The sequence below is a fragment of the Mirounga angustirostris genome, unplaced genomic scaffold (genome assembly GCF_029215605.1).
Source record: "Mirounga angustirostris isolate CCGP_5_RB_7025 unplaced genomic scaffold, mMirAng1.0.hap1 SCAF_5, whole genome shotgun sequence".
Classification (NCBI taxonomy): Eukaryota; Metazoa; Chordata; class Mammalia; order Carnivora; family Phocidae; genus Mirounga; species Mirounga angustirostris.
This window is the reverse complement of record NW_026991713.1, coordinates 16,057,065-16,201,243: the sequence shown is the minus strand read 5'-3', so window position 1 is coordinate 16,201,243 and position 144,179 is coordinate 16,057,065. Positions and strand designations below refer to the sequence as shown.

At 47.1% G+C, this 144,179-nt stretch overlaps 2 protein-coding genes and 1 pseudogene across 3 annotated transcripts; 1 reads left to right on the top strand and 2 right to left on the bottom strand.

The window, feature by feature from the left end:
* Window positions 1–36,483: 36,483 nt before the first annotated feature.
* On the bottom strand, window positions 36,484–36,886 carry LOC123837208 (small nuclear ribonucleoprotein E-like). The gene has a single exon (XM_045866109.3). It carries the CDS (start codon window positions 36,880–36,882, stop codon window positions 36,643–36,645), a length of 240 nt encoding a protein of 79 aa, XP_045722065.2. The 5' UTR covers window positions 36,883–36,886; the 3' UTR covers window positions 36,484–36,642.
* A 24,034-nt stretch (window positions 36,887–60,920) lies between these two features.
* Window positions 60,921–133,019, bottom strand: NUAK1 (NUAK family kinase 1). 2 transcript variants are annotated; one of them, XM_045872685.3, is made up of 7 exons: window positions 132,465–133,019; window positions 99,285–99,405; window positions 82,568–82,719; window positions 79,698–79,763; window positions 70,328–70,447; window positions 68,206–68,338; window positions 60,921–65,414 (listed from the first exon to the last, which is right to left on the bottom strand). In XM_045872685.3, the coding sequence occupies exons 1-7, from the start codon at window positions 132,732–132,734 to the stop codon at window positions 64,261–64,263; spliced, it is 2,016 nt and encodes a 671-aa protein (XP_045728641.2). In that variant the 5' UTR covers window positions 132,735–133,019; the 3' UTR covers window positions 60,921–64,260. The 2 variants fall into 2 exon arrangements, with proteins under 2 accessions (XP_045728641.2, XP_054362831.2); XM_054506856.2 differs by lacking the exon at window positions 132,465–133,019 and adding an exon at window positions 91,778–92,098.
* A 3,712-nt stretch (window positions 133,020–136,731) lies between these two features.
* On the top strand, window positions 136,732–140,033 carry LOC123837197 (histone deacetylase complex subunit SAP18-like; annotated as a pseudogene).
* Window positions 140,034–144,179: the final 4,146 nt, after the last annotated feature.

Sequence of the window (144,179 nt, the reverse complement as noted above, 5' to 3'; positions counted from 1 at the left end):
CCACGATCACCATCAAATATTCTCCTCATCTTCTCCTCCCCATCTCGATAATTGGTTCCACTGTCCACTGTTGTGCTGAAGTCACCCTGTGGACACCTCCCTCTCCCTCACCACCAGCCTCTTCCCCCTACACATCCAATCCACTGCCAAATCCTGTTGATTTTCACCTCCAGAATACTTGCCCAATCTGTACACTTGTATTTATCTCCACTACTCCTAGTGTAAACCACCATCAGCTCTTGTCTGGACAACTGTAATCACCTCTTAATTGGTCTCCCTGCTTCCATCCCTGCCCCTTATCCATATGGCTTTCAGAGTGATCAACCTATAATGTGAAAACTCCATTCAACCCCTGCTACTGGCTCTTTCTGATCCTTGGGATCTGAGCTCAAATGTTCCTTCCTCAGAAAGGCCTTCCTCGGCCCCTGAAACAAAGTAGGCCCACCCCGCCCCTCCCCCCTTCTACTCTCTCAGAGAGCCTGTTCTTTCCCTTTGCCACGCTTATCACAACTTGAAACTATATATTTGTGGGTGTTTCCCCAGCATATAATTCAGCATATAAATTGAAAGAAGACAAAGGCTCTGTTTCATTCACCATCTATATGCCCAGCAACTAGCACAGTGCTTGGTCCTTGATGGATGCTCAAATTATTTTAAGGAATGAATGAATGGATTCATGAGGTGGAGGAGAAGGAAGGGTCTAGGCTAACTCCCAGGTCTCTGGCTAAAGAGGACAGGGAACTAGTGGTGGCGCGCAGAGGAAGGAGCAGTTCTAAGGGGAAAATCATTAATTTGAAAAGAGAAGGAGCTGATGTAGGTGAAATTGCTTTATAAGCTACAGATATTATAAATGTGCAATAGGAAGTAACAGAAGCCAACTCTAGCTGGTGTAAGTTGAGTATATCATCAAAACTAGTGCACTTAAAGAGCAAATGGGATACTAGAAATATTTATGCTTGGATAATAGGTATAAACCAGGACTGGCCAAACAATAGGACATACGGTCACCCTAGGAATAGATTACAAAGAATAAAGACACAGGACTATGTCCCAGGGGCCAAGAGCAATAGTGCCTTGCTTTGGCCAAGTGCCAACACCCTAGTTCACTCTACTAGGACCAGGGCACAGAAAACCACTTCACAGACATGGTTCTCAGGTAGTACATGAAGTGGGGCAGATATTGATCTAAAAGAAATCAATCACGAGATATTAAGGTATTCCAACTCAGCTGGCAAAGCATGATGATGCATCAAATAAGTGGTAGTCAGATGTTTGCAAGCTCCAAGCAGGGAAAGGTAGCCAGGGAAGACTTCCTAGAAGAGGTGATCCTTGAGGGATTGGCAGACTTTGGACAGAAGCAGAAGAACTGGAAAGTGTTTCAGGAGGAAGGAACAGCATGAAGAAACACCAGGAGGCAGGAAAAATGAAGTTAAATTGGTCATTCTCATTTGTCCTTTGATATTCCCCACCACCACCATCATTCAGCTCACAGTTCCTTATTGTGAAGTCATTTTTCTGGTAACAATCTGTTTGAGGATTTGAAACCTTGCTCCCTATCATCATCCTACTCCGTGTGGGTGAGCAGCAATGAGCAGCTGACCATAACTAGCGTCGTTGGCGGGGTCCAGGGACCTGGGCCTGGGCCTGACTAATTAATGAAGCCATTATATGAGAAGCTGATGAGACCGTTTACAAAGACCTCTATAACAGAGTTTTTCCAATCATGCGTTAGTAGTTCAACCAGATTTTTTTTTTTAGTAATGTAAAATACAACAGAAGAGAACTTACCAGAATTAATTGCAAAAGTAAGGATAAATATTGCTTTGTAAAACTTTTGTTTCAGTCACATTTACATGAATGTGTGGGTCATGGTCAAAAATATTTAAGAACATTGCCTGAGTCAGAGTCTTTTTATTACCTTCTACTCCCGAGGAAATGGCTCTTTGGGTGAAAGTAAGCTGGAGGTCCCTGATGTTAATTGGATGCTTTTCTAAGATTCGAAAAGCAAACAGAAGAGAATCTCCCAGCTTTTGGATTTTGCATTCTAAAAAGGAGCCAGAGATGGACATCATGCTAAATTATAAAGTGCTGCTCTTACCTTCCTCTCCTCTACTCCTACCCTCCTTCTAGCCATTAATAGGTCCATCCATATGGAGCAGACAAAACAGAGACAGCACGGGCTGCTAGGCAATACCGACGCATGGAGTGGACAAGAATTTGCTGCTCATCAGCCTCAATGTGGATTCCTCCGATGGGCTGTTCTTGGAAATGCCTTAACAGTGACTGATCATGACCCTTAACTGTCTAAGATACAAAATGACCAGACCTCCCTCCCATCCATAAACAGATCAACCCAAATCTTCAGACAGCCATGCCAAGCATTCAGGTTCACCAGGGGGCTCAGGGTGAGCCAGCCCCTGATAAGCATAGCTAAGCAAATTCCCAGGGTTCCAGCCACTAGGTCAAGATCCAAAGAGCCAATGGATCCTGCTGTACTCTTCCCCGCCCATGGAACATTGAGGCTCGGGTCACTGCATAGGCCACTGAACCAATGCCCAGTTGGCCTGTGAGCCACGCCTTGATCACTTCGCTGTGGGAGGTCAGTTTCCTTTTTCTCTAAGAATCCAACACTGAATTTCCCAGTCCATCTTTTGTCATTATGGAAACCAGCTGTTTCCTGCAGCCGCCTGCTGGGATGAGAGTCCTGGGCCGGGAGACCTGGCCCCGAGACTGGTCCCCAGCACTCTGCAGGCACAGCTCCCTTGCAAGTCCTCTGTCCTCTTGGAGCTCCATTTCTTCTTCTGCAAAATGGGAGGGCCCTCGCTCGCCTTCCTACAGGGCTGTGGAGAGGGTCTGGTGGCATCATTGCCACTTTGGCCGCCTTCTGTAAGCAGAAGGTGGTGGTCGTATTCTAATACAGCCACGAGCCACGGCTCCTGGCTGCAGTCTGGGGGGAGCCCAAGGGGTGGGGGCAAGAGCGAGAGGCCGGGGTTGGTGCTCCCACGAAGTGCTGACCCAGTGATACCTCCATTGTACTTGGCCCTTGGCCCACCCACAACTTTCCCAGCAATGTTGCCGCTGCCGCACCTTAAAACCACCCAGCAAGCAAAGGGGGGAGACTATTTCTCTCAGCAAAGCCCTCAGGTCCTCCCTCTGAAACCAGAGCTTCGGGGAGGGCAGCGAGCGAGCGGTGACTCAGTGTTTAGTCTGTGGCATTTCATGTGCATACGGACTCCAGAGGGTCTAGCTGAGCTCCCAGCACGGCCCAGAGGCATCTGTGGGGGAATGAAGCACACTCAAAGGGCCGCCCAGCCCAGGACAGCCCCAGCAGAGGTGACACACTGGTCCAGGCTGAGTGAGGACAGAAAGGTTTCCAAGGCTGCCCTGAGTGGGCAAGCTGGGGTCAGGCAGGGGATGGGCTGGGGTCAACCAGGGTGGCCATCCAGGAGGAAGTTTCCGGAGCCAAAGTGAGGTAGCGTGGTGGTCGGGGAGCTTCTTTCCCCGACGGCTCCCTGGCTGTGAGTGTAAACAGTGCGTGGTCCCATCAGGGCTCCATGCGTGACTGAAGCGGAGGAAGAGCTGCTGGCCCACCTCAGGCTTCTCGTCAGACCCCCCACCTCGAGCCCGGGGAGCAGCCAGGGATGATGCCCCCCACATCTCTGGCCACTCCAGACACGGAAAATATAACATGGGAAACATCTGCTCCTCTTCACGGGAGTAAAATGGCCTCCGTGTGTGCGTCTCTGTTTCCTCCTCGTGCCTCCCCTCTCCAATCTCTCTTTCCTCCCGACTTTTATAAACATAACATGCGGGGCCAGGGCTGCAAACCAAATCCCAGAGATATTTGGGTGGGTTTGACGGGAGGTTCATTTGCTACCACGAAGGCCTGCCTGTGGTGGGGGGAGTGTCTGTGAAGAGAGGAAGGGAAGGCCCAGGAAGCGGGGAGCATGTAGGAGGTGTGAAAGGAATCCGGGGAATGGGGGACGGGCTAGACTCACACCTTGGAGATGTCACCACCTTCTCAGCCCATGCGCTTCGTGAGAGCTGTGGAAGCTTTGCTTTGTCCCGTCCTTACATGGAAACCCCCTCAGCCCCAGGCCATGCCTTCCACCTGCACCTTATTTCATCCAAAGCTTACTGCCAGGACTCAACAAGTCATAAATAACAGTAAAATAAAGAACATCCAGTGGATGTTAAATAGTTCAATAAATCAGGCTAACTAGACTTCTTCCTGCTCTCACTGAAGGGACCAGTTACAGCAAAAGCAGCTGTTCCCTACTGGCCACTAGCCACTCACGCCATGCATCTGGACCAATAATCAGATCAAACTGGAGCACCCATAATTATTTACTTCTAACGTGATTGCGAAGTCCAGCTACTCTCTTGGGCTTGGCCTTTTATCTCCTGTCCTCCCATTTCCTTGTTGTAGGAGAGCAGACATGTTCCTGCTGATGACAGGACTGTCTTCTGAGGAGTGTCCTGCTGACTCGGAGTCTGAGATGTGAAGAGAGAGTGGTGACCTGAACAAGGGGTCACTCACTTACTGGTCTGGATATGGGGAGATACGACCGGAAATAAAATAGTCTTTGTGTTGCAGCAAGAGAGAAGATGCTCTGTCCTCTTCCTTCACAGCATATTATTTTATCACTACCTGCCATCACGGTTGATGTTTTATATGTATCATCTGGCTGTTCTACAATAAGATAAGCTCCATGAGGGCAGAGACCTTGACTTTTAGGGCTGATTGCTCACTGCTCTATTCCAGCGCCCAGGACACTGACTGACATTTAGTAGGCGTTCAGTGACTATTCATTCAATGAATGGTTGAATGAATTTCTCTGATCAGATTGGATCAGGGGTGACAAGTAAAATGTCTAACTGTATGCATGCAATGGGCACAGACATACATGCACACCCACACACCCGGGGTAGTGAGGGTTTGTGAGTGAGGATGATAATGATACCATTAATTCAGATAATAGTGGCTAAAAGTCAAGCTTTTCTGTGCCAGGGATTGTGCTGAGCATTTACGAGCATTGACTCAGTCAATGCTCACAATGCTTGGTCCTATTTTAAAACAGATAGAACTTTCAGAGAGATTAAGTGACTTGGCAAAGTCAAGACTTAGTTAAGAGCAGAGCCAGGCCTTGAAGTCGGGTCCATCTGCCTATAAAGTCCCTGCTTCTTAAGATGATACTTGCTCAAAGTCATCATTTCAGTCAGGCATTCATTTTATTCAGCAAAACACTATTACGTGATTATTATCTGACTTCTCATGGGAACTTTATCTCCATCACTAAATTAGAACTTCCTTGAGTTAGGGACTATATCTTATTTCTTTATTATGTTCCAAGCAAAACCTACAATGACCTGGACATAGCAGAAACACAATGCATGTCTATTCAATTAATTGTTATAACCATTGAGTACATAACAAAAGAGAAGTCAACCACAGATGACATTCAAAAAAAGAAAGAAATGAGAAGACAGAAGTGTCAAAATGGCCCTACCTGGCTGGAAACCTCTGCTGGGTAGGGCCGAGTCTTATTCCTCTTTATATTTTCAGTTGTTCACAAAATTCTTGGCATCATGTTTGATGTACGAATTAAGAAAAACTGGTTCACAACCTGGAGCCTCACGGAGTAGTAGAATTGAATAGTCTTGAGGGGTGTTTTATCTAGACTTCTGAAGGTTTTGATGGGTAAGCACCTAGGATGATGTCTAGCACACAGAAAATACTCAAAAACTCATTGAATAAATCAGAAGTGGTCTCATAGTACTTGGCATGGTATCTGACATAGAGGGAGTACTCAGTAACTGGTTACCCAAAATGTATGATTAAATGATTTTGCTGGTGTAATAAAAATAGTTTCCATTTTCCTAGCCCGGCACATTTTTACATTTATTATCTCATTTAATCCTTATATCAACTCTATGGAACAATAATAATATAGGAAATTAAGAGAATGGCCTGGGAAAATAGGCCTTCACAATTCCATCTAGGTCTTGCCAGATGTCTTATCTGTATTTTATAGGTAAAGCTGAGGCTCAGAAAGGTTAAGTAATTTGCCGAAGGTCCCACAGATCTAAGGGGTGGATATAGGAATTGAATTGTTTGACTCCGAAAGTTTAGCCATGATGCTTGGTCCTGCCCTGTCAGCTCCTTCTGGCAGAGGCACTGTGTCCTGACATCATGATGGTCCTGGGAAACCCCTAAGCCCCGTGAGCCACCTCCTAGAAAGAACTCCAGGTCCATGGCAGTGGCTTAAGCTGGCACTCAGTCTTCGGACTTACCCTGTGTCCCACACCCAGAATCCTCCATGTTCTCCCTTCTTGGCAGGAACAACTTCAATGCATGGGAAAGAACATGAAATAATTGAGGACTCTTGGTCCAATAAGGTGTCCAGTATCCATGTTCTTTGCTTTCATTATGTAATTCTGGTCTCTAGAAAACATATGAAGTAGGTATTGATTTTACTCCCATTTTATGGAGGAAGATACTGAGGCTTTGGGAGGTTGAGATACATGTCTAAGTTCACACAGCTGGTAAGTGGCAGAGCTGGGTTTGAACTCAGGTCAACTGACTTCCCAAGCTCTTAACCACCATGACTGTTTTATTCACATTTATGGTGTTTAGAAATGACCAGTTAAGACATCAATTACTATTGATATAATAATCATAATCATGGCAACCACAGAGTTAACTTACTGTTTGCAAGGCAATTTTCTGAAAGTGTATTCTTTATTTGATCCTTCTGCTAGTGCTATGGAATGAATACTGTAGCCACATGTTACTGACAAGAAACCCAGGCTAATGCAGGGAAGTAACTGGTAGAACCAGGATTTGAACCCAGGCCTGGATCATTCCAACAGTTGAATAACTCCAGCCCCCTTGGGGTATCCATGTCCTTACCTCTTTAATTTTCTGGTGTTCCTATTTTGACTTTGTTCTTGCCCTTGAGATTGTGCTATGCACCTCATCTTCTCTGTATGTCTTATACTATATATTTCTTGGAAACTACAGTCAGGAATATTACAGGTAAATACAAAGACTTGATGTTGATGCCTCTACCCTCTACTTTCCACTGTACCTATCAGCCCTGGTTTTCCGTCCTTTTCCACAAAATTTTCAGGGCTACACTCCCACAAGGACTTGAAAGTACATTGGAAGGATTCTCTTGCCCCACAAGCATACACTTGGTTAGAAAAAGTGTGATATGGGGCATAGTCTCATTAATGAGCAGAATGGCTTCATCAAGGAGAATCCATTTGAAAACATCCCTTTAACCAAACCCTAAGCAACAGAAAGAGAAGTAAACATATGTGCAGATTAAGAAGCGTAGATGCTAAGTGGAATGCCCTTTAGCATGTAGGTTTAGGCCATTTCAAATTATGTTACAAAACCTATAAAAACCTGTTGGAAAATGAGTAATTCAAAGAGATGCCTCTGGGTGTTTTCCAGAAATGTTTCCAGCATGTTGTGTTGTTATCATTCGAATCAACATTGTCAGAGCAAGTCTTACACATTAATTGAACTAGAAAATGCATCTGAATATAGCTTAAGCAATCTAGGAATGATAGCAATAACCCTTAACAGCTGTATGAATTTATCGTGTGCAATACCTTTTCACATATATTGTATTGTTTTGTCCTTACCCCAACCCATTGAGATATACAGGATTTCCTCCTTTTTTAAATTTTTAAAAGATTTTATGTATTTATTTGAGGAAGAGAGAGAGAGAGCATGAGACGGGAGAGGGCAGAGGGAGAGGGACAAGCAGACTCCCCACTGAGCAGGGAACACAACGTGGGGCCTCAATCCCAGGACCCTGAGATCATGACCTGAGCCGAAGGCAGACGCTTAACCAACTGAGCCACCCAGATGCCCCAAGATTTCCATTTAGATAGAAGAAAACTAAGGTGCAGATTTTAGGTTTCCTGAATTCAAATCCATTGTTTCTTCTATTACTCTTAAATGTAATAATAGTAATAATAATAATAAAGGAAACTAAGGGAAAGGTGTGGGAGAGGAGATATTACACCCCCCACCCCCCCCACACACACAATTCTGCCTGGGTCTTGCTTAATGTATTGGCTTCTCGTATTTTACTAGGGATGATGAAAAATGAATTAAATAGATGTGATTCCTCCCTTCTGGATAACCACATTTCGATAAGGCGATAGTGCTGCCCATCTAAAGAGTAGGTGTTTATTCATTCATCAAATACAAGGACATACGGCTTTGCTGGAACACAAGGAGCTTTTGTGCAAATTACAAAAAGGTGCTTCACCTTCTGAGCTGATGTGACTCTAGATAAAGGCACAACTACTGACCAGCAGAGCCCTGGCCAGAATTTTAGCCCCCACTTGTCCCTCTAGCCAGATACCTTTGTCCAGTGCACAGATTTCACAACCAGAGGCAGATACTCACACTCTAGAGGAGGAGAAGACATCTATAAATGGATCATTACAGTGATGTAACAAATACCATAAAAGAGATTTGAAAAAGACACTATAAGAGGATAAATTAGGAGTTCCAGAGCATTTAGGGCAGGCCTGCCTGAGGAGGTGGCATTCAAGGAAAGATGTGAAGGAGCCGTGGGAATGAGTATCTGGGGGAAAGTGTGCCAGGCAGAGGAACAGCCAGTGCAAAGGCCTCCATTGGGGGTGTGCCTGGCCATTCCAGGAACATGAAGCCCAGGGTGGTTGGGGTGAAGAGGGCAAGGGGAGTGTGGAGGGAGATGAGAACAGGGGGTAAAAAGGGACCTCACCACAGAGACCCTGAGGGCCTTGAAAGGCCTTTGACTTTTTCTCTGCAGGAACCTGGAAACTTTGGGGTTTTAAGAGATAAGGGTGTACATGACTGAGTCTATATAAAAGGGTCACTCGGGGTGCTGTATTGAGGCTAGACTATGGGGGTCCAGGATGGAAGCAGGGAACCAGGCCAGGGGGCTATCACAGTCATCCAGCTCAGAGAAGGCAGTGGTTTAGACCGTGGTGGAAGATGGGAGATGGGCTTATTCTGGGCCTATTTTGAAGGGAAAGTCAGTAGGATTTCCTGATGGAGTGTTTAGGTGTGTGACACATGATCAACGATGATAACACCATCTGTGGCCTGAGTAACCAGAAGGATAGAATTGCTATCAACTGACTAAGTTTGGGAAGGCTTTGAGGGAGCAAGTTTAGGAGTCAAAAATGTAGTTCAGTTTTGATATGTTGAGTTTGAGAAATCCATCAAACATACAAGGGGAGATGTTGGGTATGCAGTTGGACATGTGAGTGCAGAGTTCAGGTGAGACATCTGGGATGGAAATTTCAATCAATGTTTTCAGTGGATGAGTAGCATTTAAAACCATGAGGCTGGATGGGATTATCAAGGGAATGAGTATAATTGAGAAGAAGACCAAGTCTAATTCTTAGGGCTCTGCAACAGCAGAGGAGGAAACAGCAGGAGAAAGAGAGAAGAGCAGCCAGAGAGACAGTAAAAGCAAGAGGGTGGTACTCTGGAAGCCAAGGGAGGAAGTAAATCAAGGAGAAAGTGATCAGCAGTGTAATGTGCAGTTGACAGGACAAGTAAGACAAGAACTAAGAAGTGAGCCTTGGATATGGTCTCAGGTTAGGCATCGGGGACCTGGCCCACAGTACTTCTGGTGGAACAATGGGGCAGATCAGAGGGGGCTTAAGAGAAAGTGGGAGAAAAGGAGGTGGAGACAGAGTATAGACAACTCTTCATAAGAACTTTCCTACAAAGGGAAACAGAACAGAAAGGCTTTGGGACAGGAGAGTCACAGGAAGTTCATTTGTTTTTAAGATGGACAAGATAACAGCACATGCATATGTTTGCAGGTTTGATCTAGCAAAGAGCAAAGCTTGGTAATAGAGGGATGAGAGGGACAAATCACTAGAGATACCATTGAGTGATTGGTTCTAGACTGAAGCCCAAGTAACACATTTAGTGGAAGAACAGGGCAGTCGAAGAGGGCAAATGTAGACCTAGGGGCAGCATGGATGGCAGGACAGGGAGAGCACAGAATCAAGGGTTGGGTGTGAACAGGAACACTAGCTAAACATGGTATGGTATTTGTGGATTACCAGTGTATATACTTAAATTGGAAGCCCAAAACTATAATAAAAAATAGGATTTGTATGGCTTCACAATAATACATGATAAAATAGTAGCAGTGATGAGAAGCTGGCTCTATAACTTCAGTTTAAAGTTGAAAAAAAAAAACAAAACCTAGGATATAAGTGGTAAAGGGAGGCAGAAGATGAAAAGATAAAAAAAAAAAATATCCCATGGATTCAGGGATTAAAAGTAATTGGCCCTCAACTCTGTTAATTAGAGAAATATGGATTTCAAGCATAATATCATTTCAGAGATAAAAAAAAAAGCTGTAGTCGAATATAAAACAAGTATTTGAAATCCAGATGCCCCTAAACATCTGAGAAGTCTGATCACTTGTCCCTATAAGCCACGTGGGACAGGCCACAGGCACACCCAGAAGGAAGCCCCAGAAGTTCGACGGCTCCATTGGAAAAGCTGAGGCTGAGAAGCTAAGCAGCCTACTTCACTTTGATTTTTCCTTTCAGGGGATATGAATCATTTGTGAGATTTGCAAATTTGAAGGCAAGCAGAAACTCCCACACATCCCTTGAGTACAAATGACAGGTCTGTCACCTGTAGCCATCATCATTAGTCATCAAGGATCATAATCTTGGGGCATCTACTGAGGGCTGACTGCAGGAAGATCTCTGCTCCTTCTTAAAGACAGGAAAAAGCCCACATTCCTATTCTCTGCACTCTCAGAGAGCCCCCGCTCCACCCATCCTCCCTTCCTCCCCTTCTCCCCCACTCCCACCCCTCCCTACACACACACACACACACACACACAAAACATCCAACCCCACTCCTTCCCAACACACAAGCAGCTGTGTTCTCATGATTGGAATGATATGAGGTCTATTTATTTTGGGTTAAGAAGAAAATGTTTATAATTCACAAAGTCAATGAATGGTTTCCTAGCAACTTCTTGTATAACTATTGTGAAATAATATTCTCTCGCTTTCTCTCTCCCTCTCCTCTCTCTCCCTTTCTTTCTCATATCCTTTCCTGACCACCAAGAATTTTTTTTCTCTTTAAATAACAGAACACATTGAACGCTTGATAAAAACTGGAAATCTCTCCCTAGGAAATACATATGAACACATATATGTTCACTCACAATTCAACTGCAATATATTCAATTCTATATACAATTCAAAGAGTTCATAGAATTCCTGAAACCTACCCATGGAACCCAGTTAATAACCCTGTCCTACACACAAGTAACAAAACATTCATTTCCTATCTCTCTTATCCAGGCAAGAAAAAAAAATGACTGCAGGTGATCATCCCTGCAAAAATTTGATGGACTCAGCTCACTTCAAATCATCTCTTCCACCTTTCCCCAACATGACACATTTGAATCCCAAAGCCTCAGTGGTCCTGCCTGGAGGGATCTGATCTGCCTGCTTCTGCCTACATTTCCTCAGCAACCAGCACTTGGGAAATGTGAACACACTTTATGATGGCCTGAGGAACATGCCATTAAGATAAGGCAACTTGAAAGCATTCCAAAACCCAACAGAAATGGCATCAGTGGTCTCCTCGCCAGGCTTCATTCCACAGGCTCAGCCACCACTAAACATGGACCATCTGTGAGTGCCCAAGAGCCAAGGCCAAGTGCAGATGCTGAGTTGCCCTTCTCTCCCTCATCCTTTTACACAGCCCAAGGTTGACTTCATTGTTTCATGAGGCCCAGGAACCTTGTAAACATCAGCTGGACTGGGGTTAATCTTAGATCCTTGATCACATCAGTGTCACCAAGTTGGAACATCTTGACTGAGTCCTTTATAAAATGAAAAACACATTGAATAAAGGAAGATATTAACAAGGACTTTGCCCTGCATATCCTTCCTTAGTCCTCATAAACGGCCTTCTGAAGTATCACCTCAAGGAGTCAATATGGCATGGGGATTAAACAGGTATCCTCTAGAGACAGTCACCTGGGTGGAAACTCATCACCACCACATAACAGCTGTGTGACTGTGGAACTTAAGTTGTTTACCTCTCTGTGCCTCATTTCCATCTGCAAAAGGAGAATAATAATGTTGAAAAATATCTCTGGTATAGGGTTGTCCTCAGGATTGAATGAGTCACTAGATGTAAGACATTTGGAACAACCTCTGGCAATAGTAAGTTCTCAGTAAACGTAAGCTGCCACCACTCTTCCCGTTTTACAGATTAGAGACTAAGGCTCAGAGGGCAAAGTGACTCTCTCAAGATCACACCCCTAAACCATATCTCTAGCAAGTAATTCTAAGGACTGTGATCATAGCCACTCAGCAATGCTTCTGACCTTTCTCAAACACCAAACCCTTTGAAACCATCACCTTTTTCAAATTAGTCTTTATGACACTGCATTATTCCTGGAATATTCCTGTCCAAAATGTAAACCTGTATCTTACTATATAACGAAACATCACACAAGCCAAATTGAGGGCCATTCTAAAAAAGCAACTAACCCATACTTTTGAAAAATGTCAAGATCATGAAAGACAAAGCCTGAGGATTATTCCATATTGAAGGAAATTAAAGAGACATAACAATTAAGTTTAACATATGATCCTGGATTGAACTGAGAACCAGTAAAATGTGGGAGGTTTTTGCTATTAAGGACATTCTTAGGTCAATTGGCAAAATTTGAATAAGGTCTGCAGGTTAGATATAGCATTATATCAATGGAAATCGCTTGATTTTGATTATTGTAAGAGAATGCCCTTGTTACTTGAGAAAATATACATTGAAGTATTTCGAGATAAAAGGACATCATGTCCACAACTTCCTCTCAAACAGTTCAGAAAAAAAAAAAAAGATAATATATACAGAGAGAAAGATAAAATAAATGTGGCAAAATGGCAACATTTGGAGAATCTAGGGGAAGAATATTAGGAATCTCTGCTATTCTTGCAACTTTTCTCTAGATCTGGAATTATTTCGAAATAAAAGCATTTTGGGAGGGGCGCCCGGGGGGCTCGGTCAGTTAAGCATCCAACTCTTGGTTTCAGCTCAGGTCATGATCTCAGGGTCGTGAGATCAAACCCTGCCTTAGTCTCCAGGCTGAGTCTGCTTGAGATTCTCTCTCTCCCTCTCCCTCTGCCCCTCTCCCACACTCTCTGAATAAATACATAAATAATCTTAAAAAAAAAAAAAAGTTTTGGGAGAAGAAACAATCTTCTCAGTGCCAGTGACTGCCCCTGAACTACAAAGTCTAGAGCAGAATTTCTCTGCAGTGTCACCCAAAGATACAGCTTCATTCCAGAGAAGCCTTCTTTGTTGATGTTAACACAGTACATTTGTTTTTCCAAGAGAAAAAATGCTCTGAAACCATCGGACCCTTAAAAAGAGAGACATTTTAAAATTAGAAGACATCATTCTCTATTGTCCAAGAGGACATAGCGATTTCTCACCCCTTCCCCCTCTCCTAAAAAAAAAAAAAAAAAAAGTCCATGGTTACACTTATCATTTGACACCCACTCACAAAACCCTTTTTTGTCTGCCAGATTTTCACAGGCTTCTAAAGAATGCGGTGAATTTGCTGTTCCTGAATGTGGTTCCTTTGCGCAAAATTCCTCAACCCCTTTTTCCATCCACGCTTTCATCATCCACGCCCTTTTGTCCGATAGGCCACTTAAAAACAGCACCACAGAGTGAGTGGATGGCCTGGGCTAGAGCAGAAGCCACAGGTTGCTCAGTTGGCAAGCATTCATTTAGTGAGCACCTACTATGCACTGCCAGCTGAGCCAGGGACCCAGCAGGGAAGGAAGCAAGCCTGTCCTGCCCTCCCACAGTTTGCACTGGGGAACGGAAATAGCCACTGCTAACCAAAGCTTGGAGGGTGTTGCAAAAGGGGAGGTACAGAGTGCTGGGGAGCCAACTTATTCATAAAAATAAACACCCATACTTTCTTAACACAAAACAAAACAAAACAATACGAGGGGTAGAAGAGGGAGTGATTCTTCCTTACCTTTTTAACCCACAGGGATAGACATTCCCAAACTCCCTGTTGACTTCCCTCCTGCATCCCTGCCAGCATCAGGTCACCTGGTTGCACCCAAAGCTGGATGGTCAGTGGAAGGAGAGCACCTTGATTGGCACTCACCCATCATGATTCATCCCAGGGCTGGGTAAGGAAGGGCTCAGCCTCTCCAGAACAGCACAGCCACCATTACGCAAAACCAAATTGTTATACTGGTAGTGGGTATGGTAACAACAGAGCTGCTGGGTAGGAAACCAAAGGTGTCTGCCTTGTCCTAAGCTGGTGTCTCTAGCCTTCCCTCGCAGCTCAGACAGCCTGATTTCACATAGAGCCTTGGGGCGGTGATTCTCCAACTAAATGCGTACCATTGTCACCTGGGGACAGAAACTTCTGCACTTGGGACCCTTGCAGATGTTGCCCTCTGTACCACTCATCTGGCTGGTCATTTGTACCTTTGATAATGAAATGGTAATCGTAAGTATAGCCTGTTCCTGAGGGAATTATCAACCAGGGGAGATGGGCAAGTCATGGGAATCCCCAAATTTGTGACCAAGTCAGACAGAAGTGTGGGTAGCCTGGGGACCTCAATTGTGGCTGGCATCTGAGGTAAGGGCAGCCTTGTTGGGAACCTTGCCTTTTAACTAATGGATCTGCTAACTCCAGGCAGTTAATGTCAGAATTAAATTGAACACCCACTTGTCAGAGATCGGTGTGGGAATGCATACATGTAATCATTATATATATATGTATATATACATATATAATCCTTATCCCCAGGTTAGACACAAGATGCAGAGACTAAGAGGCTTTCACATTCCCATGATCCCACAGGAAGTAGTGGAGCCCAAACCGACACTCAGATGTTGGTCTCCAGAGCCCGAGTTCCAGATCCAGGTGACAGCTCAACACAACGCCAGTGGTACCATTTACCTGTTGTGTATGTGAACGATGCTCCAGTGTTGGGCAACATAGAGCCCTGGAATCACCTCCCCAGTGTGAGCCAAACTCGCCCGATCATGAATCACCTGGGGCATTTGCTAAAAATAGGGATTCCCAGGCCCCTCCCCCAAAGATTCTGATTCAGTAAGTTTGGGGTGAGGCCTGGGAACTTTATTTTTAATGGGCTCCCCTGGTGTTTCTGACAGGCAAGTTTGACCAACGCTGTGCAGTGCTGCGCTCAGCAGCCTCTTTCCCCGCTGCATGCATTGGCCGAATATCCACGCCCTTCTGCCGCCCAGTTTTTGTCTGGGTACTGATGCATCCCAATGCAGAGATTCTAAGAGCTGGATATAGTCTCCTCCGAGCTCCACACTGTTGCTCAGTCTTCCACTTGGAAGAATTTTAATCAGTTAGGCAATATGAAACTCACATGTCATGGCCAAAGCCAAACCCATCAACAGCCCCACTCCTGCTTCCTGCTCTTTTTCCTTCATTCTCCAAGTCAGCAAGTTGGCGAATGACACGCCGTCCACCCAGACACCAGAGCCGGCAATCTTTGGCACATCCTTGCTGCACTTTCTCCTTCATTCCTCATTTCCTGGTCACCGTGTCCTAGTGATTTCTTCCTCCTACATGATACAAATCAACTCCTCCTCTTCTCTCTCCCTGCCTAGATGATACCCCACTGCATTCTTCACCCAGACCAGCTTACTAACAAGACTTTCTGCCTTCCTTCTTCACCCTTACCCCATATATGCCACCCTATGGAGGCAGGTTGTGTATTCCAAAGATGATTACAACACCATCTCCCATGTCACATGTTCTTCTAGAATCTTGCCACTATTCCATAAGAGGTAGGGTCTCATTCCCCTTCTCTTGAATATAGGTACATTTTTGTGGCTATTTCAATCAAGAGAGTATGCCAAAGTGATGTTACATGACTTCAGTTCCTGAAGGTGATTCAGAGACCCCTTTGCCCACCGTGACACTCACTCTTGAGATCTTCGGTCTCCACCTGTGCCTCCATGTCAGCAGTCAACCACCCTGAGATGCCGTGCTGGAAAGAAATCCAAATTAGCCCAGAGAGGCCACTGAGCGGAGTGGCTCTGAGGCTACCCAAAGGAAGAGAGGCACCCAACAGGCCCTCAGTAGCTTCAGCCACTCTACTATTCAACTCCAGCCGTCATCTGGCTGCAACCGCATGAGAGACCCCCAAACCACAATTGACCAGCTGAGCCCTTCCCAAATTCCTGATCCAGAGAAATGATGAGAAATGATAAAATAATTGTGGGGTTTTTTTTAAGATTTTATTTATTTCTTTGAGAGAGAGAGAGAGAGCACAAGCAGGGGGAGGGGGCAGAGGCAGAGGGAGAAGCAGACTCCCTGCTGAGCAGGGAGCCCAATGCGGGGCTCCATCCCAGGACCCTGGGATCATGACCTGAGCCGAAGGCAGATGCTTAGCTGACTGAGCCACCCAGGCGCCCCCCAAATAATTAAGGTTTAAAGCCGGGAAGTTTCTGGAGTGGCTTTTGTATGTGGCAACTGCTAGCTGGAACATCCCTCAATGGGCATGCAGTGGCCAGAACTGTATGAAGTGGCGCTACCCCAGAGTGTGGTCCCTGACCCAGGGCTGGAGGGTGAACTGTTTGTTATCACTCAGTATGGATTTTGAGAGGAAGTGTTTTTGACAGGGTGGTTTCCTCCTTGCTGAATCTTGTCATAAAAAAAGAAAAAAAAAAAACAAACACAACTTGGACTTGTGCTTTGTCTGGATTTGGGCAGACCTAGGTTCAAAGAAACCACTTTTGCTGGGTTGGTTAGACACTGCCCCTCTTGGAAACTTGCGCTCTGCACTGCATTGAAAGGATGAAGAGAGGCCGTGGGGGAGGAGGGGGAGGAAAAAGCACATGGGGCAGAAGCAGTAGTATGGGGGTGTCGGGGGGAGTCCCTATCTGAGGCAAGACAAAGAGCGATGTGTGCATGGGACTGCAAGGAAGTGAGGTGTCCTTACACAAATGCTCACCTTAGGAATCCCTTCAGGTGCAAATAGCAGAAAACCCTGCTCCAGTGGCTTAAACAAATTAAGGTTTATATTTCTCCCCGTATCAGAATATCCTCTTGGCACTGGGCGACATCTGCGCACACCAGCCAGTCTTCCAACTGCCTAAACTTGCAACTCTGTAGGGACTTTTTCCCAAGTCACAGAAGGTCACTCTCCCTTGGGTGGGATAACTGAAGTATTGTTCCACACTGGCTCCCGCTGTCCCCTCGCAGGACGAAGCTCCAGTGCCCAGAAGGGACTGTAAGTACTGATCACCCTTTATTGCCTTTCTCCCCACCTTTGCCTCCTGTCCCTGCTCCCTTTTCAGCATTTCCCGGGACCATTTACTGAATCAACTACTTGCATTCTGTGAAGCCAAAGCAGCCGAAGCAAGATGGAGAATGGCAGGTGCTAATGCTGGAAAAGTAGGCAGGGACCAGAGAGGCGGAGAGGTGGGGACTTGCCTAAGGACACACAGAAGTTAGTGGCTGCCCTGGGATCGGCCCCCGCCTCTGGGGTGATGCGCCTGTCCATCTCAGGCTGCACTATGCTCACTAAGATATCAAGAAACAAAACTGCAACTGAACATTGCCTCCAAAACAATCTTGGTGGTTCTTCCTACAGATGGCCTCACCTGAGTTCTTACTTCTCGTGGCTTCTTCCCACCAAGCAGCACCCACCGCAGACATTTCTCTGATACTGAGACTATCGATAGACCAAAAGCAAACAAAAACAAAGATTCAGTAGGAGCTGGGAGTGCCTGACAAGTGTATCCACATCAGTCAGCTTAAAGTGAAAGGAACAGCACTTAAGTCAAACTGCTCCGCGTATATGCTTCTCCCACCTACTAGCTGTGCGGCTGAGGGCAATGTGTGTAACTTCTCTGCGCTTCCTCTGTAAATACAAGTACGCTCATAATGCTACCTTACTGGATCATTTCAAAATAAAATGTATAGCATGGAAAAGTGTCTAGATCATGCCTGACCCCACAGTATACGCTCGCTAATAGCCAGGCCCCTCTCATCTCTTCCTACACAACAGAATGAAAGACCTAGTAGAGATGTGTTGGCCAAATAATCGACTCCATTTGTCTGGTGTTTCTCAGCCCACTTGCTTCACCTGATTATTTCTATGAGGCTACTACCTCATTACAATAACACTGCACTCTAATACCAGTGGGCCCATAAACAGAGGCCCCACTAAAATAAAACCATTATAATCAAGGCTCAGATTTAATCACTGGCTAGTGGGCTCCCGGGTGGTTTGACCAAGAGCCAGGCAATAGTCAAATAATCAAACTGCAGATGCTGGGATAGCAAATCAGCTTAAATTTAAACAGTGGCAGAGACCCAAACTACAGTGGGGAGAGAGGGGAGATGAGGAGGGGGAAATGCAGGCTTGCACAAGGTCGGAATTTCCCTTCCGTGGCCTCCCAAGTTAATTGGCCCATAAAATAACCAGGCTTGTTAATGAATAATAGGCTCGTTCCTGAGAGGCTCCTAGGTCAGGCAGTCACTCTGGGCCTGCTGGCTGTTGACTCTGCACTTAGAGCTGAAAGGGATCCCGGGGGTGACATGAAGAGAGAGGCATTATGATCTCCATCCCACTGGTTGCTCACGGGCACTCGGTTACTTGGGAAGAGGATCCTGAGTCAGAGCAATAAGGGAAAGGAGAACCAGATCAGTTTTGGTGGGCTGATGTTTAGACAATTTGGGAACCCTCTTCCAGAAAAATAAGACAAAAACTGTGCATATAAAATATGTTCGACCACACAATACCATCTTTCATGAAAGAGTGGTCACCCCGACACCATCCAACTCAAGGAGAAGGTTGAGGGAGGGGAAATGGAGTGGAAAGAGTTAGCAGTCTTAGCCCACTGCAGTTCAAATACCTTACAAAAACCCAGGGCTATGTAAACATGAAGCTGGAGCCACTCCTAGACAAGTGGAGGGGCTCCGAAGCTTCTGCAGCTTCACGGGAAGCCCACCACAATGGGGAACTAAGACCATGAACTCCTGAGTTTTTCACATTTTGCTTCTTGATGTCTTTCCATGAAACCATGAACACTGGTGCTACCTAACTTCAGAGATGGGCTGAAGTCACTAAGAGCATGGTGAGCAGAGCATATTCCGGGGTGAGTGTCTGAGGGCACATCAGACTCTTTCCAAAACCAACACACCAAGGGCTTTGGATTTCCCGGGTTGTAGTTCTCTCTGCTATCCGTAAGAAACTCTGTCTCTAAAAACTAGGTGCTGCGTGAAATAGGCAGACATCGAAGCCCAAATTTTTCCAGGGAACCTGAACATTTCAAAGAGAATTGCAGTTCAGACCCTCAGCAGGCAGGTTGTCAGTGGCTGGAAGCATCATGGCTAAGATTAAATTCAACAGATTTGGGTTCGAGTTCTGGCTCTGCCACTCGGGGCTCTGTGACTTTATGTGACTTACTTAACTCCCTTTGACATTGATTACCTCTTACATGATATTGAGGTAATGAAAATATCTGTTTCGTGGTGCCTTGGGGGGGGTCAGTCAGTTAAGTGTCTGCCTTTGGCTCAGGTCATGATCCTGGAGTTCAGGGATTGAGGCCCTCTCCCTCTGCTCCTCTACCTGCTCATGCTCGCTCTCTCAAATAAATAAATAAAATCTTAAAAAAAAAAAAAAAGAAATGATCTGTTGCATAGAGGTAGAAAGGCTAATTAAGATAATTCGTTTGTCATTTAGCCTCATTTTTTTTTTTAAGATTTTTATTTATTTATTGAGAGAGAGAGAATGATAGAGAGAGAGCATGAGAGGGTGGAGGGTCAGAGGGAGAAGCAGACTCCCTGCTGAGCAGGGAGCCCGATGCAGGACTCGATCCTGGGACTCCAGGATCATGACCTGAGCCGAAGGCAGTTGCTTAACCAACTGAGCCACCCAGGCACCCTAGCCTCATTTCTGACACATAATCCTAGGAGACTGAGATTCTCTGGGATTTTAAGAATAAATTTTAATTTTAATCTTTGGCCCCTGTCCCCTACCAAAATTCATATATTGAAGCTCCAGCCACCAATGTGACTATATTTGAAGATAGGACTTTTATGAAGGTAATTAAGGTTCAATGAGGTCATAAGGGTCAGTCCCCAATCCAAGGTGATTAGTGCCCTTATGAGAAGAGACACCAGAGAGTTTTCCACCATGTGAGGACACAGGAAGGAGGTGGTCATCTGTAAGCCTGGAAGAGGGCTTCCAGCCTTCAGAAGTGTAAGAAAATAAATGTCTGTTGTTAAGCCACTCATCTGTTGTATTTTGTTACAATAGCCTGAGCAGACTAATACACTTCCACATCGGTCTGTTCCAAAGATACAATTACTGGCCAGTAGACCCTGTAAGTGCTCTCAAACATTTGCAGCCAATATGGAACTTTCTCTTTGCACATGTGGTCAGACCAGAAAGAAAGCATCATACAGGGAAACTTTAGGCTGGTCCTTCTAGACTGGGTTCTCAGAGTCTCAAGAAGGAAATAGACATGCATACATAACTTCCAGTGATGGCCTTCTTGCAAGGATTCTCAGAAATGGGAGGTGGAGGGAGAAATTGGCACCCTGAACATGAACAGTATGATAACCTCATCTTAACTCTTCTACTCTGAGATGGCTTCAGAGTCATGGCAAACATTGCCCACCAAGGCTCAGAAAGCAACTTAAGTGAAGGGACCCGTCTTCCCTAAACTAAGCCATCATTTGTTCTTTCGACAGTAAACACAAATTTTGATTGTTAAGGATCCTTTCCAGTTGTGGATACACTCCTCCCCACCCCAAGTGCTTTCTGGGGACTGCCAATCCCCTGCTCCAGCTCCAGGATGACCAATCAGAACACGTTATTTGCCTCTCCAGCCACAGTGATTGTACAAGAGTTGGACACGTGACCTGGGCCAAGCAAGTCAGTCTTCACTGAGACTTTTCAGCTAAAGCAATCTGGGAAGAGGTCTTCCTGTTATGGGAGTTCTTGAGAGGATGCGAAGTCATGGTTGCTAGTGGTCATCTTCCTCCATCACAGGGAGTTAACCTGTCTGTAGGAGAAGAGAATGAGAACAATGCAGAAAGGGAAAAGAGCAAAGAGCAAAGAGATGAAGAAATAGAGTACTCTCTGAAGATGGCTGAGGCCTGGATCCACTTATGCCTGAAACCTATCTGGACTTCTCAGTCATGTAAGCCAACAAGTTTTATGTTTTCCTTGAGCTAATATGACTTGGTTGGGTTGGTTTGTGATGGTGGTTGTTTCTGTCACTTCCATCAGAAAGAGTCTTAATACACTTCCCACCATACACGACGTGACTGGAAAGTTTTGGCACATTTTGGTTAGGTGGGTCACTGTGGGGCAGCACGTTTCTCACCTTACTTCACACTCAACAGTGGCCAGGCTCCCTCGCAGCCTCATCTTCTGGCTTCCCGGTCCTCAGCTGCCAGGCGGCATGGGTGACATCACACCTGCAGACCTACGTAAGGCGTGCTGCCCACACCACAGCAGGACGGGCAGAGTGGAAGCTGCTCTGCTGAAGCCTGTTCAGGCACCTCTATACCTGCGGATCCAGTTTTCTGAGGAAAAGTTAGTGGCATCTGCCAGCGGAGCAGGGTCACCAAGAGTGAACAGCTGAAGTTTTCCCGTCGCCCCGACAGATGGCTTCCAAAGCGGACACCACATGTCCAGTGTTTGCTCTGGAGAGAGATGCAGGTTGTCTGCCTTGGCTTGTCTCTGTGCCATGGGGAGTGGAGGGGAGAAGGAGTCAGCACCTCCATCCACAGGACACAGAAGGGAAGTCAGCTTGCATTTGAAGATCATCCAAGCACTGTGACATGTGACCAGGGCACCAGCTTCTGGGAGAAAGCACATTCCCACATGTTTACTTGACAGCCCAGGACATACAAAACAGACCTGCTCCTGGGCTGCCACGTCACCAGCCCAGCCTTGTTGGGGGCAGACAGCACATCCGGGAAACAAGAATCCAGAGCCTAATGGTATCCCCTTCCCTTGTGACCTGTGAAGGGCTTTCACAGGCATTGGCTCCCACCAACTTTGAGGACAGGAGGAGGGAACAGGGCAAGAGTCTCTCCGTGCTTCCCATAGAGAGACTGAGGTTAAGTGAGATCAAATCGCTTTCTCAAAGCCATATTGTCAATTCTGTGCCTCACCTTCCCTTCCTCAGCCTCTCCCAGCTGTACCTTATCTTGGCCTACTGCTCCACCCACCCACAAAACCCATGAAGAAAGACTTAAGCAATCCTGCGGCATCCTGCCTGACCAGCCCGCATTGAAGCAGAAATTCCTTCAATACACACACAAGCAGCCCTCTCAACACACACTCATTCTTACACGTATGCATGTACACATGGGCAGACCCTCACTTCCGTGTTTGCACGCATGTACATATGCACTATACATTCATGCACAGAGGCTCATCGCAAGCCCACAGGCAAACATCCCTGCAAATACGTGACAGAAAGACACCCCCACACATTCACCTCTGGTGGAGTTTAGTTACCCTGACACATTTTTTTAGTCAAGTTCATAAAACTGATGTCTGCATTCCTCCATTGAGCCGAGTCACTGAGCCTGTAAATCCCTTCCCTATACCCTCCAGATTCCAGTGATTTCATCCAGGATGAAGATCTGAGTTTTTCTTCACTTACAGTCTCTCACTGATGCTCCAAAGATACATTCTGTCATGACAGCCAGAACAAAATCTGTCACTAACATATGTGGAAATGCAACAGAGAGGAGGTAGGATCCCACGGAAAAGACCAAGGACTCACTTGTGCCAAAAGCTAGACAAGGAGAGCACACAAATAAAAAACCATGGTCCGTATTCACCAAAATAGGTCATAAATTCCAAATGAATACTAACAGATCAGACTCAGCACTCTAATAACAGAAATACAAGAATTGTGAAGTAATACATCTACTATTGTAATTCATTCCATTAACATTCAAAAATATTTATTGTGTTACTTGAATACTCATTCTTTGCCAATGTAGTATTGGCTCAATTACAGAGAAAGAACAAAATAGATGGATGAACATGATTGATCTTATAAATATATAAATGGAACAGGAGATTCCAGACACAGACCCATATAGAGGGAGAAACTTTAATGGTAAAGGTGACAATTTAATCAGAAAGAAGAAAGAAAAGACCATCCACTACGTGGCACAGATACAACCCTTCATTTACAAGGGGAAAAATAAAATTAGATCCTGTTCAACGTCATTCAGAACAATAGATCCCAGATGCATGAAGCTTCAACATAAAAACCCAAACCAAGAAACAGACTCTTAACTATAGAGAACAAACTGATGGTTACCAGAGGGGAGATGGTGGCGGGGTGGGGTGGGGGTGGTGGAATGGGTGAACTAGGTGATGGGGATTCAGGAGTGCACTTGTGATGAGCACCGGGTGGTGTTGAATCACCGTAAAGTACACCCGAAACTAATATAACACTGTATGTTAACTAACTGGAATTTAAATAAAAACTTTAAAAAAACAAAACAAAACAAAAAACCCAAACTGCAGAGTATGCCCTATAGCAAATGAATTCAGATAACACAACTAGGGCTTGCCAATTAGTTCTCCCCTTCAGCATGGTAACACTGACCCCACATTTTTAGTGATAACACTTTGGGCCCCACTTCTAGCAATATGATGCGGTTTTAGCACACTAGGAGAGATCATGGGAGAACATTCTTACAAGTTTGAGATGCGGAGAAGCTCTTCCTAAGCAAGATGCAAAACTCAAAGCTGCAGAAGGAAGACTGACAGATGTGACTAAATCAGTATTTAAAGTTCTAACAGGGGCACCTGGGTGGCTCAGTAGGTTAAGCGTCCGCCTTCAGCTCAGGTCATGATCTCAGGGTCCTGGGATCGAGCCCTGAGTCGGGCTCCCTGCTCAGTGGGGCATCTGCTTGTCCCTCTTACTCTCCCTCTGTGATCTCTCTCTCTCAAATAAATAAATAAAATTTAAAAATAAAATAAAATAAAGTTCTACCAAATAGACACCAAGTGAAAGTTCAAGCGTGAAACACCACAAACATTCCATTTTTAATAGAAAAATCACTAATAAATGTGATTATTTATTATACAGCCATTTTATGGACTCTTAAGTAGTGGTTACCAAAAAAGATGCAAAGTTGTACATACAGCTTTGGTAAAATTTCCAAGATACAAAGCTAAGGGTCCAAGACAGGTCCTAGAACTGGCTCCATAGGCAGATGGATCCCATTCATGTTTAAAAAGTGCATGTAAAAATTATTATAAAACTTCATGGAAAATGGACTACACTCATCTGTAATGAACTGTTCATGGTGGTTTATCTCTGAGGAGGAGGATGGGGTCTGTGGGTGAGGGATGAATTTCACTTTCTAGCCTATAAGCTTCTGAATTGTTGAATTTTTACAAAGAGAATGGATTCATGCATTTCCTTTGTGTCATATGTAAGAGACAAAGAAAATCATAACATTTGGAATCAGATCATCAGGCTGTAGTCCTGGTGTGCCTGTATTTTAGCTTTGTTACCTGTGGCAATTGGCTCAGTCAAACTTGGGCAACACCTGCCTCATAATAATGTTATGAGCACTGAATAAGATAAATTATGACTACTGTTTACTGAACACCTACTGTATACCAGGCTTTTTAAATGCACCATTGCCTTCTTTTTTTTTTTTTTTAATTTTAAATCTTGAATTTTATTTTAGTTTTCATCACCTATTTTTATTAATTTAGTTTATGGCATATTTAGTATTTCCAGTTTTTTTAATCATGTTAAGTTAGCCACCATACAGTACATTATTACTTTTTGATGACTGCCTTTTAAATACACTATCAAGATGATCCACAGTGGCAGCCTCATACGTAGCTATTGTTAGTGATTTGCATGTAAGGAAACAGAGGCCCAGAGAGGTGAACTAAGTTGCCCAAGGTCATGGAGCGGGAGTGGGGGGGTGGGGATCTGGATCTTTTTGACTCTAAGATCAAGCCAATTTCCCCATGTTCCCCACTCAAGGTCCTTTTGTTTCCTCTCTCAGAATGGTGCTGGCACTGGGCTTGGACAACACCCCAGAATCAACCTTAGGCCAGCTCCCGCACAGCCCCCAGGCTGGACCCTGCAGAAAGGGGACCAGGAATTCCTGACTCACAGTCGCAGCAGATTGTTCACAGGCCGTGTCTGGAAGCGCCCATCTCCCACTTCCTCTGAAACAGATAACAGCGATTTTAGCCTCAAATGCTCCTGGCATAAACACATGAACAGTAATAAATCTGGACTGGAAAAAAAAAAAAAAACCCTCCTTGTAAAATAGCAGCCAGGGACTTGCATTATAAAACTCTCTACCCCACTACAGCCTGCCGGAATCCCCACTCTGAGGACCCCTGGCCAAAGAAAGGGAAGGAAGAAGAGATCAGGAGACAGGTACCACGGTCAGTAGGGGTTAATTAGAAATATCAGTGGCAGAGGCTAAACAGATGCTAAAGACAAGGAATGGATAATTGGGTATTTGAATTGTTTACAGCAGGGTACACAATCTGACTTCTACTTGTAAACCTGAAATTTTCTGTAAAGCCCAATATACCTACAAATACTAGCTAAGTCTTTTTAAGGGCTTACTATGTGCCAACTGCTCTTTTAGAAATTTCCACAAATTAACCCATTCGATCCTCCATGACAACTCATCCTGATTTTCCGGATGAGGAAACTGAGGCACAGAGAAGTCAGGTAAGTTCCCAAAGCTCGGACAGTCAGCATCCACACCTTTAACCACCACTTTAAACTGCCTTGCAAACGCCTGGCATGCGGAAATTGTTTGCATCGAAATCAAGGAAGGAGTTGGAAGTCAGGTCTGGATTAACATAGTGAGAAAGGTTAGCTCCACACAAAACTGACCTTGAGGATATCAAGATACTCAGAAGTCTGAAGAAGAGAGTTGGACTGCCCAGGAAGTGGAATGGGCTTTCAAGCTGATCTGGTCTGGATCAGAGGATTCCGGAGACCCAGCTGTCATCTGGGAATGTTTCTGAAGGATGTTACCACTTCCTCTCCCCCAGATCCCTCTCAGGGGTAAAGAAGCCCTAATGTGTGCTGAGCCCAGCGTCCTCTGGTTCTTGGCAGTTGGGGTCCTCCCTCCCAGTTCTACTACATCACTGTCCTTGCTTGGTTGCACTGGGACTTAAAGGGATCAATCTCACCTCTGCCCCACTGCCCCCAGGGCAAAATACATCTAGAACTATAAATGCAGAAGTCAGGTGGGGGATCAACTGGCAGCTGTATTACTAGGATTGCCTGAATGGCTGATACCCTCCAGCTAATTGGTTTCCATCAACTTTCCCCAAAGTCGAGCCCAGTGCCGTCCAACAGAACTTTCGACGAGAGAGAATGTCTTGTATCTGTTCCATGCAAGAGGAAGCCACAAGCCACACGTGACTACTGAGCAGCTGAAGAGTGGCTAGGCCAACTGAGGAAGTACCTTTTAAATTTGTACTTAATTTTAATTCTAAGTGCTACATATGGCTAGTGTCTACTGTTTGGGACAACACAGCTCTAGACCTGGGAGCACACCCTCTGGGGAAGAGCCAGAGACCATGGCAGCAAGAAGGGGAATGAATCTGTCTTTCTTTCCTATTGCTGCTATAATAAATTACCAAAACGTAGTGGCTTAAAGCAACACAACTGTATTACTTATGGTCCTGGTTGTCAGACATTCAACACATATTTATTTCGCTGGGCTAAAACTGTGTTGTCACGGATCTGTATCTCTTCTGGAAGCTCTAAGGGAGAATCTGTTCTTCATTCCTTGGCCCATGGCCCCTTCCGTCGTCTTCACAGCTAGGAGCACCACGGGTTCAAATCTCTTTCTTTCCTTATCACATCACCTTCCCTCTTAAAAGGATGCTGCGATTACATTGGGCCCACCCAGAGAATCCAGGATTAGCTTCTCATCTCAAAATCCTTAACTGAATCATATCTGCAAAGTTCCTTTTGCCATGTAAGGTAATATAGTTAGAGATTCTGGGAATTAGGATGTGGACATCTCTGGGAGTGGGAGGTCATTATTCTGCCTACCACAGAGCCCAATACTGGGACAGTGAGAAATGGACTTCCATATCTGCCTCTGAAGCCTGCCTCTGGGGCCTGATCCAGAGGTGTTTACCCCTTTGGGGGCTTAAATTGGAAGAGAACGCAGGGCACCCTGCTCAACTCTAGGGGGTGCCATTTGTTCCTTTTATGCAAATGAGACCCCATGGAGTTTTGCAATGCACAACCTGAGCAGCTGTACATGGGGCTCTGGGAGAAAGCTTCTATCCTGCAGACAGGCTATCATGAAAGGACAGAGAGAGGATACATACTCAATTACTTCTCCTGGTTTGGCTAATTAGATTAGGCCTTCATCCCTTGGCGGAAGATTCAGTGAACAAAAAGTAGGAAATGCATTATTTCCAAGTACTTTTCACCTTCTAGAAAGTAGGGTAAAAGTTCCTCATAGAAACATAAGGATAGGAGAAGAAGTTTCCCCTAAATGGTTGTCTAGCTCACAGCATCCAGCTCCTAGTTGGCTGGAGTAAAGATTCCTCCCCACACCACAACACATACCCAACACCTCCCCACCCCAAATGTTCCTGGACCGACGCAGCCAGAAGACTGATAAGACCAAAAGTCCCTCACTGGCAAGGATCGCCCTTTATAATGGGCCCACAAAAATGTCCTGTGAGGTTGACCTTTCCCCACTGTGGAGGACTGAGTGAAATCAGCATTCTTTAAAGCTCTCTCTGCCTTAACTATACCCCAACTCCCTTAAAAAAAGAGGATTTGTCATTTTATCCACAATTTTCCCCTCTATCTAGTACCAGTAACAGAATTTCCCTGGCTCTCTCCCCACACAGTTAGGGAAGCTCCAATTACCATCAGACCCCCCCCCCCCAGGGAGTTCTGAAAGTCCTCGGGGTTGGGGGGGCACTCATGTGTGCTCACCAATGTCCCCTCCCAGCCACCAGGTAGCATGGGACATTCTTTCTCTGCTGGTCCAGCAATGACATCTCTCAGTCCCTCCGATGGTCTGGGTGCATTTCAACCTCTCCTCCTTCTCTGATGGTGTTGCAAGCTGGGCCACTTTCAGCCTGACCACTCTGCTCCGGCCCCTCCCACGAAGGCCACCACCCAAGATGCCTTGAGTCACCAGGGTCTGACCAGAGCTACCGGCATGGTTCCCTTAACCTTGCCTCCTACTTTGTTACCACGGCCTCTTCCCAGAGCTCTGCCTTAGACAGTAATGGGAGTCAGGACGATGGCAAAATACAGAGATATGTGTGTGACTTGAGGACCGCGGAAGGGCAACTTTAACGGGGTGGGCATGATATCTTCTCTGAGGAATAAGATTTGAGCTCTCCTGTAACCTGAAGGATGAGAAGAGGCAGCCATGCAAAGGGCTTGGAGCAAGAGCGCCCCAGGCAGAAGGAGAGGTTGTGCAGAGATCCCGAGGCCAGGGCAGGCTGGCTTTTATCTGAGGAACAGAAAGAAGAGCAGTGTGACTGGCACTAAGTGATCAAGGACAGAGGGCCCGGAGACAAAGTGGGAAAGTGCCGGAGTAGGAAGTGGTGAGATCATCAGGGTTTTGTCAGCCATAGCCAGACGTTTGAGTGACTCCTAAGTTTGGGGGTTTCAGGAACTGGGTAGATGGGGCACCATTCACTGAGGTGGAGAAGTGGGAGAGGAGAGGAATGGGCTTGCAAAGGGTGTGAAGTGGAGCTAGACTTTCTGTCTGAAGGAGCCAGCAGGACTGACCGCCAGGAGGCTCGACAGTTGGGACCGTTTGCCCAGTACAAGAGATGATTTGAGCAGGTTGCCCAGTGTCTGCCCAGAGATCTCTCTGGAAGGGGCCAAAGAGCCTCCTGGCTGCAAAAATAGAATGAGACTCACAGATGCACTGACAAATGACATTCTCACTCTCTTCATTAATCCCACCCTCACTAAGTCAGCTAACAGACTACTGTGTCCAAAACAGTAAAGCAGCCACAATTTAAATCAGGTTGTCTTGTGCTCCTGCTGAACATCTTCCACTGGGCTCCCATTATATTTAAAGGAAAAAAAAATTCATGCTCCCTATCCAGGTGTTAAGGCAGGACTAGCAGCTGGATCAGGCACATCCCCAAATCTCAGCAGCCAAACCCAATAGAAGTTCATTTCTTGCATATATGCTTTGGACTGAATGTTTGTGTGCCCCCAAAAGTCATATATTGAAGCCATAATCACCAGTGTGATGGTATTAGGAAGTGGGGCCTTTGAGAGGTAATTAGGTTCCACTGAGGTCATGAAGATGGAGCCCTCATTATGGGATTAGTATACTTCTAAGAAGAGACTAGAGCTCTCTCTTTCTCTCTCTCTGCCACAAGAAGACACAGCAAGAAGGCAGCCATCTGCAAGAGGGCTAGCACCTGACCTTGAACTTCCCAGCCTCCAGAATAGTGAGAAATGAATGTCTTTGTTAAAGCTACCCAGTATGGGGATGCCTGGGTGGCTCAGTTGATTAAGCCTCTACTTTCGGTTCAGGTCATGATCTCAGGGTCCTGGGATCGAGCCCCACATCCAGCTCCTGGCTCAGCAGGGAGCCTGCTTCTCCCTCTCTCTCTGCCCCTACCCCCTGCTTATGCATGCGTGCACTCTCTCTCTCAAATAAAATCTTAAAAAAAACAACAACAACAAAAAACTACCCAGTATGGTATTCATTATAGCAGCCCAGGCAAACTAAGATAATACATAAAGTCCAAACAAGTGATCCTGATGAACGGGCAGCTGACCTTCAAGTGGTGATTCAAGGATTTAGGCTCCTGCCCTCTATGGCTCCACCATCTTAAACAGGGGGTTTCTAAGGTCACCATATTGGAGAAAGAGCAATAAGCACTGTGCCATCAGAGATGCCCTTGGCTAGAGCTCAGTCACATGACCACACCTGACTGCAAGGAAGGCTGGGAAATGTAGTCTAGCCCTGTGGCCAGGAGGGTGAGGCAGACAAAGCCTAATGGGCTCTGCCCTCCATGCTTACAGAGTCCCTCACAGTTTGGCCCCTGTCTACATCCCCAACCTCATCTCCCACAATTCTCCCCCTCACCTTCCATGCCTCAGCCTTCTTTCTGTTTCTTGAACACCAAAACCCAAACCTTCCAAGCTTATTCCTGGCTTAGAACCTTTGTACTGGCTGTTCTTCTGACCTCTCACTGGCTGATTCTTCCCATCATGCTCCCCTTCATTCAGGGATCACCTCCTCCGCCCCATGAGACCCCAGCTTCCCCCATCAGTGCCCAGCCCTTTACCTGACTTTGATTTTCTTTATCCCATTTTGTGCTATCCAAAACTATATGATTTATTTGCTTATTTATTTTATTAAAATGGAAACATCAACTTTGTGTTGTTCTCTATCATACTCTCTGCCAGAACACAGAGTAGGGGCTCAATAAATATGCGTTGAACAAAAGGATGAATATCACCAGGATTGTATCTCTATCAGTGGTCCTCTCAGCAGTTTTAAGGCAGCCTGGAGCAGGGCTTAGCAACCAAGCAGCCGGGAATCAAGTCTCTTTTCCACATGATCTGGGATGATAAATTCACAAGCCTCTAAAGTCTTAGTTCCCTTAGCTGTAAATCATAATTATCCTGACCTTGGTTGTTGTGAAAATTAGAAGTAATGTCTCTAAGATGCCTGAGACTTCATAGGAGCTCAAATAAGTGGTAGCTGCCTGCCATGGAAAGTGTCGAGAGAAATAAATTGCTATTTTAATGAACTTTTATAGAGGTCCCACTCCATGCCAGCCACTGGGCTGGTGACTGCCATGAGTGATTGTAGCAGTGAGGGCTTGCTGTTCTTTCTCCTGTACAAAGGAATAGGGTTGCTAAATTTAGCAAATAAAAACACAGGATACTTGGTTAAATTTGGGTTTCAGACAAATGAGTGATTTTTCAGCATAAGTGTGTCCCATGCAATATATACCTATATACATACCCATGCTTTAAAAAAATGAAGCAGGATGATATAACTGTTTTACATTGAAATATGTATTGCATACCTAATAGATGCCAGGCATGGCCTAGTAAACAAAGGTAATAAAACAGAATCCCAGCCCTGGAGGAATAAGGTTGCCCTTGCTGAGAGCATATGGGCCAGTCTTTTGAGGGGAAATTTTGCAATGAATGTCAAGGGTCTTAAAAATATTCTTATTCCTTGACCTAGAAATCCCACTGTATATGAATTTCTGAAGTATTAGCTGATTTCTATGTCCTTAGTATATTTCATAATTTTTTGGCACAACAGGTTGTAATTGCAAAACATCACTAGTTTCATCAAGAAAAATAAAAAAGAAATGATCTGGAAACAAACAAATGGAGGGTTGCTGGAGGGGAGGGAGGTAAGGGGATAGGGTAACTGGGTGATGGGCATTAAGAAAGACATGTGATAGAATGAGCACTGGGTGTTATATGCAACTGATGAATCACTAAATTCTACCTCTGAAACTAATAAATAAATAAATAAACTTTAAAAGAGAAAAAAAAAAAGAAATGATCCAGACTAATGCCCTTATGGCGGTAATTGAGAACTGTTAAGGATTAAAATAGAGTCTTTACAGAGGCAGTCAAAGTAACATGAGATCATTAGGGTGGACTCTAATTCAATATAACTGGAGTCCTTATAAAAAGAGGGACCCAGAGTCGGACACAGGAGAGGGATGATGATGGGAAGAGACACAGGGAGAAGGTGGCCATCCACAAGCTGAGGAGAGAGTCTGGGGCAGGTCCTTCCCTCATGGCCCTGAGAAGGACCAATGCTGCCGACACCTTGATTTTGGATTTACAGCCTCTAGGACCATGAGACAGCAAATGTTGTTGTCTGAGCCTTTCTCCGTGCGGTATCTTGTTATGGCAGCCTGGGCAAGCTAACACCAGAACATCATAGCTCAATTTTCAAATTCTGGAATGCAATAAATTGTGAGTTTTTTTCCTCTACTTTATTTAATTTGGCACATGATTTGAAACCTGTCTACCCCCTTGGGTTAAATGAATTGTGGTACAATAGAAAACTTCGTAGCCATAGCTATGAACAAAAGATTAGGATGGCAAGATAGTCCCATCAACCATTAAATGAAAAAAGTTTGGGGTCAAACTGCCAAGATTCAAATACTGGATCCATTGCTTATGGGCCACCTTATTTAACCTCCCCATGACTCAGTTTCCTCATCCCTAAATTGGGGATGGTCATATTCATACCTACCTCATAGTATTATTTTTTTTTTAAGATTTTTTTTATTTATTTATTTGAGACAGAGAGAATGAGAGAGAGAGAGCACATGAGAGGGGGGAGGGTCAGAGGCAGAAGCAGGCTCCCTGCCGAGCAGGGAGCCCGATGCGGGACTCGATCCAGGGACTCCAGGATCATGACCTGAGCCGAAGGCAGTCGCTTAACCAACTGAGCCACCCAGGTGCCCCCTCATAGTATTATTTTTGAGGCTTAAGCAAGCTAGAACATACAAAGACATTAGAAAAATACCTGCACAAGGAAGGTCCTCTATAAATATCAGCTATTACAATTAGTAGTACAGTTTGATTCCATATTTGGAATCAAAAATCACTTATATAAATTATATAGAGGGTGTCAGGGAGATTATATATATATATATATATATATATATATATATATATATATATATATATCCTAGATAAATAATAGCTATTAGTTCTGGATGGTGGGGTTACAGGTGATTTCTATTTTCTTCTTTTGCTTTATATTTGTTAACTATTCTACAAGAAGCATGTGTTACTTATATAACATATTTTTAGGAATGTTTTTGTTATTTTAGAAATGTTCTGTCTTTTGACATTCCTAAAATTATATTGCAACATGGTGATATACAAGGAGTTGATCGACAGCCAGTTAACGAAAGAACATTTTCATCCCGGTGACCTGAGCTTGGGCTTTTTGTGGCAGGGAGAGAGAAGCCTGGGAGTTTGCCATTGGCCAAGCTTAGCTCTTCTTCCTGTTCCGGGGCTGGTTAGCCCCCGGAGGAGGGCTGCGGGTACAAAGGGAAAGCACTTGTAGACACAGCCCGTGAACAGAGGGAAAAGCTAACCTCTGCCAGTAGGTGACCTGACTTTTGCTGATTGCTTCCTCTTTATATGGTGTGTGTCTCCATTAGCAAGGCTTCAAGTGTTTATTCATTTAGGTTCATTCTATTTATGCATTCAAGAAACATTAATGAAGTACCTACTACACACCAGGTCCTGTGTTAAGGATCCAAAAGATGATTCAGAGGTAGACCCCGCTCTCAAAAAGCTCACAGCCCAATGCCAAAAACAAATGACAGATGTTATGCCATGAATGGTAAAAATACGCACAGAGAGCTTAAGCGATGACCCATGCAGGAATGCAAAGACCTCCAGCAAGGCCAATTGAGCCACAGAAGCTGTGGCCAGAATCTCTTCAGAACCCGTTGGTTGATTTTGAGTTGTTATGCCCCATATCAAATCCCCTGTACCGCTAGCCCAAGGGAAGGGCCAAACGTTGCCCTTGATGTTTTGTTCTTTGATATTTACACAATCAGCAGAGAACCCAGACATATGAGAATGAAAAGCATTCCTGTCCCACAAAACGCAAACTTTCCATTTTCTGACGCAGGTATACCCCTGCCAGGTTAATAATAGCTAATAAAAAACATTTGTGAAACCCTTTGCAAATTCGATAAAAGGCATTCTAAAAGAGCCTGGCCAATGTTGAGAGATACGTAAATGTTCAGTAACAAGCAGTATTAAATAACTGGATAGCATTCTATAAACTCACTCCAGAATCTCGGGCCGTGGGCCAAGAAAACACCACTGCTTCACATCATCGTCTCCGGGGCCCTGCCTTCCTCCCAAAGGCTGAGCCGCCTCCTTCTAAAAAGCTCGCCCTGTGGGTTGTGTTCTTTGCAACCCACGCTGCCTGTTATCCTCAAGATGCCTGCAACACCCAGGGAGGGGCTCTGAAGCTGAGGTAGGTCAGAAAAGGCAAAAAACAAACATCTGAGCCTGGGAAGGAAGGAGGAGATTAATGAGTCCTCCTCATCACCACCAAGGTCCCTGCCACCTTCACCATCCTCACCCTCCCCTGGAGGAGAACCACTACCTCAATGCTCTGCTCAGCACTACCGCATGAGCAAGACGGAGGAGCTTTCTGCCCTCGTGGAGCTCCCATGCCCATGGAAGAGAGACAAAAAAAAAAGTTTTCAGAAAATTCCAGACAATGATAAATGTTTGAGAAGAGGTAAAACAAGGTGATGTGCTAGAGAGGAGCTTGGGCGAGGAGAAACCTCAACAAGGAGATGAGAGACGTATCCTTGGAGGTTAGAGCCTAGTGGTAAGAAGGGGCTGTGAGGCCAAAAACCCAGGAAGAGAGATCTCAGCGCAGAGGGAACAGCACGTGCAAAGGCCCTGAGGTAGGAAGGGGCTTGGCATGTTTGAGGAGCCGAAAGAAGACCGGTGTGCTTGCACAGTGTGCAATAAATTGCTAGGAGAGGGTAGAAGACAGGGTAGGGGACATACACAGGGCCAGATTACGTGGGGTTTGTAGACCATGACCAAGAAATTGGATTTTGCTCACAGCTTTATTGAGCAATATTGTGTTCCAGGCCTTTTACAGACACTATCTCTTTAAATCCTCATGTTAACCACCCAACGTTGATGTAATGACCACCACGTTAGAGATGAAAACCATATGACATAAGAGGTCACAGGATGTGTTTTATCTCCCCCAGTAAATGGCAGAGCTGGAATTTAAATCCACATTTGCTGGACTCCAAAGCCCGTGCAGCTAACCACTACCTCATGCCTGGTGAAAGGGTAGGATTTTAGCGGTGACAGTGCCTCTGTGGGTTCTGCCTCCTCCCTCCTCCTCACACCCCCCAAATGCCTGTCCCTCCTCATTTCCCCTGCTCTTCCCCTCAGACATCTGTGGTATGTGAATAATTGGAGGGCCAGCGCAAGACAGCCTCCCTAGAACCTTGCAGGACTCCCAGAGCCCAGGACTCTGCATCAACACACAATCTTGATATTTCTCTCCATTCAGTGCAGGAGCTCCCCTGGGGTAACTCACCCAGCTTCTCTGGACCCCTATCTCCCCTCCCTCCAGGGAAGGAGGGGTGACTTAACATGCTTGGAGAGGTTGAAAGGAAGCCCCTTTCCCTTCTCTTCCCTCCTCTCCCCTCTCCCTTCTCCTTCCCTTCCCTTCCCCATAGGACCATGTTGCTCACACGCAATATCCATTCTGTTCTCCTACGTCATGGTCATGGCAGGGTCTGACCTCACCAGGGGACGTGGTCCAGAGCTGCCTGTGGCTAGTGGATAAATTTGTCTGTTGCAGGGTTAGTATCAGGACACACGAGTCTGCCATCTGATCCACAGCTAGCTCACCTCGTTCTGCTTTCTGAGGAATAAACAGTATAGGAGACAATTACTGTTCAAGGGTGTGATGCCGTCTGAGGCAGCCACTGCATGCCATCATCATCCACGGGCCTCTGCTTAGGTCCCCTGAGCAGTGGTTGGCACAACAGTAACAGCTGAGTTAATAATCTTAGCTCTGCTCACCTCCCTAAATTATTGTGAGAACAGCAAACAAGATAGTGAATGATAAGGTGGTCCATAAACCAAGAAGCCCTACTGATAAAGGTAGAGGGAGTAGAATACGATTAGTACAAAGATATAGACATCCTAAAAGTAAGACGAGCTCCAAGCCAGGAGTAGCCAGAGAGTGTGATGAGGAGACAATGCGGGGCAGCATGCCTCAATTGTACATAGCAGGGGGCGGGGCGTTGGGGTTCAAGATCTGGGTCAGAAGTTTGGTGGCTTCCCTCACCAGCTGTGACTTAGGCAAGTGATTTAACCTCTTGGTCTAAGTCTCAGTTTCTTCATCTGTGAAATGGGTGAGGCATCTGTTCTTCTGCCCACCCAGCATCCGTGCTCCCTTCTAGTAAGAGGTTCCTGATTTTCCTTGAAAAACAATCTGCCCCCACTCTCAGGTCATGGTCTAAAGCTGATATCACCCTTAGGCCCAAGGTGGGCATTTGACAGAGACCTGAACAATTTGAGCATGAAATTATGCTCATAGCCAAGGTGGGTTGCTCAGAAACAGACACATGAATGTATTCTCATTCTGAGGCTTTTATTGAAACTCTTAAGAAGAGGGAATGCCTTCTAATTGTGAAGTGGGTAGATTATAAAACTGGAGCTTCTGGAAGAAAATTTATCACAACAGGAAGCCTGGTTGAGAAGCAGATCCAAGAGATGGAGAAAATAAGACTAGGATTGATGACATTTTCTGAACTCCTGGATCTAGCCATACCTGAAGCACAAAGCTTTTCCAATGGAAATAAATAATCTTTTTTTTTTTTTTTAATAAAAGCAATCCCACAGCATTTATTGTCCTCTGGTAATAACATAAAGGTAATCAAAACAATACGAACAAATGTTTTAGAACTGCACTCACAACAAAGGACATCTAAAAAAACAAACTACATGGCCTTCTCAAGAATTTCTCACTTTACTGATCATTCCTAGTTGGAGACACTCTGGAGTAGGGTAATATTATCTCCTTTTAGCATGATCCGACCCAGTTGTTTTCTTGACTTTGTTTTAGAATGAATCTCTTCGGCATCATCTAATACGAGGTTCATGTACTCATCAAAACCAATGATACAGCCCTCTATTCGCATGTTCACTTGCTCATAAAGCCACACCTGAATTCGAGATCTAGTTTGCAAGTATCTGAAGATGAGGTTGATGGGCTGAACCATCACCTTCTGCCACGGTATGCCATGGTGGAAGCCACAATTTTCAAAGACACAAGCAATATGAGGTTTGGAGAGTTTAATGGACAGCTTAGACATGCAAATTACATGATAGTGATGAGAACAGCAACATGGAGCATCATCATTGTCCAACTAAGTAGGAACTCAACAAACACATTGCAAGAAATGACTACCACAGGGAAGAAGACACATCTTAAGTATCAGCACAGAGATATGGAATTAAATAATATATTAGGAATGCTTGATGTGGGGTGCCTGGGTGGCTCAGTCAGTTAAGCCTCTGCCTTTGGCTCAGGTCATGATCCCAGGGTCCTGTGATTGAGCCCCACATTGGGCTCCCTGCTCAGTGGGGTGTCTGCTTCTCCCTCTCCCTCTGTGCATGCTCTCTCTCTCTCATTCTCTCTCTCTCTCAAATAAATAAATATTTTTTAAAAAATAAATTAATTTTAAAAAAAGGAATGCTTGATGCAATGTGTTAGATTGAACACTAAGGAAATAAGACTAGAAAGGTCGATTGGGAACATGCTAAAGGGCCTGACTTTATCCTGAAAGCCAGTGGTTCCCAAACTATTTTGCCCGCACACCCCATCAGTAACAAACTTTTGTGCATGCATCCACCCCCAATATATATATATACATTTGTTTATGTATAAATTATATTATACCAAGAGCTATTATTCTAATATGCTACATCCATTAGGAAACAAACACAAAAAGATAAATGTGTAGAAGATAAAAATGAAATAAGTAATATTTTCCAATGGAATTTTTTTCATTAATATCTACAAATATCTATTAAATTAATCTGGACCAACGTTATCAATCAATAACTTAGATAACTTCCATAATCAACAAATGAATACACTACGCTTCTGTTGACAAAATAAAAAATAAAAAAATAAAGGATTGTCATTGCCACCATCATCATCATCATCACAAACTAGCATGTATTGGGTGTTACCGGGCACTTTTCATTTATTATCTTTTATAATCCTCATGATAGCCCCATAAGAAGAACAAATATTAGACATAAATCACAGATGGGTAAACAGAGGTATAGGGAAGTCAGGTAACCTGGCCAAGGTCACACAGCCAACAAGGGAAAAGTGTATGTCTCACTTCACAGCCCAAAGTTTTAACCATGATGCCATCCTTAGATTTTGTCTGAGATTCCATCAACTGAGTGTTTATTTGATAATCATCATAGGTGACATCTAAGGAATTCCTGAGACATAAGCCCAGATAGATAGATAGATAGAACCAGGAATATGGAGCCAGAAAATGTGCTAGATATCATTAAAGTCTGTGAGTCCCATCCTGGAGTCTGGGCACACCAGCAGCTTACCAGATGCTGGTTAGAGCCCCTTTTTGCTATCCGAGTCATCATAAGAATTCCTAAAATGTGATTTCATTATATAATCAGAAGTATTTCTACATCTGAATCATAGATAGCAAGAAAGAAAATTGGTTACTATTTAGCAAATAGCCCAGAGACAGTATCTTTCAAAATATGGAAAGGAAAGGATTCAGGAAAAAAGAAGGCCCAGGCACTAAAGAGTGTGAGACCCTGCTTCAGTCTGATTTTGTTGCTTCTAATGAAGGTGGGAAATTATGTGAGCCAACTTGGACAAAAACTCAAAAGGAAAAATTCAATTTTCCTAAATTCATAGTTCTGAGGACACTGTCAGAAGAAGATGTGCACGTACATTTCTTTTTTCTAATTCTATGTGGATTGAACTTCCCAAAAAACTTCTTACTATGGTCAACCAGTTGGCCAACCCCTCAAGAAATGGAAACACGCCCATAGAGCCTCATAAGATGATCATGTGGCTAGCAGGTGGACCTGGAGAAAGCAAAAGAACAGAATCACCAGCCTCTTGCATCCTGCCCTGACTAGGGCAAGAGTAGGAAGAAAGGCTGGCTTGTCCAGTTCACACAGACCATCCACATGACACATGCACATCTACAGATGGAAACTATAAATCCTGACCGTTTTGCCTATTTACTCATCTCCCCTCTCTAGGAAGACTATAACCTCCTCTATGTGTCTCCAGTGCCCAGCACATTTCTTGCCATACAGTAAGCACTCCGTAAATGTTGGCTGAATTAATTCATTTGTATAGAAATGTGTATCGCATTAATCAACAATGATTAATATGGACTTAAAGGCCCAGGGTTCAAATCCTGACTCTTACTGGAAAACTTTGTGATCCCATCAAAGCCTCATTGCCTTATGGGTAAAATGGGTAAATTTCATAAAGTAAAAACTCTATGGCATGTTGGTGGAAAGGTCAAGGATTACAGACTCTTCAGAAAGCAACCCACCAGCCCTAAGTGAGATGGAATGTGTATATGTCCCGCTGCATACATATCTCCCAGAGAAATTCTAGCTTATGGTAATGAGTGACGCCAGGGGAAAAACAAAGTTAAATGTAATGAATACGGTCTATGGGAAGCAATGGTGCAAAAAGAAGCAAGAAACTAGACATCCCTAGAGCAACATGCAGAGATTTCAGCACAGTATTAACATGCAAAGCAGGCAAGCAGCCAGAAACACGAGAGACCTATACAAATAAATAGAACGGAAGCAACCTAAATGTCCAACAACAGGAAACAGGGGGGCGGGAGCGGGATGGGAGAAACTATCGTGCTTTGTCAGTGGAGCACCAGGCAATTGTAAAAAGAATGAAGAAGATCTTGGTATACCAATGTGAAATAACTCCAGGATATATTGTTAAGTAAAAGAAAAACAAGTATAAAATGCTGTTTATACATGCACTACATTTCATATAATAAGAAAGAGACATAAGAATATATATACATATGGGGGGTGGAGCAAGATGGTGGAGGAGTAGAAGACCTGGATTTCATCTGGTCCCAGGAATTCAGCTGGAAAGGGATCAAGCCATTCTGAACACCTACAAACTCAACAGGAGATCGAAGAAAAGAAGAGCAACAACTCTCTGAACAGAAAAGCGACCACTTTCTGGAAGGTAGGACGTGCGGAGAAGTGAATCCGAGGTGATATTCGGGAGGATAGACGGCGGGGGAGGGGCCTCCGTCCGCCGCTTCTGGCAAGTGATAGAGCCGCAGAGCACAAAATCAGAACTTTTAAAAGTCTGCTCCGCTGAGGGACGTCACTCCGGTGGCTAAGCGGGGGGTGGAACCCTCGGGGACAGTGTGGTCTCGGGACCCTCGGGGTCACAGAAAGACCGGGGGCGCCTGAGTGCGGCAGAGCTCCCAGGTATCGGAGCAGGGAAGCCGGCTGCAGAGACGGAGCCCAGGCGCGGGCTCTCAGCTCGGGGTGGCCCTAAACCGTGATCCTCGGCACAGTCAGGCCACTGCTCCTCCAGCAGGGACCCAACAAGCGGTAGATCCGGGGAGACTCACCTTCTTCCCCCGGGAGGAGCGGGGCGGGAGTGCACCGCAGGGATCTGCTGGGTTTGGAGACTCCACACGGGGTCGGGTGCCGGAGACAGAAACGCGCGGTCACAGGCCGGGTGAGCACGGAGTGCGGCCGGAGACCGGGGAGACGGGAGTGACTGACGGCTTTTCTCTGGGGCTCACTGAGGAGGGGGGCCCCGAGTTCTCGACTCCTCCGGGGCGGAGATTGGGAGGCCGCCATTTTCACTCTCCGCCTCCAAAGCTGTACGGAAAGCTCGCAGGGAACAAAAGCCCCGGAGAGCAAACCCGAGCAGATTGCTTAGCCGGGAGGGGGCAAGGGCGGGGCAATTCCGCCTCCGGCAGAGACATTTGGAAACCACGGCAACAGGCTCCTCCCCCAGAAGATCAGCGAGAACAGCCGGCCAAGACCAAGTTTACCCATCAATGAGAACGGCAGAACTCCAGCGCTAGGGGAATACTGCACATAGAATTCACGGCTTTTTTACCATGATTCTGTAGTCCTTCAAAGTTAATTTTTTTTAACTGTCTTTTTTTTTGAATTTTTCTTTTTCCCTTTTTCAACCAACATCTTATCAATCCCTTTTTTAAAAAACATTTTTATTTTTCACTTTTAGAGTCATATTCTATCCCTTCATAGTAGCTACCCGTATTTTTGGCATATATATATAAGTTGTTCTCTCTTTAAAATTTTGAGATAGTCTCTTCTAACAGATCAAAATATACACTAAATCTCTAGTGTATGGTTTTTTTCTACTCCCCTGCCTGATCACATTCTCTCCCTTTTTTTTCTTTTTTTTTAAATCCTCTTCTTTCTTTTTTCAAACAACTTCTTATCAATTCCATTTATAAAATTTTTTATACTTTCCATCTTTACAGTCATATTCCATCCCTTCATCATATCAACCCTTATTTTTGTACATATATAAGTTTTTCTTTCTTTAAAATTTTGGGGGGTGCCTGGGTGGCTCAGTTGGTTAAGCGACTGCCTTCGGCTCAGGTCATGATCCTGGAGTCCCGGGATCGAGTCCCGCATCGGGCTCCCTGCTCGGCAGGGAGTCTGCTTCTCCCTCTGACCCTCCTCCCTCTCATGCTCTCTGTCTCTCATTCTTTCTGTCTCAAATAAATAAATAAAATCTTTAAAAAAAAAAATTGGGGGGAGGCACTTTCTTCTAACAGACCAAAATACACCCAAAATCTAATGTGTGGCACTGATCTATATACCAGCCTGATCATATTTGATCACATTCTGGTTTCTTGTTTTGTTTTGTTTTGTTCTGTTTTTGTTTGTTTTTATCTTTATCTTTTTCTTTTTCTTTTTCTTTTTCTTTTTTCTCTCTTTCCCTTTCTTTTCCCACTGCTTCAGGTCTTTTCTGATTTGTTTAGAGTATATTTTCTGGGGACATTGTTACCCTGTTAGCATTTTGTTCTCATTAATCTATTCTCCTCTGGACAAAATGACAAGATGGAAAAAATCACCTCAACAAAAAGAACAAGAGGTAGTACCGGCTGCCAGGGACCTACCAATACGGACATTAGTACAATGTCGGATCTAGAGTTCAGAATCATCACTTTAAAGATACTAGCTGGGCTTGAAAAAAGCATGGAAGTTATTAGAGAAACCCTTTCTGGAGAAGTAAAAGAACTAAAATCTAACCAAGTCGAAATCAAAAAGGCTATTAATGAGGTGTAATCAAATATGGGGGCGCTAACTGCTAGGATAAATGAGGCGGAAGAGAGAATCAGTGATATAGAAGACCAAATGATGGAAAATAAAGAAGCTGAAAAAAAAAAAGCTGAGAAAAAGAGAGATAAGCAACTACTGGATCACGAGGGCAGAATTGGAGAGATATGCGATACCATAAGACGAAACAACATTAGAATAATTGGGATCCCAGAAGAAGAAGAAAGAGAGAGAGGGGCAGAAGGTATATTGGAGCAAATTATAGCAGAGAACTTCCCTAATTTGGGAAAGGAAACAGGCATGAAAATCCAGGAAGCACAGAGAACCCCTCTCAAAATCAATAAAAATAGGTCAACACCCCGACATCTAATAGTAAAACTTACGAGTCTCAGAGAAAATCCTGAAAGCAGCTCGGGAGAAGAGATATGTAACCTACAATGGTAGAAACATTAGATTGGCAACAGACCTATCCACAGAGACCTGGCAGGCCAGAAAGGACTGGCAGGATATATTCAGAGCACTAAATGAGAAAAATATGCAGCCAAGAATACTATATCCAGCTAGGCTGTCATTGAAAATTGAAGGAGAGATAAAAAGCTTCCAGGACAAACAAAAACTAAAGGAATTTGCAAACACGAAACCAACCCTACAAGAAATCTTGAAAGGGGTCCTCTAAGCAAAGAGAGAGCCTAAAAGCAACATAGACCAGAAAGGAACACAGACAATATACGGTAACAGTCACCTTACAGGCAATACAATGGCACTAAATTCATATCTTTCAATAGTTACCCTGAATGTAAATGGGCTAAACGCCCCAATCAAAAGACACAGGCTATCAGATTGGATTAAAAAACAAGACCCATCAATATGCTGTCTGCAAGAGACTCATTTTAGACCCAAAGACACCCCCAGATTGAAAGTGAGGAGGTGGAAAACCTTCACCATGCTAATGGACACCAAAAGAAAGCTGGGGTGGCAATCCTTATATCAGACAAATTAGATTTTAAACCAAAGACTGTAATAAGAGGTGAGGAAGAACACTATATCCTACTTAAAGGGTCTATCCAACAAGAAGATCTAACAATTGTAAATATCTATGCCCCTAACATGGGAGCAGCCAATTATATAAGGCAATTAATAACAAAAGCAAAGAAACACATCGACAACAATACAGTAATAGTGGGGGACTTTAACACCCCCCTCACTGAAATGGACAGATCGTCTAAGCAAAAGATCAACAAGGAAATAAAGACTTTAAATGACACACTGGACCAAATGGACTTCACAGACATATTCAGAACATTCCATCCCAAAGCAACAGAATACACATTCTTCTCTAGTGCCCATGGAACATTCTCCAGAATCGATCACATCCTAGGTCATAAATCAGGTCTCAACTGGTACCAAAAGATTGGGATCATTCCCTGCCTATTTTCAGACCACAATGCTTTGAAACTAGAACTCAATCACAAGAGGAAAGTCGGAAAGAACTCAAATACATGGAGGCTAAAGAGCATCCTACTAAAGAATGAATGGGTCAACCAGGAAATTAAAGAAGAATTAAAAAAATATATGGAAACCAATGAAAATGAAAACACAACTATTCAAAATCTTTGGGATGCAGCAAAGGCAGTCCTAAGAGGAAAGTATATGGCAATACAAGCCTTTCTCAAGAAACAAGAAAGGTCTCAAGTACACAACCTAACCCTACACCTAAAGGAGCTGGAGAAAGAACAGCAAATAAAGCCTAAACCCAGCAGGAGAAGAGAAATAATAAAGATCAGAGCAGAAATCAATTTTGGCTGAGGTCTGGCCACTTGCTTCCTTTATATTCCCAAGCCTTTCACTTGCCAAGTCTTGTTTCCCAGACTTTCAGGAGATTCTGGGGAGTTGCCTCATATTCTTTCATAAATTCTTTTTCTGCTGAGATCATCTGGAGCCCCTTTCTGCTGCTTGGCATTCAGGGCCCGGTCTGGCCGAAGAGCGGGAAGGGCCGGCCACAGTGCCTGGTCAGCAGCAGGTGCGCTGGGCGCACGTCTTTCCCTCGGAACCGGTCTTGTGTTTGCATGAGTTTGCTAGGGCTCCGGAGCAAAGGACCACAAATTTAGGGGCTTAACACAACACCCATTCACTATCTCACAGCTCTATTTTTCCGACGTCTGGCTCGATGCAGCTGACCTCTCTGTTCAGGGGTTCAAAGGGCGGTAAGCAAGGTGCTGACAGAGCTGCATTCCTTTCTAGAAGCTCTAGGGAAGAACCCACTTCCAAGCTCACTCGCAGTGTTGACAGAACACAGTTCCTTGCAGCTGTAGGACTGGGATTCCCATTTCCTTGACCTGTGGCCCCCTCCATCTTCGAGCCAGCCATGGGGGCCACCGAATCCGTCTCGTACTTCGCATCTCTGTGGCTTTCCCTTAGCCTTCCTCAGCTGCTGTGAAAGGTTCATGTGATCACACCAGACCCACTTGGGTCTGCCTATCTTAAAGTCAACTGATTCTCATTTAAATCACATGTGCCAGCTAAGATCTTGTGGGGGCCCCCAGTGTGCCCACCATAACCTCTTTCCCAAAGCCACTCTGCAAGGTGTCAAATTTCCCTCCTTGCTAAGACTGTTGATGTCATCTAGGAGGTGTTTTGAAGTGAGGTCTGATCTGTGTTTTTGAAAGACAACTCCCGAGGCAGCATACAGGAGAGAGGGGAGAAGGGGCACAGCAGTTGGAGAAAATCAGCTCCCATGAAAGAAGATAAGGGCGTGGGGCACCTGGGTGGCTCAGTCGTTAAGCATCTGCCTTCAGCTAAGGTCATGATCCCAGGATCCTGGGATGGAGCCAGCCCGGCATCGGGCTCCCTGCTCAGCGGGAAGCCTGCTTCTCCCTCTCCCACTCCCCCTGCTTGTGTTCCCTCTCTCACTGTGTCTCTCTCTGTCAAATAAATAAAATCTTAAAAAAAAAAAAAAAAGACGAGGTTGAAAATGAAGGTGGTGTCAGTGTGGAGACAGAGCAGGGGAGGAGAAGGGAGGGGGAGGGGAGGCAGAAAGCAAAGCTGGCTCTTCCCAGGTTTCTATCCTGCGCAGCCAGGGCCATTAAGCAAAATGGGAAACCAACAAGGACAGGGAGCAGGTTTGCTGAGTGGGCAGAAGTGATTCTGATTTGAACACAAGGAACTGGAGAGACCTGAAGTATATGGACGTGAAAATGCCTCCCCAAGCCCTGGGAGGCTGCCTGCGGAACTTGAGAATACCCAAGGTAAAGCAAGAAAGAGTGGGAGCAAAGGAGGGAGGGAGGAGGAAGCAGGAGAAAGTGCAGTCGAGGCAGGAAGGAGGAGAAGCCTCTCAAACATATGACAGCCTGCTGGGGATTCAGATGCTGCGGGCGGTGCCCGGGCCACCGATGTGGGATTTGAGGCTCCCATCTGCTGCAGCACATGCACGCGCGCCTCTTCCCAGAGCACTCAGCTTCCCTGGGAAGCTGCAGCCCAGCATGGGCCTGCGCTCCTGATTTTGCAGGAATAAATGCTACTTTGGGACTTGATGGCACTCCAGATGGCACTCCGGGATTCCTGCCCACATGCCTTATGCTTCCCAGGCCCGTGAGCTTCGGCACCACCTGAATTCTTCTCCATTCCTGCCTACCTTCTCCAAACTCCCACATGACAGCCACTTCTTTGTCTCGCTCTCCTTCCCCCTTCCTCTCCCTCCTCATGCCCCTGCCCCATGATACAATGGAAAGATTGTGGGCTCTGGAATCTGATAGACCTAGGTTAGTATTTTATTTAACCAGCTGTGTGACTTTGAGCAAGTTACTTAACCTGAGACTGAGATTCTTCACACATAGAATGGAATCAGTAATATGTGTCTCAACACGCTTGTTGCGAGTACCTGCCTAGTACCCTGGCACAAAGCAGAAACCTAGTCGATGTCAGCCCCCAGCCTCCAGCCTGGTGAGAGGCAAGAAGGTGCAGCCAGAGGCCCCAGGGCCAGAATGACTGGTGATTGTGAGCTTTATAGTGAGGGGAACAAGTTGCCGTCTTTCTCTGCCACTTCTTACAGATATCATCTTGGGCTTGCTATCTATCCAAACTCTGCATCTTGGTCTCCTCATCTAGAAAGCGGAGACAATAATAGCCTTTGCCTCTGCTGGGTACCTCCCATTTGCCCCTCCAGATCTACTCTCTACCTTATTCCACCTGCCCTGGGCCCACCTGCTCAAGGTGACCTGTATCAACTACGCCTTCTGGCTCCAGCTCAACCAAGGGGCCCACCGGCAGATCAGAGGAACAGAGATGAGTGGGCCAAGGTCGTCATTTCCAAGTCCCCTCCCTGCAGAATACCGTGCACCAGCTCCAATCCCAGCAACGACTCAAAACACTTCTGCCCACTGCATCTTGGCCTCAGAGTTGCAAGAAGAACACACCACAGCCAAGTACTAGATGGAACAAGGCTTTATGCACACAGAGAAGAGACAGAACAAGGTCGGCTTCCAAAGCGGGCATGGGTCCCTTGGGGCCAGTAGGTCTCTCCCAGTGGCTGATATAGGGAAACTGGCTCCCATGTGCCCCTCTGTGTCCCCTCCCCGTGAAGGACAGATAGTCACAGTGGGGTTGGCCAAGTGCCACAGGACACACGTGCTTTGGACAAAAGAGTGTCCATCGTGCCTGAAACCGGGGAAGATATTCCCACACAAGGTGAAAACCTGGCTCAGGCTGTGTTGGATCCTTATCTCTCAGGAAGGAAGTGTTCCAGGCCCGAGAAGGCCTATTCTTCCACGGCCAAGTGGCGCTCAAAAAACCGCACAGGAGGCAGCCTTTCCCCATGGTCACCTCTGGCCGCCGCTTCTCCTGATGACAGCTTCCTCAGGAGACCCTCCCAACACCGCTGTGTCCTTCTGGAGACCAGGACCTGCCCCATCCTCCCACTTTCCCCACCATTCCCGGGTACCTCGGCTACCTGGCATTGGCCCTACTCCCTGCCCATGCCTTTGGAAGTTGTCCTTTTAGTAAAATCTCCCCAAGTTATCCTATTTCATGCCAGAACCCTGCCGGTGAGGAATGAATGGATAAATGCCAAGGGCGTGGAACATTTGCTGGCACAAACACTAAATGAGCGTTAGCTCTTATTGTGTTATTTCATCAGGTTTTCATGAAAATTCAATGAGATCGCTTTTATAAAGTGCTTAGTAGCGTGTCTGATGTGGAGGAAGACCCCAATTAATGATGGTACCAGGAGAGCACTTACCGCTCCTGTTTTGACAAAGGAGAGGGAATGCCCTTTCTACTCTAAGAGGGGCACCTCTTGTCCTTCTCTTTATTCCTCTCTCCTGTGGTGCACAGTGATTATCTGGCCAGTAAGACCAGAAAAGGGACGTAGGGTAAGCTCACCGGGAGCCATTTTGGGTGACTCTTTGGCTCACCACCTACCCACAGGAATTCCAGTTGCTTCCCTTGGTCCCAGGGGAGGCACCCTGCATGGTGGAGGCTGGGTTCATCCAACTTCTCTGCCTTTCACAGCTTCACTTAAAGAGAGAAAGAGCAGAAGGCCCCATATGGCCTGGGGTCCAAGCCATTGTCTCTAATTTTGTTTTATCAGGAATAAAGCTAATAATAAAGCTAACACCTGGTTTCTCACTAGACTCAGAGCCTAGAGCAGAAAACGTGAGATGATTCACTACCTTATCAATCCTAAAGGGAAGTTGATTTTGTCTCATGTTTATTAGGATGATTCCACTAAAAGGTAATTTGCAAGCAAGAAAGAACAGCATTTGTCATGTGGGCTTCATGGGGAAATTGGCCACATGGGCCCACTTTGCAAAGCTTGTCCAACCTGGGTCTTCCATGCAGCATACTTAGCTGTTTTTGTAGTTGGGGCTAAAGATGGTGTGTGCTCAAACTTAACCTTCTCTAATATGGTCAACACTGTGGGTATTTGTCATCCGAGCTGGTTCCTAAACATTTTTAAGGCATGTCCTATATCCAAAGTCCCCATCTTATGAGGCATAATGCAAGGTAGAGGTTACTATAGAAACCAGATGGTCACTCCTTTGCCACCAGGGTGCAGGCATGCAACCCAGACCCCACCAATTAGACAAATCTGTGCTTAACTTTGACCCAGAGGGAGACTCCACAAGGGGTCTATTCCAGGAAGGGTGGTGGTGACTGCCTCCGATTTTCAGAGGCAGGCACTGTGACAAATACTGTTATTAGTGGCTGTCCCTAGCATCACCCTGTCAGATGTCAACAATGCAGGGGACAATGTCCGTGACCACTGGGGCTGGCCAGAGTTGGGGGGGGGGTCTCCAGCTGACAAGTTCTACAACAGAATTCTGTCTCTGCACCTGTGGTCTCAAAGTCTGGCCCTCCTGAAAGTTCTGTATTTACTGGATAGCCTTCAATAATTTCCATTTCTGCAGAAAAGAACCAGAACTTGGTCTGCAGTGTCTGAAGCTGAAAACTTGGACTGAAGAGCCATTGAAGCAACAGCACCTAAGACCATGAACAACGTGAGGGCAGAGGGCAAGTTATCTTCATCACCGCTGTACTACTTATGAGTTTATTTTGGCTTTTTATTCCATGTTATGCTCAGAAACCATATCAGTCAAGAATCCTTTGGTTGCAAGTGACAGAAACCCAAATCAAACTAACTGAGCCAAACAAAACAAAAGAAAATCAAGGACTAAGTCACATAACTATAAGGCCTTGGTTTAATGTTTGCTTTAGGGACAGCTGGACCCCCAAGTTCAAGTGAAGCCAGGGCACACATTTAATTTACTTTCTTAGCTCTGTTTTGTTCTCTCTTAGCTTCTTTCTCAGGCCATCTTTCTTATCACCTGGTGATAAAACCGATCGCTGTTAGTGTCTCTTTACATCATTCTCATCCAATTCCAGAAAGAAAAGACAGAAGGAAAAGAACACAAACCCCTTGCCCCCGACATCCACACCCAATCACCCAAGTGGCACTGGTTGGCCCTGCTCAGGTTTTGGAGTGAACCCAGGACCGGTCGTTGGGTCCAGGAGAAAAAGAAATCCAACTCGTTAGGGTGGGTGAAGAGCTCATTCCTACAGGGTAGAAGGTAGTTACAGCCAGAAGATGCCCCACTGGAGCCACCCTGCATTGGGATGGGTAGGTCCCCAAAAGAAGAGGTGTAGAACCGAGAGAGCAGATTTCTACTACAGAACTGTAAGGGACGGCGTTATTCAATAAAAGCTACTAGAATGGAAACCATAGGGTTCTCCTTCTAAGATTAATACCTCTCTGTCTCTCTCTGTCCCTCTGTCTCTCCCTCTCTTTCATTCTCTGTCTCCCTCTCTTTCATTCTCTGTCTCCCTCTCTTTCATTCTCTGTCTCCCTCCCTCTCTGTCTCTCTCTGTCCCTCTGTCTCTCCCTCTCTTTCATTCTCTGTCTCCCTCCCTCTCTGTCTCTCTCTGCCCACCCCCCCACCCCCACCTCACACACGCGGACAGGGAAGAGGTTTCAAACAGCCCCTGTGGCACTCGCAGGGAAATGGCCGTGAGGAGCGATCCCAGTATTACTCGGGGGACAGAGCTAAAGTCTCTGGTTACATCAAGAGGAAAAGAAAAATCACGAACTGAAACATAAACTTCCTAATCGTAAGGACCGTGACTGGCGGGCAGAGAAAATCTCCTCGTTCTCCAATAGACCATCATCTTCAGCAAAACTTCAGTACATAACCGCTACTTTGACACGAATAAAGTGAGAAGAAGTGGCCTGTGCTGCCACAGGAGAGGCTGAAAGAGAAAAACAAAGCTCGCTTCTGGTGTCCCTTCGTGTCCCCCTCCGATCCAGACACTGAACTTGATGCACCACCATGAGCCAAGGATCATATTCTCGAAAAATCTGCCAGACATTCCTGCCATTGCAGCTTTATTGAATTACTACGGAGTGCAGACTGAGAAATATAAATCACGGGGAAGCAGGAAGCGCGTTTATTTCATTAGCCCACGTAGCCTCCATCTGAGGCCTGCTGGTGCCTCTCTCAGAAACAGCCTTGCAACCTCACCCTGCAAATACATTGCATTTTGTTCTGCAGCGACAGCAAGCCCGGGGCTAGGCTATCGCTTTGTTCCTGCTTCTCCTCAAAAGTGCTTTCTGCCCAGTTGAGTTGTCCAGATGGAGCGCAGAGCTTTAAGATGAGAACATCTTTGTGTCCTTTTGTTTGTCATCTCTTGGTCTCCTGGGCAGTCGCTGGCCAGACCTGCTTTTCACTTCCACTCCAATCCACCAGCCACACAGGGGAAGAACTCGTTCCCAAGATGGGCCACAAACATCTGGAGGACATGCGAGAGCCCGGATGACCTTTGGCACAAAATGCAGTGCTCTGTAGATGGGCTGCCCGTGCGAACTACTTCATGGATGGCAGGGGTGATGAAGGCAGACATGGTCTGAACAAAGCAAGCGACTTTGCCTGCTAAGATGACGGAGCGGAATGAGGATGGGAGGCCCCGGAGTGAGATGGACTGAGTTCAAATTCGGGCCACGCACTTACCAGCTGCATGACTTGAGCCCATGACTTCCCTCCTCCAAGCTTCCATTTCCTCTGTGGTATTAAGGTTTACTTCCAGGGATGATTGAGAGGGGGCCGCAAGGACAAAATGAGAGTGTGTTGGGGGGAGCTGATGAATATTTGTAACCTACAAAACGTCACTTGCCTTTGTCGCTGTTATGACCCCCAGTAATCTTTTGTAGGTTACATATAATCTGTTGTGGTTTGTATTTTGTATTTACAATGGGGGCAAGGGGCATTTCATAGGAGTTTCTCCGTTCATGGATTAAAAGATTATTACCCCCAGACCAAAGAAGGCGAGAGTCGGATACTGAAGCGGCTCAGCGTGAGGCAAAATCTGTCTCCTTCTTGCCACCTTTCTAGTGAGAATTCCCTTGCCTCCGCATCCTGTGCTGTTCTCCATTCTTACTGCCAGTTCACACTTAATAAATCTCTCCTGAAACTTTAATGGCTGCATAAGGTTTAGCTGACAATGACTTCATGTGTGATTCCTCTTGGGGGGACTGGCATTTATTTTGATAGGGGAAGAGGCCCTAACTTCTCTCCTAACCACTCAGAAGCTCCCCCGGAGTCCAGGGAGACATCTCTAAAATGTCACCCTCTGGGCCCTTCCCACATGATCACGTTGAAATTCTGGGAGAGCGAGCAAGGAGAGGGGAAAGATAGCAAAAGAAAACCTTGAGGAGTTTCTTCTCCTTTTCCAATGTGAAGAGAAGCTTAGTGCCTGAAACGTAGTCAGTGTTCCATAAATAAGCGTGAATGGATAGATAAATGATAGAATTAGGGAATGCGTCAGCAAATATAGGAAGAGCTGCCCCATACTTTCTCCACTCACTCCCAAGGAAAAAAATAAATGAAAGCTCACTTTGGCAGGGCACCTCTGAGAAATAGCCTAACTATAACAGCACACTCCCCAGCTAATCCTTTTTACTGAAATTAACAGCAAGCAGAATAACCAATTTGCTTTTCACTGATAGGGTTTTTACCTGACTTCTTTCTGGAATGTGAGATTTAAAAAAAAAAAAAGTGTGTGGGGGGGTGGAGAACAAGATCTTGATAAGAGTGAAAAGCATAGGCTTTGATGTTTGTCATTTCTGAGTTTAAGACCCAGTTCTGCCATCACCCATCTCTGTGATCGGGCAAATGGCTTAATTTCAACTTTTATTTCTATCCATGAAGGAGAAACTCCTATGAAATGCTCCTTGCCCCCATTGTAAATACAAAATACAAGACACACAGATTGTATGAAACAATTGCTATTTCAGGCAACAAGCAATGTGGAACTATGATCCTCAATAGAAAGGAAAAAACAAGGTAAACCCTCCAATTGCATCAGCTTAACCTGGGGGCAGTTTCTGGTGAAAATCATTTCACCAGAAGGAGGAACCCAAACAGAGATCATGGCGGCCAAAAGCAGCTAGATTTGGGGGCACAGAGCACTGGAAAGGAGGACACTATGCAATCAAAGAGCCCCAGATATCTGCATAGGGACACTCTAAGCCTTTAGCTAAATACTAATCTGCTCACGTATAGGGAGAAAGCCCATGAAGCTGTGCAAAGAAAAAGAACAGAAAAAAAAAAAAAAAGAAGAAGAAGAAGAACGATCACTGGGGAGCTGTAAGCTGAACAATTCTCAGAGCTCACCCAGGACTGGAAATATTCAAGTTCCCACTGGCTAGAGTACAGAGACATTGCTGAATGCATATGTATACCAAATGGAACTTTTAGGGATGAAAAACACAATATACGAATTCACTGGATGGAAATAAGAGCATATCAAACACTACCAAAGAAAAGATCAGTGAATTTGAAAACATACCAAAAAAAAAAAAATCTAAAACGAAGCACAAAGAGAAAAAAAAGACTGAAAAATGTCAACAGCCTTATTGTCAAAAGTGTCAACAATATTAAGTGATATAACATGTATGTAACTGGAGTTCCAGAAAGAGAGGAAGGAGAGGAATAAATATTAAGTATTTGAATACATACTGAATTTTAAAAATTCAAATTTTGATGAAATCTATAAACTTATAAATGTAAGAAGGTCAGTGAACCCAAAGAAAGATAAAACAAAACAAAAAAAAAAATCAAGGGAAATCATAATCAAATTGCCAAAGAAAAAAATGATAAGTAGAAAATATTAGACATTGTACAGAAAAAAAAAATGTTACATACAGAGAACAAAGAGAAAAATTATCAGGGACATCTAATCAGAAACTACACAAACCAGAAGATAGTGGAGTGATAACTTCTAGGAACAAGAGATAAAAGTTGTCACTAAGATGTTATAACCAGAGAAAATATCTTTTCAAAATAAAGTTGAAACAAAGCTTTTATTTCAAACAAACCAAAGCTGAGAGAAGTTGTCACCAGCTGACCTTTACTACAAGAAATGTTAATGAAAGTTCTCCATGAAGTAGAAGAATGATACCAAAGGGCAGCTTGGAACATGGAGGAGTGAAAACACAGCAAATAAACAGTTCATAAATATGAAAGATATTGTCTGGTTTTCAATCTTTTTTTAAAGAAAAGTGGATTTTTTAAAAGATTTTATTTATTTATTTATGAGAGAGAGAGAGCACAAGCAGGGGGAGCGGCAGGCAGAGGGAGAAGCAGGCTCCCCACTGAGCAAGCAACCCGATGCGGGGTTTGATCCCAGGACCCTGGGATCATGACCCAAGCTGAAGGCAGGTACTTAACAAACTGAGCCATCCAGGCATCCCATTACTATTATTTCTAACTAACATTTACTGAGCATGTATTATGTGCCAGGCGTTAGGCACTTTATATAATACTGGCTAAAAACATTGACTTTGGGTTAGACAGATCTATGTTTTAATCATACTGTAGCTACTTATTAAAGATTATTTAATCTCAGTTTCCTCAATGAGCAGAAGGCAGACACTTAACTGACTGAGCCACCCAGGCCTCCCTGGTTTTCAATTTTTAAGATAATTCAAATTTTTGCTTATTTATTTAAAAGATCATCTTAAGGTCATTTAAAACCAAAATGTAATAATGTATAGTCTTCTCAACAAATTGCACTCCAAAAACTAAAGATCTGTATGCAAAAAAAAAAATGAAACTCAACCCTTTTCCCACATGGTAAACAAAAGTTACCTCAAAATGGATCATACACCTAAGTGTAAAAAATTAAATGTAAAGCTACTAGAAGAAAAGAGAGAAAATCAGTACAACATTGTGTAGGCAAAAATTTCTTAGGACATGAAAAGCACAAACCATTAAGTACTTTATGAAATGGATTTTGTTAAGATTCAAAACATCTGCTTTTCAAATCACTCTGACAAGAAATAAAAAGGCAAACCCACAGAATGGGAAAAAATATTTGCAAATATATATCTCACAAAAGCCTGTGTCTAGTATATATAAAGAACTCTCACAACTCAATAATATGAAGATGATCAACCAAATTTCTAAAATGGTGGGCAAAATATTGGGGAGACACTTAACAAAAGAAGATATTTGGCCCAAAAGCACATAAAAAGATGCGCAGTATCATTAGCCATCAGGGAAATTGACATTAAAACTATAATGAGATACTACATACTCACTAAAATGACTAAAATTTAAAAGACTGACAATGCCAAGTGTTGGAATGGATGTGGAGCAACTGGAACTCTCCTGTATGTGTTTTTGGTAATAATGTCAAACGGTACAACCACTATGGGAAACTCTGTGGTTCTTTTAAAGTTAAGCCCATGTACCATATAATCCAGCAATTCCACTCCTAGGTGTTTACCCAAGAAAATGCTAACATATGTCCACATAAGGATTTTTTACACAAATGTTGCGAGAGGCTTTATTTTAATTTTTTTTTTAAGATTTTATTTATTCATTCATGAGAGACAGAGAGAGAGAGAGAGAGGCAGAGGAAGAAGCAGGTTCCCAAGGAGCAGGGAGCCCGATGCAGGACTCGATCCCAGGACCCTGGGATCATGACCTGAGCTGAAGGCAGACGCTTAACCATCTGAGCCACCCAGGCGCCCAAGGCTTTATTTTAATAACAAGTTGTAGTATGTTCATACAATGGAACAGCACCTAGCCATAAAAAAGAATGAACTAGAGCTACTTACAACCACATGGATGGATCTCAAGATACTGTGCTGAATTAAAGAAGCTAGACACAAAAGAGTACATGCCATATGCTTTCACTTATATGAAATGGTGTCAGAAGGCAGGTTGGTAGTTTACCTGAGACTAAAGCTGTGGAGGATGGACAAACTGGGAAGAAGCACTAGAAAGACTTTTGGATGGTGAAAATGTTCTAGATCTTCACTGTGGTGGTGGTTGCAGGCACACACGCATATTTCAGTACTCCTCAAAACCAAATTCATGTATGTTTTATTGTATGTAAACTATGCCTCGATAAAGTTTATTTTTTAAAAAGACACTTTTTCATAATTGTGTGGATAATGGAATGATAGCCCATAGCCCTCTAGGTTGTGGTGATGAAGAGAGAAGGAAAAGGCATGCAAAATACAGTAAATGCCAGGATAGAAAATGAGTTTTTTCCCCCTCCAAAGTGTTCGCTCAGGAAAGAGATGGTTGCCTATTGTGCTGTTCATCTGGCATTTCCACTGTCCCAGAATAAGACTACATTTCCCTGTCCCTCTTCAAAGACGGGATACGTCTGTGTGACTTGTCCCATGAGACATGAGCCCTGCACCATATTATCACTACTGGTGGAAATGTGAAGAGCCAGGATGCATTTCCCCACACTCTCTTTCCACCGGTGCACTGGACATAGAAGCACATGTCCATATGCACTCTCATTAGCTCCAGCTTAGCCTCATGGGCAGCATCATCCCACGATTCTGGATCCCAAAAGGATCTGAGCATGTGATTATGAGTTGTTTCTCTGAAAAGGGGAGTCAATGTTTCCCAAGCATCCATAACTCTTTCCTTTATCACCATGGTGCCCAGCTTTCCATGTTTATAAGAAGCCAGTCTCAGCAGCTTCCACTCCCAGGAACCATCTGTACCGCATAGGGACTGAACCCACAAGCATGGCCTCTTAGGAGCTGACCAGTGAGCCTGGTTCAGAGGTCTGCATCTGGCTTTCTGCTCTGCACACATCCTTCTGTCTGGGTGCCAAAGCCTAATGGCTGAAGCTTCTGGACTACCCCAGGCACGGCTGCATCAGATGTTTCTCAGCTTCAGTGATTCACAAATTCCTACTTGAAGGACTTTCTCAGGATAGCTATATTCTTGGAGCCTTTTTTCTCCAGCTGCCTCCAAAATGAGCTCTTCCCCACCCTCAGTTTCATCTGACTGTGAGGTGTTCCTCTGGAAATCGGATTGGAGGCCATGCCTGTATCATCACCCTGCTCTGGGCTTTGAAGACATGGCAATGTTCTGTTTTTTGTGACGGAAGTTGTTGCAATGCCGGATACCAGGCGGGTCCGTACAGCCAGCCTGGCCTCCTGTGTTTTCATATGGCTCTAAAGCAGTTGCTTTGAGCTGTCAGTCCCCAGAAATGGGGCTCCCCTGAGGCCCATCAGCACAGGAAAGAGCATATAGAGCACAGTTGGGTGTGTGTGAGTACACAGATTTGGACAGAAGAAACCCAGCCCACTGGGCCCGCTGCCCCACAGCATGTGCTCAGGATGGAGAAAGACTCACTCCTTCATCCCATTCCACTCTAGAAACCTGAACCAATTCTATTCATTTTATCTACTGAGACTGAATCTTCTAGAACCTGACACCATATTTGTTTGGAGAGTGCATTGACTTGGGTCGATGTCATCATCCCTGATGATGTCCACTTAACTCCTGCAGGAAAATGCCATTTACATGGACAAGGATGGTGACAAGATGGGGCTTATGATCAAGGAGTCTGACCTAAGGATCATCCCAGGGGCACAACAGAGCAGTTAAGAGCTTGGGCTCAGAAGCTGGTCAGCCAGGCTTTTATTTGATTCCAGCTCCACATTTACTAGTTGGGTGACTTCGGCAAGATACTACACGTTTCCAACAGTTTCCTCATCTGTAAAAATGGAGATCAGGGAATATTAAAACATAAAAGGAGCATTCGAAGAGATGATTCATGTAAAGGGTAAGCACACTGCCTGCAGCTCAGTAAACAGTCAGTTAATATCTGTTGATATTATGCTGCCCTTCCCTGTGGGAAGCAGACAGAAGCTGTGACAAAGCCATTGTGATATGTCCATCTGACGCCATTATATTTTCCACTTTTTAAGTACTACAGACTCAAAGACTTCCCAGGAAGTCAGGCTGGGGTCAGGTGACTGAGTTGCAGCCAGGAGGAGAAGGGTACACGTGATGTTCCCACATTCAAGCCTGACCCTTGAAAGGTGCTCACTTGTGCTCTCTCTATCCCCCATTTGCACAGCTAGAAACAGAGGACCCCAAGATGTCAGACCCACGGGATGGATGAAGCTCAGGTCCTGAGTGCCTGCGTGGAGAAGACAGGATGAAGAGAGTTGCCCAACACATACTGGACTTGGTGATAGTAAGAAATAATCATTTATCATACTGAGCCACTGCCATCTCAGGGCTTGTTACTTTAGCATAATAGAGCCTATCCAGACTAAAGCACAAATGGAAACTAGCACAGGGAGTGGATGGGAAAACTAGCAGGTCAAGACACAATGCATCTTCCCAGTCAGGTGGAGATGAGCACCATAAATTTTTCATCACTAGGACAAGGATTGGCACAATTTTTTAAAAATTGATTGCTCATTTCCCCCACAAGTCCCCACTGGAGCCAGACATTTGTGACAGCTTGGGGCAGGTTTTGTGACATGAAAACCTTAGTCTGCACTTTCTGGTCTTCATAGAGCACCACTGCGGCTCCACTTGCATGCCCCAAGCTTCGCATGATTGTGCGGATTAAAAACATCTTCTCCATAAATTTCAATAAATTGGCAGTGAATTTCTGCTGTGGAAACATATTCTTATTTAAAATTGCACGTCATGGCATGTATTTCATCTGGGGACCACCTGTCACAGGAAACGGCCATTTGTAATTAAGGCTACACAAAGTCCTAGATGATCATAGCCAGTCCACATGAGAACTTGGCCACATATGTTTAGCAAAACACCACACTCCCTGAACCGTGGTTGTCCTATGCCAATGGACCAGAAATTAACCCTACAAAGCTCTGTTTTGAAGACCCCAGGGCCTTTGTATATACAGTTCCCCTTGCCTGGAATACTCGCTCTTCATATAGCTAATTCTTCAAATCTCTGCCCAAATGTCACCTCTCCAGAGATGGCTTCTCTGACTACTCTTTCTGCAAAAGGTTCCTCCTCCCTTAATTCTCTATCTCGGCACCCTGTCCATTTCCTTCATAGCACTTACTATAATCTGTTGTTTTAGGGAGGGATTATTTGTTTGTTTATTGTCCATTTTCCCACTAGATCTAAGTAACCATGAAATCTACCTTATTTCTAAAATTCAAGGTATATGAGCTAATAAAACCTTTTCTGTGCTTAAACCAGTTTCAGCTGGATTTTCTCATATTATAACTAATTTGACAACGAAAATCTTCCTAACGAATATATCTGCTCCCTATAGTTTTATATTGTTGTCTTTCCTGACACTATTGGTATAAATTAGAAATCTTCTAATGTCAGAACACCTGGGTGGCTCAGTCGGCTAAACATCTGACTCTTGATCTCAACTCAGGTCTTGATCTCAGGATCATGAGTTCAAGCCCCATGCTGGATTCCACTACTGGGCATGGAGCCTACTAAAAAAAGAAAGAAGAAAGAGAAAGAAGAAAGAAGAAAGAAAGAAAGAAAAGAAAGAAAGAAGAAAGAAAGAAAGAAAGAAAGAAAGAAAGAAAGAAAGAAAGAAAGAAAGAAAGAAAGAAAGAAAGAAAGAAAAGAAAGCAAGAAAGCAAAGAAAGAAAGGAAGGAAGGAAGGAAGAAAGAAAGAAAAGAAAGAAAGAAAGAACTCTGAAAGCCAGGGATTATGTAATACTATTTTATAGATGACGAAATCGAGGCCCCAAAGGTATAACTTTGTTTCATTAGCTCTGCATCCCTTCTTTTGGCAGAGCCGCCCTCCCCTAACTTCGGGTGATACTGAAGGAGCGATCATTCAAGTATACCACAAGGGTAGGCACATGATCCAGGTGGGCCAATCAGAGCATCTCTCCATCTGGACCCTATAAGTAGGCAAGAGAGAGACACGTGACCCCCAGCAAAGCCAATCACACTACTTCCTTGGCACACAAATGCTGGGATAGTAAGTATCTCTCTCTGACTTCAGGATCACACACTTAAAGGACCTCATAACAGCACTACTACCAGAAGCTATCTTACCACCATGTGGAGAGAGCCTGCCTAGGAATGAAGCCCACATCCAGGGAGAGTGAGTGAAAAAGAGGCCAATGGCATCTCTTGAACCCCTGGATCTAGCTGTGCCTGAGACATACTCCTTAGACTTCTCAGTTACATGAAGCAGTAAATTTGTCTTGTTCCTTCACATGGTCTGAGCTAGGTTTCTTCCACTCGCCACTGAGTAAGGATGAAGTGAGCACCCTGAAGAAGCTCCATAAATATTAGTTCTCTCAATCTTCCTCCTTAAAGTGACCACTTCTCATTAACCCCACCAACCTATCAGTTGGCATGTAAGCCATGCCCCTCCAGCTGCTCCTATTTCCTCCCTATCCCTTATATTCAGTGACTATTGCTCTGTAATGAAAGGATTATGGATTCCCATTCATAATGAGCTTTACACTCAAGGCAACTTTGTAGAAATTAGCTCTTTCCTTCTTCATGGACCCATTAAAGTTGGGTAAAGGTAGCAATCTATGTACCCATCAGACAGATGAGAAAACAGAGGCACAAAGACACGAAGCAGTTTGCCTCATTAACAATCAGCAAGTCCAAATCGGAATTGAGATATTCTTCCCACTGCAGCCCAGCTGGAGAGGCACAGACAGACGGGTCCTAATTCGGCAGGCCACATCATAAACATCCATTCCCCAACCCTCAACCTTATCAGGTGCCTGGTCATTTTAGCCAAATAAGCTCCATCAGATTGGGTTCCCAGATAAAATACAGGAGGCCCATTTAAATTTGAATTTCAGATAAATAATTTTTTTTTTAGTATAAGCATGACCCAAATAGTGCATGGGACATACTTATACTAAAAAATCATCCATTGTTGGGCGCCTGGGTGGCTCAGTTGGTTAAGCGACTGCCTTCGGCTCAGGTCATGATCCTGGAGTCCCTGGATCGAGTCCCGCATCGGGCTCCCTGCTCAGTGGGGAGTCTGCTTCTCCTTCTGACCCTCTTCCCTCTCATGCTCTCTCTCATTCTCTCAAATAAATAAAATCTTTCAAAAAAAAAATCATCCATTGCTTAACTGGATGTCCTGTGGTTTTATTTGCTAAATGTGACAAGCTGTGTCAGATGTTCTCCCAGTAGACCAGGTAAGGGGTGTAAGTTGCAATTTCTTTGCAAAGTCAGACTTTTCTTACACGGATCCCCAAACACTGCTATTCAGCACAGAGCGTGACTCTAATGTTTGATACTAGGGTAGGGCTTGATGTCATTTGCTATTGTAACTGGGATCCAGTCTTACCCTATTATTCATCCCTCTTTCTAAGAGCTTCCTGGAGGGTCTGTTCATGCAAGGAATAGTGGTAAAATGGGACTCAGGGTGCCATTTTATCAGAGCCAGGGCAGTGGCTTTTCCCATTGGGAAATAATGCCCATTGATCTTGGACTCTGAGCAATCAGATTAGCAGCCTGGCTGCCCTGGGAACAGAGGGGGCTGCCGAAGAAGGGACAGGCAGAGGGAGCTGAACCAGAACGAGAGAGCACGACTGGCTATTAACTTTCGATACTGTCTCTAGTCCAGTTTGAAGGAACCCAGTGAGTCGTCTCTTCTGGAACTCAGAACTGAGAACATGTAAATTTGGAAGCTGTGAGGTAAACCAAGGTGGGTCATAAAATCAGGGAGAAAGCTAGGCTACAAAAGGAGGAGGAGGAGAAAGCCGGTGTGCAAGGAGGAGCAGAAAAAAGGGCCTGTCATTCTCTTGGCTCCTCCTCCTCCAGTTCTCGTTCCTGCTGCCCTGCTAGCTGCATTTCCCTTTCCAAAAACTTCAAATAAATTCCCTCTCTGTGCCTGAGCTAGCTTGGGTAGGTTTCTGTTACTTATACCCACTCTGTCACTTACTTCCTTAACTAAGAGGAAAACAACCAAATAACGAAGCAAGGTCCCAGTTCAGTTCAGTTCATTGCAATTTATTTAATTTAAAAATAAAAACGGAAACAAAACAAAACCAAAAAAAAAAAAAAAAAAAAACCGAAACGAAACGAAACGAAAAACAGAACAAAAGTCAGTTTCCAATGAAAATACAAACACTTTGGGTGGTTATCCAGCTTTTTCCCCCCTGTAGGCTGTTCTGGGCTCAAACCAATCAAATGAACAAAAACCAATTTTGACTGGAGCCATAAAGCATGTTGCACCAATTAAATTACACCAATATATTATTATAATACCTTTGAAATGTCTTTCAGACCAATAAATAAAAAAAAAGACAAATTCAAATAAAAAAGTCAACTTTTTATTACCAAAACAAAAAAAAATAGAAATTAAATAAAAGTCACAACACGGATTAAAAAAAAAAAAATGTGCAGTCAAGTTTTTTTCTCTCTCTCTCTCTCTCTCTTCTTTTTCTTCTAGGAATGATACCAGGCCAGTAAATCCCTACAGAACATCTCCAGTTTGGCAATAAGCAGTCAGTTGATCATTCACATTTGTACTCAAGACAGCAGGCCAGGGCGACACTCCCCTGAATTTCCCCCTGGAAAGTGCTCCCCATCATCTGAAGAAGCAGCGCCTTGTAACAGGGATGGAAAGTCAGGGAGCACCAGCATTTTCATTTCGCCTAGGGTCTTGAGGCACTTCCTGAAAACTGATCATGCCTTAAAATTTACCTGTAAAAAGAAGTATAATTCTACTCCTTTGGCAGATGTGTAAACTAAGACACAGAAAGGCCCACAGAGGCCAGGAAAGGACCAGGAGAGCGGACATGGAATCTCCTGCTTGGTCCACCAGGTCATAAAAGTGTCTCTCACTTGTAATTCCATGGAAATGAATCAAGCATGACTTCCTTGGCTGGGGATTGGCTGGTAGGGATGATAGCACTTAATCAGGAAGCAGGGAGCTACGCGTCAGGGCTTTTGTCTCTAGTCCAGGTTTTTCCTTGAAAGGACAGAGTCAACACACAGTATGCAGAATCAGAGGATGTTAGCAGAATGTCAGAAGCAGGCAGGGGGCCTGAGAGATGGGCTAGTCCCCCCCCCTCCAGCTCTCATTAAAGGGAAAACTTAGCTTCCCAAACACTGCAGGTGCCTCAGGCCACCATCTAATTAGCAGCACAGCAGGACTCAACTCAGACCCTCGGCCTCTGAGTGGAGGGAGGACGGTCTTTGCCACAATCCACTGTCTGGGTTGGTGGACAAAAGAGAACATGCATGTGTGGGGTTTTCGGGGGGGAAGGGGAGAAATAGAATGATTTTCCTTAATAGTGTCATTTCAGAAGGATGGAAAATACTAAACAGACACAATCACTTGGCGAAAGGAAAAAACACATCACCCAGTAGGTAGGTGTTACACTTTAGGCGTATTGACAGCTACGAACTTGGCCAGCTGCCATGCATGCGGGACCAGCAGTGGGGCAATACGTGCTGTCCGGAACAGATCACATAAAATGAGACAAGGCATGGGGAGCTTGGAGGCTGCAAGATGCCCTCCACACACCCACACTTCCCACACACACAGTTTGCTAACTACAGAGTTTTTTTCCCTTTGAACCTATATCGGAGCTCAGGAAGGAGGTGCAATTGAAAGAAAGAAAATGGAGGAGCTTCCCATAACACACCACTCAGCTTGACCTGAAGGCATGCACAAAGCCACAACCCCAGAACTGGTGACAAGGGAAGAAATGGAGCCATCTCCTTAGGAAAAGGACAGTTTCACTCCAATGAATGTTCTCAGTGCCTTACGGTGAATTCTTTCGCATTCCCTATAACTGTTTGTTGTCTGTTGGTTTTCCCCAAAATACCCCCCCCCCAAGACTAGTCCTCCTTATATATTTTTGTGGCTAGCAGAGGTCGACCATCTTGAAACAAGGCTTTCAATTTGCCCAGGCCAGTAGGATCTGAAGTCATCCCAGATTCTCCAATGAGACCATGAATTCCAAACCCAGTATCTGAAGATGTCCCATTGTGGGACTGACATCTTATCACCTGTAATCTGGGTGTCTAGAAGTTGAATACCTAGTTATATTACTTTTTATGATAAGAGTCCTGCTATACCTCTTTCCTGCCTCCTCCAGAACCATCTGGCTGGCTTCTTGGGAAATATTCCCTCTTCTGTATGCTTCCTCCCAACCCACTGTGCTCTTTCAACACCTTATTCATTTGAATGGGTGGAACTTTCTTTTCCCCCAGAGTCTAGGACTTCAAACCCATGACAGAATCCCTAGATATGGGGGGAGCACCTTATGCCTACCTTCCTTTCCTCATCCAAATATCCCACCTACACACTAACTCCCTAGAAGTAAACTCGCCCGCCTCTGTGGATTCTACACTTGGTGGATGGGGAAACCGTTTGCTATTAGTAAACAGGGTAAATGGTTGAGCCAGTTACTCCTTGGAGACTGTGGACAGCGTCACATCTGATTCATGCAGGTGAGAACCCAAGAGGCAGCATTCCAGTTAACAGTGAGATGTTAAAGAAATTGACAAGTTGCCCTCTTGCTGGTGTGGATCAATTTCCATTCATCTGCACAAAGACCACAGAGGGTCCCAAGCTCTGTTACACACCAGAGTTTTGACCTCTGACACCACCATTCTTTTCCCTGTCCATCCTCGGGAGATTGTGCTGAAGAGCAAGGCAGACATCAGGAAAGAAGTGGGAGACAGCAAGAAGCCCAAAAATCACCACGGGCTAACCCTTAAGTCCTTAGCGGTGTTCAGAGCATTCTCACTCTGCCCGAGACCCTGTCTTCCATTCCAGGTAGAGTAGCAAATTAACAAAGGCCACGTGAGTGGCATGAAAGACAAACATAGATCCCACAGGATGCCTCAACCCAACACTTTCAAGGCTTAGCCGGGTCAAGGATGGCCACCGCATGGCGTGAGTGCTACTGCCCCCCTTCCCTTTCCCAAGGCAGCCATTGCTATTCAATCACAGCACTGCTTCCCATGCGTCTAGGCTACTCACACCAGCACACCCAGCAGCCACTATCAATCGATCACCGATGCAAGTTCAGGTGGCTGAAATCTACTTGCCAACGCCATGCAGTCAGACCAAGCCAGCTCATGTGAGGAGGGAAGCAGCAAGTTCTGAGCTCATCCAAGGCAGATGGCCCCAGTCTCTCTTGCCCTTCCTCCAGAAGCATTTGGATGACTTTTAGGGATATGTTCCCTCTCCCATATGCTTCCTCCCCACCCTCTTCGTGCTGGCCAACACCACCTCCCCTGGACAGCTGGTCCTCTAGGAGGTGCCACAAAGTAAATGCCAGTTAGGACCCAAATTCTGACTGGCAGTTGGCAGGACTGGCAGAGAGCCCACTTCTCCCTCTCAGGTGTTGGCTCAAGGCTGCAAACTGGGCCAACTAAGATGGCACCAATCCTTTCTCAGCATATTGTCACAGGCCAGCAAAGAGGTAACCAGCTCACTAGCACAAGTCATTGCTCCCACGCCTCCCCCGAACCCACCCACAACCCAGCCCCACCACCCCCGGGGAGCTAGTTAAGCTTGTTGCAGATCTCCAGCGCTTTCTTGTAGACCTGAGTCACATCGTCCATGTCCATGAGGAGGGAGAAGCTGCTGTCTCCCAGCCGGTTCCGGTACCGCTTCAGGTACTGGGGTCGGGGCCGGTTCTGGAGCCCCTCAAAGTCCTGGATCTGGAGGAAATTTTCAGCAGAGACGCAGCTGCGGATGCGCTGGCGGGCAGGGCGATTCTCCTGCAAATCCAGCAAGTCGAAGGAGTCGCTGGACAGGACGCTGTCGTCACTGATGACGCTGGAGGGCCGGCTGTAGCTCCGGGAGAGGCCCTCGGTGGGGACGCCAGGCTCCAGCAAGGATTCCAGTGTGGGCATTTCAGGGCTGACGAGGGCCGGGTCCGTGGTCCCTGCTGAGTACTTGCTGCTGTGTTTCAAGATGCCCTTCCTGCGGCACGAGAGGCCGTGGGACGTCCCCCTGGCGGGGTCCGGGGGGCTGGGGGAAGGGAGGCCACTGCCCAGCCCGTCGTTACTGTCCAACAGCTCCGAAGACTCACTGCGCTCTGGGGACGAGTAGTACCCTGACTCTCTCTGCTGGGTCTTCTTCAAGATGCCCTTCTTGGGCATCGTGGCCGACTGCTTGGGGCTGAGCTTGCCCGGCACCTCCGCCTCAGGGGGGCTTGGGAGGGGCCCGGCGGTCCGGCCCAAGTCGGGCTCCATCTTGAAAGCAGAGGGTAAGGCAGGGCTCACGACGCCTTCGATGAAGCCAGTGCTGTGGGAACGATGTTCACTGTTGCTTCGCTTCTTCAGGATCCCTTTGGGCCTCTTGGAACTCAGCTTGGATGGGCTCTCGGGCACCGAGTCCTGGCCGGACTGGGCAAAATCGTTCTCTTTCTTGGACTTTTTCAGGGACCGCTGCCGCTCCAGCATGACCTCGGAGGCCCCGGGCTTGGCCAGGCCCTTGATTTTGGCTTCGGCCTCAGCCTGCAGCCCTGTGGAACGGTGGTGCCAGTCGATGATGCGAGCCAAGAGCGGCGACTCGGAGTTGTGGAGCGCATCACAGTCACAAACGCTGCTCTTGTAGCCCCAGTTCACCCACCAGTGGTTGGCGATGTCCTCGATGGTGGCCCGGCGATCGGGGTTCACCATCAGCATCCACCGAATGAGTCCTCGGGCATCTGTGGCACAAGAGAAAAAGAAGGATGCGTCACATGGAAGCCTTTGGCCTTGACGGGGCTGACGCTGCAGGGGCGAGGGGACACGTGCACTCTGGCAGGAGACCTGGTCCTGCCGCACCAGGGAGCAGGAGCCAAAGCCTTCCAGACGGTACACGGAAAGCATCATCGGGCCACAACCACAGGCCAGGGCACGGTCACACCCTGGCATGTTTTTCCACAGAAACGAAGGACTGTTCTAGAACTACCGAGCTCTCCATCAACTCAGATCTTCATTAAATGGGGAAGGCCAGGGAACTGGAACAGATTTCAGACCCGACCCCAAGCAGGGCCCCACCATTTCTTCGGTGGATATTATTTTACCAAAAGGGAAACCAGGGGGAGGTGACCCTGGCTTTTCTGTAGTCCTCCAAGGTGGGCTTGTATAAACACGCAGTGCTCAAGGTAATGGGGAAAGTGTGTCGGCATGAAAAGGACATCTAAGGCTGAGACGGTGAGAAAGAGGCTCCTTATCAAAGAGGGAAAGAGAGAAGGATGGCACACGTGGGCAGTGAGAGGTGCCATCCCCAAGGCTGGCCTTACCCCAGGCTTTTGCCAGGTGCTGAGACCCACGCCCAGCGAGCTCACCTCCTCTCCCTCTCTGACGTAAGCTGCAGCCTACCGAGCCGTCAGCTCAGAGAGCTCATCTAGATCTGCTATCCGCTTACGCCCTGGCTGAGACATTCCATGTGCACATTTCGGCTGCCAGAGAATTAGGGGAAAGCCCCGAAGGGATGTTGAGGAGGCCACAGGAACCAACTGACTCTCACAGCTTATAAATTGACTTATAAGATTAAACTGTGCTCCCCCAAAGGGAGGTGAATTATATCCTGGGAAGGCGCCACCTCCCCCTCAGCCACTTATGTGGACTAATGAGTAGCTGGCAGGGGTCAGGCAATGAAATCAGGGGTGAGCTGCACCCCTGAAAAGTAACAGGATGTTCCTTCAGTCATTCAGTAAATATTTTCTAAATTCCTGCAATGTGCCAGGAGCTGTGTTGGTACTGGTTGGGTCACCTGAAATTTCTCAAAAAACAACAACAACAAAAAACAAGAAACAAAACAAACAAACAAACAAAAACCCAGGCTGGTCTATTGAAAAAAAAAGAATGCGTATGCATACATATATATATGTGTATGTATTCATTATTCACAGATTCTGTATTATAAATTCTCCTGCTCACTAAAATGTATTTGTAGCCCCAAAATCAATACCCGGGCACTCACTCTCCCTGTCATTTGTGTCCATTTGCAAAGTGGCAAAAAATTTGAGTCACCCTCAGCGCAGCACGTATGTTCCCACCTGAGGTCGAAGGAGGTGCCGCCTCCCTGCCTTCTTGTTTCCACTCTCATGCTGTAAACAGGTGTACTTCTCACAGCCTGTATAGCCCATGTTTTTCACGCTTTTGACCTTTTTGTTGGTGATTTCACTGTGTAAAATGGCCCAACGTGCTAACTATGGTTCCCAAGTTCGAGAAGGCTGTGATGTGCCTTACGGAGAAAGTGCATGTGTTAGATAGGCTTCGTTCAGGCATGAGTCACAGTGCTGTTGGCTGTGAGTCTGATGTGAATGAGTCAACGGGATGTTTTAAATGAGGTGTCTCTGGACAGAAATATACATAACACAAGGTTATATATTGATCAGTTGACAACAGTACTGTGACCAGAGCTTGAGCCCTATATATGCCCCAGGAGCAGTGCGGTCTCAGTATTCACTCACTCCATGCTCATAGCAACTTTGTGAAATGTACCGCAAAGAATGAGAAATCAGCTGTGCGTGTGCACGCGTGGGCAGCATGTCTACATAGGAAGGTCTGCGTTAACTACTTTCCAAAGATGACCATGTGGACACACACTTTCCATCCACACATCACATCATCCTAGCAAGAGGTGGAGCTTATGATCTTGGTTGCCTTGACCCATAGAGTGTGGCAGAAGTGACATTATCTGCCTGCCCAGCACAGAAGGCTTGGAAGTTTCTTCTTCCTCCACCTTAGAGCCCTGAGCTGCTGTGGAAGAAGTCGAGGATTCCTCCTGGAGAGAGGGGCCTGGAGAGGCATCTCATGGAGAGGGAGCCCACGTGGAGGAGCACTGAGCAGCTGTCCCCCAGTCAGACCCAGCCCAGCTGCCATCCAAATGTCACGGTAGGAGCAACCCAAGCATGGCCAGAAGAGCTCTAGCCAACCCAGGGAATGGAGAGACAGGGTACCTAGTTGTTCTTTAAACCATCAAGTTGACTCAGGGCGGTGGGGGAGGTCGGGGATAGAGTTGTTATAGCAATAAATACTGAATAATGAAACAGCGCCCATGGGCCATGCCCCTGGCTGGGGGCACAGTGGTGAAAAAGAGCAGTTGCCACCCTCATGGCCCTGAGTCTAATGAAGGTGGTTTATATAACCACGTAGACTAGAAAGGACTTCATGTGGTATCTCTTCCAAAATGTGAATTTAGAGTGGAGAAACTGAATCCACATGGTAAGGGACTTGCCCAAGTTCACACAGCAAGCACACAGGACTCCTAGGTTGCCTGGTGTAGAGGACATTTGTTCTAGAAATTCCATTTGGGAAGGTTTGGGCAAAGCAGCCTAGCAAGCCAGCTTTGCCAGAAGGCAAAAATTTGGAGAGAAAAAGAAGAGGAAAAGCAGGAGATTCCTTGCAGATGTTAAAACAAAAGCAAAAAAATGTGAGCTACACACTCAAAAAAGGGTACTTAGCCAACCACTCCCGCTCAATCCCTGAGCCTCCGAGGGCACGCACCTGACGGCTGCGTAGGCTCCCGGTACTCTCCGCTGCTGATCTGCCGAATGAGGTTTTTGTGATCGAAACCATCGAAGGGCATTGTTCCGTAAACTAGAGTGTAAAGCAACACGCCCAGGGCCCAGCTGTCCACCTGGAGCAGAGAGACGGGACATACAGGAGCTCAGAAGCAGGTTCCGGGATGCCTTCCGATCCATTAGATCACAGACTGTGAGCAGCCACCCCCAACGACCCCAGGAACTGAATTTAGCACTCAGCGGAGGGGTTCCCACTGCAGCCTGACAATTGATACGCGGTGCGGCTGTCAGCTGCTGCAGAGCCCGACCTTTCCATCTCAGAGACCAAGAGTCCCAATCTGTGTAAGGACTTTCTTAAAAAGATTATCTCCTTGGATCCTCAGTATAATGTTGTGAAACAGGGAGGGCCTGGATTATTTTCAACCCCATCTGACAGATGGGAAGACTGAGGCATAGGAAAGCTAACTGATTTCTCCAGAGCCCCTCTCTGCCTCCAGGATGGGTGCCGGACTGGGACACGGGGCTGTTCACTCTAAATCCAGGCACCAATGCCTTCCTGCACCTTCTTCAAATGGATCAGGGGCTGCCAACTCAAATGCTTACAAGAGCCAGGCACGCAACCAAGATGAACAAAGCAAGAGAGAATGTGGGGTACGATGTGGGAGTGCATGGATCCACCTGATGGAGGCAGCCTCCCCTTGGCTAACTGCTGCCACACAGTAACGTAGGCTCGGCACTGCCAGACCCTTTCGGGAAGTCAGACACCAGACTTTAATGCAAAATCTCCCAATTATTGAATGTTTGGTCCATTTTCTTTTAGAAAGACTAATGTGGCCAGATAAAGCATGTTTGCTAGCCAGATCACAGGCCGCCAGCTTAGAACCCCAGAAAGAGATCATCAAAGATCAAAGAAACATTCATTACCTATGATAAATGGACAGTATCAGGTTTCTAGAGTTTTGTAAATGGAATCCAATGTTCCTCCCTTACATTCTTATTTTAGAAAGACTTTCTCTTCACTGCAATTGGTAGAGGCCCTTGGCATCCTTCTCTTCACCCTCCAGCCCTGCCTTCAAACACTCTCCAACAGATAAATATTTGGAGGGAAACATTTCAACCCACTGAGCAGCTGCTCTTTAAAGGATAAGGAGTGGATGGATCTCTCTGTAAAGAGAACCATCCTTTTAAAGAGCATAATCGCTCGCAACTCACCCAATTTCAAAATAGCATTTCCACATACACATCTCTTACAGTGGTCCTGAGAGCTTTAAGCACATAAAGAAATGCATTTCTCATGCATTAGAAGGTTCGATTAAAACTGTATTTCCTTAGCGGAGCCTGGGTGGTGCAGTCGGTTGAGCATCTGCCTCTTGGTTTTGGCTCAGGTCATGATCTCATGGGTCATGGGATCAGGTCCCGCAGAGTCTGCTTGGGATTCTCTCTCTCCATTTCCCTCTGCCCCTCCCACTCATGCTCTTTCTCTCTAAAATAAATGAGTAAATCTTAAAAAAAAAAAACCTATATTTCCTTAATCAAAGATACATGCTGTCAAAGATACATGCAAAAAGATATTCATTGCAGAGTTAGGGGTTTTTTGCCTGTTTTTTTGGTTTGTTCTAACAGGGAAAAACTGAAAACAATCTGTCTAAATCTAGGGAATTGATTAAATTATGGTATATTCATAAAATAAAAATTATATCATCCTCAGAAACCACGTTTTTTAGTAATAACAAATTCAAAATATGTCACAATATAATTTTAAGTCAATAAAAGGCCACATGCACATATGTATACACGTGTATATAATGATTGCCATTATTTTTTGAAATGCAGAGATCAACCCTGGAAAAAAGTCTAAAAGAAAAGTGGCAAAAATATTAAGTGGTTATCTCTTGTGGGGAAAATTGCAGGTAACTTCATTTTCTAGATTTTTCAAATTTTCTCCCACGTGTCTATATTGTGGCTTTTATAATCATATAAGGAAAAGCTTTCTCCACTTGCTTGCCTTTTTGTTTGTCTGAAGTATTTCTTATATCCTGTTCCTGCCCTCCCTCCTCCCTTTGCTCTCCCACCCCCACCCCCATACACCCCAGCAACTTGCTCACCTCTGGCCCCCGGTAAGGTCTCCCATTGACAATCTCAGGAGAAGCGTAGAGTGGGCTCCCACAAAAGGTTTGCAAGAACTTGTCCTTCTGGTACAGGTTGGAAAGCCCAAAGTCAGCAATCTGCAAAGAGAAGCAAGACCCAGAGAGGCCGGTTAGCATTCCAGGGGGTACCTACCTTGAATCATCTGAGCACTAGGGCACCTGGGTGGGTCTGCCAGCTGGGTCACCATTTTTTCTCCAGTCCTTAGTCTCCATAAAAGAACCAGTCCACCCACAGGACTGGGCCAGTGACTCCCAGCCACAATCTTTGGTGTCCACAACAGATTCTGCTGGATCTGTACACATGTTCTCTTACTTACTCAAAACCGCTCCCTGCATGGACTTGACCTTCACTTCAGTTTAGACCCGCTCTGAGAAACAGCCACAGAATCACAGCCTTGACGTTTCCGACGCACAAGACAGTACACAGCTATTAATCTGGGAAGTGCCCATCTGTAGCCCCCCTAAAATCACATTGCACCCACAGTGACTTTCGAAAAGTCACCCTTTGGAAAACCGTGACTGACATCACTGATACCAACCCCTTCTCACCCACCCCCATCTCCCCAGAAGTCTATTTTGCCAACCTTGTGAGCCCAGGTGAAATCTAGGACCCCAGAGTCCTAGATTTTGAGTCACCATATATCAGCCCAAACTCTGCCATTAGCCATCTGTGTGACATGGAAACAGGTCCCTTAGCTACTCTGAGCCTCAGTTTAGCCACCAGAAAATGGGAACCCAGGATCCTTTCCTGTTCTGGACCGTAGTATTAGTGTGAGAAAAAAAAAAATCAATCACTCAAGATGAGACCATGAACGTAAACCTTTAAGTCTTCAAATTCCATACAAATGCTCTACCTAACCCTGCTTCTTTCGTACTGCACACCCCTTGGAATCACTCTCTTCTCTCCTGGTTTCTTGAAGTGTTTTATTCATTATCTTTTATGGCAGTACCCTTCCCTGTGTGAGTGTATGTGGGCACACTTGTGTGCATAAGTACATATAATCACATACATACACGTCACATATATACATACGTATGTATGTATACACACATGTAGCATATATAAACATACACACACACATATATAAATAATAAATTCTCCTTGCCCATTAGACTCTGAGTCCCCTGAAGCAGGTAGCATGTTCCCCATTTTCCCTCATCTTTGTGTCATCCACTGTTTAGCACCTGCCCCCACCAAGAAATACTTGTCACTCGAACAGGCAAAACACTTTGAAAAGCACAAGACAACTAACAGAATATGCAGAAGAAGAAGAAACTTAGTCACCGCTTATTGAACAACCTCCAATGATCAGGCCCTGTTCTGAGCGCTTCACCCTCTCTGATCTAAGCCCATTTTCACAACAATGTGAATATACTTCATGCCACTGACCTGTACAGCTAAACATGGTTAAAATGGCAAATTTCATGTTCTGGCTATTTTGCCTCCATTTTTTAAGCAGATCAGGAAAGTGGGGTTTAGGGAGATGTGATGAGGCATCTCAGGAGAGCAGACTAGCAGGCAGCAACGTAAAGCCGTGCCTCCAAGCCTTCACTCCAGCCTCCTGAGACGAGCCACTGTGGGCTTCTGCCATTCTCCGTGCGGATTTCCACTGGAGGCTTATAAATAGGCTGAGCAATTCACATGCCCAGCGAGCAGCCCAGCCCCGATGGTGCTGAGGCTTTCTTTTGAATGCAGCCCCAGAATAAGCCTATTCTAAAAGTCGCCCCTGAATGAATGAATGGAATGGCATTGAAAGCAGCTGGTGTATAACCAGCCTCAGAAAATGCATTCTCCAGGCTCAGATTGCATTTAATTGCCCGGAATTCCACTTTCTTAGCAAGGCCTCTGATTCACTTGCAGGAAGTTGGTTGGAAGCTTATGAAGTGTGCCCTGTCCATCAGAAAAGGAATGGAATGGCCACAGCCCGGGAGCACGTCCCAGGGCTTTGTCCTCGGGGAGCGCAGCCAAGGGGAGGCCCCAACACTGTGCGGGGCCCGGGGGCGGGGGGAGACATCCCCTTGCCACCCCGCGATGCACGATGTCCGCGGCTTCCAAATACACACACCCGTGAGAGGCACCCACCACCGCAGCGTGCAAATCCCTGCACGCACACACTCGCACCAGAGTGCTCCCAGTCCGGGCACGCTTGCTCTCTCTGCAGCCGTCCTGAGAAGCGTGTTTATGTTAGGGCCCACTCCCATCTCCACAGACTGATGTTTATCAGCCTCTCCCAGTAAAACTGTCATTTGCCGCTGACAGAAGATTCATAGAAATGTAGATTAGTCTGTGCTCTTGGCACTTCAGTGGAAAAGGAATATCAATCAACACACACACACACACACACACACAGTTCTCAAACCTTGAACCACCTAAACTCGGGCAGCAGCTCTAAGATTTCACGCCCTATGGAGCCTCTATCGACCAGAAGAGCAAGAATGGCCTCTGGGTATAAAACCTCTCAAAGCCTCAATTTCTCATCTGTAAAGTGGAAGTAGGAAGAGCACTGACTGCCACAGTGTTGTAGTGAAAATTAAATGATGGAAAGTATGTAAAATGCTTGGAACACTCATTGGCACAGAAAAATTGGCCTCGAGAAATCTTTGCTTCCCACCCTTAAATCCGTAATAGTAACTTTATCAACCTCACGATACTCAAAACAACACTGGTTTTTCCGTTTCAGGTAATTATTTTAAAGCTTCTTCCTCAAATAAATATACTTTTTAGAAGGGAACTGCACTAAATATAAATATTAAGTAAAAGAACACAGAAGGTTCGAGGGAAAGGCGAAAGCCAAAGAGCGAAAGAAGAGAAATTTGGGAAATCTGAAAAAGTTGAAATTGGGGAAACAGTGATTTTAAACATAATAAAACAAAATACCTGAATGAAAGTCATACTTTGCTGACACACAAGTAACCTCTGGAGAAAGGTAACTACTCTGCATTTTTGCTAATGATGGGATTGTCCCCTGCCTGCTACGGGCTCCCAATCATGTCCCCACACTGGGCTGATACCCCATTCAGCCTGGGCTCTGGAAAGGACCTGAGAAGCCAACACTCAGGTCCTTAATTTTTGGAGTTTTTGTTATTACCAAGCCGTTCTAGAGGTGTGTGCTGCTGGATAAAAATCAGAGTTAGAAAGACAAAGTAGGAAGTGATTCTTCACATCTCCAAACAATTAGCCTCACTACAACACTCACATGCACCATGAAGACGCTGAGCTAAGTGAAGTAAGCCAGACGCGAAAGGATAAATATTCCGTGGGTCCACTTCTCCGCAGTACCTAAAGGGGGGCTAACCTCAGATCTCTGTGAATAATCGCTGTGAGCTCACCGGATGAAAAAGGAAGTATCCGGATGCTGGTGGGTAAACGCTGGGGGAAAACACTCAGGAGGTCAATAATATAAGTGAAGGGCTGATGGTCTTTTGCAGTGTCTGAGAGGAAGTACAGTGGGCTGGACAGATCAGAAGAACCTGGGGCTAGCCTTGGACTTGGCCCTCCTGGGTGATGGGCGGGCCCTGCCAAGTCACTCAGTCTCCTCATCTGCAAAGTGGGAATAATCACAGAACCCACCTCAGAAAGCTGTGTGGGGACTGAAAAACAGGGATGAAAAGCCCTTGGAACAGTCCCCGTACCAGCTGATTCTAGATGACGGCAAGTCACTGCTGGTGGTTTGGTCTGCTTAACAATTATTTGCTAAGACCCAGTGCCCACCCCAGAGCCCGGAGGAATTATTGTCACCCACTTCTGGAATAGGCATGCCCAGAGTGAGAGGCTGCACTGCACGATGGGAGAAGTAAAGGATGCGGGGTTTGAGGGTTTGGGTTCAAATCCCAGCCCTACCTCTTACCAGCACTGAACTTAGGCAGTTAATTAATCCTTCCCTGCTCCAGCTTGGGCACCAGCTGGGAAATGATCGACCCCAAGTGATCTGGGGAAGCTCTTCACTGAGGGCACCTCCAGGATGCAGCCTCTCAGGGGACCCCAGTGAGCAACCTGTCACGACTCACCACGCATTCGACTCGGGCATCCCTACGTGGGTGCTCTGGCCACCACGACAGAGGCAGCCTGGCCATCAGCCACCATCGGCCACCATCAGCACTTGGAGAGTCCCTCCCGGGAACAGCTGCCAGCTGCCTACAGACAAGGTAAGGCAGGCTGAATCAAGGACCAAAAACGTGCCCTCGTGTGATGCTCTCCTAGATTTGGGGCAAATTTGGGTGGCAGCGGTAGAGGTAGAATTTATCAGGTGCCTGGCCCTTAGAGTCGAGTGGCCTTAAGTTTGCAGCCAGCCCCATTGCCAATATTAGCTGCAGGAACCTCCTCATCCATAAAATGGGGGATAATCCCACCCACCCCGGTGGAGACATTCTGAGATCCAAATGAGATAAAGCACATGGAAGGTCTGGCACAGGACTCTGGCTTCTAGCAGAGACTCAAGAAAGGTTACTTCCATTTTCCAGCCTCCATGCCCTATTCCTGTGCTTGCTGCTCCTTCCCTGTAGAAGGCCGTCAGCACATTTCTTTCTGTCAAACTCCTACCCATCCTTCAAAACCAAGTTCAATCACCACTGCCTCAGGAAAGGCTTTTTGGTCCGTTTATAGTTAACAGACGCCCCACTTCCTGCTTAATGCTTCCAGAACACTACACAGGGCACTATGAGGCACATAGCAGGGCCATGTGGCCCTGCCGAGAAAGGAGGATCAGGGAAAGCTTCCTGGAAGAAGAGGCATTCAAGCTGAGACTGAAAGGAGGGGCAGGCAAAGAGCAGTGGGAAGAGCATACCAAGCACAGGGATCCATGTGTGCAAAGGCCAGGGAGCCAGAGAGAGCTCAGTGGATTTGAAGAGTGTGAGTCCTACGCAAGTTGCTTTCTCTGACCACCCTAGCTAAAAGCACCTGCGAGCCTCCGCCCTCACTCTGCACGGATTCTCTTCGCCACCAGACAATTACATTCTGTATTTATTTGTCTGCTGCTTGTGTCCCCAAGTGGAATTCTAAGTCCACTAAGGCAGGTACCTTATCTTCCTCACTCATCTCCATATCCTTCTCCTGGCCCCTTGTTACTGCTGGCTAAACAGCTTCAAGATTCCGAGCTCCATGATAAGGACCTGGAATGCCAGCATCCTGCACAGGGCCAGGTGCATAGTAGGAACTTAGTAAATATCTATGGTCGAGTATATCCTGCCCCCAGGAGATACCCAGTTTGCTGACTGTGTAAGTGCAGGAACAGAGGAGAGAATGTGGGCATGCGTGGATACACACGTGTACACAAACACATACATAAATGGATGAATGAACAAACAAACCGATGGGTTAATTAATGCACGAATGCAGAGTTCTCACACGCATATAATCAAAGCCCGGGGGCCATATCCCGAGCTGCCCCGTTTGGCCTTGTTCAGCCTCTGAGATTTCTAGCTCATCTTAGCCCTGGCCATTCAAAGCTGCTTTTCTTGTCCACAGCAGTGGCGATTCCATTGTCATCAGGGGCAACAGGCCATTTCCCCTCTGCCCCTCTACTCTGAGCCCTGGGAGCTCACCAAATTCCCAGCCCTCTTTGAGGAGGCGAGCTGACCCCAGTGCTTGGACCTCTTCTTATTGTAAGACATTTTTACAGGACCCTTCTATGGGAATTGTCGGCATTCCATTCTCCCAGAGAGTGGGATGTGAATCTGGCCCGTTTTTATTAATTGCGAATTAATGCAATGCCGGGTATCTATTTTCGTAGACATAGGCTTACTCCGCAGAGGCTTTAGCAGGCTTCTCCGGAGTACGGAATGCAACCCAAAGAAGCACATTGCTCTCATTCTTTCTGCCGACAGACTATGTGAATATTTTTAGAAGCCACGCCCTCTCGCCCTGGCCAGATAAATAATTTCCAATGCCAGATGTGCTCTTTGCAAATCAACATCAGGCTAAGAGGGGAGGATCAAGCTACACAGCTCACACCAAACTACAGTGACATGCGACAAGTTTAAACCAGTAGCATTTTTACGGGCCTCCCACCCTTGGAATACAGAAGATGGAACCGCGGCTAGAGAGGCACCAGAGGGGCCTCCAAGAGGGACCTGGCTATTCATATCCCGTTGCTTTCTCTGCCCGCCCCTGGAGCCAGACGCTGATGCCAAAGGCTCGCTTGAACATGGAGGCCGGTGTCTGGCCATGTGTCTGCTGCCTTTGCCGCTGGTGCCCTGTTTAAATATGTTTCCAGCGAAATGCTGAGTCAGGAAGAGCCGGGCAGACACAGCCGGAAGACAAATCAACACCAGCTGAAATGCGTTTTTAAAAAAATCTTGGAAATGCGTGTGAGATGATGAAAGAGAATTTGCCCAGAAGTCAAACACGGGAGTTCTCCTCCTGGCTGTCATCCCTTCACCCCAAACCCAAACAATCTAAGGGTACCTACTGTGTGGCAAGCACTGGGCCACACTCCAAGGAAACAGAGACACAATAAGCCCACACTGATTCCCTGCACGTGACCTTGGGTCTGTCACCTAGACCTACGGGGCCTCCGTCATTTGAGCGAGGGGGCTGGAAAATGACCCTCAGTGTTCATCAGGCTCTAGGATTCTCAGATCCTAGCAGCATCCCTTGAACAAGCAAAAGGAAGAACCCGTGTTGGGGAATGGGAAGGTTTGGTTTCTGTGTGTGTGTGCACGCACGTGTGCGTTTTACCTTGGGAAATGCCAGGAGAAGAGATTCTTTTTTTTTTCTTTTTTTTTTTTTATTCTTATGTTAATCCCCATACATTACATCATAGGTTTTAGATGTAGTGTTCCATGATTCATTGTTTGTGCATAACACCCAGTGCTCCATGCAGAATGTGCCCTCCTCAATACCCATCACCAGGCTAACCCATCCTCCCACCCCCCTCCCCTCTAGAACCCTCAGTTTGTTTTTCAGAGTCCATCGTCTCTCATGGTTCGTCTACCCCTCCGATTTCCCCCGCTTCATTCTTCCCCCAGAAGAGATTCTTAAGGAAAAGACAAGGAGGAAAAAAAAAAAAACATGAGTGAAAGTTCAATTTTTATAATGTTCTGTGTGTCTGCTATTAACCTATACAATGGACAGGGAGCACAGATGGAAGGACGTGGTCCTGGGAGTTGGGAGGCCCAACACCACTACCCCATTGCTCATTCAAATGTGCCATTCCCCAGGGCTCCTGCGGCATTGTTCCCAGCACAATTGCTTTCAGAATTCTAACTATTCTTCTCCTCCATTGGGAAATTCTATGACTCCATAGGAAGCTATGTGCCTTATCACTTCTGGGACTACATCATGGGACCAAGAGGTCACACTGTCCCACAGAACCCAATCCCCAAGCCAGAGGCTCACATTCCAGGCCTTGTAAAGACTACATTTTGTTTGGAGAGCTCCAGAGGCAGGTGGCAGAAAGAATCTGCAGAGAAAGCTACCAGGGTGGATGACACAAACCCTTAGAAATGTGCCCCTCAGACCAGCACCCAGTTCTCTAGCCGTGGCCTGGCCACCACTCCCGAGGACCCAGGCACCTTCACGGCAGCTGACTCCCTGTTCAAAGTCCTCTCTGGTGACCAACAATTGGCGCAGGGGCCTTGGATACTGAGAGTTGAGTGCTAAGTGCTCTGTGCACTAAAATCCTCACATTTGCCCTTGACTCTCCAGGCACCCTGGGCACAGGGCACGCACATAACTGCTCGGGAAATACTCACTGAGAAAATGAACGAATAGACAACCACCCCCAGAGTCAGGACTGGCATCCCTACTGGACGCACCAGAAAACTGAGACAGGGGATTCATCTCTCCAAAACACTGCCATTAGTCAGGGACAGAGTCGTGATTCAAATTCAAATCTCAGGCTACCCAACTCCAAAGCCACCGCTCTTGATCTCGACTCACGCACAGTGCTCAGCAGTGTATGAAGCTAACACGGGGTATCTTGTTTAGTCCTGAACGCAAGCCTGTGAGCATCACTGTTACCCCGTTTTATAGTCGCAGAAACAGGATGAAGTGGGGTTCCCCATGGCAAGCAGCTAGGAAGCCACACAGGAGGGAATTTTCTGACTGGACAGCCAGTCCTCCTGCTAGAATAATCCAGAAAGGGAGAGACCTTGAGATCTCACTTCCCGATCCTAGGAAAAACTGCTCTGACCAACTGCTTCCTCCGTATTCTATGGACTAACACAGAAAGAGGTCAACGACTCGCAAAAACAAGAGGTCATCCCGACGTGACTTCGAGGATCCTCTCAAAGGACAATGGTAACTAATGGTGGCCGCCATGATCTGCCAACAGTGTTAATCCAAACTCGGAGCAAGGCAACAGGCTCCCTGTGATGCACCCCACCCCCTCCACTGAGCGCAAGAGCAACCAGGAAAGGGGGCAATGCAAGGTCGTTCCCATGCTTTGTCCGGGGACCAGGGATGAGGCACTAATGTCACTGGTGGCCAATCAGAGGGATCCTCTGGTGTCAGGAGTACTGAGGCCATTTCATAATGAAACCCATGCAGCGAGCTCCGTTTATTTTGAAACCGTATTTGCTTATTTTGCATCCGTGATCAAAAGGATGTTGAGAGTGCTCCGCAAGAGGTGCTTGAACCCCGTGGGCCAGGAGAGCTTGCTTCAACTGCAGCAGCAGCCAGCAAAAACACTCTCCGTGGCAGTAAACCCCCTCACCGGACGGTCTGCTCCTTTCCCAGCACACATACCACCACAGCCAGCTGCCCAGTTCCACGGCTGGTTCGGGGGCTGGGAGGGTCGGGAGAGAGAAGGAGAAGGCACGGCGCGGCAGGGACAGAAGGCTGGCAGGGAGAGAGTTCCAACTGTTAGATAACCTGGGGACCCACTGGCAACTCAAGCCCTCGGGAGTCAGACACACACGGGCTCAAACCCAGCTCCGCTTACTTACTGCTGTGTTACCTCGGGTTGGTTACTTAACTTCTCTGTGCCTCGCTTTCCCTATCTGCGAAATGATGTCAATAACGGCGCTCACCTCATAGGGTTGTGAAGATTAAAGGTAAGCGATAGCAGGCAAACATGACAGGACATACACACGCAATATGTTACGGCTGTAGGTGTTTTTACAGTGATGATTGCGGACTACGAGCTTCCTGAGGACAGGGACTGTATTTTGTCATCTTTTTCTCCCAGCACGAAGATCGAGGCCTGGCATGTAGTTGGAGATCGATAAATGCTGGTCGAATTGAAGGACTGGAACGGAACTGAGATGACTCCCCGCATCCACCAGCCAGGGCAGGACGCAGCCGCCTGGCTCTAAGACTGCAGCCTGGGGCACCTTGAGCAACCCCCTCCCCCGCCCTGTGTATCAATCCACCAGGCAAGAGCTTTACCTTAATATTGCAGTTGTCATCCAGCAGGATGTTTTCCAGCTTCAAGTCCCGGTGGACCACGCCGTTCTGCAATGAGAAGACAGGCGCGGACGTGAATGGGGCAGCCGGCACGAGAGACAGAAAGAGGGAGCGGGAGGGTGAGCAAGGGGAGACATTTGACAGATGAAAGAAATGCGCCAGCCCTGGTGGTCTTTGCCTCCATCCTTCAGGGCTTCTCTTACTGTCATAAGGCTCCCCGCCAGCCAGCGACCAGAGACAGGAGAGCATTAGTCACTTGCTGTGCGGTGAAGGGAAAAATGACTGGAATCCATTCTCCCCCAGAGCCTGTAAAACAGCAGGGGGATTCTTGGTCGGAATGTAATTCCACTGTGTGAAAGCAACAGAGTCACGGGCGGCGGCGAACAATGTCTGTCTGTGCTGGGCTTCTCAGGGAAGAAGCAGATTTCTCTGCTGGAGACTCAGAATGTGGGGCTCACGGGCCTCTCTTGTCTGTCTGTCTGTCTGCCTGCCTGCCCCCTCCCCCCCCACCCCAAGGATAGCAGAAGTCCCCCACATGGGCATTTCCTGAGTGGCTGGGAGGGAAGTTCTGCAAGACCCTCTGGGCTCAGCTAGACTCAAGGGCGAAGGGCGAAGGTGGGAGGGGCACAGGAGACCCTAAGCCACTGGGCTGACCCAAGCAGGTCGCTGCCCTACCGTGGGACCTTTCTGTTCAAGCAAACTCTGGCAAGGCTGGAAGCTGGCCTGCACTGACAGGCAGACAGCCCCACTGAGGCTGAAAAGGAGTCATTAACCAATAGGCTGCTGGTCTATCCCGCAGTAACACCTGGTGCGCACAATTCTTTGTAAAGCCCAGGGATCTTTTAATGGGATGGGGGGAGGGCATGGGCAGAGGTGGAACAGAAAGAACCAGCTACTCTGGGCTGGGCGGACAAATAGCAAGGAGTAAGTTTTTCATATCATTCAGCATAAAGGACATTTGCGATTGAAGCTCCTCTTTTAAGCAAACCAACTGGCTAGAACATCTCTGTCTTTCGATCGAGACTTCTTTAGTTCAGAATCGGCATGTTTATTACAGTTGGTGCTTTACTTGTTTATTTTCCTTTCCATTTGACAGTCCCTACCACCTCCAAAAGCACGGGCTGAGGAGGTGAAAGCTGTATTTCTACTCCTCTTTTTCTAACGCAAACCTTCCAGGATGTGTTTTGACTTCAGAAAGGCACAAACCAAGGCTCCTGGAGGAAAGATACAGAACCTAAGGTCCCCGATTTTTTTCTAGTTTTAAAGACTGGGAGCAGTTTTGGTTTATATTATTGCATTCCTAATTTTCAGAGTAAGATGGAATGAGTCTGACAAAGCGCCATTCATACAAAATCTTAAGTACTCACACACCTCAAATAATGAAAATATGATCTGCAGTCCTTTATGATGATGCCTGATGATAAAGTACAAAATACCGTATGATCTGGGTCATCAGTGCTTTTCGAGTCAGCAAAGAGAAGTCCAACAGTGTTCGCATGGGTTAAAGGTTTTAGATTTGAATAGTATCTTCTAGTTACTTACGGAGCCGCTCTCAGTTAACCGGAATATTTAACATACCAGAAGGCCCCATGTTGCAATCATTTGAATGAAGAAGCTGACTCTATTTTGGATGCCATGCTGGACTCAAGTCACTATTGTCCTCAAAGTGAAAGACTGTTCCAGGTGTGACCATTCTGGGGGAAAGTGCGAATACGATGGGAATCATGACTGACGTGATTAATAATGATGAAGGCTGAAATACGTCTTGGAAGTAGCTATGTACTTCATTTCCTTCTCCAGAGACAAAGGGTGGCTAACCTGACTGTATTATGAGCACAACCCATTACGTGTGTTGCAATAAAATGTATGTGTAGGTACATAACCTAAGGGGATATGACCTATGCAAGGAAAGATACCGAGAGCACAGGAAAGTTCACAGCCAGTAACTTCACTCCCGGATTTTCCCTCAGGTGAATCATTCAAATGAGAGGAAAAGGTTAATATATAAAGATGTGGATCATTGGGGCGCCTGGGTGGCTCAGTCGTTAGGCGTCTGCCTTCGGCTCAGGTCATGATCCCAGGGTCCTGGGATCGAGCCCCGCATCGGGCTCCCTGCTCCACTGGGAAGCCTGCTTCTCCCTCTCCCACTCCCCCTGCTTGTGTTCCCTCTCTCGCTGTGTCTCTCTCTGTCAAATAAATAAAATCTTTAAAAAAAAAAAAAAAAGATGTGGATCACTATATATATTAACCGGAAATTGGAACCAGCCTTAAATGTCCAACAATCACAATAATTACAGAGAATTTTTAGTAACATAGGAACGTGTTCTGATTAAAATACTAAGTGACAAGGCAAGACACAAATGTACAAATACATGCACTGTGGTACTCCGAATCCTGAAAAGGAGGAAGAAGGTCATTGGCGGAGAAACTGGGGAAATCTAAATAAAATCTGGAGTTTTGTTAATAACAGCGCCCAAATGTTGGTGTCTTGGTTTCAACAAATGTACTGTTGTAACATAAGCTGTTCCCATTAGGATCAAGTGAGTGAGGGGCATACGGGAGCTCTCTGTACTAGCCTGGAAACTTCACTGTACATCTAAAATTATTCAAAATAAGTTCAAATAAAAAAACAAATGTTAGGAGTAGGAGGAAGAAGATGGGAAAGAAATGAACAAAAATGTCAATCATGGGTCATGCCTGGATTCTGGAATTCTGGGTGATGGTGATTTTCTTCTATTTCATAAATTCTCCATGCAGGCGACAATAAACAGGTATCACCTGCATACCGTGAAAACGGTCACATGAGCATCAAAACCGTCGGTGACCCAGGCTCTGGCAGGGCTTGGCCATACCTTGTGACAATAGTGCACAGCAGAGACAATCTGCCGGAAGAAGTGTCTGGTCTCCCTCTCGCTGAGGCGTCTCCGCTCGCTGATGTAATCGTACAGCTCGCCCTTGCTTGCGTACTCCATGATGATCACAATCTTATCTTTGTTCTCAAACACTGCGGGGGGGACAGCAATACACAAACACCCTGTTTATCCAACAAGCTCACTTATGACTCCAGAGGGTGCGAGGAAGGACAACGGAGATGTCACTGAGCAGGGGCCAAGAGCGACCGGTCAGGACACAACTCAGGCCGTTCCCGCCCAGGAGCTGGGCGAGAGTGTTCCAGCCAGGTGGACAATGACATCACCGCTCTTGTGACCGGACACACCTCTGCACCCTGACGGGAAAGGTGCCTCTCTTTTCTGAGGGCCCCCCACCCTTCACCAGGCTCGTTCTCCAAAGCCTCGCCCACCAGAACGCCCCCCCAGCCACAGGACAGTGCAGGGTAACACCTACCTTCTATGAACTGTTCGATAAGGACCTCACAAGCTACTCTGAACCCAAAAATGGGTAGTTGGACTTGTCACCTCTTCGCTCAAAACCTTCTAGACTTCTAGACTTTCCATCTCACTCAAAATAAAACCCAGTGTTCCAAATTGGCCCAGCAGGTCCTGTGTGATCCCGTGGATCCATCCTAGCCCGATTCTGTGTATTCTGTGTATTTATTTAGCTCTTCTCGCCTACTAGAGTGTAAATGAGGGTTGGTCTATTTCATTCACGGATGTCTCCCCAGCACTCAGAACGCTGACAGAGGGGCTCAAGTCACAATTATCAAACGAGTGAACTCAAAACTTCCTAAGTGCATTTGGACAATTACAGGAAATAATTACTATGTGCCAGGCTCCCGAAAGGTTTTGAGTACCTGACATGTACTGACTCATTTAGATCATGCAACAAACTTTCAGGGAAATACCACTAATTTTACCACTAGTAAAATGGGGACACTGAGGCCTGGAGAAGTTAAGAGACTCGCACAGTGTGGCTGAGCCCTCCAGACTGGACGGGGCTCATCTCTGGCTTCCAGCGTGGATGGGGACCCATGATGCCACAGGCTGATGGCACGTCAGGACCACTGCAATCACCCCAAGCTGGGTTCCCTGCCTCGGCCCCTTCCCACGCAACCCCCACACCACCATGGGAATTGTTTTCCCAAATGCTTCTCTCTCCCATTTCCCTCTCACCAACTCTGACACTCTAGCCGTGATGCACACACTCAGCTGGACTAAGTCTGTGGGAGGAAGAGCCAGGAAGATGCCCATAGGAGCGGGTTCGGGGAGACCACGGAGCACAGGTACTAGCTAGGTCCTCAGCATCCCTCCACCAAAGCCATCCCATTGCTATCTGTTTCCTACTTTGGGCTTTCACTTAGATGTCCTTTGAGCAAAGAAAAAATAAATAATTGTTTTGAAACCCATCCCTCCCAAGGGACATGGCATAAAAACCTTTGTAGGGTATCCAAGATCCTTCCTAAAGAATCCCTGCCTATATCCCTGTGTCTCATCAGCTTCCACTGTTCCCCATCAGGCCCCCGATGTCCACTAATGCTGAACCATTTGCTGTTTCTCACAATCTCTGTCTCTGTCTCCCTGTCTCTGTCTCTGTCTCTCTCTCTCACACACACACACACTGCTATTTCCCACCTCCTCCCCTCTGCCTTTACTACCTGCCTTACCTGTGGGGGAAATTCCAACCTATCTGTCAAGACTGAACTCAAATATGGCTTCTATTTTGCCTCCCTCTGCCTCTCACTGTGCTACTCAATACTTGTATGATAGCCCTTTCAAACTGCATGGATTTATTTGCTGGTTTACATATCCATTCCTCTGCCTGGACTGTGAGTCTGGACTTTTAGATGTAGAAAGTTTAAAATCAGACCCTCCTAAGTAGGATTCCTGGATCTGCCTCTTACTTGCTGTGTGACTCTGGGGGAATTGCTTGCCCTCTCTGTGCCTCAGTTTCATCAACTGTAAAATGTAAATAATACTAGTAAGTACTTCTTAGAACTGTTGGCAGTGTTTATTGATATTGGGTGTGTTAAATGCTTATAGCATGCACCCAGTGACATTAGCTATTATTGTACTATTGATATTATTGGACCCCAGGGCCTTAGCACTGAGCCAGACTCCTAGACACACTCAGTGAGAATGGAATTGAACTGGAACATGCCCAGGCCTGGGTCCTCTGTCCTCCCACACCTTGTCACTGGCTGTTAGAAGCTCAAGCCCCTCCAGTTCCTCCTTGGCTCCTTCAAGTCCAGCCAAACCTCTCTGATAAAAGGAAGGGGGAAGGAGGAGGGAAGGGAGGTGGAGGAGTCAAGAGAACGGCCAGATAAAATTGGCTGCTCCCGTGTCTGCTGACTTCGGCGTACCCTGCAGCTTTGGCTCTTGCCAGGGATTTCAGCCTGTTGTGCCCTTTTCATTAACAATAAACTCCGGAAACTGCAAAACTGCCTCAGGGTGCATGGCTCAGGCTCTGAAAATGATGGAGTGCTAGGCCCGGGAGAGGGCAGCGGGCTTTCTAATTTTAAAAAGTGGGGGAGGAAGAAAGAGGGAAAGTACTTTGACAGAGAAATAAATGAGGAGGTTCACACCCCCAAAAAGTCTGATGTGTCCCTAAATGAGGCCAAAGTCACCAGTCCCTTCAGTGATTATCAGAAAGTATGGGTCGCTGGTCTCAGGCGGACAAAAGGACTGTTTCGATGACAGGATTCCTCCCTCTCCAACTGGCCCGCCTGGTATCAAGCAGAGATAAACACGATTCATTTCAACACCAAATATTTTACTACGTGAGGAACCTCCATCAGCGAGTCCCGCCAGGCCCACCTCTAAAATATATGCTGATTCTGTCCTCGTGTCTGATGTCCCCGCTCACCCCTTGCTCTGAATCTCCATCCTCGCTGGTTTCCTGCCTTTTCTCTCTTGCCCCTCAGCTGATTTTCTGTATTCAGAGGGGGCTGGGGAACATTTCCAGATGTGCGTGCCGTGGAGCGCGGGTCCTGCAAGATATTCTGGAAGAAAATGTGCCTGTGATCGAGCATCGGCAAAATGTTTTTTGGACAATGCTAATACCTGATTGCCCTTGGAGGGTCTGGTTTCTTTGACTCTGAGTTTTGCAGGTTGATTTGGCCATTTCAACATTCCTCCTGACATCAGAGGAACTAATGGGGAGCCAATCTGGTAAACAATGGGTGGAGATGATAGGCGGGGCTCACGGGCAGCCAGGTGAGAGACCTGTCCAGGTGGCCACGTGGGGCTGCACCCTTCCCACAGGAAGCAGCACAGCCAAGCCTCACGGTCACGGCCCTCATTGTAACCCTCAATTAACTAAATGCAAATAGCAGTTCTAGACTTGGTACATCAGTGATTCATCAAGGAGGCCCCGTGGTGTTAGGTATGAAGCTTCCAGTCCTTCCTGATAACAGTGGCACTTACTGAAGGCCTACTATGTGCAGACTCTGAGCTAATAAGCACTTTGCTTGAATTATGTCTTATGGCTTTGGTCCTATGAGTATCCTCGCTGTACACATGAGAAATTCTAAGTACAACCAGGTTAGTAACCACCATGGCCACAGAGCGAGTCCAGGGCGGAGCCAGGCCTAGGCCCGCAGTCTGACCACACATGCCATGCTCCTAGCCACTACACCATTTTACATATAGGTGACCCCCCCCCCCGAACCTCGGTCTCCTCATCAGTCAGATGCAGGGCCCTCGGTGAGCTCAAGGGTCCTGTTCCTTCCGGATGGTGACTTTGCCAGTGCTCAATAAAGGGCAGCTATCCTCAGAATTTCTCATCTGCCTCCTAGCCAGCTTCTGCAAAACAAAACCGTAAGACTTTTCTCTCCCTGCTGCCATCACTCTTTAAAACGTGTTGTGGCTGGAACACTTGGGTGACTCAGTTAAGTGTCTGACTCTTGGTTTCAGCTCAGGTGGTGATCTCAGGGTGGTGGGATTGAGCCTGGCTCTGTGCTCAGCACGGAGTCTGCTTGGGTTTCTCTCTCTCTCCCTCTCCTTGTGCCCCTCCTCCCTGCCCCACATGCACGTGCTCTCTAATAAATAAATAAATCACACACAAAAAAAGAATGCCTACTTCTGAGAAACACTTGCACATTAAAAAAAAATAAAAATAAATTTTAAAAAATAAAATATGGCGTGGCTTCCTCAGAATCACAAAATTTTCGAGCAGGAAGGGCCTTAGAGACCAACTATTATTTTTCCAGAATAGCCAAGGATTTCTAATGTATAAGAGCAAGGCCTTGGGAATTTCTCCTGAAGAATGACCAGCTTCCGCACTCCTGGCCCAAGGCTCCCTTGCCCACACTAAGGTCACTATCAGCGAGGTGAGAGGAACCCTCTTGGCCATTCTTCTGGCAAAAGGGGCCGCTTCCCTTGGGCACTTTTACAACTGGTTATTTATAAGCCCAGAAAGCTTGTCTGTGTTTATGTTATTAGTCACTAAGCAAAAGCTTATTTTCCACCAGTTGGGAAGGGTTTCCTTTCTGAAAAATGAAAGCCTGTGTCTCTTGGCCAGACAGCTTTACCCAGAAGCACGGTGGCTCCAGAATGGTAAGGAAAACTATGGCCCTTGACATGCCAGGCCTACCAGGAAAATCAAAACCCTGAATAGAAACTTAGCTCAGCTTGAGTCAGACCGCAGCACAGGGGCCATGTCCATGCACCGCAGACCCAGGTTTGAGTTCTAACAATATACTTGTATAAAGTACCTGCTGTGGGACTGGCACTGGGGATACTGAGAGAGACTTTACTAGGGGAAGAGTGGGAAAGGCAGGCCAGGCAGGGGGAGCAGCACGGGCAAGGGCAGAAACAGGAGCAGAACCACCAGCAGTTGGCAGGTGCTGGGGATTAAGGGACTAGAAAGGAGAGGCAGGCTATGAATGAGCCACCAAGGCCTTGAATGCCCACAAGGAGCTCTGTGGGGGAGGAGTCAGATGGGCCCAAATGTTGCCAAGGACAATAAAGAGATGGGACAAGGCACAGGGCAGCCCCCAGGATCCTGGGCCTATGAAATAGCCCAGAGCACCCTTCTTCCCGAGAGCCTTCCACGCTGGAGAGTGATCCCTCCTTCCTCAGAAGGCTTATTTGTGGTAACAATAGATAACACGTACTGAACAATTACTGCATGCCATGGATTGTCACATTTAATCCTAACAATCCCCTATTTCATAAATAGGGAACCAGCACTCAGATGGAGAAACAACACGGCCAGCACCGGGCAAGGCCTACATTCTCTGTGTCCTCTTTCTCTCACTAACCATCTCCCCAAGGATATATATAAGCCAATACCACGAATAGGACGACTATAAGTCAGCACCATAGATAAATTTTGCCAATTGTCTAAAAATGGAATCATGCTGAATATATTCTTTTGTGTCGGGCTTCGTTAGCTCAACGCTGTAAGAATAATCCCATGTTTGTTCCGTGTGATGGAAGACTGTTCGCTCTCGTTGCTGTAGAGTACCCCTCTGTGTGAATGCAGCAAGGCTGTATCCATTCTACTGTTGATGGGTATTTGGGTTGTTTCCAGGTGGGGGTCATTACGAATAGTGCTGCTGTAAACATTCTTTCAATGTTCATCTGTATGCATTTCTGTTGGGCAGATAACCAATACGGATTTGATCCCAAATGTATGTGACCCAAAAGCTTCTGTTCTTCCCACGACTCCCCACCACCTTCCTCCATCATCCCTTTACTTTCCTTATGTAATACTCGATAAAGAGTCTCCTTCGTTAAAGAGACCAGCATCACTGTTTTTTTCTGAAAATGTTTTGTTTTGTTTTGTTTTGTTTTGTTTTTTATCAATCTGGAGCATTTTCTGCTTTGTGTTGAAGGGGATACAAATGCAACAGAAGGCACAGTATTTGTCCTGGAGGCGTTGTAATGTAGCTGGATACCACCAGGAGTGTTTATGAAATAGATCAAGTGTTAACCTGTATGATAGACTTTAAGGACCTAGATGATCAGAATCAGGGAGATAACGCACATGGCCTAAGAAAGTTCCTAGAGAAACAAGCATGCAACTGAACCACCCAAAATGCCTTGGGTTTTGCTCAACTGAGATGGTTTTACCATTGTTTTCGCATAGACCGATGTCCAGACTCTGCTTTCTTCTACTGTCCCACAGAAAGGCCTTCTTCCCAGACACCAACTTGAATGATTTCTCTTGTTTTCTGCTTATTTTCCATTTCAAGGGAGAGTGGGGATTGGTTCCTAGAGAAACGGCTACTTCTCCAAATTAATTCTGAATTTCATCAGATGTTCAGTTTGACGGTCCAGCTCTGCCTTCTGATTGTCTCGCTTTCCCAACCACGCTAATTACCCAACTCCTAACGACTCCCTCCTGTTGCCCCCAGGGCAAATAACACAACTTGTATAACTTGAGCAAATGCGGATTACAAAATAATGCTCTGGCCTGGGAGAAAGGCTGATGAGTGACGAGATCTTGAGATTTTAACCGTCCGCCAGCCATTCTAGAACCAAACTCACAATGCCATTTGGAAGGAAATGAGCTTGGGAAGGGAGAGGGTGGGAATCCCTTTACAGGATGCTCCATGGACAGCAGGTTACAAAAAAAGGAGGATGTCTTTCTGGTTTACATGTAACCTCAGAAGAGGAACATTCGTTTGTTGGTTTTAAGCAAAAAAGCCAATGGCCTAGAGTGGACCAGTCAAGATTCTCCTCATGCCTTTGCCTTCAGTCAAATTAGTTCATTCTTTCCATGGGGTTGCCTCCCCACATGACAGCATTTTTACTGCCTTCCTGAAACCTCAGACAGACCATTCCACTCCTCAGGGGTGTGCTTCTGTTAAAGGTCGTACGATCCTCGTGGAAAGTAGCTTATTTTTCATTTCAGAAATGGAATGGTCTTTCCTTTGCAAGAACTGTCTGCAACCTAATTAGGTCCTTTAGTCAATGCAAGATCCATTTTTCAAGAGTTTCCTCCCCAGAACTAAATTTCAAGTACCTCACAGGCTCAGGGCTTCACAAAATGGTCTTCTGATCCCTTAAGTCTGAAAGCCCATGGCAGTGAGAGTGAGAAAGTTATACTGGGCTGGCAGTTCTCCCACAGCCAGTGAGTTGGTCCGAGTTGAATCAGTGTGTTTCCCGGTTTGGGCAATGAAAGGCTCTTTCGTTCACTAATTGTCTTTTCTTAAACCAAAACTCTCTCTGGATGTTGGCTGGCGTACGCAAGGAGAACCATCGCCAACCAGGCCACCCACTACCAGCAGTGGACTCCGCAGAAGGTAGAAGAAACGGTAAGAAAGCATATAAGCTCCCTGCGGAAGAGGGGATGCAGATGTCTTTCCAAGAACCATTCATTCCTGCCAAGACCATCAGTGTTATTTGGGGGCCCAATAACAAATCCTAGGAGGGCAGGGGATGTGGCCAGGATAAAGGAAGGAGCTACATGGGAGAGAGAATCAATGGCACCATGTTGGTCCAGCCATTGGATTCCACTCTCCTTCCACAACCATCCCTGGGGTATTTCCACGGAAACAAGTAGGATTGTGAGGTGATGCGCCCCATCAACCATCACCACACACTCATCAGCCACACCCCACAGTCTTCCTGATTATTTTCTTTATTGCTCTGTCTGGGCTTTTTTGTCTCACACACACACTCACGCCATCCTGAATCTAAGAGCACTGACAACTGGTCGGAACACCTCAGAACCACCCCAGGCTAACGTTAACGCTCTTGTACTTGACACGGTGAACTCTGAGAAAAAGCAGGCTCCTCCAATTCAGGCAATGAATGTGGTAGAAATCCACCCCCTGTAAAGACAGCCTTACCGTTGCCCTCCCCACAGGACGCTTCGCTACAGGGGCACATCCCACCCTTACCAGCAGCCAGGGTGGAAAAGTCAGCCCTGTGGTTATCATATCTATGCTTCTAGCCATTGCTCACCCCACTGTGTATGGCTCAGGACTAATCCTGTCAACTCTAAATTCTGGTCCACCTCATCGTGCAAACATAGTGCTGTTGTTAAGAGCCTGACTCCCGGAGCCAGGCTACCTGGGTTCAAATCCAGGCTCTGCCACTTACCAGCTGAGTGACCTTGGCAAGTTACCTAAACTTTCTGAGCCTCAGTTTCTTCATCTGTTAAGGTGAAGACCACCGATCCTCATTGTGAAGGTTATCACAACATGCGTCTGTGTGTTAGGCTGTTATTAGTAGGCAGCAAGTCTTAGTCATGCCTGAATCAAATCCAGGATTATTAAGGATATATGTATTGGCAAAATCTAAACCTGAGATCACATGTGTTCCCTTGAGGGATGAGAGGGAGGTGGGAGAACAGAAAAATAGACTAAAACTCAGGGACGTCAAAGGACTTGCAGCCAAGCCTGAGGTGGAGGCAAGCTTAGCTCTCCTAATTAGGGTCCATTCTTCAGACACCAGTGGTGTTCCAAAGCATGGATCTCAACCTCAGAGCTACCCCTGCCAGATGAACCCACTGTCAGAAATCATCTGGGGAGTGGGCCTCTTCCATACCCCACAAGCCTTCTTCAATGCATGCTGTTAACCACCGAGGCAAATTAACAGAGCCATCACGCTTAAGTTCAAAAGATCTTATATTACCAGACAACACGGTTCCATTTTTTTTTCTTTAGAAATTAACTTCAAATACAAGTGGTATTATTTGAGGCACTAGAAAATATTGAATTCCAGGAAACCCGAGAGGGCGAGGCAGGACAACCAGGGAGTAGCATTCGTTTTTAGTTGTTTTATTTCTAATCTCCAGCCTCTAGAAAAATGACTTGGGTGTAATCAAATGAAAACAATGAAAATAATACACTTGAAGGTCAAACAGCTAACTTAATAGGAAACTCATTAGAAACGTGGCTGGACAGATTCACAGCTGAAGAGCTCGTGCCTGTGACTAAAAGTGAAGGAAACTCTGGTGCTGTGTTATTAACCAGGGCGAGTCCTTCCTTTTGGATCCAGCCTGCAGAGACTTCACGTGGAATTTGTGGACCTGGCAGCAAGGGGAGTGTGTTAAAATGCTCAGCAATTTGCCATGGGTTCAAAAGAGTAAACACAAGCATAATACACCACTTTGCCAAGTTCAACAAACTGTTTCATGGGGCTCTAAGTCCCTGATGAGGGCAGCAACGAAATGGCTAAGTAAGGAAACCCAAGCCCAAAGGTATCACTCACTGCTCACTGGTGATCGCTGCCAGACACACTTTCTTCTCTGGAATTCACTGATGACAAATGATCAGACCAAGACAAGTTTCGAGAGCAGGGCTCATTTCCTCTTCGTTGCAGGATTAAGTCCGTATTTCTCAGTCTGGCCAATTAAATCCGAATCCCCAGGGGGGGAGGCTCGGGCATCAGCATTTTTTACAGATGTCCCATGAGATTTTAATGTGTATCCAGCGCTCAGTATCACTGGTGTAGGCAATCTGGCCGCGACCTTCTCTTCTAACTCCTCCCAAAAGAGGGTGATACTCCAGTCATTAAGGACCTCTCAGAGCCCTAAACATCACAGCAGGAATAATCAGTGTTATTTATTGGGCATGTACCTGCCGCTGTGCTTAGCGATCTTTTCCTTATCTGATTTAATCCTCACAGGTTTATCGAGAAAGTAGTGAGCTATTGGCCCCATTTTATAGGTAAGAGAACTGACCCTCAGACAGGTTAAGTCACTGGCCCAAGGTCACATAATAGCAACTGGAAGAGCAGCTGGCTCACTCAAATCGAAGCCTGCTTGGGACAAGAAAACATATACTCATCCTACTAGAACAATACCTGCCTGGGACGTAAGTACTCAATATATTTTTGTAAAAGCAATGAGTGATCACATGAATGAATGAGAACACTAGGTAGAATTAATGACTAACAGCCCTTGTCAGATCAATTCGGCCATCCCCTGCCTTCGAAAAGGCCTCAATCAGGATCTGCTTGCTGGCTGAGAAGGCTGGGTTAGGGCACTTGACCTGAGAAGAAAAACGTGAACTGGTTCGACTGTAGGTATTTCCAAATAACTGATGCTAGAAATGAGCCCTGCCTTGGTTTCTGCTCCACGGAGCAGCTGTTCTCTAACACGGTGGTTCTCAAACTTGAGAGTGCATTCGAGTCACCCAGAAGGCTGGGTGGGCCCAAGGAACACGGACGCTGCAGCTCCAGGGTCCCTCTGAGAACCGTGGCTCACATGCATTGCTGGGCAGTTGATCAGCGTCCTGCCATTCTCAAGGGGTTACTTTGCAGGGGCAGCCACACTTTGTGACTCTGGGACCTCTGCTAGACCTTTTGGATGTGTCTTGCACCAGCCCCACTGCCCCTGGCCAAAAGTTGAGGGGCAGGAGAAGGCGGGAGGTGGAATGCCCTGTCATCCAAGCTTACAGCTCACAATACAGCCTCTGGGCTCTTCCACAGGCCCTGCCTCTTGGTGTCTCCTCTGCATCTCTGGCTAGATTATTAAAGCAGTGATTTTCACCACCAGGCAAGAACCATATGCCCTTCCAGAAAAATCTATCAAATTCTCAGGAGACACAGGTAGCTCGAAAAAGCATATTGTAATGTATACTTCTAGGAAGATGGAAGGAACTTTTCACGAATCTAAAAAAAAAAAAAAGAACAACTCATCCAAAGTGCCTTTATGGCAGGAATTCAGAGAAGTTTCTAGAATACAGACTCCTTTACGTCTTCCCCTAGGCAGCAGGTTTAAAGCTCACAAGACACACATGCTTATCAAGGGAGGCATGTCTGTTTGTTTCATTTGGCTTTTTTAAGTTTCAGAAACTCTTCCAAAGGTGAGAGATCACAGCTGACCAATGTCCAATAGGCTTCCCGCTTTGTTCCAGAAAGCCAGAATCCCCCTTACCTAAGACAGGGCACGTGATGAAAGGGTTGGCCCATTCTAGCATACTGCAATGCAAAGGGTCAATGAAGGGATGAAATCTTGCAGGGCCAGGAACAAAAACCAAGGGCATAGAAGTGAAGGCGCCAGCAGAATCTCCCCCACTCACTCCCCCACCTTTTCATTCCCCTCCCCCCTCCCCAGCGGGACTGTTACCAGATGGGGTGCTAGGTTTCCCTAAAGTGCTGTGTGGCAAGACGTTCATTCTCGAGGTTTTGCAGTTTGTGTCTCCTAGGCTTTCAAAGGGGAAGCCAGGGCGAGACAATGTGCCTTTGATGTTTGCACTCGGGTCCTGAAATCAGAACCTCAGGCAAAAACTGTTTTATCTCTTCCATCCTAGGCAGCCAAGTTGAAAGCTCTGGTGGGCACTTCCTTTTCAGCTGTTCTTTCCATATTGTCAATTCCCACCCTGCTGAGAGAATGGAATTCCTTTGACTGGAAACAGGGGTCCATCTCAGAGATGGTGCCAGAGATTTCTTTCTTCCTTTTCTCTCTCCCTTACGTTATTACCCTTAGTATCACACCCTAGAAGGTGTAGGTCTATCCTCTTTTATTTACTTAGCATTAGAGACCAGTTATGGTTTGTGTTTACACGGAGTCGACAAATTTGAGGGTTAATCACCTTCACCCACAGGTCAATAGGAGAGTAACCCCGGGGTCTGGTTTGAGAAAGAAACATTTGAAAGGAATTATTTTTGAGATTTGGTGAAGAGCAGCGTTAATTCAGTGAAGTCGCAGATGTTGTGAGCCTGTGGGTACTCTGAATAATGTACAAATAACTTACATTTCCATGGACTGCAGTGTAGAAAACACTTGATCTTTGAGTGGACCAGATTTGGGCCCCAAGCTTGTTCCTGAGATGTATGTAGAAATATTTTCTAAAATACCCACAAAGCTGACATTTAATGCTCTCACATATTTCAGACAACAACTCCCGTGAACACCAAGAATTCTCTGTATCACGGGGTCCAGAATAATGCTTGCCCCCAGTTAGGGGTCACGGCAGACCACCAAATGACCTGGCTTGTCTTAGGCGCACCAGCTTCAGAGTGACTAGGTTCAGCGCTCAGATCTCCCGCTGCTTAGTCGGTGTGACTTTGGGAAATGTACTTAGCCTCTCAGACAAAATTTCCTTACCATAAAATACGGATGTTAACAGTTGCATTTCATGGATGTAAGGATCAACTGAGATAATACAAGCACACATCCTAGTATAGGGTAAAACTCAGTAACTCCTAGCTATTATTAGTACTATTTTAAAGTGTAAATAAAAGCTACTTTCTTCCTCAAAATCAGTGGCTTTGCCTTATTCTTGGTACAAAACCCACAGCTCTCCTTAGCCAATCTGGGCAAAATCTGGCCCTCTCTGACCTCCTCTCTCCACCACCCTCCTACTCACTTGCTCCCTCAGCCTCACAGACCCTCTGTCACTTCTGCCAACACAAGCTCCTTCCCTCCCTTGAGCATTGTTCCTGAACACATGGGGTCAGACGCATCCTTGCTTTGCCATGGTGTTGCTTTTGCAGCTGCTACTACTCTGTGTGTGTGTGTGTGTGTGCATGCGTGCATGTATTTTAAATCACAAAAGTCCTGGCTGCAGAAGAACTCGTAAGGTTCTTCCACAGTTCCATTCACTTGGCTAATGTCCAAACAGCCAGTTCATTCAGCAAAATCTGCGCATGGCTGCACCCAGCGAAGGCTCCTGATTGGCTGGTCAGACAACCAATCAGCTTCCAGGGAGATGGTTCCCTTTCACACAGTGATTGGCCGAGAGGCCTCAGACTCGGCCCCCCACCCCTGCTGCCACCGCACTGCCCCTACCACACCAGGGGGCCTAGAAGGAGAGAAAAGGGGATGATGCCTGGGGCACACAGGTGGGCTGCGGAGCCAGCAGAACAAGACACAAAAGCAGAGACATAGGGCGGATGCCCGGTGGTGGAGAAACCAAATGAGGTCAGGAGGCCTGTGTGCCAGGGCCACCAGCGAGCCATGGTACTGAATGGGGTCATGAACTGAACGGGGTCCTCCAAATTCGTATGTCGAAGTCCCAACGCCCCATACCTCAGAATGTGACCCTACTCGGAGACAGGGCCTTTAAAAAGATAATTAAGTTTAAATGAGGACATCAGGGTGGGCCCTTAATCCAGTGTGACTGGTATCCTTATAAAAAGGGGAAATTTGGACACAGACACAGAGGGGACAGCACATGAAGACATGGGGAGAAGACAGCCATCTATAAGCCAAGGAGAGAGGCCCGGAAGAAAGCTACCCTCTGACACCTGGATTTCGGACTTCTAGTCTCCAGAACTGAGAAACAACACATTTCTATTGTGCAAGCCACCCAGCCCATGGTATTCTGTTGTGGCAGCCCTGGCTAACTAATACACCCAGCGTGTCTTAACGTTCCAGGGCCTCAATCTCCACAGCTGCAAAATGGGACACCTGGCCTGCCCCTCCCACAGGTGTGCTGAAGGGATCGACTGAGGCTCAAGGTGGGGGAGCTTTGTCAACCATACAGAATTCCACGGATGACCTCGGGAGGTCTAACTTCACTCTCAGGGCCCTGGTCCTGGGGTCCCGGGCAGTAAAGCAGATAAAGTCAGAAGCCCCTGGGGACTGTGGGGTCGCAGTTAGAGATGAAGGAGCTAGACCAGTGCCTTGGCAATCCCCTGCTCCAAACCTCCAGGGAAGAGACTGGAGCTGCCCTCCTCCACAGTTATTTAGTGGATGTGGGAGAAACAGAACTTGCGTGGGAGAAGGAAAAGAGAACAGAACAGAAATCAGAGATTTCTAAGAAATGAAAAGAAAAAAAAAAAAGCCACATTTATGTCCCTGGGAATTTTCTGGATAAAAACAATACATTTTATTTGTATGGTACTCTGAAGGTCACAAAATACTTGATAGCAGTAAAGATTTTTCTTTAACCTATCTGAGGTCAAGAATCGCTCTGACAATCTGATGAAAGCTATGCACCCTCTCTTCAGAAAAAAATTACCCCGTGCACTCAACATCTAAAACATTATACACCAGCATGGTCCTATCCTGCAATGATGAAAAAGTTCTGTATCCATACTGTCCAATATGGCAGCCACTAGCCACGTGTGGCTATGGAGCCCTTGAAATGTGGCTAGTGGGACTGAAGAACTGATTTTTAATTATTTTATTTTATTAATTTTAATTCAAATATCCATCTATAGCTAGTGGCTTCTATATTGGACAAGGCAGTTATACAATATTCCAGAGGACTTACAAACACCCTGAAGTTCCACTGACCCCTGCCAATGGACCAAGTTAGGAACCACTTGTAATGATTGTACTGTCTTCACAATAATTATCTTTTTTGAGCTTACCAGAACCTGTATCATCTAATTTAATCCTACCAACAACCCAAAGAAAGAGGTAGAACTGTTATCCACATCTTACAGATGTAGATATTGAGGCCCTGAGAGGCCCCCCAACTTGCCCAAAGTCTCATGTCAAGGCCACAGTGAAGGATTTGGGACTAAAACCCAAGAGCCTGATGTGAGAACTCAAGCTCTTTCCTGAGTCCCCAGAACCTGGTGATAGGGTTTTATGAATTGAGGCCCAAGCTCCCACCTGAGGCCTCGATGGAAATTATTTCTAGTCACCCAAAGAACTTCAAATTATGTGGTACCTATCTTCAAAGTTATAAGCAAAGGTCCTTCTCTACGCCAAAGAAATCCCAAACACAGCACAGTGGTCCACACTGTGGAGGTCATCCTTCACAAGTACCTTCAGGTTCCCATGGTAACCAGGCCACAGGGAGCAAAAACACTCAGAATTGTATAAAACTCACTCTCCTCCTGCATTGTGTGTTCCCACTCACTTCTAACCTCTAGAAGTTCCTCTCTTTGCAGACATACTCAGATTTGTTTTCTCAACCTGGAATTCTCCTTTCCCAATTCTTCCTCAAAATAATTCCTTCAAGGCCCAGCCTATATGCCACAAAAACTTCTAAGCTCCAGGACTCTATGGTCCCAGAATATGTTGCTTGCGTATCTACGTAACATTCTTCTGTCATGCCTTGTAGGGTGCCTTGAATAGGAGATCCATAACCTGTTGTCTCTTTCAGTTTCTAACCACATTGAACATGGTGCTTAACACGGTCACTCAGTAGACCAGTGGTTCCCATACTTGTTAAAACATGGACTGCCGGGCCCCACCCCCAGAGCTGCTAATTCAGCAGGTCTTCGGTGAGGCCCTGGAATCTGCATTTCTAACATCCCAGTTTATATGGATGTTACCGGTTCAGGGACTGCACTTTGAGAATCCCTGCAAGAGATGTTTGTGGAATGAATACATGATTGAGTGAATGAAAATTTCTCTTAAGCATCCTCTCCCCAAGAGCTCCAAAAATGAGCTTTAGAAAAATCAAGATAAAAATTGTTACCAACATTTACTTCTAGATGAGGAGCAAAAATAGAAGCAACAGGGAGAAAAAATGGCCAAAAACAGCAGGGAACCAGAAGAAGGAAAATTTAAGATAGATATCAGAAAAACTTTCAGGTTACCATCTGGTTTCCTCTTAGCCATTACTGTGTAAACGTATTATGATCAGACCACAATTAAAAATACTATGATGAGACCAAATTAAAAATAGGTTCAGTTTTCTGACTGAACCATTTATTTAAAAATATTCTGGAGAAACACTCTGACTCAGTAAGTCCAAGCCTAGAAAAATTTTCATAAGACAAAAAATAATAATTATCAGAAATGAATATAAAAATGATTACAAGGAGGGTCACAAAAGTCCTGCTTATAACCACCAGAAATTTGAAACAACTTAAATGTTTAATAAAAGAAATTAGATCCAATAAATTATGGTACGTCCATAAATGGAATACTCTATAAAGCCTTTTAAAATGTCCTTACAGGGAATATCTATTGACCTAGGAAAGGGTACAGGATATAAAACATGAAAAAAAAATTAAGTCAAAAAACAGTATAAACAGTATGCTCTAACTTTGGATAAAAATCATATAGATATAGAGAGATAGATAAAAATATAAATATAGCTAGAGTGCTATTTATCAAATGGGGGGTTAGAACTGAAATTATTTTGAAATTTTAAATTGTGTATCTCAATCATTTCTGCAACAAATACATATTGCTTGAGTAATGTTTTTTACAGATTTAAAAAAAAAAGAGAGATAGGCTATAGGAAGTTTATACTCGCCATTTCTTCCCAGGAAGGAGTAACAAGTTGAAGCACGAGCATTTTTGTAACTTTCTCCCGGCCCCACTCTCCTACAAACACCGACTACAACTTGGATTCCATCGGTGAAGCATCTGCTCCACCGAGAGATCCCTCTTCTTTCTTGGTACTTCCGGGACCTGCTCTAAGATAATTCCCAACTCAAAGAGCCTCCACTTGGAGTAACTCATGACTCCACCACTGGGGCATCTGAGTTGGGGAACGACATTGACAATGGATCCACCGTGACCCTGATCACCCAGCAAACTGCCATTTTTTGGAAACCGTGGCTGTCTCCCCTACCGGCTTTTAATAAGTCGGGTTGCTTAGCAACTGCCAAGAACTGGCAAGAAGGCAGAAGGCAGCACCAGCCAGAGCTATTTTACGACCAAAGTGAGCTCTGCTACGTGTGTCTGGTTGCATTCAAGGTAACCAAGTAAGAGATAACACCTAGCTATTTTTGCATCAGGAGGAAAAATACCTGGCTTCTGACCAGAAGGGCAATTACCTAAAAATCTTGGCAGGCCCCATTCATGGTATGAGAAATGGTAACTGATACACGGGTGAAAAAAAAAAAAATCACTGACCTTCATAAATACTGATGATATGAGGATGGTTGAGGGATGACATGATCTCAATCTCTCGTCTGATGTGAACCATGTCTTGTTCATCCTTAATTTTGTCCTTACGAATGGATTTTATAGCAACCTATAAAGTCAGGAAATGAAATGTTACCCAGAGAACTAAACAGATGCAAATCAGCCATTGGGGGAGTTTGGAAAATAAATACAGATGTTACTTGTTGGCAGAACCGACAATAACCAAAACAAAGCTTTGAAATACCCCCTGTCATGTCTTTCATTTATAGCAAAAACACCCTTCTCCTAACAACAGAAAACATCAGGTTCCAACAGCCTAGGGTTTGGGATGCTGGGTTGGCTTTTTTTTTGTTTATTAGAGGGTTTTTTGTTTTTGTTTTTGTTTTCCATAAAGCAGAGGCTGCTTCATGTGGCCAGATCCATTTACTCCAGGAATCCTGATCCTTTGAAAAAAGGAAAAAGGAGAGCTCGGTTTACAGGGTCTGGATGATTAAATATGGATGGGTGAAATCAGTATCATTCAGCTCCACCGGGCAGCTGCCGCAGCAAAGACCAGAAAAAGCTTTACTGCATGGGGCTTCTCGAGGCCAGTTCTGCTCAAACGTACGGTTTTCAAGACTCCAGCCTGTGCTGTGTTTGTGCAATTGCTCAGCGGCCAAATCCTTCCTTCATCCTTCCTCTTGCCCAAGGACCTTTGATACACGTGACAAGACAAAAAGGCTCTGCTATAGAAAAATCAGGACAAAACAAAGGGAGTGACAGCCAGACTCCCTGCCCAGCCCCAGTCGATTCCTGTGCCAATGTCTGTAAATGCAAACTGTAGTGAGCTGCCAGGGCCAATGCACAGAGCAGTTCCTCAAAAGAAACACATAAATAAAAAAGCATTAAATGACAATGGGAATCTAATAAGGAAAAACGTGTTTGCCAATGGACTCATCTTTGCTCATAAACAAGTTGCTTCGTAATTTAATCCACCCTGGCTCTAAGGGAGGCAAAAAGTACTTTGGAGGGGGAAGGTGTCCATGGGTAACAAGGAAGCCTGCCAACCAATGTGCTGCCATCTCCAAAAGCCTGCTTAGTCCCCTCCAAAGTAGTCCTCCTGTGATGTCAGCTCTCACCTGGACCACCCTCTCCTAGATGAAAGGCACTTAGCCCATCCCTCTGGATCACAAAGGCATGAAGTGCTCCTTGTTCCCAGCAGGCCATCCCCACACCTGGATTAAGACAGGTTGAAGCCCTGTCAGCCTCAGCAGGAATGCACTCCCACCTGTGAGCATTAGCATCTTCTGGCTTACACCAGGTCCCCACCAAGCACGATACATGGAAACATTTCTTTTTTTTTTTTAAGATTTTATTTATTTATTTGAGAGAGAGAATGAGATAGAGAGAACATGAGAGGGGGGGAGGGTCAGAGAGAGAAGCAGACTCCCTGCCGAGCAGGGAGCCCGATGCGGGACTCGATCCCGGGACTCCAGGATCATGACCTGAGCCGAAGGCAGTCGCTTAACCGACTGAGCCACCCAGGCGCCCCCATGGAAACATTTCTAAAATACAACTGGTCCATCTCTAACTCAGTAAGAATTGGGCAGCTATTATTATTATTATTATTGTCATTATAATTATTATTGTTTTGCTACTTGCTGACCTCCCAGCAAATGGGGGAAATGGACAGGCAGGTCCCCATTTTTCTCCTCTGCAGAACCCTCCCCAGCTGTAATGAAATGAGTACTTGTGTCGTCACTTGGCTCTATACTAGTGGGGATCTAATTCACTGCTTTATCTCCAGTGCTTAACTCCGTGTTGGCACGTGGCAGGCCAGAGAAAAGCCTTAGTGTGGGCAGGTGGGCAGGTGCTAAGTAGACAGAAAGGGAAGGGGCGGGGGGCAGGGGTGATGTCTGCCGTTAGGTTATGAGAGCCCGGACCAGAGATGTGATGGTGGAACCGGAGCAAAAAAGGAAGGACACCCTAGATAGACACCACCACCGAGACAGGCACACTGGGAAGCTGCTTCGTTCTTCTTTGGCATCCTACCTGCAAGGGGAACCGAGGAATGGACAAAGCAGACCAGAAACACGGGACGCTGGGCTGCAAACCCAGGGGCCGGCACCATCCTCCCTTAGACTGGGGGCAGACCCCGAGGCTGCATAAAAGGAGGCTGCCCAGAGATGAATGAGCTTCCAGCTTCAAGGCCCCTTTTCACCAGGGTGCCAGGCTCAAAGCCACCCCAGGCCCTCCCGACAGCCCCATTCCGTAGGCAGCAAGAAAAGTCTCCCCGTGCTTACGTCAAATGTAAAGATATGACTGGAAGGCTTTATTTTGTCTGAGCTGGGACTGTGATCTTGAGCGCTTGCTCTGGGAGGAAGCAGACAGTGAACACACACAGGCCGTGGAGGATGTGGGTGGCTGCTGGACCAACTCCTGCATTCCTCCAGGAACTAAAGATGGGCCAGGGGAGAAACCACCCCTTTGATTAAGCAGCAGGCTGAACTTGGCCTCAAGGAGGCCCTATTGTCAAATGACAAGAGGCATAAATTCTTTCCCCTTCCAGGGTCAGGGGAGGGTGGTGACATTCTGTGGGGTAAGAAAATAAGCCCAGTTGTCAGTTCCCCCCAACAGTGAAGTATGTTTGCCAGGGGGATGCTTTCAGCCCACTATGAAAAGGAAAGTGCTCACATTCTAATAAAACCCCACTCGGCACTGAGGAAACTGAAGGGGCTCCATAAATGTTAATAACCATGGCGGTTGCCCCTCCACAAAAGCTTCCCTCTTCCTGCAATGAATCTTCTATTGAAAATGTAAAAGAGGGCTCATTCTGCCCCCTCTCTCAAAGGGTTGGAGGGAAGTCAGTCGGAGACAAATGCTAGAAATCACTTAGAACCATGCAACTGTCAAGGCCAGGGGGAGACTCTCAGTTCAACTCCCAAGAGCAGGGAGCTGCCTCACCCAAGGTTGCAGAGCCCGTTAATGGCAAACCACGGACACAGCAACCCCACAGTAGTAACAGCAGCTGGGCGTGGAGCACTTCACATATGGTGCAGACCTGGTGCGAAGTGCTCTTCACACCGCCCATCTTTACCTCCTCATTCAGGCGTCAGCTCCAGGATGCCCTAGGACAGCCCTCCCTGACCCCTCTCGCCACACTTGCCCCCACTATATCTTCTTTGGGACCTATCGCACCATCTGAAATTCTCTTGCTTCTTTGTTTGCTGCATATTCAGCCCGTGACCAAATCCAGTTTGTGGCCTGCTTCTGTAGGACCCAGAAGGCTAAGAATGGTTGTCATGTTTTTAAAGAGTCATTTATAGAAGTCCAATGCGCTATCCACTGCGCTATAGAGCCACCATAGGGAAAGGGAGGGAAAAATGAAACAAGACGAAACCAGAGAGGGAGACAAACCATAAGAGACTCTTAATCTCAGGAAACAAACTTAGGGTTGCTGGAATGGAGGGGGGTGGGAGGGATGGGGTGGCTGGGTGATGGACACTGGGGAGGGTATGTGCTATGGTGAGCGCTGTGAATTGTGTAAGACTGATGAATCACAGACCTGTACCCCTGAAATAAATAATACATTTCATGTTAATAAAAAAATTTTTAGAAAGAGTCGTTTATAAAAGGAGACAGAGATCTATAAACGTAGCTCCTGTAACGTAAGGTAGTGCCTGCTTCATGAAGTCCAGGGGAGGAACTGGGCCAGCACGCAGGGATGCAGGGTTGCCTAACGGTCAGGGGCATGGCTGAGTCCTGGCTGAAACCACTCACTAGCTGCTGTGTGACCTTGGGCAGGTTGCATAACCTTTCTGTGCTCCAGTTTCCCCACCCATCAAGGAGGTACCCTGTGAGGATTTAGGTGAACAGGGGAATAAGAAACTCCCACTCGAATCAAAAGTCTGTCTCAAGATACCCACTTCAGCCTCTGGCTTTGGACTGTTCGTTCACTTCTTTCTTTGGAGTACCTTCCAGGTACCAAGCACAGTGCTGGCACGACCCACAAGGGAACCACAAGATTCTGTCCCAGCCCTCAAGGCTGGGGGGAGGGCGGGGAGTGGCAAAAATTGCACAGCTAATTACGAAATTTTCCTCACGGCCAAAGGCTACCGAAGAGGCACACAGAGGTGTGGGCATTCTGGAGAAAACCTCCTCTCCAGTTTTCCTCAGTCCTCACCCACATTGACAAAGAAAGACAGAAGTAAGGAAAGAAGGGCCCAGCAGGAAGAGCTTATTACCAAATGTCTGAAATCATACACCCTCCAAAAAAAAAAAAAAAAAAAAATCCAATTTGTTGCTGCAGGAGCCAGAGATGTCACTCCGCCTGCAAAGTGAAGGGAACTCACGCACAGTACAGCCCCTTTCATAAATGTTCCCAAGTCTAGACAGCACTGTGTGCCTTATAAAAGGGTCTGCCTTTGTATAAGGCCACCCTATGGTTTAATGTCTAAACCGTCTGCAGCAGCAGGTCTGGCCGGGGACCTGTGAATTCTGCCCTGCGGCGCGCCTGCCTCTTTAAGAGGCGCACTCAGCCCAGCCAGCCCCCAGCCCTGGGGAACCTGAGCAGGCCCCGCCTCCTCTTCTCTCCACGCGCTTTTTCCTTTTTGGAATAATCACCACAAACCACCTGTTCTGCAGCCTGCTGGGCGTCCTTGGCCACAGTGGCTGCCACCAATGTTAAGAGCTGGGTGGCCGGGCAGGTTCTGGGAGGCAGAACCTTTCGCAGCAGGGTACTGCGAAAGCTCAGGCTTTTGCTGGCTAGCTGACCTCAGGTGAGGTCATCAGAGCATCGCAGATCTGTTTCCTCACCTGTAAAGGGGGGCTAGGAAGCCCCCTTCCTTGGGGCTGTTGTAAGGAGTGGGAATAATGTGAGGAAAGTACCTGGCACACAGTAGGTGTTTACTGAATGGTGGTGACAATAGATGAGGCCTGGCAGTAACGGGGTCCTGGACCATGTTTTAGGGGTGATGAGCCCCAGCAAATAATCTTATAGGCCTCTCCCCTCCCCATGCCCCACACCCATCCTCCCCATCCCCACATTTGTACTGAGGCAAGAGCAGGTTAAAATTCATACCTAGCCTGCCTGCCTGCAGAGAGTAGAGCAGCCAGCCGTCCTCCTGGCCTGCTCTGGGGAGTAGGGGAAGTTCTGGACAGGTGGTATGTTTGCCAGCCTCTAAGCAAGAGCATCACAGCCCCCTTCCCTCCAGAGCCACCTCCCATGGATGCTCACTCACTGCCACCTGTCAGCCTGCAGGGAGTGTCCTAGAACTCCCTCAAACAGGGGTCATGGACACCTTGTTAAAATGTAGATTCTGAGTCCAAAGGTCTAACAGGGGGCCTGGGATTCTGCACTTCTAGCAAGCTCCCAGGTGATGACAGTGATGCAGGTCCAGGGACCACGCTTATGAGTGGCAAGATCTCAGTGCTCTGTCTTTGGCCCTGACATATCCGTATTTTAAAATCAGTGGCAGTAACTAGCATTTCTTAAGTGTGAACTGTGTGTCAGGGGGCCTTATCTCATTTACTACAAGCCCATTTTACAGGGGAGGAAACTGAGGTACAGAAGAGACAAATACTGCCCAAACTCACACAGCTTGTGAAAGAGAGAGCTAAGGCTTCCACTGAGGCTGCTGATTCTAGAGGCTCTGGGTAAAGCCGGCATGGACAGCAAACATGGCAGGTGACAGACTCTCTCCCCGGATCTCAGAGAGTCTCCAAAACTCGGTGTGATGGGCCCCCTCCAAGCAGATGAGGTTTTATAGGGTCATCTGTGAGGCAGCCAGGAGGCAGCATTTGGGGTCTGAGTAGCAGGGAAGAAACACGGCCATAAACACGGCATTAGCATCACTTAGTAGGAACAAGTTTGCATTCTAATCTGGACAATGGGAGCTGGCAGCTTCCCTGCCATTCACAAGGTGTGATCTCACCCCCGGCCACGTTCCCCGGGAGCTGCCGGGCACTGAGTCAGAGCGGCTCGGAGATCTTTTCTCACCCAGGGGCCCGGAGGCCACTTGCAGCGGAGGTGAGCAGCCAAATCAAGTTGGAGGCCAGTGTAGGGGTCCCTGCTCGTGTCTGGTTGATGGTCAGAGTTCAGGGCAAGGCACGGTTTCACACCGGCCACACAGAAAGGCTGTGCAGGGCCATCACCGCGGTGGTGCGACCCAGGAGGCCATCCTGCAGCCAAAGCCCCTAATTAATTAAATGACCTTCAGCTCTTTGTGAGGAGCCTGGCCAACTCAGGACAACACTCGAGCAAGTTGCCATGATGCAACCGACCCCACAGGGACCCAAGCCAACTCCTCCACGGGGCCCATGGGCCTCTTCCTCTCCGGCCTGTTGATTCATGTCATTACATGGATGTTTTTTCAGACAGAAGCAGATTAGGAGCCAAGAGTTGTATCAACAGGCGCTGAGGAGATGCACCCCGACGCCAGGAAGTGCGGCATGTGGAAGAAAGAGCTTTTTCTTCAAAGAACAGCATCCACCGTGCACCACCAGCAGCCCTTGAACCTTATAAAAGGTTCTGAAAATAGAATCCTCTTAAGTTGATTCTCCAGCCTCGATTTCCCAAAGCTCCCCATCAGAGATGATGTGGCCTCAGATGAGGCTGATTTTTCCCCCGCCGTGAAAAATGTGTTCTATTTCCAGGGGCACCTGGGTGGCTCAGCCGGCCAAGCGTCCGACTCTTGCTTTCAACTCAGGTCATGATCTCAGAGTCGTGAGATCAAGCCCTGCGTCAGGCTCGGAACCCGCGGGAAGTCTGCTTGAGAGTCTCTCTTCCCCTCTCCCCCACCCCTGCCCTTCTCCCCTGCCTGTACTCTCTCTCTCTCCCTCTCTCTCTAAAATAAATAAATAAATCTTTTTTTAAAAATGTGTTCGGGCGCCTGGGTGGCTCAGTTGGTTAAGCGACTGCCTTGGGCTCAGGTCATGATCCTGGAGTCCCTGGATCGAGTCCCGCATCGGGCTCCCTGCTCGGCAGGGAGCCTGCTTCTCCCTCTGACCCTCCCCCCTCTCATGTGCTTGCTCTCTCTCATTCTCTCTGTCTCAAATAAATAAATAAAATCTTTTAAAAAAAATGTGTTCTATTTCCAGAATTTGAATAGCGAATTAGATTTTTATCTGATGGGCCTGCTCAAGAGGACCTCAGAGAGGCCGGGACGTCTTTATCTACAGCCATAGGCTTCCCTTCCTCCCCACACCTCCTCTTAAAGGCCTGGGCTAAGCATGTCCTTACTGCATGGGGTGATGCCACAAGGGAAGTGGAAGTCACGGCTCAGAAACTGTGGGCACATTTACACTCCCTGTACCACCAGGGGTTTGCAAACACCAGATAGTGGCCACAGCTGACCAGAGAGGAATCAAAGGAGCGGCAGAAAAAGGAAAAAAGAAAAAAAAAGCCCGTGGAAAGTTGACAATGGTGGCAATGCCAACAGCAAGCAACGAGCCAGATGAGAGCATGGGATCTGATTCTCTGGGAGAGCAGTTCCTCCCTCAAAGAGTGCTGAGCACACCGCCTGCATCAGATCCAGGGGTTGGGGGGGCCGACTGTCAAAATGCAGCTTCCGCCCCCCCACCCCACCTACTGAATTCCAGCAGCAGCATTTTTTACAAGCTTCCCAGGTGACTCTGCTGCACTCTGACATTTGAGAACCGTCAGAGTAAACACGGCCATGATGGCACTTCTTATTCCAAACTTAAAGGCTGCACAGTCATATTAAACATGAGATGATTAATGAAAATTAATGAACTGCCCATCCATATAGAGGCGACATAAAAACAAGCTGCTTCCCTGAGGGGACTCTGTGACCCGAATTAATTTAACCCTGGCAAATGGGAGGTCTGCTCCCTGGGGACAGTTTGCTCAGCGTGGACCTGTGGATGCTCGAAGGCCCCAGAAGCTGGCTGGTAATGGGGTGCACACATGCTCTGCACACAACCTGGGGTTCCCACACCTGGAAACGTAAATGTCTCCAAAGGAAGAGAGAGGAAGTGAGCCCTGGAGCCTCCTGTTCGGCCTGCTCTGTGACAGAGGATCTGGCTGGGGCTGCGAGGAGCCTCCTCTCACCAGGATCCTCCAGAAGTCTTTCCAGGCTCTGCCCTAATGAATGACCCCAGGGCCCGCTGCAAGCAAAGGCTGCTGGAAGCACAAGAGATGGGACCCAGACAACAGCAGGGCCACAGAGGGACTGAATTCACAAGGCTGTTTAGCTGGAACCCGAGTGGCCAAGCAGCTGTTTATTTTTGGACTTCCACATTTCCGAAAGCCAAATGCAGCCCCAACTCAGAACTCTAAAGTGCAAGCTGCTTTTCTTCCAGGTTCCAACTGTCCCGGGGAGGGAGAGGAAGGGCCGGGCCAGAGGGCCATGCTGGACAGCCTCGCCTGGTAGCATCTGATCGCTCTGACGCTGTTCATAACCCGGCTTGGATAAGCATAGGGTTGTGCAACTTTTATTTATCAACCTCCAAGCCCAGCAGAGCCCAGGCCAGAACGGCTGGGAAACCACATCAGCACCTTGGCCTTGTCCTCAGTCACAGCTACTTGGCCAGGCGCCCCTGCACAGAGGTACTCAGACCAGCACGCCAGAAGCTCAGTTCCCTCCTCTGCAGATAAGGATGCCAACAGTGGGCCAACCCCATGAGGTTGACGGGGGTGGGGGGGTCTTAGCAGATTGTGTACAGCACGGAGGGCGGAGAAGGCACGGAGGCATATGGCACCAGGTGTAATAATCAGCAGATGTTACAGCTGCAAGGACCTCAGGATGTTCCATGCCAACCCCCTCATTTTACAGGTGAGAAAACTGAATCCCAGGGAGGTTAAAGCACAGGCCCGGGTTCACCGAGTTAAGAGCAGCACTGGAGCCCCAGTCTGGGATTAACACTCAGGGCAAGGAGTCCTCGCCAACTTCCAAGCCACAGCTAACAGCAGGACTAAAACTGCCACCCAAAGATTTACCATGCACCTGGGAGGCAGGCCCCAGCGCCGCCAGGCCCCCGGACTGCCGAATTACGAACAAGCTGAGATGGGGAGTGACAGATAACTCCTAAGCGTGCCGGCAAATTATGACCCTTTTCACAGCACGGCACCTCCCTCTCATGCCAGGGGGCTGCCTTCCCTCAGACATGCCCGAGACACGGTCTTCAGTTCAGTCCAGAAATTGTTCCAATTTCTGAAGGCTGATTTGATATCACACACGAGTAGGCATACTTGGGAGGTTTTTATTCCATTATTTCTTAATCCGCTGAAAACACTGCTTTTAAACATTAACTTCGGGCTGCTACCGAAATCACTGACCTTGGGAACGATGAACAAGGGACGCAAAAGACCTAAGAACCAAAATTAGTTTTCCAAAGGAGGAAAAAAAATTAGTCGACTGAATTTAGCTGATCCAGGTGAACAGAACAAAGAAAAAAAAGGTTTTTAATTTCTTAAGATGGTAAAATATATAGAACATGCAAAAAAAAAAAAAAAAGCATGGCTTTAAATTATATTGCGTATTTTAACTGCGGATGATTTTATAAATAAGTGAAAGGGAAGATTCTTCCGATGTTATTTTTATCCCGACAAAACTCTTGTTCGGAGAGCTGATTTGTTGCAATGAGAGTGTGAGAAGACACACCGGACAGGTAAGGAACAACTGTCAGGCTGTAATCTGTCCCCTGGAAGCTCTCACTGTCCATTACCCAGAGAGTTAGCAGGCTGGGCCCTGCTCCAGAGCCCCGCTGCAAACCTCCTCCCCATCCATGCTTATCAGCCCACTAATTACCCCCTACAAACCTGCTGGAGAAGCTTGTCACAGTAGGGCCTCCAGCTATGCAAGCACAGCCCCAGGTGATGTCCGTTGGACCCCCAAGGAGCATATGCTCAGTCCCCAGCAGGTTAGCTGTGTGAGCTTCATCCAGCACCCACCACTCAGTTCGTACCCTTAGGGAGACCGGGGTAGGGGTCTGTGGCTCTTACAGGGGCCCCAAAGAACAGCCTGGGCAGAGAATGAGGTGCTCCTGTACATTTGTGCTTGTCATTTTCTCCGCCGGGACCCCTCCACACCCAATCATCTGCCACTAATGTCTTCAGCTGACGAGCTCCTCCATATCATCCCCCACAATGGGGCCCCCATAACGCACGTACAGGTCCGCTTCCCAACCTCGGTCGCCATTCACACAGAGACCATTTCTGTTGTACTCACTGTATCTCCAGCGCCTCGCAGGTGCCTGGCATATTCGATGCCAAAAAGCTGTGGCTCAAAGGGACTCCAAGTATTAAAAAGGACCCTTAACATTTTGCTAAGTGAAATAAATCAGACAGGGAAAGGCAAACCCTGTATGATCTCACTTACATGTGGAATCTAACACAGCCAACCTCATAGAAGTAGAGAGTATACTGGTGGGTGCCAGGGCCACGGGGTGGGGGAAATAGGACATGTTGGTCAGAGGGCACAATCTTCCAGCTTTAAGCTGGATAAGGTCTGGGGATCTCACGTGCAGCACAGTGACTACAGTTAACAACACCGTCTTAGGTACTTGAAGGTTGTTAAGAGAGTAGATCTTAAATGTTATCACCACACATGCACGCACACACACACACACACTGATGATTAGGTGAGCGGATGAAGGTGTTAACTAACCTAACAGTGGTAATCATTTTGCAATATATCTGTGTATCAGATCATCGAACCATACACCTTAAACTTACATACGTTATATGCCAATCATATCTCAATAAAGCTGGGGGGGAAGGACCCTTAAAAAAAAAAAAAAGTAAAGCAGGACATCTTATCAGTGCAGAACCACCTGCCACTGAGTCTTCTTTTACTTATTCATCTCTCAAGTGTTGAATCCCTACTTGTCCTGAAATCACTGAGCCTGAACTTGCTCATCTCTCAAATGGAGATAATATGATGGTGTTTAGAAATGGGACCTGGAGGGATTGATCAGGTCCTGAGGGTGGAGCCCTCATGAATGGGATTAGTGCCCCTAGGAAAGAGACCCCAGAGAGTTCCCTTGCGCCTTCTGCCAAGTGAGGACATGAGAGAAGGTGGTCATCTATGAACCAGGAAGGGGGCCGTCTCCAGACACAGAACCTCTGGGTGCCTGATCTTGGACTTCCACCCTTTGAAACTGTAAAAAATAAGTTTCCATTATTTATAGGCTAATAAATAAATAAAATGGAGATAATAACAGGATCCACTCCAGAAGGGCTGGGAGATAATTCACAACAACAGTTAACAGTAATCCTAATAATTACAGACTATCAAGCCCTGACTATGTGCCAGGCACTGGGCACCATCATGTTGCTCAACCTTTCACTCGTTAAATTCTCGCAGAAAGATTATTATTTCTGCTTCTCAATGAATACAAACTGAGTCTGAGACAGGTGATGTAACTTGCCTTAGGGCACACAACTAATAAATCGGGTTCTGAGAGGTGTGTCCTTAAAAATGATGCAATCATGAGTCAATTCTCCAGCAAGCAATTTGGGCAAATCTGCTTTGGATAAGGCACTGATCTAGGCCCTGCCGAACATGATCCAGACATTCCCTTCAAGTGGCTTACAATCCTACTGGAAAGGGCAGTGGACATGGGGGCTCCTCCCTGCCCTGCACTTATTCACCCTTCTACTGATAGAAACACCCTGACTTTGCTCTGGGGATCCCAGTACGTGCAGTTTTAAAGAGACAGTCAGTCAAGATAAAGCACCCTCCCAATGCCAACAAGTGGACCCATGATCCTAGGATCTGGCTAAGAAGATTCTCTCCCCCCAGAATTGAGTTTTGATGGTCTGAAAATAGCTAGGCCATTCATCCCAACAACAATCTCTGAAAAGAACTAGTTCCTTGGGGCTTCCTTGGGTTTTGTCTTTTCCCCAGCCTGGGCCTCGGGATACACCAGACCTTCCAAATTCATCTTCTCCTTAATGAGTCACAGAATCCATTTCTGTCGCTAGCAACCAAGACCCCTAACTTCTACCGGGAGACATCAATGGGTCAGCGTGGGAAGAGAGAACCTGCTGTGCTTGGGGCTAGAGAAGTCAGAGCAGGCTCCTGGGAGCAGGTGGGATGGAGGACTGGACCAGAAGATACACAGGCTTTGGCACAGACAAGGACACTACCAATCAAGATACTTCACCCTCCTCAAGCCAATAGGCAAACACATGGGCCTAGAGATTGGCCAAGATGATGCTTTTTCTAGGACTGTAAGACCCTTCCCAGCAAAGTGTCTTTTTGTAAGATCACAGGCAAACTGATGTAGGTGTGCAGAGATGGGGCCTCCTGAGAAGTCCTTCCATGCATCACCCCCCACCATTTCTACCTCTGTGTCTCACTCACACTCCTAAATAAGATCAAAATTGAGTCTCACTTTGCTCATTCATTTTTCCATCCCTAAAAAGGACACATCTCCACTGTCCCCTTTGCTCACACATACTGCACACCTACACTCAGTCACCTCCTTCATGAATTGGGCATGTCTCACTTGACTGGTACACGTCAAAATGCCAATCTTCAGGGACCATCCAGATGTAATTTTTACAATAATTTCCTCTCGCACCACAACAAAGCCATATTAAATTGTTGTGGAGTTTTGCCTTTTTTTTTTTCCTGGCTGGTTGGGGGTTCAATAAGGATTATTTTGACCTATCTTGCAGAAAAGTGGAGAAAGTCTAACCATATTCTCTGCCAAATAATGTTCACATCTGTATCTACCAGTTGTTGTAGACTGAATTGTGTGTCCCCCCAAATTCATATGTTGAGGCCCTAACCCCCAATGTGACTATATTTGAAGGCAGAGCCTTTAAGGAGGTAATTAAGGGTAAATGAGGACATAAGAGTGGGGGCCTGATCCAACAGGACCGGTGTCCTTATAAGAAGATGAAAAGACACCAGGGGCATGCACACACCCATGATAGGGCACGTGAGGACACAGTGAGAAGGTGGTGGTCTACAGGCTAGGAAGACAGGCCTCACCAGAAACCAACCCTGCCAGCACCCTAATCTTGAACTTCTAGCCTCCAGACCTGGGAGGAAAGTAATTTCTGTTATTTAAACCACTCGGTGTGTGGTATTCTGGTATCCGGCCTGAGCACAGTAATACCCTGGTCCTTGTCCAATTGACCTAAATCACAGTCAACATATAATCCAACCAAAGGGAGGGTCATTCACGGTCAATACCAAGCACAGCAAGCAGAGCCTACAGGACAGGAACCCTAACTGTCTTGTTTATCCCTGTGTCCTCAATATCTAGGAAAGAGTCTGGCACCATAGCAGACATTCAATAAATAGTTGTTGAGTTGAATGTAATCAGACATGATGAATATTGTCTTAACTTTTCTAAGAATGAGAATACCCATCCACTCACTACCACCAACCTGGCCCAGTACCTACAAGTTGCTAAAGTCAGACAACCTACCCAGATGATATCCCAGATTCCACTCCAGTCCATGTCACTTCTGTCCTTGTGGGGAAGATCACAAGCCCAGGGATGCAAGACCACAGTGCGTAAATGACCCCCATGCACTATGCATGCCGTCCCACTTCACTGTACTCTCCCCACCAGCCCCTGAGACGGGCTCCTCGTTTTGCAGGAGAGGAAAACAGAGACTGAAGAAAAGGGGACTCCCCAAGTCACAGGTCATGAAGGCCACACCCAAGTGTCAAATGGGTACTTAGATTCTGTGGCCAATGCTGCCTCTGCTGGGCCACACCTGTTCCCACACTTTCATCAAATCCACAGAAGCGCAGGGTAAGGAAGAAACACTCTGAGTCCTGGCACTGGGATGCTTCCTTTCTCGGGAGGTTAGGCCTGGGGGGAAACTAGCTCAGATATCAGACTGTTCAAATTTCGTGGACGATCCGGCCGGGGAGCTAATCAGAACAATTTGGGTGTGCGGCTAAACAAGGACACCGCTTCCTGGATCAAGCGCTGCCTTGATGGCAACATTTCATAAGAACCGTTCCCTTACAATGAAATTGTCAATCCCAGCAACCGCAGGCCAGAAACATCCGAGCTGAGCCCCACCAAGCTGCTTTCTGATGTACTGTACACACAAATACCGATATTCCCCAGATGTTCTCTATGTAAAACATTTGGTTTGAGACACAGCCCTTCTTTCCCAAAAACCCTTACATTTGTTTAATGGACTCATACAGTTCAGCTAAAATGTCCTGGATCAGACATCTGAAGCCAGCCCGGCTCTGATGCAAGCATCCCATCTGCAGAAAAGACGAACAAGTAAATAAGACAGTCTTCCCCAAGATTTATGCTCCCTGCATCTTTAAGCAGGTCATAAAATGTAAGCTATGTATGGCTAATAATGCAAGTTGCTTTCAAGTGTGTTTCTGAGTCCATCTCCGAATTAATCTAAGACTGATGTTCCAACAGAGAGTGGGTCTGGCATGCTGAACAAGAGGCCACATTCTGCTTCTTACTCCCGCAGGAAAGAAGTTTAAAAAAATCAGTCATTTGAGCAACCTTGAGGTAAAGGTAAGTTTTTCTCGGTTTTAGTTATTCAAATATGGCAGTATCTCCTTTAGTTCCAACGCCACTGACCCCCTAACCCACACTCCGAAACACAGGTAAGAGACGGTGAAATGGAAAATGTTCTCCCTGAGTGACCTTGGCCAGCCTTGCTCCCCCCACAATGGCTCATCCTGTCACATGAAAAACAGAAGTTCATGAGATTCACGGTCAGGGCCCGTTCAGCTGTGAAGATTATAAGAGGAAAGGAAATGAACCCTTAGGAAAGCCACCCAAGAAATGTCATTGAATCCATGCACTGAGCCCCTGCAGACAGCAACCCACAATTTTCCTACTAATATTTATAATAAGCTTGGTCACAGCAAATCTTTGGGGAAGTGGAAAAATGGAAGGAGAAAGCCGTCAGAGGGAGCCAAGACAGGACAGAACCAAGACAGGACAACTAATTTTTACCTTCCATCTTTAATGTCCGTGTCTTGTGAGTTTTTAGTATTGGGCAGGCGCTATCCTCTAAAAAGGTCACAAACAGGAATGAAAGTTGATGAGGGAGAAGACCGACAAACTATAAATAACAGACACGAGAACCCCAAAATAAAGTTCTGAAGACCAGTTGGGAGAAGTTCCCCCAAAGACATCAAGAAGAGGTCTAACGTTCAAGTACTTTGTTTTAAGAAGGAAAGAAAGTGTACGTACACTTGAAAAAGATTTCCATAATAAATGGCTATAATTTTTTTTAAAAATTGGCTCTTAAATGGGTAAGCTCCAATTACCTGGAAAAATACACTTGGAGCTCTCTGTGATAACTTCTATGTCCACTTACCAGGCACATCAGATTAACCGGTACTCTCCATTTCTTTGACTGAGGCTCATGGCAGGTTGAAGACTAGGGGTTGCACCTGCTACTCTCTGCTTTCCCTACAGCCTTCTTGTTCAATCAGCCAATTACCCACCATCATCCCAGGCAAGTCAACTGCCCCAATATGGCGGCCTCTACAGTCCATGGAACTCCTCCTCTTCCAACAAGGCCAGCAAATCGTGACACGATTGTAAGCCCTTCCACCCTAAGGATAAAAAGCCCCCGATTTCAGACTTTTCTTTACTCTCTTACTGCCAAGAAAATGCAAAATGCAGTAAGATAACACACAGAAAATACCCCGGAGGGGTCCCAACAACACTAAGTGCTCCAGAATGCTTTTACGATTATAGTTAACAGAGAGCCCTTATGCAATATATGTAAGTAAGAAGGGGACTCCAATGAGACCTTCAAAATCTTGAGAGGTCGAGAGGACAGTGTCAGAGGGCACAGTGAGAAGGGGATGGGAGAAGGGGAGCAGCTGGGGCCACTTTCGAGAGGACATTTCAGGTCACCCCACTAAAAGAAGTCCCTCCAAATATACTTCTGTAGCCCCCAGGGAATTGATTTTGCAGGATGGGATTATTTTGCTGAAATAAACAGACACACAAAGGTCGCTACAACTGGGGCCTAGAAAGAAAACAAGCCAGCTGCCGCATTTACGGGCAGCTTCTGATGCAATAGGAGCAAAAGGTCCCGGCCCAGGTCCAGGGGGATGGCTTTGGACACACCAGTCCTCCCCGGAGAAAAAAAGCATACCAGGGGGCAAGGCTGGGAGTTGGGAGAGGACTTGCCTTCCTGTAGGTAACGTCCCACTTGGCCAGGCATTGATGGAGACATCTTCGGGAGTGCAGACCTTGGGCCTCTGCAGTCAGCATGCACCAGCCAGTGACCTAGGGGACTGTTTAAAAATGTTGGTGCCCGGGCGCCATCCCCAGAGAGCTTTTAAAAGGTTGTTCTAATGCTCAGCCAGGACGGAGAACCAGTGGTGTAGCGGGAATTGCCCTCAGCGGGGTCAGACGGACCAGAGCAAGCACAGGTGCGGCCTTGACCCCTTGGGCAGATCAGCTACTCTTCCAGCATCAAGTTATTTAACTGCAAAGTGGTAGTTAACAGTCACCCCATCACAAAGCTGCTGTGAAACGAGAGGATACGTGTCAGCGGCCCCAACCTTTCTCTCCTTTCAAGGCTCTTGCAAGTGGGTCGGGAATTCCGGGCCGCTCCCAATCCTAAGGGGTTTCCTGAATTGCTAAGTGGTTTTAAAAAGGGTGGGGGAGGGGCGCCTGGGTGGCTCAGTTGGTTGAGCGACTGCCTTCGGCTAAGGTCATGATCCTGGAGTCCCTGGATCGAGTCCCGCATCGGGCTCCCTGCTCGGCGGGGAGTCTGCTTCTCCCTGTGAACTTCCCCCCTCTCATGTGCTCTCTCTCTCTCACTCTCTCAAATAAATGAATGGGTGGAATCTTTAAAAAAAAAAAAAAGGTTGGGGAGAAAGGCCCATCTTTCCTTATGCTGGATCCCCACCACACATAAAAAATCCACACACGCACCACACACACGCATGCATGCACCCCTACTAGGTGAAATGGGCATATTCTATAGTGAAACTATGTAAAAAAAAATCGAGAGTCACAAGCAGCAAGCTGAGGGAAAGCCTAGTTTCTAAGATCGGCGTTGCTTTTCCCGTCCAGAAGAAAACCTATCCGGGGTGAGACGCTTTCTCAGAAAGCCCCTGCCTCACCCCCATCTCCCCCAGTAGGCCAAGTGCAAGTCTCTTCCACCTGGCAGCCCTGTACAGAGCTGGCACATAGTGGGCCCAAGGGAACGTCTGCCAAATGGATGAGTTACTGCTGCTCCTTAAGGCCAGGGATGGACACGTGTAGATCAACAGAGCTCATAATGCCCACCCGTGTTAATCCCCTAAACAGGCATTTGCATAAACGCACGTGAACTTTGATTCCAAGCAACTGGCAGAAAAGGATAGGAAGGTCCATCCAACACGCACAGGGAGCAGCTGCTCAAAGCCCAGTGACCGTGAACAGCAGCGTCACCACATTTCAGGGTTTGAATCCCACCTACACCTGCAGATGGGGGCAAGTGACTTAATTTTCTGTGCCTCAGTCTATCCACTGTAAAATGGGGATAATCATGGTGTGCACTTGTTAAGGTTACCATGAGGATGAATTTAGGTCAGTGATTTAACAAGCGTGGGCTATAGCAGGTATAATCACTGCTATGCAACTGTTTGCTATTATTACTACTCCACGGGAGGATATCAGGCAAAGAGATCTCACGTTTCAGGCCCACTAAGAGAACTCCAAGATCTGAGAGCCTTCTGGTTATCACAAGAGAAGGTAGGGACTGAAGAAAGTGGGGTGCTGTATTCCCAGGTGAATACAGCAACTAGCTTTCCATTGTCCAGCTGAGTTTTTTTTTTTTTTAAAAAAGATTTATTTGGCCGGGGGGGAGGGAAGGACAGAGGGAGAGGAAGAGAGAATCTTAAGCAGACTCCCCGCCAAGTGCAGAGCCCGACACAGGGCTCGATCTCATGACCCTGAGATCACGACCTGAGTCAGCTTAACCTACCGCGCCACCCAGGCACCCCAGAGCTGCGTTTTCCAAAGTGCAGACCATGGACCAACCCCATCACATTCACTTGAGTTGCTTGGTTAAAATGCTGCAGATTCCCAAATCTCCCTAAGTCCCACGCCAGCCCAGCTGGATCAGACTCTCTGGGGTAGATGCCAAAGATGGTGCATTTTGACAGGCACACCCGGCAGAGTCGCAAGTCCCCTCAAATTTAAGAACCACTGGATTGGCTAAGCTAGAGGATCCAGGTCTGTATCCCCCAGAGCCTCACACAATGCCTGACACACAGCAGGTGCTCAACAAATACCAGGTGAATCCACGCAATGGTTATAACTCTCGAAGTGTTCGTTCAGTTTTTTGAAGGCCCATACAAACCAGTGCTGAGTCAGACTTCATTCATTCATCTAAACATCTTTCCTGGGTGCTTACAACATGCCAGGCAGTGTTCTAGACACAAGATACAGAAAAGATGATGAATGGGGTTGCTGTTTACAGAGAGTGACAAGTGCCGAGTACGGAGCTAATAAAGCAAAGTAAAGGGCGGCACGCTACTCTCATTAAACTCAGCATCTACAGCAACTCTGCTCTTCAGAATTTCTGTGATGATGGAAAAGACCTTTTCAGCACCGTCCAACGGTAGGGAGGCGCTAGCTACAGGCACTTAAAATGTGGCTAGTGCAACCAAGGAACTGAAGTTTTCATTCTAATTGTAATTAATTTTAACAGCCACCCGTGTCCTTGTTAGATAGTGCAGGTCTAGAGGCAGAAGAAGAAATGGAAACGGGAAATGATAACACAGGCATTATGTACCACAGGGGTTGGGAGGGAGTGGGGAGTGCTTAGAGCACCGTGTGTTATCCAATGCCTCTCACCCAATTACCAGATGCCCTAATGTTCTCTGGCTCCGAGAATTGAAAGAACAAGGTCAGGTACAAGGCATTGTACTTGGGCTGGAATTTTTATAGCCCATGATCAGTTGGAAGAGGTATGCAGCCCGGCCAAGCCCCAGAGACTGTGGTTCGGGAACACACTGCCACCCACAAAGCCTGCCCACAGCTGCCAGAGAGATCTCTTTCGGCCCCACCGCTCTGTGGATGGTCAGTCATTCTGTCCTCGGCTAGAACGTCCCACTGGGCCCAAGACACTGCACGGATTTTATGAGATTTCCCCGCTTCAAGCCTAAGTACAAATACAAGCCTCCTAAATTCCACCGGAAAATTGGTGGCTAATCCAAACATTTCATAAAATTAGAACTCATTGTGGGGCTGAAAGGAATTCAGGCTGTGCCGCCACCAGAGAAATGGAAGATATTTGTTATAATTTTTTCCTTCATGAGCTGTTTTAAGAAGCAAGTGCTTTTTCTGCTTGAAATAAAGAAGGCACGCGGGGCGGGTGGGGGGGCGGGTGGGGGAGGAGGGCGGTGGGAGGAAGGGGAGAGTTTTTGCTCTTGTTTTGTTTTCTCTGTGGTTTGCAAAAAAGCATCACCAGATGACAAATCAGAGGAATCCTGCCTGACTCCCTCATCCCTCAGCTAGCGGAGATAATAAACCTTCCTTCCCAATCGCTCGCTTTTGTAAAGACGGTGTTTTTCCTGGAAAAGGGGGACTTTTGCTCCTTCATTTTCTTCTTGGGCTTTAGCCCCAGAACGTTCACATCCAGAGATTTCATGAGCAAGGGGGATAGCCGAATCATTCATTCGGGCATGCGTGCATGCGTGTCGCCAACATTGATTCACCAGGCGCTGGACTAGGCACTTGGGCTACATCAGCAAGCCAAAGTGATGAAAGTCCCTGCCCGGGGGGTGGGAGCATGCATTCTAGTGAAAGAAGACGAACAAGGGAGGATTCGCTGACTGCCACTTCAGACGTATGTGGGGACAGGGCGTGAAGACTCGCCAAGGGCAGACTCTGGAAGAGGCGGGAAAGGGGGCTCTGGGAGAGCAGGAACCCCGTCGTCTGACTGTCCCTCTCCCCTTTCACCCAGAGCAGAGCAGTATCTGACACAAAGCCGGCCCTCAACAAACACTTGTTGAGTGAATAATGAAGCCTGACACCAAAATCGGTCCCAGAGCTCTCATCTTACAGATGAGTTAGGCAAAGCTATCGAAGGGATGGATCTTGCCCCAGCTCGTGCAGCTCAAGTTGTGGCAATGAGGGGACTGACCCCAAGTCTCCTGACACCAGCCCCAGACTCATGATGCCCCACAGCCATTCGGCAAGTATTGATGGCATTCGTATTGTGGGCCAGGCCCTGAACTAGGCACTGGGAGGACACAGATGAGTAAGACACAGAATAACTGAGATTATGGGACACAGTTCCTCCAATTACCATTTTCACAAGCTTGGAGACAACTTCTCTGAGCTTTAAGTCTGGGTTCAACCGGTGTCTACCATCCACCATGCAGATAAAAAGTCAAAGCAGGAGGGCTGCAGAAGCTTCCAAGGTCCCAGACCCATGAAAGGCTAGGGAACCCAGTGGTTATGACCATGACCCTGATGTCAGACAGCCCAGTCCTAAATCCCAGCTCTGAGACTTTGAGCAAAGTCATTGACCTTTCTAAGACTCCTCTTCCTCATCTGCAAAATGAACATCCTAATGATACAGAAGAATGGGAGAGAAGGCATGTCAAGTACTCAGAACAGCACCTGGCATACAGCGGTCACTCAATAAATGTTTCCTGTTATTAACACTGTTAGGGAAAGGACCCTCCATCTGCTCTGGAGCCCCCTACACACTCAAGCAGGTGCACAAGACTCAGGGGAGATTTCCACTTAATTCCTCTCCTCTCCAGGATTTCTGCTACCAGCTGCATGCACGCCCATTCACACACCAGTTCCCTCCCTGAACGTCACATTTGATTCTGCCTGGAAAACCTATCATTTGACCATGAGGAAGATGCAAGGTAGGGTTCTCTCCCTAGAGTGAGCACATCCCTGCCCTGCCTTTCCATCCGAACACATTCACGTGCTGGGCCCGGAGCTCACCCGATCAATGGAGGCTTAGCCTCTTCCCTCCCACTCCTTCTGCTAGCTGAAGGAAAAGTTCACTTTGAAATCTATTAAGAACCATTACAAGGTAATTACATGGCATCTGGGACCACTGAGAGTTTCTCAAAGTTTGTTGGCATCTTTTTTAATTGACTCTGAGAAAGTCAAGGCTGGCTGCATGAGGGATGTACTTGAGGCCAAGGGATGAAATTCTGAGAGATTAAAGCAACACACACACACACACACACACTCACAGACACACACCAGGGAATCGGTCTCCTTAAATGGACCAGCTAAGACGGGTAAGTGTGGGCCACAAAAATCGGGATCTGAAATGACCAGGGGTAGCCGCAAGTTCTAGAACCAAGAGGTGGTTGAGTCGCCTTGGGGCAGAGGTTGTATCTTGCTCTTTATTTTCTCCCCTGTGCCCAGCACAGTGCCGGGCACACAGGAGGAGTTCACCAACTATCTGAATAAATATTTTTAAATGCTACGTGGGAGAGGCAGAAGGAACACTTGCCACAAGAAAAAAAAAAATGACGGCAGATATTTCTACTCCTCCTTGGGAAGCTGTCTAGACTCATAGCTGAGAGCTGAGACAGACTTGAGTTTCATTCCTGCCATCTTCCCCAAGTGACAAAGAGAGTGGCCCTGGGCCTCAGTCCCCTCTGCAGGGAGGTGGGAATAGCTGTAGCATCTCTCCCTTAGAACGGGTCTAAGCACGACAAGGACATCATCACGTGATGTAGGTGACGCACTTACCCCGAGGCCTGGCAAAAATAAAGTGCTCCCTAAAAAGGAGTTTGATCGATTGATCAACTGATTCCCTCTTTAAGGATAAAATAGTAGTCAATGCATGAGTCAAGTCTTCCTTTTAAGTGAAGCTGCCAAAAATATCTCTTGCCCTGGGAAGAGGCCCTCCTTAGTCTTTTCCTCAACCCTCGAGTCTTGCCACCACCCCACCTGTCACCAGGCTGAAGGAGCTGAGCCCTCCCGGGATGCCAAATGCCCCCACCACTGCTAAAGCCACGGGGAGAAAAAAATGTGGTCTTCAGGGAGAGCCACAGGCACGACCAAGAGCAGAGCCAGCCTGGGCTCTGGCTTCACCAGGACCCCATGGAAAGCTCTACTAAGCGCTAGGTATCTTAGGGATAAGCAAAGATCCCTCTAAGCAAACCCACAGAACATGAACTTGCCCTCCTCCAAACCCCGAAGAATCACAGCTCACATTTATCGAGGACTGGCTACATGTCAGACACTGCTCTCACCACCATTCCTGGATCCACAGGCCCACCTAGGAGGCACGTCCTACTATTACCGTCCCATTTTACACATGAGAAAACGGATACATTCTTGGAAAGTGAGAATTTTCTATCTCACGCAGAATCTAGTGCAGAACCCACCTCACAGACGTGCTTAACAAAGCACCGCCTGCCTTGGGCTGAAGGGGGTGCGTGTGCATCCGACAAGACCAGGAGCTGGGAAGTAAGAAGGCCTCCCCACTGCAGGCTGACACTCCACATGGGGAGACTCTCCTTACACTTGTCAAAGCCTGCACCAGACCATCTGAAAAGAGTTTTGAGAAATAAAGATACTTCCCTTCCCCCGCAACAAGCCTCCTTCTGCCAAAAACTAAGCAACAGGAAATGAAATCTACATTTCACCAATTTCATTCAGTGAATCCCAGGATTCTCTTTCTGTGAGCCTGGAGACCAGTCTGTCTCAGCCCCTCGATTTACAGGTGAGGAAAGGAGGTTCAACACTGGGGTACCTACTGCACGTGATGCACAGCACCCAGGCTGCCCAAGGCGCGGGCACAGCCAGCGGGCTGTCCGGCCTTTTCCAGGAGGGTTTCTTCCAAGAATAACACGTAAGGAGCATTTGCTGTGGACCACACACGTTTCTAAGTGACACACAGCGCATTTATCCTCACGGCCACTCCCATTTCACAGATGAAGAAACTGAGTCAGGCTGACCATCTCAAGGTTGCCCAGGAGGTTCAAGCGGGCTCTCAAACCCAGGGAGCCTGGCTCAGAGACCATGCTCAGAACTTACCCTCACGCTCCCTTCCAGAGCCACAGATGGGATCATCCACTTTCCTTCCACCATCCTGGAGAAAACACAAGAGCATCCCTGCGAATCATCCCTGAGCGGAGCCCAATTCTTAATGAAACGGCAAGAGCCAGCAAGGACTCCCAAACCTGCAGCAATCAGCTGTCCTTGTGGCTTTGGAGCTACAGGAATAGGAGAGCTTGACACAAGCAGAGGGGATGGGAGGGGATGGGGTCTTTAGGACATACTAAGACAAAGAAGCAACTCCTTCTATTTCCCTGGGAAATTGCCCTCAGGCCCTGAGCCACTAGACTGCCATTCCCTTCCCCTCCCAGGGAAGGGGGAACCTGCCACAGCCACCTCCTAGCCCTTCGCCCAGAAACCTCATGCTGTCTCAGTATCTCTCATGAAAGCAAGCGACGTGGAATTCTTTCCTTGAGTTTAAAAGGCAAATCATAATGGTGTTTTTTCCAGACATACATTAACTCTCCACTCCAGCCGGTTTACAATTCTTAAAGTACTTGATTTACAACCCAGGGAGAAAATGTTTTGAAAACCTTGCAAACGTACTTTGCATCTAAAGCTTGCCTACTCTGCAGACTGATCACCAGGCTTCTCAGATGAGGGGCTGGGGTCTCCTGGGAAGATGTGAGAGTGTGGGAGCAGCCTCCCAGGGTGGGAAATGGGCTCCCTCCTCCTCCCCCTCCTCCTCTCTGGTAGGGGTGCAGAGCTGCAGCTAACAATGCTGAGCTCTTGGGGCGCCTGAGTGGTTCAGTCGGTTAAGCATCCGACTCTTGTCTTGGTTCGGCTCAGGTCATGATCTCGAGATCGTGGAATTGAGCCCTGCGTTGGGCTCTATGCTCAGCACGGAGTCTGCTTCAGATTCTCTCTCCCCCTGTCCCTCCTGCTCATGCTTTCTCTCAAATAAATAGATACAATCTTTAAAAAAAATTTTTTTTAAAAAGTGGGCTCTCGGGGCGCCTGGGTGGCTCAGTTGGTTAGGCAACTGCCTTTGGCTCAGGTCATGATCCTGGAGTCCCGGGATCGAGTCCCGCATCGGGCTCCCTGCTCGGCAGGGAGTCTGCTTCTCCCTCTCCCGCTCCCCCCTCTTGTGCTCTGTCTCTAAAATAAATAAATAAAATCTTTAAAAAAAAAAAAAAAATGGGCTCTCCACACCTGTCCACACAGTGGTGAGGAGGGGGGTGACTCAGAAAGGGAAGAGGGTGGGAACCCAAGGGGCCTTTCCTGCTGCCTCCCAGGGTCACAGAGCTCCCCCTCTCAGGATTGCTGCTGCACTTCTCATTCATTCCTTCCTTCCTTCCTTCCTTCCTTCATTCATTCTTACTGAGCAGCTACTGTAGGCAGAGCACCAGGCCACAGGCCAGAAAGCAGTAAGGAGTAAGACAGCACCCCTGTTTCCTTCTAACGGGGGAGGAAGGGGAAGGTATACACAGACAAATCATCGAAGCTGCATAGTTTACATGTTCTGAAGGAAATGAACAAAGGGCCAAGACAGAGGAATGAAGAAGTGGGAGTTTGGACACTGGTAGGAGCCTTGAAGGATGTGGCAAATTCCTAATTTAGTCCCCACACAACCCATGGCAGGGTTTTAAGCAGGGAGAGCCACGATCTAGGATAAGAAGACCACCAGCTACTCTATACTCCATGCTGGTACTTCTCACCAGAATAAATAATAATACCAGTCCTGGTTTCCTAAAGCCTGCTAGGCACCAGGCTCTGTGTTGGAAGCTTCCAAATTCTACTTCTCATGGCAATCCCACTTGGTAGGATGCTGAAAGCTGCCCTTTCTAAGTGAGAAAACAGAAGCTCAGAGAAAACATGTAGCTTGCCCAGGGTCATCTAGCTGCCAAGTAGCAGGGATGAATTTGAACCCAAGTCCGCTTGTCCTACAGCCATGATTTCTTCCCCTACACCTCATTTAGATACTGCCTTGTATTGTTCCCAGATTATTCCAGATGTATGACTCACATGCCCCAACTGAAGTCTCAGTATCTCGGTGCAGGACTTGTCATGTTCTCCAAAATGGCCAACAGTCCTGAGCACTTAGGAAGCACTCATTCAGGGGCGCCTGGGTGGCTCAGTTGGTTAAGCGACTGCCTTCGGCTCAGGTCATGATCCTGGAGTCCCTGGATCGAGTCCCGCATCGGGCTCCCTGCTCGGCGGGGAGCCTGCTTCTGCCTCTGACCCTCCCCCCTCTCATGTGCTCTCTCTTTCTCATTCTCTCTGTCTCAAATAAATAAATAAAATCTTTAAAAAAAAAAAAAAAAAAAGGAAGCACTCATTCAGTACATCTGGTTTACCGCTAGATTGAAAGGAAAAGGAGGCATGCCAACCTCCTACATACGTTGAGTCTTTATTACGTGTTTTTAGTATGTTGTGTCTGAATATTACTACTCAGCCACAGAGCAGGGAGGAGTGGTGGATAATAAGAAGAATGAGGAAGACCACCAGCAAGTGCTGCCAGGTAGGGATGTGGGGATCATGTACACACAGGGTGCCCCATGGAAAAACAAGTGAATGGCAACCTGTTCTCCCAGGGCCACCCATCTGGGGGCTGCTTTGGGCCAGGAAGGGGACCTTTTCAAATTCATCCACCTCGAGGGAAGCCGTTTTCTATTTCAGACAGATGTACCTTTTAGACTAACCACAGCCCCAGATGCACTTAATACACATCTACTGTGTGTCAGGCACTGGGCTAAACGCTCAGCTACATCACATCATCTTATTGAATCTTCTCAACAGTCTGAAAAGTAAGAACTAGTATAAGCCCCAGATGAGAGAACAGAGGTTTCAAGGAGATTAAGAATGAGGCCAAGGTCACACCATTGTCAAGCTGTGGGATGGAATGTGGAGGTGGGCATCTGGTTGACCATGGCACACAGGACACTGCTTTCCACTTCCAACACAAAATGAGCATGAGCGTTCTGGGGACCCACAGATTGGAATCTTGAGGACCTGACATATATGGGGCTTCCACTCCCATCCCCACTCCCCACCCACTACCCTGAGCCCCGCCTTGTTTTGTTGTGTTTTTTTTAAATAATAACTTTATTGAGATCTAATTTACGCATCACAAAATTCACCCATTTAAAAATGTACAATTCAGGGACTTCCAGTATATTCACAGAGTTGTGCAACCATCACCACAATCAATTTTAGAACATTTCCATCCCTCCAAAAAGAAACCCCACCCCCATTAGCAGCTACTCCCCACTTCCTTCCAACCCACTCAAGCCCTAGGCAACCACTCGTCTACAGTCTGTCTCTCTGGCTTTGCCGAATTTGGACATTTCACAGAAATGGGATCATACAACATATGATCTGTTGTGACTGGCTTCATTCCCTTCGCATCATGTTTTCAAGATTCATCCGTGTTGTCGTGCGTTCGTAGTACTTCGTTCCTTTTTACTGCGGAACAATAATCCCTAAATATACCATAAATAAAATTATGGAAAGGATCATATACAATAGTCCATAAATAAGCTGAACATACCACATTTTATTTATCCGTTCGTCAGCTGATGGACATTTAGGTTGCTCCCCCTGAGGGCTCTTACGAATAACACCACTAGGAATAACTGTGTTCACATTTCCGTGTGGATGTGTGTCTGCATTTCTCCTGGGCAGGTCTGGGAGGGGAATTGCCCATCCCCATCTTAAAAGGCAGTTACAAGTTCACCAAACAGCCCCACCGTGAAGTCAACATCTGGCTGCTCCTGGGCCGTTTCCAGAGAATTTTATCAATATGGCCAGACTCCCCTCACGGGTGGGTCATCTGGCCGAGCCCCTCCTATTCCGGGGCCTGGGATCTTCTCATTCCCGCCCTGTACAGTGTCGTCTGGGCCAGCACAATGATAAATGCATTCTGCTCTAAAACAGATACTTCACAAATCATAACTTACAGATGCTCCAGGACTTTCATGTGGGAAACACAAACGAGACTTAGGCCGTCTGACTCCGGAGCCACTGAGGACAGGAAGCCGACAGGCCCGGGACGGCCGCTCTCCCCCTCACGAGTGCAGGCGCGCATGCAGCAGACAGGGAATCCGTGCACAGAACGGTCCGCCCGGCTCTGCAGTGTTTGCCCGTGTTAAGCCGCATTCATTCCCAGCAATTGTTTTTCAACCGCAGCAAATCAGAGAGCTCCTTGAGGTCACAGAAGACGACCTACGGCCTTTCCATGTCCTAAGATAGTCCCTTTTGCCCAGTGTATTCACATCAGTGTCCATCGCACAAGCCTTTGTTGAGGACCTACTATGTGCTAGGCACGATGCTAGGCACGACGGGAGGTTTAAGACAGTAAGGCCGGGCTTACCGGCAGACAAGGCACCCGGCCCCAACCCTCCTCTACTGCTACTTCCCAGGAGGAAGTGAGATGTCCTGCGTGCTGTGGGTGCATTTCTATCTGCAGGCAGGGAAGTGAACCAGCTGATCCCTCCAGGCCTGCTAGGGCTTCCAGAATCTGAGGCTACTCGAGGAACAAAGAACTCAGTGTGTGTCCAGGTGGAGAGCTCCCTGACTTGATTCATTAAAACAGACTCATGGCCCAACAAGCAGACAGCTCTCCAGAAGCAGACACATTAATGCGGTTCCGATCCTTATCTTCTCATACCTCAACTCTTGCGAAAACCTCCAGGCTAGCCTCCCTGCTCCAAGGCAGCCCACCAGACTGCTGGGCTCAGAGCCCCGCTGAAACCAGAACCCAGCCCAGCCCATCCAGAGGAAGAGATACGGTCAAGGTCTCCGCATTCACACTACTGGCGTCCAAACCCTGGCCCTGCTGCTGCGTGTGACCTTCACGGTCTGCAACTCAGTTTCTTCATCCAGGAAATGGGATAGTAACAGGCACATTATGACAATTAAATCAGTTCATATGTACCTGGCGGTGTACCTGGCCCATGTTATAAGCACTCAGAAAGTATTAGCTGCTATTACTATTATTAAATATTGTTATTACTACCCCATCCTATCTTGCCAATCTTGCTTCCCACTGCATCCCAGCATAAACCCTGCATTCTAAGTGATCTGGCCTGCTCACCCTAGAATCCCCTTTGCCTGAAATGCCCCATATTTCAGTCTTCCAAAACCCAAATCAAGGATCATCTTCAACATCATCAGCCCTCCCTAATCTTCCAGAATGCCACAGCCCTTTCTCTCTATTCCTTTCCTGAACAGTGCAGAGAAAACCGCCCCCCAGGAAAAGAATCACCCCATGGCTGGTCTTCCGACACCACGAGCAAAGTATCATGCCCAAATCCAGAGGTCACCGGTTGTGCAACATAAGGAAGGTTCTCCATTTCTCTAGCAGCAGTGGGTTTCGAAACAGACCACGTGACCCTCCAGCTGTATGACCTGGGCAAGTTACTTCACTTCCCTATGCATTATTTTGCCCATCTGTTCAATGGCTCTAACTCGAGTGCACACCTCTCGGGGTTGTTGTGAGTGTTAAATGAGAGATGTCTGGAAAGCAGTTAGCGTAGCGGGACACCCACCAAGCTTTCAAAAGTGTCAGCTGGTAGTAATCAGAGTAGCTGTGGCCATACGGGGAGGGGGTGTCCCTGTCCAGAATCGAACGCAATCAAACAAACTAAGCTTCGGTAAGCTACATTCCAACTGGACAATCACCTGATATCATCCATTCCTGTACCAGGCACTCAGACCAGGTAACTGCTTACTGCGTCTTCCACCAGATGGGTAGTTCCGTGGGCCTCGGTCACTCCTGTGTCCCAGCATTTTAACGTGGAGAGCAGCATACAGGAGATGGTAATAAATCTGGTAGCCACACAGAACTAGTTCAATATCTGTAAGGACATTTTATCTTGGCTACTAGACTACAAGCTCCTTAAGCGTGAGCATCACGTCTTGCTTTAGTAAAGATTTATTAAATGAGTGATGCAAAAAATACCAAACCGAGAATCAGGTTGCTTAGACCCAGCTCAGTCACTGGGTCATTCTGGAGGATTAGGGAGGGCAGATGGTGTTGAAGATGATCCTTGATTTGCGTTTCAGAAGACTGAAATATGGGGCATTTCAGGCAACCCCAGAGAAGTCCCTTAACGCGTCTATGCTTTATTTTTCCCATCTCCGGGATGAGAAGTTTGTACCATGTGTTGGCCAACGCGTCTTACTCCCTGAAACTGGGTCTGGGTCTTCAGTGCAACATGGCCCTGCAGATGACAGCCATCTGGCTCAGCAGGCCAGCTTACGATATGATAGCACCCCTCATTTGCAGTGAAGCAAGGCAAGGAGTAACTTTGGGCCAGTGCTTAAAACACCCATTTTTGGTCAAATCAGTTCCTTTGCAGAGTGAGGATGCCCCATCACCCAAGCTAGAGCTCTGGTACCCCCAGGCACACCAATGGTAAACTGGGGGCACACTCTGCCCACTGGTCCTGCACCTCCCATGCCAGACCCGCCCAGAGACCTCACCTCCTGCTCATACCACACAGCATCCTGCTCACAAGAGATAACCTGGTGCAGAGGGAAAGTTGAACTTGGCCCTTGGCGGGGAGGTGATCACATGACACTGCTCCTCAAGATGTTGTTTGTTTTGGGGTTTGGGTTTTTTGGCAATAGTTTGCACAGCCTGAAGGTCCGGGCAGTTTGGCTCAAAGAAAATGCATGCCATGTTATGCCACAGGGGCTCCACTCAACAACGGCCCTGCCCAAAACTGTATCAAAACAGAAGTTGTGCAAGAAACAAAGCCCAAATTCAAGGCTTTAGAAATGCACGCAGATCCTGTCAGAATCTGGCTGATGGTCTTGGCTTCTTATGGGTGCACTTTTCTGCGAACCTCGCATTCCTTAATTCACCTAAAAAGTGGGTTCTTTCCCCTACCATTCTCTGAGTGATAGCATGCTGATTTTCCAATGCACCATGTCTCTCTGATGGTCTTAAAAATCTAAGGGAAAGTCTACGTGAGGTGAGAAAAAAAATTCTGCTAAAAGAAGGAACTAAACCAGCTAATTTCGCCTCTTGAGGCTTTCCATCGATTATTTTATTTAATTATTACACAAGTCCACGAAACTGGTACTATCGGTAGCCCATTTTACAGATGAGGGAGCTGAGGTTTCAAAAAGTTACAGAGCGTGCACCAGCTCACGAAGCTAGTGAAAAGTTGGGATTTGAATGTCCGCCAGGGCTCTTAGCCCTTCTGCAAGAGTGCTTCCTTGTGGGGTGTGTTAATCTCTGGAACAAGCCACTTGGAGTCCTTGTGTCATGGACACCCTCCGGCAGTGGCCACAAACCACATTTGGGAATTCAGAGAGGAGTGTGCCTGGACTAGGCCAGGCCGAGGGCCACTCCAAGCTCCTGATCCTGCAACTCTCTTCGGAAGTGGCTTTCACAGAACACAGAAGATGATGCTGCGTGGTGCTCTGTTTGATTCAGAAGGCCCTTCCAGATGTACAATTAAAAGCCACAACATTTTCATTTTTAAACACTTCTCTGCCTCTGAGCTGCTTTCAACGGGAGTGCTGATCCCACAGCATCTCATGCCTGGGACGCCAGCCACCAGCGCTGGCAAAGCGGCTTAAAACCCCTCCTCCTCTTGAGAGGTGCCATAAAAGACATGGCAATGAAAAAGACAAATGCCATGAAAACGTCACTTCGGAATTCTACCCAAAGCCCGAAAAGTCAGACCTGAGAGAGCGCTCTCTCGATTCTCCTCCACCGCACCCTGAAAGCAAGTGATAGCTATTCACTGCATCCTTAGAACCAGAAGAAAACTCCCAAGTTCATACTTCAGATGATAATGTCTTTCTGCTCTTGACAGATTCTGAGTCACCAAGTGCTGTACAGGCGAGAACAACTTGCTGACCAATTTTTTTGGGTGTTTGTTTTATTTTCTGTTCAGCCAGGCACAGGGAATTTTCCACCTGACAATTCCTGTTTCTCACTTAAGTTCTTACACCATCTGTGAGCACTGTGCTCAGCAGGGGGAGGACTCAAGGCCAAGGAGGGCTTCCCATCACCAAACCTCAGTTTTCCCATCTGGTTAATGCAAGCCTTTCACCAGATGATTCTGCTAAGGTTCTCAGCTTATCTATGGAATAGAAAGCAGTTTGAGGATTGCCAGCTTCTGAGCCTGGATCTGCTACCAGATTTAAAAATCTTTACATAATTTTTTAGTAAAACAAGAGATTTGGCTGAAATTAATAGCACAATGGGCAACGACCAGGGCTGGACAATAACAGAGCAGGACTGGAGTCTGCTGGCGGAGAAAGGAGCCTCTCCCGTTCTCAGGGCGCCCCCTCGTGGTCGTTCGACTAAATCCCGACGGAATGTTCAGAGTTTCTGCAAATAAAGGGAAAGACACCCACCAAAAGAGAAAGGCAGGCTCCCGTCTACTGATGCAATCCCTTTCACTCTAACCTCGTCTGTGGATCAGACAGCGAGACGAATGCCTGACAGGAAGCCCCAGTGAAACTCAGAAAGGTGTCTGCCATAGACAAGATTTCATTCTTTCAAACAGTTGGCGGCAGCTCCCCAGCATTCAGGCTTCTGTGTCCCCTGGCAGATCCCAGACACACCCTTGCCACTCAACCCCTCTCAAGCTCACATCCTCAACCTGCAGCTCCGACCGCGTCTGTTTTTCATTATTACGCTTTCCAACTTCCCAGCGCGATTCTTCAACAGCTATTAAGACAACACGAGCAAGGAGCTAGGCTTAGTTCTTGCTTTTTCAACATCCAGCCTGGGGAATATCACCTCAGAAGAAAAGCATGAATGAAGTGCACGTTTCTCAGCCTCTTCTTCCGCAGACCTGAAAGTCTGTTCCTCAAAGGACATCTCTACAACCATCTCCTCTTTAAAATGCTCAACCTACAAAAAAATGGCACCTGCCCAGAGTGAATTCTTAACTACTTGCTGGCTATCAGATTTGTTTATCGGAGACCACTTTAAAAATACAATGTACAATGTCTCAAATTTCCAATTAATCTATGAACGACTTCTTTTTTAAGCTATAGAATACGGTTGGATCAACCCAAACAGTGAAGCTTAGGATGAGGGAGTTATCCAGGTATCCAAATATTTGAGAATTCGGGGCTAAACCTTCTGATTGGGGCCCCATTTTCTCCATAGAACGGTCCCTGTACAGATTGAAAAGAAAATTACCAACATCAACCTACCTACCACTTCATTCAACAGTTCATTTTGCTTTTACCCTGTGGTCATTCGTTAAGTTTATAAGCAACCCTGGGCCCCGAAATACCCCAAAAGTGCACACGAGGCATACCATAATTAGTTCCTGACTTTGGCCCTAAATTGATTAAAATACATCTGATATGCTTCAAATCAAAGAACCATGTTAATTTTCTGCCACACACCACACAAAATCTTTCTGCAACAGTCAGTCACTTTGAACCCAACCCTCTGGCCACAAGCAGTGTGGATTTCAAGGGCCTGTTCCCCAGAAAGGAAAAGGACAACAAGCCAAGTTGGGGACACGCAGAGACCCCAAGGTACTCCAACCGCTTCCAAATGGGGCTGGGACCCTGGCAGGGTTTCAGCTGTCACAAAGAGTGGGGCAGCTGGCCCAGTCCCCTAAAGCAATTCAGCAGCCCTGCGACCAGGACCTGAAAGGCAGTGGGGTCGCTGCAATTCAGCATCTGTGTGGCTACCCATGCCCTGGGCATTTCAGTCCTCCCCGAAGCAGAGGTGAACTGTCACAACCCTCAGGCATGCAGTAGTCTTTATTTTTGCGCCCTAACCTTCTCTCCTAAAAAACAGGCAGGAATCCACCCTCCCTTGCAACTACAGCAGCACCGGGGTGATGGGGAGTAGGAGTGGGAGGGTGGGGGTCGCCTTCACGTACAGGACACGGGACTCCGGGGACCAGCTCCCTGCTGAGGATGTGGGTCTGTTCGGAGTTAGAGCAATAAAGCATTCCAGGGCTTGGTCTGAATGCGTGCCCGCGAGGGAGACCTCCACGGTCCCAACGTTTGCAAAGTGTTTGCAAATCATAAACACTACTTGGCTGCTGGGAGAAAAACCCCCAAAATATGCGCAGACAGGATGTAACAAGTGTTTCGAGGGAGAGACACGCCTGAGTCCCGGGGAGCTGGGGAGAGAGTGAGGAGTCTGTCTGGGGGTTCCCGGGAAGCCCCTCTCGGACAAGAGAGTCTCAGAGCCCCAGCCCCCCGGCCGGCGCGCCCTCGGTCCGCAGCCCCGTCTGGCCCTCGCCCCGGGGGGGGAGGGGTTCCCCCACTCACCACTCGACCCGAAAACCTCTCGGTGGCCCTCTTGACTTTGCCATAGGTGCCTTTGCCCAGGGTCTCCTGCAGCTCGTAGCGATGCTTCAAGTTGTGCTTGTGGTGATGCCGCTTCACCCCGTGCGGCTTCCTGGGCTCCGGGGCCGCCGCCGCCGCCGCCGCCGCGGCGGGGGCTGCGGTGGCCCCCGCCACCACCTCCGGGGGAGAGCCCGGAGCCCCCGGCCGCAAGTCGGGGCCGTCCCCGGCCGCGGGAGCAGCGGCCCCCTCCATGTCGGAACGCAGGGCGAGCCGGGCTGGAGAGGGCAGGACTGGGCACAGCGTTCGCGGTGTCGGGGTCCCCGCCGAGGAAGCCGGGGCGCGCTCAAGGTCGCCCCCGCAGCATTGGGGAGGCGGCCCGATCCCGCTCGGGCTGCGGCTCGGTCACTGGCGGCGGCGCGGACTGCACATCTGGCGCCCCCGGCGCGCACGGTCCGCGCACCGCCCCCCGGCCGCGGCGAGCTGCGGAGCGTCGGGCGAGGTGGCGGCGGTGGCAGGGGAGGCGGCGGTGTTTGCAGGAGGGAGGGGAGAGGGGAGGCTCCGCGCGCAGGCGGGGGAGTGTTATGTGGGGCGCCGCGCCCCCCGACCCCTCCCCGGGAGGACGCACAGACGGGGCGGGGGCGGGGGCGGGGGCGCCGAGCTCGGCCGGCCCCCGGGGGAGGGGAGCGAGGGGCGGCGTGGCCGGGGCTTCCCCACCTCCCCGCCGCCACCCGGGGCCCGGGGCCACCCGAGCGGGGAGGGGGATGGGAGCGTGTCGCGACTCGCCCTTTGTGCCGCGCGGGGTAGGCCGCAGCGGCGGCCGGGGGGTGGGGGGGGGCTTTGTCCTCGCTCGGCCGCGACCCGGACCGGAGGCTTCCAGGCCGGGGCGCCCCCCCCCGGGCTCGCCCGCCGCAGCTACCGCGGGCCCGCCGTCGCCGCCGTCTCCTGCTCCGGCCGCTCGGCCTCCCCGCCTGCTGGCGCCCGGGCGGCGGCGGCGGCGGCTCGCCGAGCCCCGGGGCGGGAGAAGCAGGAGCGCTCCGAGCCGGAGGCCGCCGGGACCCGCTCGCGATCCGGCCGGGGGCGCCACGGGCCTGGGCACCCCTTCATTTTGTTTTGGGTGTCGCCGCGGCCGCCAGGCCGGAGACGGGGGAGAGGCTGGGGGAGGGGAGCAGGGCGGGTGTTGGGTTACAGGCGGTGAGTCACGGCCCCTCCGCCGCAGTGCGCACCCCTCCCGCCCAGCCGGGGCTGGCACCCCGCCTCCGAGGCCCCCTTCTCCGGCTGGGGCGGCTGCGCTCCGCGGAGGACCCCAAGAGGGGCGCCTCGACCCCGGCCCCGCGCCCCCGCCGAGGAAAGGCGGAGGCGGGGAGGAAGAGAGGCCCAGAGGCTGAACCTGGGGTCCGCCGCCGGACTGCCGGCCCTCCGACACCAGCCAGGACTCTGGCCGCCAGGGAAGGGAGAACAGTTGGGGGCGTGGAAGACGTGGGGCGCCCACCCTGTCCGGCGACGGCTGCCTTCGGAGGTGGGCGAACCGGGGACCTCAGAGGGAGCAGGGCCCGGAGCCTTCTGAGCAAGAGGCGACTTGCAGGCCTCTTGGCCCCCTTGGGCCTTGGGAGTTTTCCTCGAACTGAAAGGCCCGGATCCCGGAGTTGGTAAGGGCGCCCGTACCCCACAAGTTGAGGGTCAGGCAGGAAGGGCGTCCGACAGCGGTGAAGCAGCGCCCCCCCGCCCCCCACCACCACCACACAAACTCCTTCTCCTCGGGAGCTTCAAGGCAAGAGAAAAAGAGGCCTTAGGGAATTTTTTTTTTGTAATGGTACAGTAGACTGGGATAGGAAGAGTGAGGTATGAAGAATGTCTGGTGCCTGGTTGGTCTTTACTTTTTCACCAGGGCGCCCCTCTCGACCTTCCTCTGCAGCTCTCAGGTCCATCCCTTCTGCATTCCTGCTGTCTTCACTCTTGTCTCCCCCTTATCACCTTATCCTGGACTCCTGCAACAGCTTGTCCTGCCCGTCAGCCCCCTCCCTGCTGCTAGAGAAATGGCCTAAAATGCTGCCATCATCATATCCCCCATTTCTGTGCCTCTGCCACACTCTTGTCCTTATCTGTCCTAACTTCTCTCCTCCGGATGCTGACATAAACCTCTCTCTGCCCCTTCCTGCCTTCTCCAAGAGCACACTGGTTATTGCATAACCAGTGTGCTCTTGGAGAAGACAAAGGCCATGTCTATTCAATTCCTATGCTGTCCACAATTGTAGGGCCTCCCTGCCCCCATCCTGAAAGTGAATTCTTTTTTGTTTTGTTTTGTTTATAAAGTCTGTAGACATTGTGCATATAAATTGAAGAGTCGGGGTGGGCAAAGTGTGGGTTGATTCTGGCTCCCCGGTGGATAGGCTGTGTGACCTTGGTCAAATGACTTAACCTCTCAGCGCCTGTTACTTCTCCTTAAAATAGGGAATAGCAGATCTGTTTTACAGGTGAAAAGACTGTGTCTGTAGTGGGAATTGAAACTATTCACCAAATATTTCCTTGTTCTTTCCCTCCCAAGGGATGTGGTAGGAATCCACTACCCTATATGACTCACTTAGGCCAATGGAATGAGAGCAGAAGGGATATGCATTGCTTTCAGGGAGAAACTTCTAAGGGCCAATGGGCAATCCCAAAAGTTCAATCTTGGCAATCTTATGTTGTCAACCATGGAAGTGCAGCAACAGAGCCTCCCCCAGCCAGCGCAGGGCTCTGTAAAGATGACTGAGCAAGCCTAGCTAGCATGCATTAGAAAAGTAGTGTGAGCAGATTTTAGACTTGTGTTGTGTTAAACCAGTGAGATCTGGGGGTTGTTTGTTACAACAGCGTAATGTTGCTTATTCTGGCTAACAGTGTTGCTCCTAAATGCTTGGGACTTAATCGGTATTTGTTGAATGAATAGCATTCTGATACTATTCTGATATTATTCTGATACTATTTTATGATAGTATCTGATACTATATGATAACAATAAACCCTCTGCTGTAAGGTGGCTGTGATAGTCCCTATTTTCAATTAAGGACACCATCTCAGAAAAATTAAGTAGTTTGCCTGAAATCGCACAAGTCATAAATAGCAAGGCCAGGGTTTAAACCCTACCTGTGCAGTTCCAAACCTCATGCTCTTCCTCTTCTACACTTGCCATGCCACATCTCCTTAAATGGGAAGGATGGAAACACCCAGTACAATGCCTGGCACACAGTCCTACTCAAGCACTGGAAGTTCCTCTCCAGACTGAATTCCTATAGCATTTATAATTGGAACCACACTTAAGCACAATATTATCATGCATTATGCTCAAGTGTTTTCACATAGATAAAGCATTTCCTCCGACAAGATCCCAGGCTGCTTGATTAAGAGCTTGCGATCTGGTGTCAGACTGCCTGAGTTCAAATCCCTATTCTGCCACTAGTAATTGACCATCTTGGACAATTCTTTTCCCTCTCTATGCCCCCCTTCTCTCATCTTCAAAATGGCAGGTGGTATTAGGGGTGCTAACAATAATAGGCATGAGGGCTCTTGTGAGGATTAAGGGATATAATATATGCACTCAATAAATCATGGCTATTAATATCATACTTGTTTTTATTATACTTATTCTTTATCTTGCATGACTCCTACTGGCATTGAGGCAATTATAAGCCATTTAATCATATTACTTACTTGATTAGACTCTGATTTCTGGCTTCATTCTCATTACGGGACAGAGGTACTAACATCTGAAGTTAGAAACATGACATCCACACTGCCCTACAGCTCATATTTACATAAGGCTCATTACTTGTTCTTTATTACACTTTTCTATTTTCAAAGCAATTTAAAAGAAAGTATGCTTGCTTTCTTGAGAAATATTTGTTCAGAAAACATAGTAATACCAGTGTCCTTTATCCACCATCTACTGTCTGCCAGGACCTTTATATGTATTGCCTCTAATCACCATCATAAAACCGTAAGGTGGACGTTATGAGCCCCATTTGGCTGTTAAGAACAGGGAGCTCAAAGAGGTTAAGGTGCCTATGACCGGGAAGTAATTGGCCGAGTCAGAATTGGAACCCAAGTCTCTGACTCAGGTTTTGCTCCAACCCCTATTTTAAGCTGCCCGACATTCCAGTTCATATCAATGAATGCCTGTGCTTTGGTTGGCAATCATTTTCCATTTTTCTAGATGAGGTTTTGGAAAGCTACCTAAGATCGTGACTTTTCTTTAAGAGAGAGAGAGCGTGCACGCATGCGTGTGAGTGGTGGGGGAGGGGCAGAGGGAGAGCAAGAGAGAATCTTAAGCAGGCTCCACACCCAGCACAGAGCCCAATTCGGGGCTCAGTCCCATGACCCTGAGATCATGACCTGAGCAGAACGAAACTAAGAGACGCTTAACTGACTGAGTCACCGAGACGCCCCAGATTGTGTCATTTCTAACATAAGTATATTGTTTGCTAGACATCTTACACTGAAGAACCACCTGAGAAGGTACATATTCTTCACTGTGGCAGAAGACTGCTAGCTAACCACCAAATAGTCATGTTTGTCTTTCCACAGGGGAGCTGACAGACAGTTGCTCAGCTGGGGATGTATCTCCCAGCCTCCCTTGCCTCCAAGCCTGGCCACGTGACTAGTTCTCTCCAATGAAATATGAGCCAAATGATGTTCACTTCTTCCTAGGCCGGGGTGTTTAAAAATTGCCTAGCAGGAAACCGAGGACTCCAAGGCACCAGAGGATGGTGGAGTCACTAGATAAAAGAAGCTCGTGTCCCTGAATCTCATTGAGGAATAAAGCCACCCTCGGGGCAGGACATTGGACTGGTCCATGAGTGAGAAATAACCTTCTATGAAGTCCCTGAAATTAGAGGGTTTATTTGTTACAACAGCTAATACTGCCCTAATACATACAGCTTACACTAAGTCTGTATTTACGTAGGAAAAGCAAAATGGAAGATGATCACAACCATCTGAAGAGTTAGAACCAAAAATGCCATGTGTATGTTTTCTGTCTACTTGCTGACTTAAGGAGAAAGCAAATTATTTCGGGCCAGAATTTTTCTTTTAGTTTTTCCTGGATTACATGTATCAGAGATCAAAACAGAAAGCTGTGTTTCTTCCCCAGCTGAGCAGCTAGAGAAACAGTTAGAAGGGTGGTTAGGAGCCTAGTTTCCAGAATCAAAACCAGCTCAGTTCAAATCCTGGCTCTACCACATTCAAGGTGTGCGATCTTGGGTGACTCGGTCTTTGTTTCTCTGTTGTCTCACCTTGCAGATGGGGACATTAATAATGCCCCACTCAAAGGGCTTTTGTTAAGGATTGATTGAGTTTATGCAATAAAAAGCACTAAGGTCAGCACGAGGTAGTGGTGACACCCCATAAATGTCAGCTGTTATTATGATTTGCCACCTTCCCTATTCTACATTACATTCTATTTTGTGCATGCAAGGGTACAAGGGAAAGCCAGGCACAGAATCATGAACAGAATCAGTTGCTCTTACAAGAGTTCAACCAAAATAATCCAAACTGAGCCTTCATTTGCAATATGTCTCATCTATTTGGTGACTGAGAGGGCAGAGGACCCCGCTGGGAAGGAAGAGCATCAGTCTGGGCATCCACCATAGTATGGGGACAACCAACAAGACAAGACAGGGTTTCTAGCCTCTGCTGTCCCCAGGGGATGCCACCCAGGGCAGGTGCCTTCACCTCTCTGTGGAATGACATCACCAGGCGAGATGCCGTCTGATGACCCTTGGGGCTGACAATTCCTGATTCCTTTTGGAGATGGCAGTTTCACACTCCTTGCACGTGTCTTCTTCTCCCTTCTTTTCCCGCATGGGCAAGCAGATGACTTCCAGCAGTTCCATTTGCTTTGTTTTCTCTGTCCTAAACATCATACTGAAAAAATAAGATAGCTTCTCCCTGAGGGAATAAAACAGTGGGGAGGCATTGGAAGGTTCTTTTATGGAGAAAAGAAACCGAAATGTGATCAATTCCCCATCCGCAGGAGAAGCACTGGCAGGACTCCAGAGCGGGAAACAACACCTTCCCACCCCTGGAAAGGGTGACTGCCAGAAAATCGAGAGTAAACATGTCCCATGCAGGGACACACTGGGGTCATGTGAGAGAATAACTCTAATTGGCTACAATGGAAGAGTGTGGAGGTTAAATGGGGGGGGGGGGGTTCCAGGTGGTGGTGGGGGATGTAAAGAGCTCATTTCCTCATGTTGCTCCCTGGATGGGTGAATGCACTCAACCATATTAGCTAAGTGCTTACCATGGGCCCATCACAATTCTAGGTACTGGGGATACAGAAGTGAACAAAAACAAAGTCCCCGCCTTCATCAGGTTTACAGATAAACAGTGAGCCACGGACAAATAAATCTATTACCTGTCAGGTAATGGTAAGGGCTGGTGGGAATAGATCAAGTTAAAGAGGCAGAACACATTGAGAGTGGTAAGGAGAAGACTTTCTGACAAGGTGATGTGTGAGCAAAGGCCCTAAGGAAGCGAGTGTGTGTACAGCCTGGATATCTGAGGGATAATATGCACATCTGGGGGAAAAGCCTCCCCAGCATAGAGACTCATAAGTGCAAAGACCCTGAGGCAGGAATATGCTTGGCATGTTCATGAAACAGCAAGTGGAGTGAAATAGGGGAGAGTAGTATGGTTGAAGCCAGAGAGTTACCAGAAGACCAGATCCTGTCGGCTCTGTGGAATGATGAAAGAGCTCTGGGTTTTATACTGAGGCAGGCAGGAAGCCATTGGTCGATTCTTTTTTTTTTTTTTTTAAGATTTTATTTATTTATTTGAGAGAGAGAATGAGAGACAGCACAAGAGGGAAGAGGGTCAGAGGGAGAAGCAGACCCCCCGCTGAGCAGGGAGCCCGATGCGGGACTCGATCCCAAGACTCCAGGATCATGACCTGAGCCGAAGGCAGTCGCTTAACCAACTGAGCCACCCAGGCGCCCCAGTTGGTCGATTCTGATTAAAACAGTGACATCCTCAGAGCGAGTGTCTCGCAGGCTGTAGGAGGAAGACAGCAGTGGGGTAGCGCGTTACCCAGGAGGAAATTAAGAAGGAGCCAGAGAAACCGATTGATCGGGAGAAAATGTGCCCGCTGCTGCTGCGTGTTTTCACCACCAATAACAGCCGCCACCACTGAATGGACGAGTTTTCCCGCGGACACGTACCATCCAGCGAGCTGCAGATCTACACTTGGATGGATGCAACTTTGAAAGAGTTGACTAGTTTAGTAGAAGAAGTCTACCGAGAAGCTAGAAAGAAGGGCACACACTTCAATTTTGCAATTGTTTTTACAGATCCTAAAAGGCCTGGCTATCGAGTAAAGGAGATTGGCAGCACCATGTCTGGGAGGAAGGGGACTGAAGGTGGCAGAAGTTCCAAATAGGAGACTATCTGGACATAGCAATCACACCTCCAAATCGGGCACCACCTCCTTCAGGGTGCATGAGACCATATTACATTTTATTTACTATTTCTTGAATTATTTTTCATTCAGTTATGTAAAATAAATTCTTTTTCTTCCTCTCATCATTTCCATTAAGCCTTCAAAGTCTAAACAAATTGTAATGCGTCTATCTAGGAATTAGATTTGTCTGTGTTACAGTATGGATATTAATAGAAAGTCCATGTTTCTGGTCCTTCTATAAAATACGAAGAAAAGTGCTCTTAGCATCCTTTGTAAAATTGTATTGTTAAATACATGTGTGCAATCAAAGAAAAAAAAAAAACAGTGACATCCTCAGACTCAGATTTGAAAAGTCTCCCCCCCAGCCATTGTATTACAAATGGACTTGGGGAGGGAGGGAAGTGATGGGGGCACAGGGCTCTGAAAAAGGCTAAGGGGCTCTGGAAAGTTCTCGCCTACAAGAACTACATACAACACCTCAATTTCCTCAGTGCCTTCCTCCTTGTGCTCACCGTGGGTCATTCCTAAAACACATATCTATCTGACTCTTGTGTCTCCCTCTCCTGAGATTCTGCTGACCTCTGTGGCCTTGAGGTCAAAGTCCAAACTCTTAGCCTGCCGCTGGCTGGGGAAAGCATCACAGGGTAACAAGAGCATTGGCCTTGGCATCAAAAAGACCCGGATTAGAGTCCTGATCTTAGCGCTCACCAGCTATGTGACGTGCCCAAGTCGCTAGAGGTCCCTGACCTCAGTTTGTTCTCTTTCCTCCTTGTCCTGGATGTTATCACCTGCGTGTCAGCTCCATGAGGGTTAGAACTCTTGTTTGTCTTGTTCCTTGCTATATATTCAACACCCAGAACAATGCCTAGCACCTAGTAGGTAGGCACTCAACAAATATGGGTGGAGTCAGCGAATGAGCTAATAACGTAGGAGAGAGCATCTGCAGAGTGGCTAGTGCCCAGCCATTGTGCCCTTCTCTTGCTGACTCATGCTCATTGCCCTCTTCCCTTTAGTGGTCGAACCCTAACGGTACCCTCCTGATCCTTACCCACACCACCTCCTCCCACCAAGCACCATATTTTCTGGGGACACCTCTGTTTCATGCTGCTCCACCTTTGCACATGCTGTGCCCAATGCCTGGGATGGCCCCTTTCCTGTCCTCCAGATAACAAACTGCTACTCATCTTGGAGACCTAGCTTAAGACGTCACCTCCCCTCTGACACTGTGCTAGACAGAACTAAAGGCTCAGTTCTCTGTCCCCAGGGCACTCAGTCCCTGGGTCTCTTACAGCACTTACCTCATGGCATTACAATTATTCAGCTATGTGTCCAGCTCTGCCCAGTTGCCTGGGAACTCCAGGATGGTCAGCACGAGAACAGCACTGTCCAACAGAAATATAATATGAGCCCCGTATGGCATTTTAACTTTTCTAGCAGCCACATTAAAAGCAAGTTTAAAAAAAGAGAGAGAGAGCAATTAATCTTATTAATGTATTTTACTTAACCGAATATGCCCCAAATACGATCATTTCAAAATGAAATCAATATAAAAACCCATTGATAAGGTAGTTTACATTCTTCCTTCTGTACGAAATCTTTGAAATCCATTGTCACATTTTACACTTACAGGAAACCTCAATTCAGAGCTAAATTTTCAACTGAAATATACCTTAGTGAAAAGATAAAGTTGTATTTCACAGAAAGATATTTTACACAGCTCCAGAGTTTTTTAACTTAAATTTCGGTTAATTGTATAAAATTAAATGTTTAGTTCCCTAGTTAAAGAGCCTCATTTCAAGCACCCAATAGCCATATGTGACTAGTGGCTACTGTTTCCAACAGTGTAGATCTAGATCTTATTCTTTATTCTAATAGAAGTATAGATGTGGCTTGTAATATATAAATACTGAAAGGATGGATGGATGGATGGATTTTACTAATTATACACCCTCCCCAGTTTACCTTCCTATTTCTTACTCTGGAAATGCAGAGCACAAGAAAGAGAGAATGAAATTAAGGGAAAGGTGAATCCATAGAAATCTTCCTTGGACTCCAATTTTTCATTTTGTCCCATGGGACAAAGTTCAAAGGCATCGAAGTTCTACTCTCTGATCCATGCAGCTCAGCAACCCAGCATATTCAACTCTCTGCTTAGATGTCAAAGCAAAGTGGGGTCTTTACTGACCATCCTGTTTAAAATTGCAGCCCATCCGCTCCTCCTCCATCCCAACACTGGGGCTCCTTACCCACCTTTACCTGTTTTCTTCTTCACCATTGCTTTCACCAGCATGTAATATATTACACAATCTGTTTCTTTGTTGTGTTTGTCTGGACAAAGCAGGGGTTTTCATCTATATGATTCTCTCATAAATCCCCAGTACCTGGCGTGTAACAGGTGCTCGATAATTATGCATGGAATAAATAAACGGATAGATGAATAATTTGAGTTCCAGCTGTTTCACCTGCTAGTTTTATAATCCCAGTAAGTAATTAAAGATTAAACCTCAGTTCCTTCATCTGTAAAACGGATGTATAGTAATATTTACCTTACAGAGTTGTCTGATAGGATCCTACAGGGGTTAATGCTTATCCTATAGGACTAAGAAGATGGCTCTGAAGCGTTTAATATAGTACCTACATTGGCACTGGCAAAATGTAGCTGTTCTTAGTCTGTTTAAATAATAATATTAGATTCATTCTCTCAGGTCTATACCAACCGTGTAAAGCAATCACAATTCCCCAAGTAATTCTGTCCCAAACAAAAAAACTAGGTCAGGAAAAAATAGTCTCAGGATCTAGATTTCCTACACGATTGCCTATATTTAACCTGTCCTGTTTGTATTTGTATTTGTATTTCTAACCCTGGGATACAGGTCCCTCAGCCCTGCCCTGCCAAGAGCCAGGGCAGCTCCGTGTCAGGCCACTCTGTTTACTGTCACCAGGGACTTAGGCTCGAAAAGCAGGCACGAGAGGCAGGGCATTCCACGCGAGTCATCAGCCTGCCTATGACGGCAGAAGCTCTTGGCCCACCTGCTCTGGGGCAGTCACCCAGGCCTTAGATGGCCTGGGGCCTGGCAGCCAGGCTGCCCAGGCGGCCAGCTGGTGAGGGATGCATTAGCCGCCTTCCAGGCAGAGGAGCCAGAAACCCCAGATTCCTCTCAACGGCCTGCTTCTCCTGCTCCCTCTCCAGCCTCATCCTCTGAAATCCTTAATTTAACAGGCACATCTCCAATCTGCCCCGCCCTTCATGACGCTCTGCGTCCACCTGTTCATTCATCCAGCCAGCACATGGTATTTGAGCGTCGCTGACGACGCAATCATGAGTCTGGGCTGGGGATAAAGGGTAATATCAGACGGTCCTCTGCCCTCGGAAAGCGTCTAATACCTCGCACTGATGTGGTGCTTTACAGTATACAAGACAGTCTCACGCAAGTGGTCTCTCTTAAATCTCAAATTGATATTTTATTGGGATTAGATGCTTTTATCCCCCTCCTCCCCGGGCAACACACACATTTCACTGGATGTCCTAAGAGATGGAGCGCATTACCTAAGGTCTCACAGTCCACAAAGGAGGAGCCAGGACTCACACTCAGGTCTTGTGCTGACACCACAGGGAGTACCCAAGTGACATCGCATCTCACAAACAGCAGTTCTATAAAAGTCAAAAAAAGGGGTATGTGGGTGGCTCAGTCGGTGAAGCATCTGCCTTCAGCTCCGGTCGTGATCCCGGGGTCCTGGGATCCAGCCACACATTGGGCTCCCTGCTCATCGGAGAGTCTGATTTTCCCTCTCCCCCTCCCTCAGCTGCTCCCCCTACTCATGCTCATGCTCTCTCTCTCGCTCACTCTCTCTGTCAAAAAAAGTCACAAAGAGCTCACTAAAAGATAAAGGCCATTTAATTGTATATTTAATAGCTCCAAAGAGAAATTGCATGTTATACAAGGGGCCAAGGGAGACTGGCTCCCTCCCTCAGCACAATAGAAGGGGACATCAGGAATTTGGATGGATCAGGAGCCTCACCAGATCTGTCTGTCCCTTGCTCTTCCAATGCAAGCACCCAGCCCGGGATTCCTGAAACCTCTGACCGCAGAGGTATGAACAAATGCTGGAAACACATGCGCAGGTATGACCCACACCTCCTTCCCCCTGAAGCACCATTTCTGGTGCCCCTACCTTTATTCCTGGAGTCTTCTGGGAGAAACATCCAGGTGGCTTTACGAGCAAAACACATCTTCCCACAGCTGAGTCTCTGCCCATTAAAAACCCCA

Coding starts and splice junctions, on each gene's coding strand:
- LOC123837208 (XM_045866109.3), bottom strand. CDS start 36,882: ATGGTTCAGCCCATCAACCTCATCTTCAGATACTTGCAAACTAGATCT.
- NUAK1 (XM_045872685.3), bottom strand. CDS start 132,734: ATGGAGGGGGCCGCTGCTCCCGCGGCCGGGGACGGCCCCGACTTGCGG. Junction 99,406..132,464: donor AGAGGTTTTCGGGTCGAGTG/GTGAGTGGGGGA, acceptor CTGACTTTATAG/GTTGCTATAAAATCCATTCG. Junction 79,764..82,567: donor CTGTGCACTATTGTCACAAG/GTATGGCCAAGC, acceptor TTCTCATTGCAG/AACGGCGTGGTCCACCGGGA.